The sequence below is a fragment of the Hyperolius riggenbachi genome, chromosome 2, assembly GCF_040937935.1.
Source record: "Hyperolius riggenbachi isolate aHypRig1 chromosome 2, aHypRig1.pri, whole genome shotgun sequence".
NCBI lineage: Eukaryota > Metazoa > Chordata > Amphibia > Anura > Hyperoliidae > Hyperolius > Hyperolius riggenbachi.
This window is the reverse complement of record NC_090647.1, coordinates 537,148,830-537,293,008: the sequence shown is the minus strand read 5'-3', so window position 1 is coordinate 537,293,008 and position 144,179 is coordinate 537,148,830. Positions and strand designations below refer to the sequence as shown.

At 44.1% G+C, this 144,179-nt stretch overlaps 1 protein-coding gene across 1 annotated transcript; it reads right to left on the bottom strand.

The window, feature by feature from the left end:
* Positions 1-30,428: 30,428 nt before the first annotated feature.
* On the bottom strand, positions 30,429-118,895 carry LOC137547286 (low-density lipoprotein receptor-related protein 11-like). Its single transcript, XM_068270711.1, has 8 exons — positions 117,410-118,895; positions 115,267-115,424; positions 81,867-82,008; positions 73,488-73,622; positions 66,507-66,704; positions 60,603-60,659; positions 57,161-57,259; positions 30,429-30,688 (listed from the first exon to the last, which is right to left on the bottom strand). Exons 1-8 carry the CDS (start codon positions 118,125-118,127, stop codon positions 30,534-30,536), a joined length of 1,662 nt encoding a protein of 553 aa, XP_068126812.1. The 5' UTR covers positions 118,128-118,895; the 3' UTR covers positions 30,429-30,533.
* Between the last annotated feature and the right edge of the window lie 25,284 nt (positions 118,896-144,179).

Below are 144,179 nucleotides of genomic sequence, written 5' to 3'. Positions count from 1 at the left end.
GTCTTGTTTGCAAACATGACAATTCCACAGTTTTCTTCTCTAGCTGTCGCTATATGTTTTGAAGATGCAGCGTGACTGCGAACATCCTGCACACCATCACATGCTACACTGAAAACTATCTTACACCACTGGGACTTAGCATATTGTTCTCTGCATCAAAGGTAAGCCAGTACATATATTTTTTATCTGTTAGCCATGAAGAAAGAAAAGAACAGCCTAATTTTTTTGTGCCAGATGTAGAATCATCTATGCCAAAACTAGATTGGTTTAAATTTAACTACATAATATTTGAACTACAAAAGTTATTTACTTTAAATTGAATGAGTGCCAACTATAAAAACGTTGAATTGTCAGAAAAGTTTGCATGAGCCTCTAACTTGGTCACTATCACAACCAGATAAACTACTGTGCAACTAAGCAGCAGATTTTCAAAGGAAACCCATTGCATATTAACCTCCCTGGCAGTAAGCCAGTGTTGAGCACAGGCTAAGCCGCCGCGGAGGATTGGTCAGGCCCTGGTAGGCCGATTTGCACACTTTTTTTTTTTTGTTGCACGCAGCTAGCACTTTGCTAGCTGCGTGCATAACTAGATTGCCGCCGATTCGCCGCTACCCGCTGCGTTAGATGGCCCCCCCCCCCCAGACCCCGTGCGCAGCCTGGCCAATCAATGCCAGGCAGCGCTGAGGGGTGGATCGGGACTCCCTCAGATGTCGGTGACGGCATCCCGATCGTCGCCATGAATTCTGAATGGGATTTCCTGTTTGCTCTGATCGTCCGAGGCGATCGGAAGGGGTGGGGGGATGCCGCTGCGAAGCGGCTATCATGTAGCTAGTGCTAGGCTAGCTACATGATTTTTTTTTTAAAAATTAAGTGCTGCGCTGCCCCTTGGCGGTTTTAATAGACCGCCAGGGAGGTTAAGAAAAAGAACAATTAGTAATCAAGACTTAACTTGTCTTATAGGCCAGCTCTGTGTGCTGCAGATGCCTCAGGCAGGCTAAGTTAAGTTAATGAAAACTGATCATAGATCACAAACACATGAAAATAGTGTAAAACGGTTAGGTAACATTGTGGAGGTGCTGCTGAGGTGTTAGTCTGAAGTCTTGGGGGGATGGAAAATGTACTTATGTTGAATGCAGTGATGCCAAAAGAAACCATGATGTAACTGTTACATTACAAAATGGTTGCAACGGGCAAAGACAACAGTGCAGTGATTGTGCAAGTTAAAGTGACTCACATTTAGAAGACCAACAAATTTAGTCTGGAGGTGGTGGCGGAGGATGTTGGAGCCCCTAGGTCTTGAAGCCATGTACGTAGTAGCGGCAGTTTACAGGAAATGCCTAAAACAAATAAATATATATAATATAAAAGACAGAATAGTAAACTTTCTGTAATTAGTCTGCAGCCGAAAACAATCACAACTTAAATTTGTATTATCTAAATGCATCACTTGATCTCAAAGAGAAGTGCACTCGCGCAAGCCAGCACCAGCCTACTTTAGGGGACTTAATCGGTTTTGGTAGTCCCCATAGACAAATGTCTGCGTCCTACTTGTGTCCACTAGTTTTGAAGAAATATGGGACCGGGGGTGGGGGATGCTTGCCCCCTAGCTTCAAGCACAGCTACTACATTTGCTTTTGCAAACGCCTTGTGAAACCAAACCTATTCTGTCAATGGCGTGCAGACTTTCCTGCTAAGCCCCTTAATTCTTACAAACTAATTGTTGGATCCACTCCAGATTGTTGTGAGTAGGAAGCAGCTGTGGGTCCCCTGAAATAGACTAGCACCAGCAATCCCAGAGTCCTATGTCTTAGGTATCACTAGTGTTCCTTGAAGTGTTCTAAAATGGCAATGTACAAATAATGTCTAAGTAGCTGTGTAAACATTTTCCTACTTTTCATGTTAAATATCAGAGGGAAAAGCTCTTTCATTGTGTGCAGGATTTCGCTCTATTGGGACAAATTATTCGCATAGGTGTGAAAAGCTGTTAAGAGTCACATACAGGTATAAATGTTTAAAACAAGTTACATTTCCTCTGCTCTCTGCAGACAGCTCAGAAACACAGGCAGCTTCTGAGAGCTTTCTCTCACACACAGAGCTAACAGGTACATTGTGAGGGAATTCCCCCTCCCCTCATTGTTCACTCTCCCATCAGAATACAGCAGACTGCCATCAGTTCAGAGGGAAAGGAATTTGTTACAGTAAACAAGAGATAAACAAATATAAATGTATACATCATTTACCAGCATTTCAGGAACTCTCTCAAACTCAGGTTAAAAAACATGTTAATCGATACTCTTCCTTTAATCTGGATTTCTGCTTATTGCAGCAGCACCAAAGCCTCTCTGGTTGTCTCTGTATACAGTATATTAAATTACAAGGGACCAGGGAAAGTAGTTTACTATATCAGAATTGGTCATGGTCATACATTGTATATTTATATTCAAGAAATACCAGGGGTTTAGGCTTGCGCTCCACAACACAGTATCACAGTAAGAAAAATTCTTAAAAAACGTTTTCACCAGTCAGGGGATACGTAGGCTCCACAAGAACACATATATTCTCCAGTCACAACTTCAATCCAGATAAAACGCCACGATCACAATCCACATATCATGCTTGTCCACAAATAGATATAGGATTTTCCTGTAAGATAAACTTTACATAGCGAAGCACTGCAAAAATTAGACCACCCGGTGAGTACTCCATGCTTCTGGGGGATACTAAACCCCAGTAGTGGGTCACACTCACCGTGTTCCCTCTTGATATTAAACGTATCAGCCCTCCAAACATCTGGGCAAAGCGATCCTTGAATCAAAAAGTTCCCTAAAAGAACAACTTAACAGAGTGCAATACTGCATACAAAAAGCACCCAGTGATCACTCAGAAGGTGGTGTAAAGGGGCCTCCACCAGGAAACACTTGATTGATACTTGGGGGGTGTTATGCCCCCTTAGTGGGTCACACTCACCGTGTCCCGTCTTGTATGCATTGCATATAAGACCTCCAAGACACCTGGGCAGCACAATCCTTAAAAGCAAACCTTAAAAGATAGAGCGGACTTCGCATAGTGTAAAAACTTTACAAATTTATTCTAAAAAGCGGCATATATGCTGCGTACCAAATGTAAAAATTAACAAGCGCTTATCTGATTGCGTGAGCACCGCCGCGGTCGGATCCCGCTGCACGCCTCAGTCCTTGCTGCTCCTCCGTCCTTGCTGCTCCTCAGACTTCCTGGTGCGTACCACGTGACTCCTGGCTCCGCCCTACTCGTTTCGTCAAATGACTCATCAGGGGCTGGAGTCACGTAGCTTAGGGACACTTTACATACTAAGCCTAAGCTCTCCCACCCTCCGTAACCCATAGTGTCAATCACACATCCCTCTCATACATATTCATGCCCCCTAAAATACATTACGGCCGGCAACGGGATCCCCGCGCCGATCCTACTTCACAAAGAAACTAATGTGTATCTAAATATACCCCTCCTTATTCCCCATGTCCCCCGCATCCCATACTTTACATAAAAATGCATTACAATACATACATACAATGTGTCCATAATAGATTATTCTTACTTGCCCAAATGCGCATAATTTGTCATCTGCATAAGTGTATTACCCCCACAACATTAGGTGGGTACTGGGATGGATGGAGTGGGATTTATGTTGTGGGGTAATACAGACTCATACATGCCACCAGGGTTGCGTTCATTGTAAATTACTCAGTGACGCAAAAAGTATAGAGAAAAGCCAAAGAGCTCCAGCTAGCAGGGCTAAATACCTTCCACAGAAGCTAGCAGTGCACTGAAAACAAGTAAACCGATTGGACAATGGTAAGGTTCCATGTTGTCCCACGCTTTCCCTCAAATAAGGTAAGTATTAAACCTAAAGTGAGGATTCTCTCGTCAGGATTATTTTAAAGGTACCCTTAAAGGGGAACTTCAGCCTAAACAAACATACTGTCATTAAGTTACATTCGTTATGTTAATTAGAATACATAGGTAATATAATCTCTTACTCGCCCTGTTTTAAAAGAACAGGCAAATGTTTGTGATTCATGGGGGCTGCCATCTTTATCATAGGGGCAGCCATGTTTTTGGTTGAAAGGAGGTGACAAGGAGCAGGAGACACAGTTCCAACTGTCCTGTGTCCTGATCACCCCTCCCAGCTGCGCACGCTTAGGCTTCAAATGTCAAATTCAAAATGTAAAAAAAAAAAAAAAATGCACCAAAACAGCAGAACGAGAACCACATCATCAGAAATCCCATCATGCTTTGCACAGCATCAGGGGAAAAAAGCCCAGGCAGTTTTCTTCTGTGCGGCTAAAAATGAGGCTTGTATGAAAGAAACAAAGTTTTGATGCTGTAAAACTGTGAAAGAAACACCAAGCCTTTTCAGTGCTGCTGAGTCGATTTTTAGTCCGGAGGTTCACTTTAAAGAGAATCTGTATTGTTAAAATCGCACAAAAGTAACCATACCAATGTGTTAGGGGATATCTCCTATTACCCTCAGTCACAATTTCGCCGCCCCTCACCGCATTAAAAGTGGTTAAAAACAGTTTTAAAAAGTTTGTTTATAAACAAACAAAATGGATGTACAGTATGTCCACACATAGAAAATACATCCATACACAAGCAGGCTGTATACACCTTTCCTTTTTAATCTCAAGAGATCATTTGTGTGTTTCTTTCCCCCTGCAGCTATCTTCCACTGAAGTGTCAGGCTGTTTCTTCCTGCAGAGTGCAGACAGCTCTGCCTGTATGTAATTCATTAGTATGTGAAAGCCCAGCCAGCTCAGAGGAGGATTTATCCAGCTTGTAAAAGATAAGAGAGAAGCTGCCCTAATCTAAATAATAGACAGGCAGTGTGCAGAGAGGGGCCTGTAGGGGGGGAGATGCATCACAGAACCACAACACTGAAGAACTTGGCAGCCTTCCAGACACAGGCTGACAAGTCTGACAAGAGAGAGATAAGTTGATTTATTACAGAGATGGTGATAGTAGAACGTGCTGCAGTAAGCCAGAACACATTAGAATAGCTTTTGGAACTTGTAAGATGATAAAAAACAGGATGCAATTTTTGTTACGGAGTCTCTTTAAAGAAGCCACGTTTTTAGCAATGGAGAAGAATGTGCAAATCTATCAAGGATGTCATCGTAGACTAAGCTTATGGTGATATCCCCCTCAATATTTATTAAGGGATTCAAGTATATCTTGTCCAATCAAAGACCTCAATCTGCGTTTCACAATTTTTAACTTTGAAAACACTCATTCACAAGACACTTGAGTGCATGCAAGCGTAAGAAGGGCTTTATAAGCTGCAGGAAGGTTTGTATATGCTGAAGATTGCAGGTTGTAATCATACAAGAGCCTATAGGATCAAGTGAGACAGTTCTCACATGCTTCACGTTGATCATCAGTGAGGTTCTCTTTTTCATGAACATAATCACTGATATTTTGAGAGGTGCACGGTTTCTTCAGAGCTGAATAGTTTTCTTTCAAACTAAGATGTTCAATTTTGAACTGTCTACTATCAACCTCAGCTAACAATGAAACAGGTTTCAAAGCTTCCTCTGTAATGTCACTTTGTCTAATCTGACAAAAGCGTTTGGGGTCAAGATATTGAATATTTTTGATACTTTTATTTTTTTTCCAGACTGATTGTTGCCTGATCAAATACTGCATAGAACACCTGGCTTTGAAACGACTGAAGGGGGTTAGTGGGTGGCTCTTCCTCTGCCAATTCTGTTGGTCTTCTTTTCCTCTTCGCATACCATTTTTTTTTGGGGGGGGGGGGGGGGGGTAATTGGCTATCAATCACAGCATTAAACAGAATTCTCTGTTAGAGTACTGCTTGCCTTTTTGTCAAAGGATTCCACCAAAACAGTATGTTGCGCACCATGCTTGCAAAATATTTAATCATATTTATATGTTTGAATATAGTTTGAAACAAGACTAGCAATTTCAAAGATCTGCAGAAAAAGAAATGAGATTAGCAAGGTTTCATACCGTGTCCAAGCATGGAGCAAGTTGTGGGCCTTATTTACAGCTGAACTGTCAAATCTCGGTGAATTCCAAGATGGGTTCAAAGCAGTATAGCAGACTTGTGTACAATTCTTTGGATTGATGAACAGTAGATTAAAAAGTAGTATGCGGTGTTCTCTGCTTGCTCCACCACCTGGTATCACTGGTTTTCTTAAGTTTACTAAGATTTTCATGCCCTACACTTTGAGAACTGACCTGATCAGCCTATAAAGCATTGCATTTGTAGGATTCTGAGAAAGACATGTGACAATCCAGCCCCGCAATCCTGTCGAGAGCTGCTCCCGTTAGCGTACGCAGGAAGTACGGGTGCAAACGGACAACGAGACCGGTTGCCGGATTGTCAGAGGGAAGAAGAAAGAAAAGGCGACAGAGCGTGCCAATCCCGTCTAATCTGCTCCGGTTAGCATACGCAGGAAGTACGGTGAACAAACTGATCATAAAGATTGGTCGCGCAGCTGCCGACCATATGTAATGGGACAAACATCCACCAATCCCGTATTACTAGGCCACTGTTGCCATGCAGGTCTCATGCACTAGAGACTGCTGGAGGTAAATTCACTGTGTGCATAGTAAACGGTTAAGATCGGTTGGAGGTGCCCATACATGTACAACTCTGATTGTATATACAATCGGTAAACTAAAAAAATATTGATTTCGCGCTGGAAATCGAGTAAATACACTGCCACCACTGCGTGATTGAGGAGCAGACAGTCTCCAACTAGGGCGAAGAGACCCCAACGCTATCATAATACGGTAGCCAGCCCAATCACGTTCAACACGCTCCAGTCACCGTTCGGGGAATAGTCACTTCCGACGGCTTAAAGACTGTGAGCAATGTGACGTTAAAGAAAGGTTACTGGGTCCCTATATGATGCAATCTCGAATTGTATTTACAATCGAGAAACGAAAGTTATCGATTTCGCACAGGAAATCTGGTACTAGCTAATCCTAGAAGGAAGAAACTGTTATTTACAACCTAGCTAGCAAATCAACAATTTATAAGCAAATCTTAAAACAATGCGGTAGTATGACTGACTCTTCAGAGGGCAGATTCGTTATAGCAGCAATCAGATGACCAGAAAAAGCACACGACTGAACGATAAAAATCGTTAGTTTATTTCTAAACTACGTACACACAGCTTATTTGAGAACAGATTGATTTGACAGAGAGAAGAGAAGAAAAGAAACAGAATGTCCAAATATACAGTTCAAATACAGTTATTGGTAGTCTATGCGGCAAGCAAAGTCCAGAATGGCCGATTGCCATGCGGCCTTGGGCCTTTGTGAAAAAGTTCCAAGATGGAGGTTTTGGCCCGTGTCCTTGTGGGCTGCCAGGATGTTACTAGGCGTCAGATTGAAGGTAAAGGACCTGGACTTTTGGGGGCATGTCAGTTTTGTTCCTCACTGTAGGTGGGAGGGGTTATGACACAAACAAGTCCAACCTTGTGCAATTTGAATAAGGCAGTGCCCCTTTAGGCAGGGAGAGGTTTGGGCCAATTAATATTTTGCCTGCTCTCGGCATGCCCGTGGGTAGTATCAAGAACCCGAATAAATATTCATAATCAGCACAAGTGTGTGCATCTGCTAATACCAAACTTGGGGGGTTTAGAGTGAACGGTGACCCCAAAATGCATATTTCTGCTTTTGCAGGGCTTACCGTTAATTCGGAAAAATCCAATTGTGTGGGTTGTTCCGAAGTTCATAATAAGCGGGTTCTAAAGGCCGTTGCCTATTTGGAAAGTCATCTGTATGACAAAAGATGGATTTCATATTTGTGAGGTCCCAGATAGGTTTCCTAACTGGTCACTGAGAAAGCCAGCTGTGGTCTCTAAGTGGCTTCTGCAGGATGTTAGCAGGACCTCCTGTGGCTGCTCTTTTCATGTACGGAGCTGAGGAGCCACCAAGTCGGGGTTAGGGCAGTGGAGGTGTGAGATTTCCCTCTTTCTGCCTGGTTGGGGGTCCCTGAATGCCCAGGACCCTTTGTCACACGGAGGTGCAAAAAAACTAGGTAATAAGAGCATTTGCTACATTTGACCAGGGAGATGAACTGTTAACCCCTGGCTTCCCTGGTCTTTTTATAAACCAAGCCTTTCCCTATCGGCTGTCATTTTGTTAATAGTGGCAACAGGGAATATTTCATAAGGCTCTAACTACCTATTTAGGACGAATAAACGTTGATTCGTCAGACAGCTGTTTTTTTTTCTAGGAGTCCAAAGGCGGATTTCACAGGAGTGACACACTATGTGACATTTGTAATAACCAGATAAAGAACACGAACATCTGTTAAGACTATTTGTTTATTTTTCACAGATCTGTCTTCCCTCTCACCATGTTTTCCTTGGTTTCTCCCCACTCCCTAGCCACTATAACCTGTTGTAAAGCTGCACTTCCTGATGGCTTAGTCTGAAGCCTTGAAGGACCCTTGCACTCTAATGGCCCATACTCACGGGCTACAATTGTCACCGCAACCCGTGGCGCACGTGTTGCGGCGACAGGTCGCCCGTGAGTATGAGGCGTTGCACGGGCGCGCACCCCGAATCGTCGCTGCCGTCACCAGGCGATTGGCGCGGTCAATCGCCCCGCGACAGTTGCCGCCGCAACTCCGCCAGTTCGCGTGAGTATGCGGACTAGCGACAGCAACCAGCAGGGAATACCCTGAGCTTCCGGCGGGGGGAGGAACTTCAGCGACAGCTTCCTGCGCGTCAGTTGCCAGGTCCCTCCGCCGTGTGTATGCGGAGGGACCTGGCGACTAGCTGTCGCTGGCCTGTCGCGCACACGCTCCCGTGTGCTATCGACAGGCCAGTAATGTTGCCCGTGAGTATGGGGCATAACAGGCTATGAATCAGACACCTTATCTTGACTTTGTATCTGCCCCCCCTCCTCTCTTGCATACTGTGCCGATTAGCAGACATGCGTAGTATCTGTTGTATAGATCAAAGGCGGCAGATTTTAATATATTACAGCACTAGTGCCTTGATCTAATAGAAACAGTTTAGACTGGCTATAAGTATAAGGAAGAGGTAATTCATTGTATGTAGAAGTCTTGAAAAACATTTATTGTAGTATATTATATATATAATTTTTTTTTTTTATAAAAGTATTAGAAGTGTGCGTACATATATGCACACTTCTAATACCTTTATTGTTATTAAAAAAAAACAAATTATTGCAGCTTCTTTCACATATTGGCTTAATTGTATCATGCACTAATTTAAACAATAATTTGCCATAGTGCCCCTTTAAGGAGAACCACTCCAACTGTTCTTGCATGCTACTAAAGAGATTCTCTTCAGTTGTACTGTCAACAGTAAATAAACTAAAGACCCTCTCCTATTTAGTTCTTTCTTTAAAGGAGTTGTCAGGGGAAATAAAGTAAAATGAATGGTACTTACCGGGGGCTTCCTCCAGCCCCACGCTCCCAGGACCTCCCTCGCCGCAGCTCTGCCCGCAGCTGTTTGCCGGAGCTCCGACCCGGTCCCCGGCGATGTCAAAGCGACCTGGAGGTCGCACTGTACTGCGCCTGCGCGATCGGCGCTGTGAATCACCGCTATGTGGGCCGGAGCGGACTGCTGTGCGCCTGTGCAGTCCGCTCCGGCCCACGTGGCGGTGATTCACAGCGCCAATCGCGCAGGCGCATGACGTCATCGACGGGGTCAGAGCTGCGGCGAGAGAGGTCCTGGGGGCTGGAGGAAGCCCCTGGTAAGTACCATTCATTTTACTTTATTTCCCCTGACAACTTTAACATGACGTACTTAAAAGTTAAGCTTTACTGCTCTTTAACTGAAATATCATGTGTATTGTCCATTTCCACACTGAATTTGACAGCTTCTTTAACCTCCTGGCTTATTTTTTTGCTTCACCATGTTTCCCATTATTGGGATCAATTGATTAACTGTTGTTTTGCTTATCAAGGTTACTACACTACCCCATCCTTTGCTGTTGAGTTACAACAACTTTCTCTTACTACTCATGGCCACAGCCTCGTTTATGTTGTTGCATGGTGATAGTCTGGCTGCAGGACTCTTGCAAAACAAATAGGAAGCGAAGGATACGTGATCGATGGGACCAGTTGATCTATAGACACTCCTGATAGTTAATGTATAGACATGCTCCTGATGAGTCATGTGATGTATGACAAAATTGTAGATATCGCCGCCAGGGACTCTGCTCTATAGAAGAGGACACTGGCTCTCTAGAATCACTGCAGTCAGTAACTGGTACACTATTATATAGGAGTGAACAGAGGCGCCAAAAGGATAAAAGGGGTTTTAAAGGAGCTTAAAAGCCCAAAATGTTGGTAATTAGAGGAGGCAGTGGTGGACTTACCTCCCCCAAGCAGACACAACACGACTGTACATTCAGTCTATTTATTAACGAACTCCAGATAAAACAAAGCAACGCGTTTCACAGGTCAGTGCCCGCTTCCTCAGGCAATAGAAAAAGGAGTTACAGCTGCAAATGACAGAGATCAGAGGGTATATTGTTTCTGCTATGATACATCTTACATTTAAAGCTTCGATCAATGAGTGACAAACATGTGCAACATAATATGGTATATTGGCAGTAAAGGTACAGTATTTTGTATTATAGAATTGTTATGTTGGTGGGGGGGAATGGGAGGGGAGGAGAGCCACACAGGGGTGGGGGATGGGGGAAACCTGGGGGACGGGGAGAGGTCAAGGGAAAGTTGTGTATCAGGAGGAGGGAGTGGGGGGGGGGGAGGAAGGGGTTTATCAATTATAGCCATGGGACGTGCAAGTTACAGAGCAGGTAGCAAAAGAGGTGACTGTAGATCAAAGGTAGTAATAGTGTGAATGGCAGCAAAACAAACGAAAATGGCAGCAGAACATACCCCAGTATGGGGTTAAAAATTACAGATGGCAGCAGTAAAGACAAAGTGTGAGTGGGTGAACCCACCAGGACTTACCATCTAGCAAAACAAACACTCTGTAATGGCAGAGAGTGTCTGAGCATGCTAAGTAGTGTTCAGGATGTGATATCAACTGGGGAGAGGAAGTGCATCATCAGTGGGCGGAGCCTACAAGGACTTACCCTTTTAAAGAGTCAGGCCGCCATCTTGGAAGAGGCATGCCTGGTTCTCAGTACTGATGGGCCACCATGTTGGAGGTGGCCCAGATACACAGCAGTAACTACAACATTTGCCAAAAAGCTATAATAAATAGCTGAGATTAACCAGGTCTTGATAAAAAGCATATACATAAATATACATACAACATATAGTTTATAATATTAAAAGTACAGAGTAAAAGGTCAGAATAAAAGGTCTATGTCACATTTGTATAAAAAAAAGACATTTGGTTAAAAAACACACTTGTACTTATGGTAGATCAACGGTAAGCTGAAGTATCATTAAAATTGCCAGATATGATTTTCGAGAGGGGGGGGGGTTAAAGGGGTTAGTGGGTGTATTTGCCCAAAAATGTTTTTCAGACAAAATGTAAGAATTAACATTAACATAAACATAAAACTGGTACAACATAAAATTCTTATCAATCTGTATAAAAGTGAGGATAAAAATCATAATACTATTAAATATAAAAAGAGAGGACTTATTAAAAATAAATGGAACAAAAGGGATGCATCATATGAAATGAAAAAACATTTTTTAGTATTTATTCCAGGACCTTGTTCAGACCCCCTGGGACCAGTGTCCTCAGGGTCTGGATCCAATACATTTCGAGCTTTTTTAGTTTTTCGAATGCCGCTGGTTCGTTATCGCAGGTACTGTCGATGAGGGTGACGGAGAGTGTTTCGGGATTATTTTGGTGAGCTTGGTGAAAGTGCCGTGACACGCTGTGCATAGGGAATTTATTCAGGATATTTCTTCTATGCTGGCCAATTTTGCTCCGGGCTTCCTGTGTGGTTCTACCCACATACTGAAGATGGCAGGGACATGAAATTACATAATGACAAATCGGGACTGGCAGGACAATTGTTTTTTGATATTGTATTTGATGTTGGTGATGGTGGACGTAAAGGTGGTAGCATTGGCTACAAAGGTGCAGACTAGGCATCTGGGACGTTGGCAGGGTCGTGAGCCAGGTGTCAAAGGGGCTAAACTGTGTGTAAGTTCAGTTTTGGGGCAGCGAAGTTTACTGGGGGCTAATAAATTGCGGAGACTGGGGGCTCTACGGTAGGTGATAAGTGGTTTGGTGGGGAGGAAGGGTCTCAAGAATGGGTCCTGGAGTAGAATTTCCCAACGCTTGTTCATTATTTTCCTGATAGTTTGGTGTTCTCTACAATATTGAGTGATGAATCTGGGGGGTGGGTTATTGCTATCTGCGGTCGATGGTTTGGGGTTATATGGTAGTTCTGCTTTATGACGTGCGTCCCGGATAAGTTTTTTGGGGTATTTCCTCGCGGAAAATTTTTTAGTGAGTATATCAGATTGAACGTGGTAATCTTGGTTGTCTGTGCAGTTTCTATAGATCCGTCTAAACTGGCAGTATGGTGTATTCTGTGTCCAAGGTCGGGGGTGGAAACTGTTAAAGTGTATAAAATTGTTGGAATCAACGGATTTGAAATATGTTTTTGTTTTGATGGAGCCCTGTTCGATGAAGATGGTAAGATCGAGGAAATCTATGGAGGTTGGGTGATATTGAGATGTAAAATAATTACTATTAAGAGTGAATTCAGTACACTGTAGGATGAATTGTTGCTGTATGGAGGGCATGGATGGAAGAGTGTTTAGGAAGTGTTTTATTGCAGATAAACCAAATTGATGGGGAATATTGGTATAAAGTGAGGATATGTCGCAGGTAAGCCAGTGATAGTCAGAGGACCAAGTGATAGGGGATAGAAGCTGTATAAGATGTTGGAAATCTTTGAAGTAGGAGGGTACGTTTATTACAAGGGGTTGTAGGCGTTTGTCAATGAACCGGGACAAATTGCTGGTCATGGAATCAATGCCTGCGATAATGGGTCGGCCGGGTGGTTTATGTAAATCTTTATGTATTTTTGGTAAGTAATAGAAAAAAGGTGTTTTGGGATGATGATTGACAATATAGTTACGTTCATTTTTGGTGATAATGTTTGAGAGTAAAGCTTGGTTGATGAAAGTCATGAGGATCTTATTGAGGGGTGTGGTTGGGTCTGAGGTAAGTTTGTTGTAATGGTCAGGGTTGTCTAGAAGTCGATTAGCTTCTTCCAGATAAGCAAGTCTGTTGAGGATGACAATACCCCCACCTTTATCGGCGGGTTTGATAACCAGATCGGGGTTTTTGAGGAGTGACTTAAGGGCAATTTTCTCATGATGGGTGAGATTATCTTTGATCATGGGGGTGTGGGGGAGTGAGGAGGTCATCTAGAACTAATGCATAGAATGTTTCAATGAAATGGCCTTTGGATGCTGTGGGATAAAATCTGGATTTGCCCTTAAGTTGGGTGGTAATGCATTTTTCTAATTGAATTTCATTGGGGTTGACCGTGGTAAGTGGGATATTGTCGTTCTGTGTAATGGTAAGGGGAGCCGAGGTAGACAGTGTGGGATTCTTTTTAATGGCGAAGTGTCTCTTTAATGTAAGTTTTCTGATATAAGCATTCAGGTCTGTAAAGAGATTGAACATATTAGCAGAGTTGATGGGGCAGAATGAAAGTCCTTTTTCCAATAGTGTATTTTCATGTGTGGTAAGGATATAGCTAGACAGGTTAAAGATACATTTTATGGGTGGGTCATTGGGTGTGATGGTGGTAGCTGGCTTTTTCTTTTTTTTACCTTTACCCCTAGAGCCCCTCTTTCTGGTTTTCGGCTGATTGGGGGTTGTAGGTGTTATTCGGGGAGGTGGGTTCTGTTCGGTGCTGTGTATGGGTGAAACTGGGGGCTGATTGTCCCTTGTTTGATAAGGGACAGAGGGAGTTCTAAAAAAGAATTGGAGGGGCTGGAGTCCTTTTGTAGGACAGGGGCTGGGTGGGACTGAATGGTGAGAGGTTGGAGAAAGGAAGTCATGGAGGTCTGGACGGTAGTGGGGTTATGGTGTGTTTGAGATAGGATGGCTGCATGGGAAGTGGATGGTTGGGGGCTGGGGACTGGGGAATAGGAGAGTGGGGAATAGTTGGGTGATGATGGTTCTGTGGCACAGAGGCTGATCTGTGACATCCTTAATTCAGTAGGGGATGCTGGTTCGGGCATTGAGACTTGAGTAACTGGTACACATTGTGAACCTGTGGCAGTAACATGGGAGGGCAGGCACATACAATAGGGTGTGGCAACATTCTAAATTTATAAAACATAACTATATGAATAAAGACACATACAACTATGTGTCATAAAATAGGCCGCAGGCACTTTTATTGGTGGATAAAAATTGCTTATTTTCTTTTGAGACAAAATAAACTTTTAATAACCATAACATTTTAATAATAATTAAACTGCTTTTGTGGCATTGTGGCACATTCATTAAATAATATGCACAAAGCCCAACCCACATCCGTGGGTGACTTTACCCAACCACCAGGCGTAGCCTGGCCCCACCTCCACCTGTGGCTAGCTTAATTGCAGATTGCAAACCTGTATTGAAAATGTCCACCCCAATATCTGAGAGGACGAACAAATCCATCCTGTACAGACCACTAATGCTATCCTCCAGCTCTGTGTGGCAGTAGGAGACGCCAGAAAAGGTGGGCAAAAATTTAGAGGTATCAAAATTGACCCTCTTGCGAATTCCCTCCATAAACCTCAAGTCCTCATTCAAAAAACAAACATGCCAAGGGATGATCTCAGAAAAACAATAACTGAATCGGGCATAATGCAATGCAGCTGACGATTGTACCTTGTATTGCATTTGCCTAGGTCATTGCCCCCCAAATGGATGATCAATATATCCAGAATAGGCCATACATCCAAACACTGAGCTACTTTCTTTATTAACCTCTTGCCAACCACGTCACGCCGATGGGCGTGGCCGCGGCGGCAGCCCCAGGACCGCCTAACGCCGATTGGCGTAAAGTCCTGGGGCTCTGTTTTGCAGGAGATCGCGTGCAGATCTCCTGCTTGGGGGGCGGAGCTCTCCCCGCCTTCAGTCTCTGAGCGACTATTGCCATTTGGGAGACTGTTAGACGGCGTGATCGCCGTCTATTTATATGGAACGAGATAAAAACAAGTAACACCAAGAGCCCCAATAGTGTAATATGTACTGGTAAATGGTTACTAGATAGAGTAAATATTAATACTCACAAACCAAGGTTACCATTAGGCAACCACTGTAAAGGCAGGTGGGAAGATTTTCCTGACCCCACTCAGGAATAAGAAGTCGCTCTCAGTAGATGAGAAAAAAGGGGGTTCAACCCTCCACCCAGGGTGGACTCAATATTATGCAGGAGAACAGAGGCGCCCAAAAAATAAAAGGAAGCTAAATGAGCTTAAAAACTAAATTCTTCGTAAATAGAGGAGGTTTTGGTGGACTTACCTCCGCCAAGTAGACACACGACTGTAGTAAAGACAGTCAATATATTTTATTTATGAACTCCAAATATGCAACGCGTTTCGCAGGTTTGATCCCGCTTCATCAGGCAATAACAACGTGCTATTGCTCCGTTGTTATTGCCTTATCGGCTCTCATAAGGTGAAGCCTATGAGAGCTGATCGCCATGATTGGCTGGCTGGGGGGTGGGAGGGAATGGGTTTAAAGGAACAGTTTTTTAAAAAAAAAACACGAACAATATTTATTTTAAAAAAAATAAACATGGGGAAGCCATCCGACTCCACCAACAGAGAGCTCTGTTGGTGGGGAGAAAAGGGGGGGGGGATCACTGTGTGCGGCCCTGCAGCTTGGCCTTAAAGCTGCAGTTGCCTTTTTTACTAAAAATGTCCTGGTCACTAGGGGGGTTTAGCCCTGCAGTCCTCAAGAGGTTAAACAATCCCAACGCATTCCCCCCTGCCCAAACCACAGCACATGACAAAGGTCCACATCCATACCCAAGTTCACTGTGTAAGGGCGAACAGCTGCCCTCTTTTTTCGTCCAATAAAGAAAGGAGTGTTCAACCAGCCACACAATCCTCTTCTGACCTAAAAAACAAATTAGAAATAAATTGATAGAAAGACCAGGACGAATATATAGTCCCGATTCCCATCTACCAATGTGTTGAATTACTTCCTGCGAGAGCCCCAAGCGGGCTGCTTCAGTCGCCGCTCCTATGTGAAACGGGTGCGCCGTGATTCTGTGACCTTGGAGACCCAATTTGCTTAAAGGGGCACTTTTGCTAAATTCTGCATTTTACAGGATTTAATATAAAATATGAGCAATGACAGTGATGTTTCACACATCCTATAGTGGCTGATTATAGCCTATTTTTACACTTACATTCCTAATCTCCACTGAGGAAGTCACGTCAGAATTTACATTTACCTGACGCCGATTTAGACCACACCATCAGCCTGCAGGAGGCAACTGTACCAGCTGTCTGTGGCTGGTAAGTTTGACCCCCTGTTCATCAGAAAAAAGATTGATCCATTTTCTAACTGCACTCTCGTGCAGCCCTTCTGCCTAACGGAGCTGTCGTACAGCACAAGACAGCGCTGTACAGCTCTGTAAATCACGCTGCCCACCGAAGTCTCCTTCAACTGCTAAAGCGCATGTGTCCTCACTCAGCACTGCAGTCAGGGATCTTGTGTACAGCAAAGAGCTGGTCTCTACGGCAAGGGACAACAATAGGTGTCCGTGACTGTGCCAGCAGCGGGGGCTAAGCGATATCTGATTGCCACAGCAATCTGCCATTAAATCCGCAAAAACTGGTGCCATACCAAAACGTCTTCCTTTATATCCCTCATGAGATGGATATGCAGAAAGGGGAATTTACATCCTGCAATGGCCATAGCAATCCGCCTGGAAAACAACCGTCCCATGGGCATAATCCGTCCCGCAAACACAAAAGTCCGAACAAAGATTGAATTTCTTTCACCGTTGCTCTTACTAAACAACTTAACAAATTTGAAATGAACGATTGATATCTTTTCATTTGGTAGCCGAAATTCCATTGCGACGGATCTTGATGCCCAAAAAAGTCAGTGATCCGCGGATAAAGGAACACTGACATGACCCATTAGTTGAACAAAAGATTCCAAGTTTTTCCCGCACTCGAGGGTATGCCTGCAGCCAACAAACAAAAAAGATGTCCAATTAATGCTATATTATTCCCACCTGACAGATGGATCTAGTGGAGGAGGCAAAAGTCTCAAAATAATAACATAATGCACAAACCCATAGGTAACGACTTATTTAAAATAATAAGATCCCCCAAATTGGAAACCTAATGAATTGAAACCAATCGGATTAACTGGCAAAAGGCAAAAAGCGGACTTGATATCCGATTTCGCCATCAAAGCTCCTTGGCCCGCCTGCCATATCTGTAAAGCTTGCTCGGATGTCAGATACTTACCTGAGCATAAATCCCTATCAATTGAGTCATTCAAAGATGCAACTTTCGGAAGAGAGGTAGTGAATAGGTTTATATTTATTAGGTTCCTTTTTGAGGACCACACCAAGGGAAGGTAATCTGAAATTCGTGAATGGAGGAAATGAAAATGGACCCTCTTACACGACCCGCATGAATCTCTTTCGAAATCTTTTGATCAACTATGTCAGGCCATGCTGATACCGATTTTAAGTTAGCCACCCAGGAACATCCTAATGCTCTAAAAGGTGGAATAAACCAGCTGTAAATCCTTCAAGTAGAAACTCCCCGATCTCCCGGTCTGGCAGCCTTTCTAACCACGGCCGCATATTTTCCAGCCTCACCGTCGTCTGTGCTTTTGAGAAGAAGTTCACGGAGTAGACGATTGCGCCTGATTGCTTGCTTTTTTAAAACACTGCGACGCTGGATGTCGACTCGAGCAATATGAGCACTCCTGCTTATATCTTCAGTTTGACAAAAACCTGCATGTGGAATCGTAGGCGAAACAGATTCTCTTCTTTAAAAGGCACAGATGCCGTTGCAGCAGCCGCTACTGGACTAGCAGGCTGAGCTTTTTGTGGCATCCGCAATGACAACCATGATCCAACATCTGTACATCCCCATTTTAATGTCGAATAAATTTACATATTTTGCTGGAAGGCCTCATCATAAAGATACCAAGCCGCCATATTGACTGTGCGCCTCGAGAATAATATCCAAATAACGGAACAAACCGGTGCATAATTCTGGGTGCTTTTCACCGAAAAATATGCAGAAGGCCTGGAGCCAATTATTGCTCTCATCTGAGCAGAGCAGGGACAAGGTCCTCCAGCGCCCAAGGCTGAGACACCAAAGTGCGCCCCTCTATCCCTCCCACCCCAGCCGTCACACACTGATTCCTATTAGACTAAGAGGGCCACAGGGCCCACAACCTCCCCAACACCTTAATATCTAGTTATCTGGCTTGCAGTCACTGCTATGTATCCCCTTTTCTTATTTCTTTCTGCTTCATACACAATTAGGAATGATAGCTGAATGAATTGTGCGCCCCCTCCTACACTGCGCCCTGAGGCTGGAGCCTCTCCAGCCTCTGCCTCGGCCCGGCCCTGCATCTGAGGCAGACACACAAAAAAAATTTCCACACCGCTGAGCCCTGGGGTGATGAACACTGTACTTTGAGATCGCGCTGTCGTGACTTCATGCGGCTCTCGACTTAACAGACCTGCCAGGTGGCCTGCCTCTGCCTTTTGTTTTGTCCATATTGGGGGGATGAAGTGAAAGGTATGCACTGTGTGGAAAGAATTTTATAATTAATCTGTTAATCTTTATGTATATCCTTTATATCTTCATGTGGCTATAAGGACCACATGCACAGAATTAGATTATTGTGTTAGAGTGACACTTTAAGTAAAAGGATTATTGTTAACCAAGGAGTTATCACAATAGCACTGAATATATGTTACATATGTTTTGAACCATTTACTGTGTACAGTTTTTCATATTCCTTCCAGAGTGGAATTCCAGAGCACCTCCCCACCCCCCTCAGTGTCATTTCGTGCCAGGCACTGAGGCTCAGGTTGAAAGGACCAGGTTAAACCAGTTCTCTGAAAGTATGGGTGATTCTGAAGGACATGAGACAAGGAACTGATGTCAGAATATTTCTCTTTCCTGTTGACTTCTATTCATTTATGAAGGACACAGAGGAAGAACAGACCCACCCAAAAGAAGAAACTGGACATTGCTCATTGGACTCATGGGATTACAGACTGTTTGGAGGGAGGAATATATTAACATGTTAACTGGGGTATAAAGATCAACAGAGGAAGGAAGTCTCCACCTTTTTGTAACTGGCCAGGCTGCAGCTAGCCTGTTTTTACTTTAATAAATGCTGGTATATAAAAAGGTCCTCAGCTGAGTGAATAAAGATTTCATTTTCATTGGCACGAATTGGAGAAGTCTCATTGAGTAAGATATTTTCTTTTAACAACTGACTTGACTAATACAATGTGCAGTTAACAGGCGTGCACAGAGTGGTATATCACACTGCGTGCGCTCACGGTAGGTAGGTGGGTGCACAGTGAACAACAGGTAGGTAATTACAGTGGTTTGCAAAAGTATTCGGCCCCCTTGAAGTTTTCCACATTTTGTCATATTACTGCCACAAACATGAATCAATTTTATTGGAATTCCACGTGAAAGACCAACACAAAGTGGTGTACACGTGAGAAGTAGAACGAAAATCATACATGATTCCAAAAGTGGGGTGTGCGTAATTATTCAGCCCCCTGAGTCAATACTTTGTAGAACCACCTTTTGCTGCAATTACAGCTGCCAGTCTTTTAGGGTATGTCTCTACCAGCTTTGCACATCTAGGGCTTGATTCACAAAAGAGTGCAAACTGTTAGCATGGCCGTTTTCACGCGAATTTTCGCATTGCGCGCGCTCGCGAATTTTCACGCTAACTATAATGTTTTCGCGCGCAAACGATATCGATTTTGTGCAAAAATTCGCATTTGCGCGCAAAAACATTATCGTTTCGCGTGAAAATTCGCGAGCGCGCACAATGCAAAAATTTGCGCGAAAACAGCTGTGCTAACAGCACTCTTTGGTGAATCAAGCCCCTAGAGACTGAAATCCTTGCCCATTCTTCTTTGCAAAACAGCTGCAGCTCAGTCAGATTAGATGGACAGCGTTTGTGAACAGCAGTTTTCAGAACTTGCCACAGATTCTCAATTGGATTTAGATTTGGACTTTGACTGGGTCCTTCTAACACATGGATATGTTTTGTTTTAAACCATTCCATTGTTGCCCTGGCTTTATGTTTAGGGTTGTTGTCCTGCTGGAATGTGAACCTCAGCCCCAGTCTCGAGTCTTTTGCAGACTCCAAGAGGTTTTCTTCCAAGATTGCCATGTATTTGGCTCCATCCATCTTCCTATCAACTCTGACCAGCTTCCCTGTCAGGGCTGAAGAGAAGCACCCCCATAGCATGATGCTGCCCCCACAATATTTGACAGTGGGGATGGTGTGTTCAGAGTGATGTGCAGTGTTAGTTTTCCGCCACACATAGCGTTTTGCATGTTGGCCAAAAAGTTCCATTTTGGTCTCATCTGACCAGAGCACCTTCTTCCAGATGTTTTCTGAGTCCCCAACATGTCTTGTGGCAAACAGAAAAGCATAAAAAGTCCTGTTTGCAGTTAGCAATGGCTTTCTTCTTGCCACTCTTCCACAAAGGCAAACTTTGTGCAGTGCACGACTAATAGTTGTCCTATGGACAGATTCCCCAACCTGAGCTGCAGCTCATCCAGAGTCAACATGGGCCTCTTGACTGCATTCCTGATCAGAGCTCTCCTTGTTCGGCCTGTGAATTTAGGTGGACGGCCTTGTCTTGGTAGGTTTACAGTTGTGCCATACTCCTTCCATTTCTGAATGATCGCTTGAACAGTGCTCCGTGGGATGTTCAAGGCTTTGGAAATCTTTTTGTAGCCTAAGCCTGCTTTAAATTTCTCAATAACTTTATCCCTGACCTGTCTGGTGTGTTCTTTGGACTTCATGGTGTTGTTGCTCCCAATATTCTCTTAGACAACCTCTTGGCCAATTGCCAAGGCTGTCTATGCAACACAAGTGTCAGTGGGAGACACGCGCACACAAAAAAAAAATAGATCACAAGAACAATATTACCTCTCAAAAGAGCTGTTGAGGGGTGTTTTTTAGCAATAAGAATCAGCAAGGAGCAAGCTAACACGCCTACAAGAGCCTAACTACGCTTTCCCTCCGAGAGTCTGCAGCAGCTTTTCCTTCTCTAATTAATACAGGCACACGAGTGAGTCCAAAGCCTGATGCTGCCTGCCTTTTATAAGGGGGGAAGTGGCTTCAGGAGGGAGTGTAGCCTTATTGGCTACAATGTGCCTGCTGACTGTGATGTAGAGGGTCAAAGTTGACCCTCATGATACACTATGGGGGCGAACCGAACTTCCGGTTCTCAGCGATCGCGAACCACGGAAGTTCGCCGGGAACCGTTCGGGCCATCTCTAATTTTGCTTTATGCTAATAATCTACAGTATGTTGACAGCTGACTGAGGATTGCTAAGAATGTATGAGGACATCTACTGGTGAAAAATGTACTACACCCCTCTCAAATATTTACCTGACATATATTTTTTTCTATTAAGCCATTACATACCAAATAAATATTTTTATAACAAAATCTGAAAAGTGAAACTCACCTTACATAATATTTTTTATTAACCTCCCTTTTTTTTTCAAGAATTTTGGGCCTCCCAATTCTAAAGTCTTAACTCACCAAAATACAGTACAGACCAAAAATTTGGACACACCTACTCATTCAAAGAGTTTTCTTTGTTTTCATGACTATATACATTGTAGATTCACACTGGAGGCATCCAAACTATGAATTAACACATGTGGAAGTATAGTACATAACCAAAAAGTGTGAAACAACTGAAAATATGTCATATTCTAGGTTCTTCAAAGTAGCCACCTTTTGCTTTGATTACTGCTTTGCGCACACTGGGCATTCTCTTGATGAGCATTAAGAGGTAGTCACCTGAAATGGTTTTCACTTCACAGGTGTGCCCTGTCAGGTTTAATAAGTGGGATTTCTTGCCTTATAAATGGGGTTGAGACCATCAGTTGCGTTGTGGAGAAGTTAGTTGGATACACAGCTGATAGTCCTACTGAATAGACTGTTAGCTTTTTTCTTGCCATAATACAAATTCTAAGGAAAGAAAAACGAGTGGCCATCATTACTTTAATAAATGAAGGTCGGTCAGTCAGTCCGAAAAATTGGGAAAACTTTGAAAGTGTCCCCAAGTGCAGTCTCAAAAACCATCAAACGCTACTGGAGAAAGAAACTGGCTCACATGCGGACCGCCCCAGGAAAGGAAGACCAAGAGTCACCTCTGCTGCGGAGGATAAGTTCATCCGAGTCACCAGCCTCAGAAATCGCATGTTAACAGCAGCTCAGATTAGAGACCAGGTCAATGCCACACAGAGTTCTAGCAGCAGACAAATCTCTAGAACAACTGTTGAGGAGACTGTGAATCAGGCCTTAATGGTAGAATATCTGCTAGGAAACCCCTGCTAAGGACAGGCAACAAGCAGAAGAGACCTGTTTGGGCTAAATAATACAAGGAATGGACATTAGACCAGTGTAAATCTGTGCTTTGGTCTGATGAGTCCAAATTTGAGATCTTTGGTTCCAACCACCGTGTCTTTGTGCGACGCAGAAAAGGTGAACGGATGGACTCTACATGCCTGGTTCCCACCGTGAAGCATGGAGGAGGAGGTGTGATAGTGTGGGGGTGCTTTGCTGGTGACACGGTTGGGCATTTATTCAAAGTTGAACGCATACTGAACCAGCATGGCTACCACAGCATCATGCAGCTGCATGCTATTCCATCCAGTTTGCGTTTAGTTGGACCATCATTTATTTTTCAACAGGACAATGACCCCAAACACACCTCCAGGCTGTGTAAGGGCTATTTGACGAGGAAGGAGAGTGATGGGGTGCTGCACCAGATGACCTGGCCTCCACAGTCACCAGACCTGAACCCAATCGAAACGGTTTGGGGTAAGCTGGACTGCAGAGTGAAGGCAAAAGGGCCAACAAGTGCTAAGCATCTCTGGGAACTCCTTCAAGACTGTTGGAAGACCATTTCAGGTGACTACCTCTTGAAGCTCATCAAGAAAATGGCAAGAGTGTGCAAAGCAGTAATCAAAGCTAAAGGTGGCTACTTTGAAGAACCTACAATATGACATTTTCAGTTGTACTTCCACATGTGTGAATTCATAGTTTGGATGCCTTCAGTGTGGATCTACAATGTCCATAGTCATGAAAAAAAATAAAGAAAACTCTTTGAATGAGAAGGTGTGTCCAAACTTTTGGTCTGTACTGTATGTCAGAATAAAGGCTTGGTACACATTATGCATATAAATACACACATTTGATGAAATAATTGAATTTATCAATAATCTGAAAAAAATAGGAAAACTGTAGAAGGCAGCAGATTTGTATACACTATGTACATGTATATCTAGTACACCTTGTGTATGATAAATTTTAAAGCAGGGAACTGCACAGAGTCCAACATTACAGTCAGGGCAGTAAATGCGCGACTCCTTTCTGACTTTTTTTTGTCCTTGTTGTCAGTCTTGGATCAGCAAACCACACATGTCCTGCACAGTGTGGATTTTTTGGGAGAGGGGGTATGTATTCTGGGAAGTGAGGACCAGTGAGTTGCTCAGCCCGGCGCCCCGTTCTGATATCTGCTGCTGTCTGATACTTCAAGCAGATGCACTTACACATCCTCCATATGAAGTGTGCGTGTGTAAGTGGCCTTTCACTGTGCTGCTTTAACAGAATATAGCTATTCCAGAGTTTCAGGAAGTGACAGAATTTTTTAAATATTTTATTTTGTTGCTTGTGGACTGTGGGGTACAAGGTCACCACCTGGTCCACTCTGTCCACTCCACCCATCATCAGATTATAATCGACCACAACCTGCGGTTTCTCACCCTTTTTTCCTCCTCTTGTTCAGGTGGGGACAGTGGAGGTGTCATGGACTGTGGAGAGGGGAGATGCATCTTTTTTATCTCTTCAGCGGAGAGCCAGCATCTTCCCCTTCTGCCAAGCAGCTATGTCCCCAGCTTTCAACTTCTGCTTCGCAAAAGCTGTTGGCATCTCCCGCCGGTTCGGCCTAACGGTGCCGTAGGCATCAGTCCGATGTTTTAGCAGCAACTCAAAAAGTTCCAGGAAGCTCTTGGTTCCCTTGCCGGTGTACAGCACAGTGTTCCAAATGTACCCAGTTATAGACTCACAGAGGGTGTATGACTTGATCCCAAAGTGGGCTGCTTGGAAGCGATGTACTGGAGCCAGCTTAGCCACCCCTTGTAGGCCATCAGGCTTTTGACCACCGATATGTCCCTCTCTGGAATATAAGTAGTGCGAAAGTTGTCCACAACCATCTCATAAACTTACCAGATCTTTTTGAGTTTTGGAGCAGGGTGAGTGGACTCCTCAAAGGTGTCATTGTCCACAAAATGGAGGAACTTCATGATGAGCGAAAACCGATAACTCGCTCATCACTGTACCAAAAAAAGGGGTGGCTATCATTTTGTTTGTGGTCCAATACTACTTCCGCAGAGGCTTTCCCACCACTCCCTGCAGAATGATAAGGCCCAAGAAAAGCCACAGGTCCTCTTTAGTGACCAGGTCCTGGTCCTTGAAAAGGGGCGTCGTGGACCAGCAAGCTGCTGGGAGGCATATCGGTTAGTCTCCCCCACTATCTTCTCGATAACTGCGTCATCGAAGAAGAGCTGCAGGTAGGCCAGGGGGTTATGCTCACACTCCTTCAAGCCAGGCTCCCCAGTAAAAGGGAAACGGGGAGGCGGTGGCAGAGCCTGAGACAAATCGATGGCGCACCAAACCCAGACATCACTGACCTCGGTGGTGATTGAGCCGCTGTCGCTTTCGCTACCTGGGTTGGATAAAAAAATCCCAGGTGCGTCACTGTCACTTGAGTCCGCCAGTGACTGCAGATCGCTGTCCTCCAACTCCATCAGCAATTCCGCAGTGAGATGCTTTCTGGAAGCGGACGCCTTCATAAATGACAGGCAGGCAGAGATCGGTGTAAATGGCAGGCAGAGAGTAGTCAGTCCAGGCAAAAATCGGCAACGGTAAATCAATCAATCCAGGGAGAAAGTCCAGGCACAAATCGTTTACGGGTATCCAAATCAGCAACTCACAGATCACAGAGATCAAACAGCCAGCAGCTACGGTTTCCAGAGAGCAAATGGCAACATTGAATTAAATACAAACTTACTTGTATTCAATTCAATGCAGCTTGCAGCCAATCAGATCATGTTTTTTTTCCCCCCTCCATCCCTCTCTCCCCATGTGGCCAATCAGATAATTTTATTTTTCTTCCTCCCTCCCCATGACCCCACGCCTCCCCCCGACGTCACGCCGCACCGCCGATCAATCGATCGATTGGCCGCCGGGTCCCCGGAAGATCAAAGAGGTAATGGGGACTCCGGCAGCCGGGAGGTAGCAGCCTGGGTCCCGCTGTGCAGTGTTGATTGCGCGCGGGACCCAGAAGCTGTCAGCATGAGCGGTTTTCAGCCAGCCCGACCTGAGCACGGGCTTATGGTTATGCACATGTAAATCACAGCCCGTGCTCAGGTCAGGCTTACCGCTATGGGGGTTAACCCATTATATACATAAAAAATTCCTTAATATTATTTTTTTTTCTAGAACAATCATAAAAATGTTTTACTCCTGCCTTTTAAAGTGAACCAGAGATAAAGCACCCTCATGTATTTTACCATATATATCAGAGAAAACGCCTACCCTGCTCTCTAATGTTCCCACTGTTTCATTCCTCACTGCTCAGTCTGCTTGTTATCAGCCCTGATAAAATTCCCAACTGAGCATTCAGCCTGGCTTTGCTCAGGAATCATTATAGCTGAGTCTGTCTTCTCTGATGTCCTTTCAAGCCCAAGCCTACCCCCTTCTGGCTAAACTATAATGAATCCGCTATAATTTTTATCAGGGCTGATAATGGGATTTTATCAGAGCTGTTAACAAGCAGGCTGAGCAGTGAAGAATGAAACAGAGAGCAGGGTAGGTGTTTTCTCTAATGTTCCCACTGATATATATATATATATATATATATATATATATGTGGTAAAATACACGAGGGTGCTTCGTCTCTGGTTAACTTTAAACTTATTTCCTCCTTTTTTTAGCCTCGTTCTCCTCTGTTTTTGATTTGCAATAACAGTCAATGATTCGAGCTAAATGTGAAGTTCGTATTGTATAGTTATAAATCCCCAATGGTAACTTTCATATGATCCACTTTCCCTGAAGTCAACGTACAGTATCTTAATTATATAGTTTTATCTTTCTAAAATATGCCTGTTCCAGGGTTGTGCTTGTTCCAGGGGTGTGATGTGCACAGTAATAAAGCTCCTAAATCAACAGGGATTACTCTTTTTACTGTTTGTTAAACATCTGAAATTTATATGGTTATTTACAGCATATTATATGCAACCAGCATTTTTTTTTTCTAGACCAGCATTGGAAGGATTACACACAGAGCTTTAAAGTTCCGTGGAGAGAAATGCTGCCACAGCCAAAGTTTAGATAGATACATTTAAGTAAACACAATGTAACAAGTGAGGAATGTGACACACACACTCCGACTGTGCAGGAGCTCCACATTCCTCACTTGTTACGTTGTGTTTACTTAAATGTATCTATCTAAACTTTGGCTGTGGCAGCATTTCTCTCCACGGAACTTTAAAGCTCTGTGTGTAATCCTTCCAATGCTGGTCTAGAAAAAAAAAATGCTGGTTGCATATAATATGCTGTAAATAATGTTTTAGAGCAAAGTTGAAATGCTTGGTTATATTCCGCTTTAAAGGGTCACTTAAGCCTAGCTAAAAAATTGAGTTTTACTCACCTGGGGCTTCCACCAGCCCCCTGCAGCTGTCCGGTGCCCACGCAGTCTCGCTCTGATCCTCCGGTTCCCACCGGCGGCTATTTCTGGTTTCAGCGACAGGCTGGGAACGTGAATGACTCTTCAAGTTCCTGGCCGCAATAGCAGTATAGAGGGCACTATTGCCGCCAGGAACGCGAAGAATCACTTGTGTTCCCAGCCTGTCAGCGCCTGTCACCGAAACCGGAAGTAGCCGCCGGCAGGGACAGGAGGATCGGAGCGAGACTGCGAGGGCACCGAGACAGCGGAAGGGGGCTGGTGGAAGCCCCAGGTGAGTAAAACTCAATTTTTTAGCTAGGCTTAAGTGTCCCTTTAAAGAGACTCCGTAACAAAAATTGCATCCTGTTTTTTATCATCCTACAAGTTCTAAAAGCTATTCTAATGTGTTCTGGCTTACTGCAACACTTTCTACTATCACAGTCTCTGTAATAAATCAATGTATCTTTCCCCTGTCCGACTTGTCGGCCTGTGTCTGGAAGGCTGCCAAGTTCTTCAGTGTTGTGGTTCTGTGATGAATCTCCCCCCTCCAGGCCCCTCTCTGCACACTGCCTGTGTGTTATTTAGATTATGGCAGATTCTCTCTTATCTTTTACAAGCTGGATAAATCGTCCTCTGAGCTGGCTGGGCTTTCACATACTGAGGATTACAGACAAGGGCAAAGCTGTTTGCAAGAAGAAAAGAGCAGCCTGAAACTTCAGTGCATGAGAGCAGAAGGGGGAACGAAACACACAATGATCTCTTGAGATACAAAAGGAAGGGTGTATACAGCCTGCTTGTGTATGGATGTATTTTCTATGTGTGGACATACTGTACATCAACCTACTTTCTGTTTTGGTGGCCATTTTGTTTGTTTATAAACAAACTTTTTAAAACTGTTTTTAACCACTTTATGCGGCGGGGAGCGGCAAAATTGTGACAGAGGGTAATTGATGTTCCCTAACGCACTGGTATGTTTACTTTTGTGCGATTTTAACAATAGAGATTCTCTTTAAGAACTCCTTAAGTTCTTATTTTTCCCATGTCCTCTTACCCTATCTGAAATAAACACAAGCAATCAAGTGTTTTTAAAGAGAACCCGAGGTGGCATTGTATTACGTTAGTGGGGCACAGAGGCTGGTTGGGCACACTAACACCAGCCTCTGTTGCCCCATCGTGTGCCTCAAAGACCCCCCTGCTCGCCGCTATACTCCCCGCAGTGCTGGCGACACGCAGCGCGTCGCCAGTACAATGTTTACCCTAGCGCTGTCTGTCACGCCGCTCCCCCGCCTCCTCCGCTACCCGCCCTCGTCCCTTCCCTCCAATTAGCGGGAGGGAAGGGACGAGGGCGGGTAGCGGCGATGCGGAGGAGGTGGGGGAGCGGCGCTGACAGACAGCGCTAGGGTAAACATTGTGCTGGCGACACGCTGCGTGTCGCCAGCACTGTGGGGGTATGGCGGTGAGCAGGGGGGTCTTTGAGACACACGATGGGGCAACAGAGGCTGGTGTTAGTGTGCCCAACCAGCCTCTGTGCCCCACTAACGTAATACAATGCCACCTCGGGTTCTCTTTAAAGCACCGAAAACACAAATTATTAAGTACAATCATGAACTTGAATATGTTACCAAATATTTGCATATGTAAATAACATTTTACAATATTCATGCATAAATACTTCATAAAATGAAAGAGGCAACCTAAAAAACCCAAAAAAATTTCGACATCAACATTACATATTCATGACAAGTGTATAAACCTTTTTTTTTTTTTTTTTTGCATTTTTTGGTACACTATTAACTGACTGAACTTGAAAATATAAAGCAACTGAGGGAAGGTAGGTGCCACGCAATATGAACTGAGGGAAGGCAGGTGCCACGCAATATGAACTGAGGGAAGGCAGGTGCCACCCACTGTGAACCAAGGGAAGTTAGGTACCACGCACTGTAAACTGAGTAAATTTAGTTGCCCTATACTTGGAACTGAGGGAAGGTAGGTGCCATGCACTGTGACCTGAGGCAAGTTATTTGCTACATACTTTGACACCTACATTACATCTAATTCTGCCACTGTGAGCAGAGGCAAGTTAGTTGCTCCAAACTTTGAACTGATAGAAGGTAGGTGCCACGCATTTTGAACTGAGGGAAGATAGGTGCCATGCATTTTGAACAGTGGCAATGTAGTTGTAATACACTGTGAACTGAGGGTTTGTAGGTGCCTGCCACTGTGAACTAGTCAAGTTATATGCTCCATACTGTGAACTGAGGGAAGATAGTTGGCATGCACTGTGAACAGAGGCAAAGTAGGTACCGCAAAATGTGAACTGAGGTAATGTAGGTTATACATTAAAGAGGATGGCACTCAAAAGCCATCTTCACAAAAGTTAACGGTAAGAAAAATAAAGAACAGAGGTATAGTCCAATATGTTGCATAAATCTAGACAGTCTTCTTAAAGAGGAACTGAACTCAAAAAAAGTCACTAAATTGAACCTCCTTATCCCTTGAAATTACTAATTAGATGCAAAACACTTGTGAAGGGCAATATAAATATACAGGATCTTCTCAAAATTAGCATATTGTGATAAAATTCATTATTTTCTGTAATGTACTGATAAACATTAGACTTTCATATATTTTAGATTCAAATACACACAACTGAAGTAGTTCAAGCCTTTTGGGTTTTCATGAGCTGTATACCCAAATCATCAATATTAAAACAATAAAATTCCTATCTCAAAAAATTAGCATATTTCATCCGACCAATAAAAGAAAAGTGTTTTTAAAACAAAAAAAAGTCAACCTTCAAATAATTATGTTCAGTTATGCACTCAATACTTGGTCGGGAATCCTTTTGCAGAAATGACTGCTTCAATGTGGCGTGGCATGGAGGCAATCAGCCTGTGGCACTGCTCAGGTGTTATGGAGGCCCAGGATGCTTCGATAGCGGCCTTAAGCTCATCCAGAGTGTTGGGTCTTGCGTCTCTCAACTTTCTCTTCACAATATCCCACAGATTCTCTATGGGGTTGAGGTCTGGAGAGTTGGCAGGCCAATTGAGCACAGTAATACCATGTTCAGTAAACCATTTACCAGTGGTTTTGGCACCAGTGGTTTTGTTTTAAAAACACGTTTCTTTTATTGGTCGGATGTAATATGCTAATTCTTTGAGATAGGAAATTTGAGTTTTCATGAGCTGTATGCCAAAATCATCAATATTAAAACAATAAAAGGCTTGAACTACTTCAGTTGTGTGTATTTGAATCTAAAATATATGAAAGTCTGTTTCTCAGTACATTACAGAAAATAATGAACTTTATCACAATATGCTAATTTTGTGAGAAGATCATGTATGTTCTGAAAGTGTGTGTGAGAAAATGGCACATGGCAGTGAAAAAAAAACCCTTGAAGATGTTGCATTTGGGCAGTGTTCTCTTCAAGATTCATCCATTTCTCTTATATAATAAAAGTACTAAATTAATCCAGACAAATTGTTAAACATTTTATTTTCACAAGTTATTTCCTGATTTTGAGATAACTGAACACATGATGTATAGCCGGGACAAGTTGCTGGGGGTGTTACTTCATATTCTGCTACAGGTACATGCCATTAATGAGATAATCTGACTCTTCTGATGTTAATGGGCGAGCCTTTTTCAGCTTCTGTCTCACGAGCTGGAGACGACAAACCACCATCAAGAGTAGCAATGACGTAATTGCCAAACCAAGGGCTAATGGCAAGACTGCTCCTGAAAACAACACAAAATAGCCGGTTATATAAAATCTTACATATGTAATCATGTTTTTCTTCAGCTCTTTCCTGCATCATCACATATAGGTAGCTCAGCTGTGATTATGGATTATAAACTATGCTATTCAAGATACCTAATGCCTTAAAGAGAATCTGTATAGTTACAATCGCATAAAAGTAAACATACCAGTGCGTTAGGGGACATTTCCTATTCCCCTCTGTCACAATTTTCGCCGCTCCCCGCCACATTAAAAGTAGTCAAAAACAGTTTTAAAAAGTTTATAAACAAACAAAATGGCCACCAAAACAGGAAGTAGGTTGATATACAGTATGTCCACACACAGAAAATACATCCATACACAAGCAGGCTGTATACAGCCTTTCTTTGGAATATCAAGAGATCATTTGTGTGTTTACCTTCTGTCCCCTGCAGCTCTCATGCACTGAATACTAGTGGCAGGCTGATTTTATATTCCTGCAGACAGTCTGCCCGTGTCTGTGTAATTCCTCAGGCTGTGAAAGGAGCTGGGCTGACACATACTAACAGAGGAGGATTTTTATCCAGCTCTCTTTCACTGATAAGCAGAGACGCTGCTGGCTTATGTAAATAACACACACACTGAAGTGTGCATAGAGGGGCCTGGAGAGAGGTATCAGCATTGAAGAGTTGGCAGCCTTCCAGACACAGGACGACAAGTCCGACAGGGGAAAGATACATTTATTTATTACAGAGACAGTGATGGTAAAAAGTGCTGCAGTAAGCCAGAGCACATTACAATAGGTTTAGGAACTTGTAGGAAGGTAGAACAAAGCATGACATTTTTGTTAGAGTCTCTTTAATGTGTAATGTGACAGGCAATGTAAATTCCCCTTCCCCCCCCCCCCCCACATAAATAACATTCTTGGTTTGTAGTCAATTCATTTCAGTATTAAGAGTAGTGAAACCAATAACATGGTGTGTCTCTCCCCTCATCAAAGTCTGGTTTAGGAAATCTGTGATAGCCTCAATAATGCCATGTGACGGTTCTCCTGGAATCCTTTCCCCAGTCTTCCTGTGAGATGTATGACATAAGCATACAGTATAACAGCTATTTAGCACCATTAGTGAAGATATTGCTCAATATTTTGTATAAAGCACTGACAAAATACAGCCCAGTGGCATTCCAATGCCAACTATAACAGCAATTATGAAATCACAATATTGATAATGACAGAATTCTCAATTTAAAATAGTGCAACCTATGATGGCAACTAGTTTCATCTTCTCTTTTGGGTGCTGCAACACAAAAATGGATGCCACCTTCTGAATAGGGCAAGATCACAAAATACTGTGAGATCTGAACACCTAGTATATCATAAGTGTACAGAATTTTGTGAAATATTAGCCTTTTTTCCCTTTATAGAAAATACGATTGACCATGCTCAAAATGTTCTCTTTCACTAACAGTGGTTGGGCAAAGGCATTTAGTGTCACACAATTGTGGTTTCTTGCCATCATAATGACTGGGGATGATCAATGATATGCACATTTTTCTGAGTGCATGCAAATATATGCAGCTTGAAAAGGGACCAATCAGTTCAAACCTGGGTTTAAATTGATTGGTCCATTTTCAAAGTGCATATTTTTGCATAAATTTGCATCAACTTGGAAAAAAAAATGCATATAATTGATCATCCCTAATAATAAGTAGAATCACCCAAATGGCCTTGTTTCAAAGGTTTAAATGCCCTTGAAGACTGGGCCAGATAATTACAAGTAAAAAAAAGTCACTGTGGACAATTACCATTGATATCAAATTAGTCTGTGTGTCAATTTGTGTGTATATTAACTACCCTAAGACCACCTCACACTAATGGGCGTGACCGGGGCGACAGCCCCAGGATCGCCTAACGCCAATTGGCGTCAGGTCCTGGAGCTGGCTTGTGCAGGAGATCTTGCGCAGGCTACGCGCGCATCTCCTGCTTGGAAGGCAGAGCTCTGCTCCGCCTTTAATCTCCCAGCGGCGATCGCCGCTCAGAGACTATTACACGGGCGACACCGCCATCTATAAACATAGTACAGCACTGCTATCTACAGCAGCGCTGTACTGGGGACAGCCTTGTGACACGGCTGTACGCCTGTGGGACACAGGAGCGATCGGCAGTGATAGGCTCAAGCACTTGTGTGCTGTGTTTTGCGGGCCTGCAGCGAGCCCTTAAAGCTGCAGTGGCCCTTTTAGTAAAAAATTGCCTGTTTAGCACTCTGGTCCTGAAGTGGCTAAAGTAGTCAGTATATAAAAACTCAGTGAGATTAATTTAAGCTGTAGGGAAAACAAGTGCTGTCAAAGGACCTGAGAGAGAAGGTTGTTAAACTGTATGAAATCGGAAAAGGAGATGAAAAAAATTTCCAAATAGTTGAGGATGCTAATCGGCAGAGTTCAAACTCCTAAAGATGTAGAATTTGAAGGGTTACCGTATTTTTTGCCGTTATAGACGGAGCATCTTAAATGGCGAAAAATACGCAGAATATAAGACGCACCTAGGTTTAGAGGGCAAAAACCAGGGAAGAAAAAAAATAGACTAAATCTGGTGCGTCCATATTTCAGGAACGTCTTGTACATGACCTCCACCAAATGGTGCCCTCCTGTGTCCCCATGTGTCCTGTCTCCCCCAAGTGTCCTCCTGTCACCCCCAGGTGTCCTTCTGTCATGTCCATGTGTCGTCCTGTTTCCCCCAAGTGTCCCCCTGTCAGCCCTATGTGTCCTCTCTTCCCAAAGTGCCTCCTCCACTCTGTGTCCGCTATGTGTTCCACTGTGAGTTCCCCCCGCTTGTCTCTACCCCCTCCTTGTGTCGCTGGGACCCCCGTGTGAGACGCGGCAGAAGCTTACCTCCTCCATCTTGCTGCTTCTCACACGGGGAAGGGGGGGGGTCACCCGGCGACTTGAGGAGGGGATAGAGACAAGCGGGGGAAGGGGGAACGCAGCCACAGCGGAACACAGGCAAGGCAGGGAATCCCCAATGTTGGCGGTTCGTATCGGCGGGGATTCCCTGCCTTTGCCGTTTAAGACGCAGAGACTTTCCCCAATTTTTGGGGGAAAAAAGTGCATCTTATACTGCAGAAAATACGGTATGTTAATACCAAGACCCAGTCAGGTGAATCAACAAAAATTTTCAGCCAGAACTGCCAGAAGGATAATTGTTCAAGATGCAACAAAAAGGCCATAAATAATAAAAACTGACATCGAGACTTCTCTACAGAAAAGTTTGGATGTTTCAAGATGCATTTGAAGAGAAGTGGGTTGCATGGTGGAGTTGCCAGAAGAAAGCCATAAATCCACCAATGTCACCAAATAGGGCGCTTGAAATATCCAAAGCAGCACCTAGACATGCATCACAACCTCTGGTGAAGTCATTTGGAGTGATGAGACCAAAATTGAACTTTATGATAGCAACCATAGATGCTATGTTTGGAAATAAATCAACAAGGCCTGTGATGAAAAGTACACCATCCATAATGTGAAGCATTTAGATGGATCTCTGACATTATTTTGGGGGAGCTACAATGGTACAGGGAATTTGGTCAAAGTTGATGGTCAATGAGAAATACTTGTGAGTGTGAGGAACAGATGAAAAATTCAGTAGTTCAACTGTATAAACATTGTACTAAGACAGTTATAACCAAAATAAGACTGGGATTCCAGAAAAGTCCTATTTAGGCTCAGGACCATTAATAATTATATTTATCTCATCAGTTTATTTCACTTCAGGTTTGCTTTAGGAGCCAGGTCATTAGTTCTGCAAAGAAAATGGCACCTTTCAGATCCCCAGATTTTTACTAAAATGATTACCACTGTTGTCATGGATCACTGCTTTTTGACTATTGCCATTGTACCAGTATTTAATGGTATGTTACTGGCAATCCCCATATTTATAAAGCGGTCATAGTCATAGGTTGCAGTGGTGAACAGGTGGTCAAACACTTAGCGAATTCACTGCAGACTGCCCCCTTTAAAAGGCATTGGCACAAAGGGCTTGATTCACAAAGCCGTGCTAACTGTTTAGCACGGGTGTGCAAAACAGCTAGCACGTGAAGTGCCGTTTGCGGACTTTTGCGCGCACAAAGTGCCGCGATTCGCACGATCGCGGCAATTTGTGCGCGCAAAAGTCAGCGAATGGCACTTTACGTGCTGTTTAGCGAATGGCACTTTACGTGCTGTTTAGCGAATGGCACTTTACGTGCTGTTTAGCGAATGGCACTTTACGTGCTGTTTAGCGAATGGCACTTTACGTGCTGTTTAGCGAATGGCACTTTACGTGCTGTTTAGCGAATGGCACTTTACGTGCTGTTTAGCGAATGGCACTTTACGTGCTGTTTAGCGAATGGCACTTTACGTGCTGTTTAGCGAATGGCACTTTACGTGCTGTTTAGCACGCCCGTGCTAAACAGCACAGCTTTGTGAATCAAGCCCAAAGAGTAGCATTACCTTTTTATAGAGAAATACTGTAATGATTGCAGTAGCTGGCAATCTGTTACCCCATTCAAGTGAACAGAGCCGTGGAGTGCCAATATAGGTGAATTATAGTACTGGAAATCAAACGCTAACCCCAGCGACCAAAATATAAATGCCCCTTTATATAAATGACATTATAAAATTGAAAATCATATTTAAAAAAAAAAACGTAAAAAAATTCCAATCTTTTTTTAATTCTACTCCTTTTTTTTTTCTTACAAATGGTTCCATTCATAATGTCTTTTGCTGTTGGCTGAAAATGACAGTCTTGTCAGTAAGCACAAGATCACTCTGCAGTAATTTTCTGAAGCAAAGGTTATTGATTTACAGATTATGACATCTGCAATTACTGTCTGTAGAAATGACCAAAATCATCCCTATGAAACCAGAGAGAATCTTAATCTTATGTTCTGTGGCTGTGTCAAGCCGTTACTTCAAAAGCAAAAGGCTTTTTCCCAGCAGAAATGACACACTACACAGAAATGACACACAAGGGCAGCATATAATATCAGCACCTATTAACCTCCTTGGCGGTCTGATTCTTTCCAGATTTTAGGGTCTAAAAGCAGTGCAATTTTTTTTCACTCTTTCAGACCCTAAAACCTGAAAAAAAATCATTCTGGCAGGGAGATCTGCAGCAAAATAAAAAAAAAATATTACCTTCCTGGGCTCCTGTGCTGCAGTTTTCTCTTTGCCCACAAGATGGCGCTAATATACATATAAACAAACTTCTCTATTTCTCTAATATAGAGAAGTTCGTTTTCAATATTAGCCCCGCCCCCGATGACGTCACGCTGCCACCACTGCTCTGCTGCCACCACGGCTCCGCTGCTCCAACTGGCTGCCGGGTCCCCGGAAGAATAGCGGGGACATGGGGGATCCCGGCGGCCAGGGAAAGACCCCACACTGCCGGGGAGAGAGGCTGGAGTCCCGCTGCGCAGCGAGATCGCGCGCGGGACTCCACAACTTCAAGTAAAGCTCTGCAATGCATACCCCGACCTGAGCTCGGGATCACCGCTAATAGCTTGTTTTTTCTACCCCGAGCTCAGGTCGGGAAAACCGGCAAGGAGGTTAAAGAAAGAAAGAGAAGAAAAGAAAAGTATCCCAGTACTAGTCACTGAATTAGCCTGTATGGGCATTTCAGTTTGTGCTTCATTTTGATAATGGCTGAGCTATTGCCTCCATGCAAGAGCCGGAGTCAAATTGAGGCCCTAAGCATGTTAGCAGCTTCAGTCCCTGCATCCATAAAATACTCCAATGTTATGCCACAGATGTAATGTATAGTCTTCAGATAAGATAAGTACTTATGGCCTATTACTCTGTTATCAGCAGCTATGGAGCATTAAGAAGTGGTCAGTGAATCTTTAGTATCTGTTATGCTCTGCATTTATATTGGAAGGGTTAACAGTAGTAGTAGATAAGGTGGGCAAAGATGGCTTTAGTTAGGATTTGGGGGAGGGTAAGGTTGGGTGGCTGGAACGTAGTTGAGGTTGGTGCTGGGCCTCAAGATGGTGATTCAGTGTTAAAGGTGCATACGTTGAAACACCAATGGAAACGCTACTGCAAACCTGAATAAGCAATACAGAAGCCTGGCTGGGAGGGGGGGGGGGGGGGAGGACTTTCCACACTCCTTTCCAGTGTGGTAGCCACCAGTGACAAGGGTGGAATTTTGTGATTGCCTGGCTAGACTCACGCTACATTCCTGGTTTCTCACCTGCCTAGCTTTCTGGCTCACCTTTCCTTGCATTCATCTCTTCCAGTACTCTTGTGACATTACAAGAGCCAGATGCAGATGTATGTGAACTTGAAAAGAGCAGGCTAGAAGGTGAGGTAGAGGGAACAATAGGGGACTGCAGCACACACCGAGACACTTAAAGAGAATCTGTACTCTAAAATTCTTAAAAAAAGCATACCATTCTCTTTAGTATGTTCTCCTGGGCCCCTCTGTGCTGTTTCTCCCACTCCCTGCTGCAATCCTGGCTTGTAATTAACAGTTTTAGGCAGTGTTCACAAACAAATGACATGACCAGAGTATGATATGCTGAGAACAGCTTACTGTGTGACTCATGCAGAGCTCGGAGGGGGTGTGTAAAGCTTCTGCCAATGACAAGCAGTGCTGCACATTCCACACATTCCAGCCTCAGCCCGACACAGCCGACAGATGAAAGGAGATACGATTTATTACAGAGAGAGTGCAACTACTAAAGGCTGCAGTAAGACAGACCACATTAGAACAGGCATAGGAACTTAAAGAGATTCTGTAACAAAATTTTGAGCCTTATTTCTTCTATCCTATAACTATAAAACAAGCTCTGTTTTGGGAGAGGGTGACGGTGGCCGCACTCATTATATGACCGAAAATTCACCATGGATATTTGGGGGGGTGGAGGGGACAACTGATTGACAACAAAGTTGTTTTGCTGGGTCCCCATGATCTGTATTGACACCCCTGTGGGCCACCTGGCCCTGGAATCTTTAAACTGCAAAAAAACAACAACTAAAGAGCACAGTGTACCTCCAAGCAGAATGATAAGGCTGACATTATAATGTGTGAAACACAACAGAGCAGATTTCATTGGGCAGATGAGGAGGTAAACAACCAGCTGGGGGTGGCTCCGGAGTCGGTGATTCTAAAGATCCACCTTGCCAGATCTTTAGGTGATGACAAGGGGGCTCCTGCACTATATTCTCAGACAAGATGATAGGCCTTAACGTCCTCCTCAGTCAAGTTTAATTCAGTGTATGTACCTAGCTGTAGATAAGAGAGGGCACAGCCAGGCTCCACTGTCCCAAGTTCACTGCCTTTTCACTGTTTCCATGAACCTATCTGAAATTGTCCATACTAAACTGCTGTCCTGCCAGACCTTCATCTCCCAGTGCCTATTCTCCTCCTGCCAGAAATGACTTCCTGATCTTGAATGCAAGCGTACCTCTCTGATGTTGGGTAGCTGCTGGGATCTCAAGATCTAAGGAAACATTTAGAGCAACTCGGGGAAGTTGCATGAAGGCTGCAACTATGATCCTAGCTCTGTCTTCTCTGCATCCCACCGACTCCAACAGCTGCCTATTTGCTGCTCCACAGTTAATAGGTTCCTAAAACCTCCATTCACCCTACTCAGTTATCCATCCCAAAACACGTGCAACCCATCCAGGCCACAGGTACGTGCCTATCTTGCTTTTCCATTAATCCAGATCTGGTAAGAGAACTTGTATATAAAACAAATCACAAGCTCTACGAGTTAAAACGCATTGCTAAGCCAAGGGTCTGTGTTTGGACTAATGTTACAATGTCCTGATAACCCTTTCAGGACTGCCCAAGGTAAAATCTTCAACCTGTTTGTGCTTGTCAGTATCTGACAGGACGTAGATTTCACCTGATCCCGTTGTGAGCTCCCTCTGTGATCGCCATTGAGCTCCATGTGCTGGTCAGGAGCCAATTTCACGTGGTCCCTAAAGGGCTAAGGAAGAATTCCACAAAACATTTTAATAAAATTATCCCCTGTGTTTATAATAGTTATTGCAATTGCTTCTATAACACATTTTCTCTCACTTTTATTCTACTGTGAAAGATCACTGAAACATGCTTTTTTTATTTTGCCAATGTAAAAACATCTTGCCTTGGCCTCTCTATAAATGACCTGCCTGAAGGTGTTCATATACTACTTGCTGTGCTAAGATAAGCTCCCATGGCTAAAGGTCCGTACACACGCCGCACTGCAGGCAACGACGGGTCCGTCGTCACCACCTGCTGGGCGTGTTTTCAGCAGACAGTCCGGCGTGTGTACAGTCTGTCGGCGGACTGATAAGGCTGTTTCTGAGCGATCCGCCCAGCGGGAGGTGACGACGGATCCGTCGTTGCCTGCAGTCCGGCGTGTGTACGGACCTTAAGTCTTTTGTGTCTCAAAAGTGATTATTTTATCTTTGGATAAGTCAAAATATCGTCTCTTCAGTCTAATTTGCAGACAGAAGTCTGAATTTTGACTGAAAACAGAGCCTTAACACTATTCACTTTTTACTGATGTTAATGTCATAACTTTTGCATGACAATAAAATAACAGGTATAAATGTTATCTTAGGCCTGGTGCACACCAGAGGAGTTTTTCTGAGCGTTTTGAGTTTTTAAATCTGCTGCTAATGTTATCCTATGTGTCTGTGCACACTGGAGCAATGAGGTTTTGTAAAAAAAAACCATAGCATTACATTGGGAAGAGCTTTTGAAACCTCTAAAAGCTCTTCCCAATGTAATGCTATGGGGTTTTTTACAAAACCTCATTGCCCCAGTGTGCACAGACACATAGGATAACATTAGCAGCAGATTTAAAAACTCAAAACGCTCAGAAAAACTCCTCTGGTGTGCACCAGGCCTTATTCATATTTATTTCACAGCCTGAAGAAACTTTGGGAAATTCTCATTTTACTATTATTTTGTATTCCCTAAACAGATGGGATTTCCAGGCATTTGGCACACATAAGCAAGCTGCTACATCCATAATGCAACATTTCAGGTTAATTGAAATGCCAATCGTCATTTCTTTATGGTCCCTGAAAAGTCAGTTTTACGTCTAGAACTGCTGGTTTTATAGCACACCTAAAGCCTATTTAACTTACAAAGGTTTATAATCCACCCTGAAGACAACTGTTTTAGGCAGTTTGGCTTGCTGGAATGCATGATATGGCTCTATAGTGGGACTCATAAGCTAGGGGTATTACAGAGTGCCCCAATAATTTTTAGTGATGGCTTGGAAATTCGGGTGCCACAATAGACCACAATACTAATTGGTGCTACATCGGCGCCCAGTGAACAATTTGGGCACCGGAGGCGCTGCCACATTATGTGTATTTTGTGGAAAATGCTACCACAGAGTTATGTGTTTTATTGGGGGGGGGGGGGGGGGGAATTCTGCCACATTACCATATGGGTATTTTTAGGGGTGAAAAGCTGCCAAATTATTTGTATTCTAAGAGAAATCACTGTCTAAGAGTATGTTTGGGGTGAAATGCTGCCAATTATGTGTATTTTGGGTTAACTGCTGTCTACTTATGTGTATTTTTGTAGTGTGATTTGTTTGTGCGTATACAGGATCTTCTCAAAAAATTAGCATATTGTGATAAAGTTCATTATTTTCTGTAATGTACTGATAAACATTAGACTTTCATATATTTTAGATTCAAATACACACAACTGAAGTAGTTCAAGCCTTTTATTGTTTTAATATTCATGATTTTGGCATACAGATCATGAAAACCCAAATTTCCTATCTCAAAAAATTAGCATATTTCATCCGACCAATAAAAGAAAAGTGTTTTTAAAACAAAAAAAGTCAACCTTCAAATAATTATGTTCAGTTATGCACTCAATACTTGGTCGGGAATTCTTTTGCAGAAATGACTGCTTCAATGCAGCGTGGCATGGAGGCATTCCGCCTGTGGCACTGCTCAGGTGTTATGGAGGCCCAGGATGCTTCAATAGCGGCCTTAAAGAGAATCTGTATTGTTAAAATCACACAAAAGTAAACATACCAGTGCGTTAGGGGACATCTCCTATTACCCTCTGTCACAATTTCGTCGCTCCTCGCCGCATTAAAAGTGGTTAAAAACAGTTTTAAAAAGTTTGTTTATAAACAAACAAAATGGCCACCAAAACAGGAAGTAGGTTGATGTATAGTATGTCCACACATAGAAAATACATCCATACACAAGCAGGCTGTATACAGCCTTCCTTTTGAATCTCAAGAGATCATTTGTGTGTTTCTTTCCCCCTTCTGCTCTCATGCACTGAAGTTTCAGGCTGCTCTTTTCTTCCTGCAAACAGCTTTGCCCTTGTCTGTAATTCCTCACTATGTGAAAGCCCAGCCAGCTCAGAGGACGATTTATCCAGCTTGTAAAAGTGAAGAGAGAAGCTGCTCTAATCTAAATAACACACAGGCAGTGTGCATAGAGGGGCCTGGAAGGGGGCGTTCATAGCAGAACCACAACACTGAAGAACTTGGCAGCCTTCCAGACACAGGCCTGACAAGTCTGACAAGAGAGAGATAAGTTGATTTATTACAGATACTGTGATAGTACAAAGTGCTGCAGTAAGCCAGAACACATTAGAATAGCTTTTGGAACTTGTAGGATGATAAAAAACAGGATGCAATTTTTGTTACGGAGTCTCTTTAAGCTCATCCAGAGTGTTGGATCTTGCGTCTCTCAACTTTCTCTTCACAATATCCCACAGATTCTCTATGGGGTTTAGGTCAGGAGAGTTGGCAGGCCAATTGAGCACAGTAATACCATGGTCAGTAAACCATTTACCAGTGGTTTTGGCACTGTGAGCAGGTGCCAGGTCGTGCTGAAAAATGAAATCTTCATCTCCATAAAGCTTTTCAGCAGATGGAAGCATGAAGTGCTCCAAAATTTCCTGATAGCTAGCTGCATTGACCCTGTCTTTGATAAAACACAGTGGACCAACACCAGCAGCTGACATGGCACCCCAGACCATCACTGACTGTGGGTACTTTACACTGGACTTCAGGCATTTTGGCATTTCCCTCTCCGCAGTCTTCCTCCAGACTCTGGCACCTTGAGTTCCGAATGACATGTAAAAGTTGCTTTCATCCAAAAAAAAGTACTTTGGACCACTGAGCAACAGTCCAGTGCTGCTTCTCTGTAGCCCAGGTCAGGGGCTTTTGCCGCTGTTTCTGGTTCAAAAGTGGGTTCATGCTTCCATCTGCTGAAAAGCTTTATGGAGGTGAAGATTTCATTTTTCAGCACGACCTGGCACCTGCTCACAGTGCCAAAACCACTGGTAAATGGTTTACTGACAATGGTATTACTGTGCTCAATTGGCCTGCCAACTCTCCTGAACTGAACCCCATAGAGAATCTGTGGGATATTGTGAAGAGAAAGTTGAGAGACGCAAGACCCAACACTCTGGATGAGCTTAAGGCCGCCATCGAAGCATCCTGGGCCTCCATAACACCTGAGCAGTGCCACAGGCTGATTGCCTCCATGCCACACCGCATTGAAGCAGTCATTTCTGCAAAAGGATTCCCGACCAAGTATTGAGTGCATAACTGAACATAATTATTTGAAGGTTGACTTTTTTCTGTTTTAAAAACACTTTTCTTTTATTGGTCGGATGAAATATGCTAATTTTTTTATAGGAATTTTGGGTTTTCATGAGCTGTATGCCAAAATCATCAATATTAAAACAATAAAAGGCTTGAACTACTTCAGTTGTATGTATTTGAATCTAAAATATATGAAAGTCTAATGTTTATCAGTACATTACAGAAAATAATGAACTTTATCACAATATGCTAATTTTTTGAGAAGATCCTGTATATCTCATCGCCTTCCATTTTAGAACATTTATAACATGAAATACGCTTTAGGCTTACGTAAAAACATAGGCTCGGAGATGACGCACAAAGGGGTACATGTCCTGAAGAGTTTGAGACCCACTGAAATACAGCGTTCCAGAAAAAAAAATCCCCAACCAACTGTGAAGCATGGCAGTGGAACTGTCATGGTCTGTCAAAGCTTTACTTCAGCAGGACCTGGCCAGCTCAACATCATAGAATTCACCATGAATATTACCATGTATCCAGAGCTGGGACAAGGTCCTCCAGCACCCAAGGCTGAGACACCAAAGTGCGCCCCTCCATCCCTGCCACCCCAGCCGTCCCACACTGAATGCTATTAGACTAAGAGGTGCCACAGGGCCCACAACCTCCCCAACACCTTAATCTCTAGATATTTGGCTTGCAATCACTGCCATGTATCCCCTTTTCTTATTTCTTTCTGCTTCAAACACAATTAGGAATGACAGCTGAATGAATTTTGCGCCCCCTCCTACACTGCGCCCTGAGGCTGGAGCCTCTCCAGCCTATGCCTCGGCCCGGCCCTGCATGTATCACAGTGTGCTTGAGAAACACGTGAGACTATCTGTAAGAAAATGAAAGCTGAAGTGGAATAGGGCCCTACAATGTGACACAGAAGCAAATCATATCAGTAACTTCACCAGCTGAAAACTAAGAAACGGAGCGACCTGGAGTGGCCACATTAAAGCCTAGATCTTAATCTTGAGTGTTTTGGGGTGACTTCTCAAACATCTCACAACTTAAAGAATACTGCATTGAGGAGTGGGGAAAACTTTTATCAAACTAATGTCAGATACTGGTATATGGCTACAAGATGCCTCTCACTGCACTTATTTCAGCTAAGAGGGGTAACACTACCTATTAGCAGTAGAGGGGTTCACACCAGTTTGTGCATTCAAACCAAGAAAAAAGGACACCCTGTTTATCTATGGAAAAGGGTGTAACTTGGGGGATTCAAAATAACTGCTGCTAAATTCCATTGCTCCAAACTGTCATCTCAAGCTCCAATTCCTCAACCACAGCCTTATTCCCAATGGTACTACCACAGGTCTTCCAGAAACCTCTCTAAAAGGTTCCACTGTTTCCCAGTGCTTTATTCCCACTAACTGCAACTAGCCTCCCACCCAAATCTCCCAGTGCTATGCTCCACTCTTGCCCCATACCTACCACCTTCCACGCATAGCCTGTACCAAGCACCTCTGATTCACAGGCAGGACCAACCATCCTTTACTCTTGGCCAATAGCAATCTGCAACCATTTCAGCTCCATAAACAAATTTCACTTCTGTCTAATATCAACTGCCCTTCACACATTTCTGAATCTTAACATCAGTACCAACATCCTGGCAGTGGGAGAAAACAAGTGCTGCAAACCTGTTCATTTCATCTGCCTCAGGACTTTTTAATGGGCTTGGCCCTCGTAAATCTTTAAGAGGGCCTGTACTGCAAACATGTTCATTGCATCTGCCTCAGACTTACGAGGGCCAAACCCATTAAAAGTCCTTTCTCCTAAACTGGTGATTTTGCAAGGACTCCACTTCACAATAAGCTTCAGCACATAGAGAGAGCTCAGTTCATGGCAACAATAGCAATCTGAACTAGCATGCTGTATGGCTGGAAAACTTACTCCATCACACTTGTGCCTAACCCTCCTGACCATAATGCATTGCAATTTGTTAATGTATTCGCTCTTCATTGGGCATTTTCTGGCACCTAATTAACAATTTATTTTATCTGTTGTTAAAGTCAAATGCGTGGTAAACATCAATAAAGCAGTATGTGAACACACTTCGCACCTATATGGATTAGCTTGTTGTAACACTATAGTCACGATCTTCCACTGGGTCGCCCCCTCTTCCAATTCAGTAAAAGCTATTATAGCAGAGGTTGGCGCTCACAGTAATCCACAATCCACCAGATTATGGGTTTAAACTACACCACATAGATTTGCATATCTCTTCAGAACACAAGTGATAAAGTCCATATATAATCCCTCAGAGCTCATACAAAGACTTCAGCAACTAGATATCTCTCTCCACACCAAACTCCGGTTGCTTCCTAATTCATCAATTATCACATCAGAAAATAGACATATGGATAGTGAAGCCGTCACCACACCCCAGTGAGATGCACTGTGATGTTTATGAAAGCATAGATTGTGATCCTGTGTTGATTGTTCGGGCAAAAATTGATGATTTATTAAATGAAGCATTGAGAAAAGGCATTATCGATAATGGTCTTTTTAAATTCCTCAGGGAAGAACATCCCAAGACCCCTACGCTTTATATCCTTCCTAAAATCCACAAGAGGCTGGACAGGCCTCCAGGTAGACCCATTGTTTCGGGCATTGGGTCAATATTTGTACCAATAGCTAAATTCCTGGATGGCCTGCTCCAGCCTCTTGTACATGAAGTACCATCGTATCTTCGTGATACAAGGATGTTTTTGGATAAATTACGAGGTCTTGGTCAAGTCGATGAGGGAGTGCTACTTGTTACACTAGATGTTGAGAGCCTCTACACCTCCATCCCGCATGATGGGGGTGTGGAGGCGATTGACTGGTTCATCATGACCCGCACTGACTATTCACACGAGCAGAGGAAATTTCTGGTGCGACTGTTGGAGGTGGTACTCAAGTGCAACTATTTTACGTTTGGGGGCAGGTATTTTGTGCAGAGGCGGGGCACGGCAATGGGCTCGAACGTGGCCCCCTCCTACGCAAATCTATACATGGCCCTCCATGAGGAGGCATTTGTCTATGATAATCGTCTTTTCCGCCAGCACGCTTTGTGCTGGTGGAGATTTATAGACGACATATTTTGCGTGTGGAGGGGCCCGCGTTCGAGCCTGGATGAGTTCGTATCGCAACTGCACAGTGCCTGCCCCTATATTCGGTTTACGACGCATAGTGACCCCAGTAGTGTCTCCTTTTTGGACACTCGAGTCATTTTGCAAGATGGTCACTTCGAGACGGATTTATTTGTCAAAGAGACTGATAGGAACTCCCTGTTGCACTATAGGAGTTTCCACCCCGACGGCACCAGAGATAGTATACCACTAGGGCAGCTTAAGAGAGTGGCGGACATTGTCACAGATACTGAGGTCAGGGAGAGGAGACAGGAAGAAATGAGGAGTAAGTTTAGGGCCCGGGGTTACCCTGAAAATACGTTCCAAACTGAGAAACGTGATAGAATAGGTAGAAGGAGAAGCCTTAGGTTACCTTTCGTATCCACATATAATACCTGCAGTAACATGATTGCACGTACAATTCGCAAACATTGGCACATTTTGAGTGAAGGATTCCCATCGATTCCAGAACTACGATATCCCCCGTTGATGTCCTTTAAAAGGGCACCAACAGTTCGGGACAAAATTACTAGGAGTGGGGGCCCTGTTGGGGACACGGGCAGAAGGGGCATGTACCCTTGTTTATCATGCCACATGTGTGGACATGTTATCAGGGGGGACACTTTCTGCCATCCCTCAACGGGTGTCCCCTTTAAAATACGTGGCCGATACGATTGTAACTCTCGGTACGTCGTATATATGATTAAATGCCCATGTGGTTTTGGCTATGTAGGCAAAACCACTCAGCGACTTAAGGAGCGTTTCTCGTCGCATAAATCGAATATACGCGACCCGAATTGCACTTTGGCGGTAGCGCAACATTTTCATTTGCATAAACACGCAGTGTCACAATTGCGCATAATGGCAATCGATGGGGTCCCGGATACTTGGAGGGGCTCGGATAGGGACAAGGCCTTACTTAAAAAGGAGGCCTTTTGGATCAGGAAACTGAACACTTTTGGAGTGGGTGGTTTAAACCGCGAATATGATCTTAGTTTTTGTATCTAGTGACATCAGAACCTCCTGAGTAAATCACGTTTTCATATGTTTATTTTATGCTCTTCTTCCAGATTTTGCTTTTAATGTCCACCCTCAGCGAACCAGGTAGGAGAACAACACTGCTTTTTGTATTCTTGATGCGACGTTTTTGTCGCACTTAAAATATACTTAAATTCATTGTCTATGCGAATTATTGACTGCATTAGAATTTTTGCACACACTGACATCTTGTGGCTTAATCTTGAACTTTTCATTTTTTACTGCAGGGTGCAACTTTAATGTCGCACCGACCTTTAGTGAGCCATCTTGTGGCCACTTTTGGTAATACTGCAACCTGATCACTCCAATGACCATAATGTGTTGACTACTTCCGGGTTGACCTGGAAGTTGTCAGAGCACTGCCTGCACAGCTGTGAGTGGCTGGCTGGAGGAGGGACAGGAGGAGAAAGTGTTTCCCTTTTTTGGAAGTGATCATCCATACATCCCAGCTTGGGGGTGTGGTGTACAAGCTAATTCAGGTATTACACTTTTTTTCAGTGTGCATGAAACATGAGCATATTTGCATATTACCATTGAAGTTCCCTCTCAGGTCCGCTCTGGGGCCCCTCCCATACAGGAAGGGGGTATTTAAAGGTGTTTGTCTTGTCACAATTTTTATGGCTTTGAGCAGTTTGATAAAGGTGTAAACCGAAACAGCAGTCTGTCACTGCTGCCACTTTGGTGCTATTAAAAGAGCTTTGATACAAGACAGCGGTGCCGGTCCTTTCTGTTTTATCTGGACTGCACTTCCCAGGAGGCACTGGGGAGAGACCTTGGGCACGCTGCATACTCTTTTTTGGAAACGGTGCTCCCTCTCTTTTGTTTATTTGCATACAGATGTGGCAAAGACAAAAAATGCATCAAGTCTTATGATCTTCGCCTGATTCATACTGTTCATCCTGACTTCAAAAGATTGAGACAGGTTTTACATCTATTTTTTGAGTTGCAGTGGGGATGCCATGCCCCTATGACCATATGACCCTGTGGCAGAGTTCGCCGACAGGGTCATATGCATAGCACCGCCCCCTGCTCAGTGACATACTCCCTTGCTGGGCAGGAAGTAGGACACTAGGATTCCCGACTGTCCCTGCATGTGCACCATGACGCACTGCGCTGCATCGTTTACACTACACACATCACTCATAGACTACCATTACCCTAAACACTGTGCAGTAATGCGCTGTTGCCTTTGCGTCGGATCAGACACTTCTGGCATGTGAAAGTCTCCATAGACATTTATTGCTTTTGCAGCCCCTTTGGGCAAAATAGGGTGACGCAACACAAGCTTAGCCTGCATGTGTAAAAGGCTCCTAAATAAAAAAACATTTGTATCCAATAAAGAAAAGAGATGAAGGTCGGCATTGCAGTCTTCCGTGTTTATTTAGGTAGGTTAGCAATATACATGCGCCTACGTAGAAGCCATTGTTGGCACAAAACAGCCATCAGGCTACCTTTGCCCTGCACCTACCCATCCACTGACTGCCCATCAGGACCGGTTCCTGCATTCCTGCTTGTTTGCCAATATTGCTCATGACTACCATTTACTGCATGTATATTGCTAACCTCAAACAATAAACACAGCTTTTAGGGCCTATTTCCACTAGTTCTGCATCAGTTTTTCTGCATCCAGATGTGGCTATTTAGCGCCTGTTTCCACTACACGCGGATTCTGGATGCAGAAAAACTGACTCCAATGAATGCCTATGGGCCTTTTCCACTAAACGCAATTTTTCGGATGCAGATTTCTGCATCATGCACCTGTTTTTGCGTTCATTGGAGTCAGTTTTTCTGCATTCAGAATCTGAGGGGCTGTTTCCACTGTACGCGGTGCAATGTGGCTACAGAGCCAAATCGCACCGCAGCCGAACTGCAACCAATTCACGGCAATGGAACAGTATCCATTGCGTGCCGGTTATGCGGAGCGATCCGAGAATCTGCAGCATGCTGCAGATTCTTGCATGGCCACATCGGCATCCCATCTCCTCCAGTCACTTCTGTATCAGGTGATGCGGAAGTGACGCGACTGCAAGCGGAAGTGATGGATGCGGCTAGGTAAACGCACTTGCTTCACTTTGCAAGTGGAAACAGGCCCTGATGCAGAAATCTGCAACATGCCATCCATCATTTTTCTGCATCAGAAAAATCGCATTTAGTGGAAACGGGCTAATAGACATTAATTGGAGTCAGTTTTCTGCATCCAGAATCCACATGTAGTGTAAACAGGCCCTTACTGATCAAAGCATGCGATATTTCCACCAGTGAGCCTGCTGGTCCTGAATCAATGCAGCAGCCACCCTCCCGTGTTCAGAATAGCTGCAGTGCCAACAGCTTTCTTTTCTCTATTGTTATAAAAAACATTTGAATGCAAGATTGTATATATTCATGATACCTGAGTTTTCTGGCTAAATGTGATATTGCATGAATTATGTTAATAAAAATAATAATTTAATATATTTACTATGCTGTGGCAATAATAATACAATTTAAAGTGAATTTACAGTCTGGCACGACATACTACAAAAACTTGTTTTCCTACTCTTTAAAGTGACTCTGTAACAAAAATTACAACGTTTTTTCTACCATCCTACAAGTTCCTAAACCTATTCTTATGTGTTCTGGCTTACTGTAGCTCTTTCTACTATAACCATCTCTGTAATAAATCAATGTATCTTTCCCCTGTCAGACTTGTTGGCCTGTGTCTGGAAGGCTGCCAAGTTCTTCAGTGTTGAACTGTTCCTCTATGCACACTCCAGTGTGTGTTTTATTTACATAAGCCAGCAGCTTCTCTGCTATCTTATCAGTGATAGAAGAGAGCTGGATAAAAATCCTCCTCTGGAGGCTGTGAAAGGAGCTGGTCTGTCACATACTGAGGAATTAACAACATAGGCAGAGCTGTCTGCAGGAAGCCTGTAATGTTCAGTGCATGAGAGAAGCTGGGGACAGAAGGTAAACACACACAAGTGATCTCTTGAGATTCAGAAGTAAGGCTGTATACAGCCTGCTTGTGTATGGATGTATTTTCTATGTGTGGACATGCTGTACATCAACCTACTTCCTGTTTTGGTGGCCATTTTGTTTGTTTATAAACAAACTTTTTAAAACTGTTTTTGACTACTTTTAATGCGGCGGGGAGCGGTGAAGTTGTGACAGAGGGTAATAGGAGATGTCCCCTAACGCACTGGTATGTTTACTTTTGTGCGATTTTAACAATACAGATTCTCTTTAAGTTGGCAACCAGGTTCAACCATCAAAGAGGGATTGAATCCTTTCACACACTGTACACAGATTTTTTAATCGATTTAACTTTTACTTAGTTTAAGCTCAGGTGAGATCTTTTTTTTTTTAGATAACAAAAGCACAGCTGTGCTATATGTTATCACTAAACACCTTGCCGGCTGGGGATATGTACTCACATCTACAGGCTAAATCTCCCAACATGCATTGCGGTGGCCAGGAGCGGGCATCAACGATGGAAGCTTCAAACTGCGGTCTGTCCTTGAGGAACATGGGGAGCTACATATGGACAGTGTGCTCCCCCAACCACCTACTGTACTATGAACCACCCTTATGGGGAGGTTCATTTTATAATTTTTCAGGTCCAGTTGCTCGGTTCCTTTTAAAGTAAACCTTTGAGGGGGAAAAAAGGCACAAGTTAGACACTAACCTAAGTAGCAGGAAGCCTCTGATTGACCCAAAGGCTTCTCTGATCCTTCTGCAGCCCACCGCTTCTAGCCAGGACCATCATCTTCTTTATGGCTGTGCTCCTGTTAGTGTACAAGTGCAGCCATACTGCACAGATGTGATGATGACCCGCACCTGCGCAGTATCAGGAAGCAGCTCATGCATGGAGGAAAAAGACTTGCAGGAGTGGCCCTTTGCTACTGCACAGATGCAGGCCATCCATGCACCTGCACAGTGTGGCTGCACTTGTCCACTGCCAGTAGCATGGCCACACTAACATATTCAACAAGCCCTTTTCATATAGGTTCAGAGGGTCTCAGCTCTGTAACAGTGAGCTCGAGGGGGACAGCGGAAGCCTCTGAATTATCCATAGACTTCCCTCTACTGAGGTAAATGTTTAACATTTGCACTTTTTAAACTCACTAAACCCCACAGTTACACTTTAAAGGCCCATACACACGTCGGACTTTTGCGAACGACGGGTCGTTTGAACGTCCTGTCGTTCAGTCGTCTGCACGTGAAATCAGGCGTGTGTACAGACTGTCGATCGGGTGATAAGACTGGTCTTGAGCGATCCGCCGATCGCTCTCTTGTCTCCAGTACAGCGCTGCTGCTGATCGCAGCGCTGTACTAATTGTAAAGACGGAGAAACTGGAAAGCGGCAATAGCCTCTCGAAGACTGAAGGTGGGATCTGCGTGCAGCGTGCGTGCGATCTCCTGCAAAATGCAGCCCCTGGACTTGACGCCAATCGGCGTTGGGCGGTCCTGGGGCTGGCGCCGCGGCCACGCCCATGGGCGTGGAGCGGTCTTCAGGTAGTTAAAGGAGACGATAAAATAAAAAAATTATACATATCTGGGGTTTCCTCCAGCCCCATGCACACGGATCGCTCCCACGCCGCCGTCCTCAGTCTTCTCCAGCTTCAATACCTGGTCTTGTAACTTCAACCAGTTGCGGCCAGTCTGTGCAAGAGAAGTGCACTCTCTACGTATCTCTCTGGCAGTCGCCGGAGAGCTATGTAGAGAGAGCACTTCCCTTGCGTCCTTCTGTTCTTCCCGTCACGGTTGGGAGATCCCGGTGGTCATTACCTGGTTTCCACTAGGCAGCACACAGCCTTTCACCTGCTGGAAGTGGTAGCCCATCACCCCATGGGGGGGGGGGGTGCTTGTGTGAAGACTTGTAATTTAAGACTCCACACCCTGGGAGTGCCCACACAAACCACCAGTGTCAAAACCAGCAGGGCCCTGACACAAACACTTACAAGTTTGCAACCATAATCTATTAAGTTAGCCAATAAAATAAATCCTTTTAAGGTGACCATCAATGATACACTTTGTTATAATTTAAGTAGGCCTCAGTTATTTGGACTGAGTTTTAGGTAAAAGGCTTGTTCGCAGAGTATACCTTTAGAGGTTTTCGTGATACAAGCAGATACTGAGAAGATGTTCCTAGTCCAAGGTCTTAGGCCTACACTGCCCCAGACAAATGGACTACGGGAACAATCAACATGGGCCATATTTATAAAACATAACATTCCTACAACTAGGGCACACATTCCTACAACTAGGGCATAATATCTTATTGAATATTAATCGAGTAGGTGTGTGTCCTGACATCACAAGGGATCTGAACCAATCATAGATGGTTCAGATGGGATCACATTTAACTCTTTCTGGTTCATATAAAACCCCCAGCCGGCTACCTGTCCCTGCTGGCTTAAACTTTTATATAATCCACTAGCTGATTGCCCGGCATTGCCCGTGTATGTATTTGGCTGGTGTTGGCTCGGCCTACTTTTTCTAACCCTAACACACAATTACTCTCTGACCAAATTTGTGAGCTTTGCGGTCTTTGGTATCAATAATCTGCATTGAAATGAAACAAATCTGATTGGTTGTGTGTGGCTCCACCCCCTTTTCTGAATTTGAACCCCAGTCACCCAATAACCAACTGTACCAGGTTTGAGGCCTGTGCCATTAACAGTTCAAGAATGGTAGCAATTAAATATTCCCCTTGAAAAGCAACAGGTGAAGTTTGATTCACTTTTGTAGGCTCCACCCACTTTTCTGAATATTAATCCCAGTCACCCAGTGACCAACTGTGCAAAGTTTAAAAACCCTGCCATTAACAGAATGGCTGCAGTTTACATTTTCCCAGTGAAATTTTTATTTGTCTCCACACACTGATGACCCGGCGTTGCCCGGGTATGTATTTGACTGGTGTTGGCTCCGCCCACTTTCTAACCCTAACACACAAACACTCAATGACCAAGTTTGTGAGCTTTGGGGTCCTTGGCATCAATAACTTGTATATTCCCATAGAAATTAAACAAATCTGATAGGCTGTTTGTAGCTCCACCCCTCTCCAGCATTTGAACCCCAGTCACCCTATGACCAACTGTAGCAGGTTTGAGGCATCTGCTATTAACAGTGTAAAAATGGCAGTAATTTAAATTTTCCACTTGAAAATCAACAGGTTAATTTTGATTGGCCATTATAGGCTCCACCCACTTCCCTGAATATTAATCTCAGTCACTCAGTGACCATCTGGGCAAAGATTGGGAACCCTGAAATAAACAGTGAAGAAGGGCTGCAGTTTACACTTTCCCAGTGAAATATGTTTTTTGCTCTGCCCACTTTTTGTAACCTGGACACAAAGTCACTAATCAATGCCCAAGTTTGTGAGTTTTGGGGTCCTTGGCATCAATAATTTGTATTTTCCCATGAAATGAAACAAATCTGATTCACTGTTTGTGGCTCTGTCCCCTTTTCTGAATTTGAACCCCAGTGACCCAATGACCGACTGTACCAGGTTTGAGGCTTGTGCCATTAACATTGCAAGAATGGCAGCAATGAGCTGCTTGGTTACTCCCTTGAAAAGTGACATGTGATTTTTGATTGGCATTTTTAGGCTCCACCCACTTTTCTGAATATTAATTTCAGTCACCCAGTAACCAGCTATGCTAAGTTTGAGAACCCTGCCATTAACAGTGAAGAAGGGCTGCAGTTTACAATTTCCCAGAAAAATCTGTTTTTAACTCCACCCACTTTTTGTAACCTTGACACACAGTCACTACTCAATGACCAAGTTTGTGAGCTTTTGGCTTCCTGGCATCAAAATTGTGCTAATGGAAGCAGTTTATACAGCAGCGAAATCTGGCTGTTTTTGGCTCCGCCCCTTTACTGAATTTGAACCCCAAACTGAATTTGAACTCCACCCACTTTTCTGAATTTTAGTCCCAGTCACCCAGTGGCCAACTGTGTCACTTTGATTTCAGCCATTCTGTTATTGGCAGGGTTCTCAATCTAACAAATCTGATTGGCTGTTTGTGGCTCCACCCCTTTAGTGAATTTGGACCCCAGTCACCCAATGACTGACTGTATCAGGTTTGAGGCCTCTGCCACTAACAGTGTAAGAATGGTAGCAATGTAAATATTCCCCTTGAAAATCAATAGGTACATTTTGATTGGCTGTTGTAGGCTCCACCCACATTTCTGAATATTCATCCGTGTCACCCAGTGGCCAATTGTGTAAAGTTTTGGAACCCTGCAATGTAAAAAATAAAGTTGTTAAGTTGTGGCACCGCCCACTTTTTCTAACCTTGATATACAGTCACTCAATTATCAATTTTATCAGCTTTGGGGTCCTTGGTATCATTACTTTGTATATTCCCATTGAAAAATAAACAAATCTGGCTGTTTGTGGCTACGCCCCCTTCCTGAATTTTGGACCCTAGTCACCCAGTGACCAACTGTACCAGGTTTGAGGCATCTGCTTTTACCAGTATAAGAGAATGGTAGCAGATGAAATATTCCCTTTGAAAATCAAAAGGTGAATATTGGCTGTTGTAGGCTCCACCCACCTTCCAAAATCTTAATCTGTCACCCAATGACCAACTGTGCAAAGTTTGAGTACCCTGCCATTAACGGTGTAAGAATGGCTGCAGTTTATATTTTCCCAGTAAAAGTTGTTTTGGCTCCGCCCACTTTTTGTAACCTTGACACACAGTCACTCAATGACCAAGTTTGTGAGCTTTCAGGTTCCTGGCATCAAAAATGTGTGAATGGAAGCAGTTTATCCACCAAGGAAATCTGATTGGCTGTATGTGGCCCTGCCCCTTTAGTGAATTTGGACCCTAATCACCCAATGACTGACTGTAGCAAGTTTGAAGCCTCTGCAATTAAAAGTGTAAGAATAGCAGCAGTTTAAATATTCCCCTTGAAAATCAACAGGTGAATTTTGATTGTCTGTTGTAGAATCCACCCATTTTCACCCAGTGACCAAGTGTGCCAAGTTTGAGAACACTGTCATTAACAGTCTAAGAATGGCTGCAGTTTACATTTTCCCATTTAAAATGAACGGCTGAAATTTGATTGGCTGTTTTATGCTCCGGCCACTTTTCCTGGATTTGTAACCTCGGTCACCAAGTAACCAACTGTGCCATGTGTGGGGACTCTGGCTTGTTTACTGTGAGAATGGCAGCCTTTTACTTTTTTTCCATTGACTTGAATGGGTGGAATCTGATTTGCTGTTTGTAGCTCCGCCCAGGTGTGCAGGGGGGCCGCGAGACCCCCAGAACCTATCATCCCAGGTAGTAAGGGATCTGTGTACCAAGTTTCGTTCAAATAGGTGAAGCCGTTTTCGCATGACACACACACACACACACACACACACACACACACACACACACACACACACACACACACACACACACACACACACACACACACACACACACACACACACACACACACACACACACACACACACACACACACACACACACACACACACACACACACACACACACACACACACACACACACACACACACACACACACACACACACTTTTATATATATATAGATTTCTGTTCTGATATGATGTATGCTGTACATAGGTAGTAAGATGTAACTTAGAATAGAAAGAATATGACCTGATTACCGTCACTAGGAAGGTAATCAAGAAGCGGCAACGCAAGAAATGACTAAAGAAGTATCTGCTTTGCTAAGATATGACGAACTGTATCTGTATATCTGTTTCCTGAATAAATTACGTGTACTTTGAAGACGCCTAAGAAAGTCTATCTCCTGCTTGCTGTGAGGAGTCGTGTTTGCAACGCTTGATGATGAGTTTGCTTGTGCCGGAGCAAAAGGTGATTTATAACACACTTGAATGACTTGATTGGTCAATCTTACCACATGTATTAAAAGGGTAAACTGAGTGAATATACTTTAAATGGATACTTTAGGTAGTGCCTCAGATAACATAAACATTGTAAGATTGTACAATCAAGATTGTACCATTAATTGACACTTTAACATAATTTAGCTTTTTAATGGTCTGATTAATGTCATACTATTTGTTTTCTATAGAATTCTGAAAATGTAGAGTTAATGTCTCTCTGCTGCAATAACTCCTTTGCAAATTATATTTTCACATATAAATGTGACTCGTAGCATGAAGCTCTTTTTTGTACACTGTTAAGGTTACAAACCAGGGACCATAAGCAATTCACTTCTCTCCTGGGAGATAATTTCTCATCTTCTATTTAGAATAACTTTTCAGTACTTTGCAATTAAAAAAATCACCAAAAATTAGGTGTAAAAGTTCTATCAAAATATTTGAAGTATTTTCTTGCTTTCTGGTAATTGCAAAGGCATTTTATTGAGGGCCTGAGCCCACTGACGCAGTTGTGTCCGCTTTTCAGTTAAACATCAATGTTAGAGATGCTGAAAATGGGACAGAAGCGGATACAACTGCATCAGTGGGCTCAGGCCCTGACAAGTTTGTCATTTAGGAGAAAACTCTAATTGCATATGGACCCCCGTGGGACGGAGGACGGCATGGGAAGCCTCATTAGGATCCTGAGGCTTCCCCCTTCCGAGGTGAGTACCCCCCCAGGGGAACTTTTTGATCTTACAGAGTCTCTTTAAGAATTTCAGTCAATTCTCAATCTCAGATTTTTAAATCTTAAAAAATAAGAATATGGATCTCCAGGAAGGTCATATTTAGTATTGTCTGGATAAAATTGTTTTTTGGTCAGTTCATTTTCTGATTAGGTTCACTGTAAGGGGTAACTTTAACCCAGCATTTAACTCCATGCCAATCTGTAGCCAATACCACCTTTCCCACTAGACATCTTTACTTTTTCTCAAATAAATCATCAGGAGGATCTGTGTGGCTGATATTAACCTTCCTGGTGCGTTCGGGGTAAGCCGCGCAGGAGGTTTTCTCAGGCCCTGCTGGGCCGATTTGCACAATTTTTTTTTTTTGCTGCACGCAGCTAGCACACCGATCGCTGCCGCCCTGCGCCGATTCGCCGTAGAGCCCCCCTCCCCCCAGAACCCTGCGCTGCCTGGCCTATCAGCGCCAGGCAGCGCTGAGGGGTGGATCGGGACTCCCTTAGACGTCACGACGTCGGTGACGTCATCCCGCCCTGTCGCCATGGCGACGGGGGAAGCCCTCCAGGAAATCATGTTCTTTGAACGGGATTTGCCGATCGCCGGAGGCAATCGAAGAGGGTAGGGGGATGCCGCTGCACAGCGACTATCATGTAGCGAGCCCTAGGCTCGCTACATGATTTAAAAAAAATAAATCAAACGGCTGCGCTGCCCCCTGGCGGTTTTTAATAGACCGCCAGGAGGGTTAAGGTGAAAACCCCTCACAGAGTGTGATGTCAGGGCTGTGGCCATGACAGATAACTGTCTGCAAACCTTGTTGCATTATGGGAAATAACGGCTGTTTTCAACTGACAAGCAAGCAATAAAAAACAATATTTTAGCCTATCACATTGTTAGTGGGTGTGTTTATAGATAATGGCAGTTGGTTCCTTTTTTTTCATGTCTGCCGGTAGTAAAGATAATTACCTACAATCTCACGGTAGATCAAACTGAAAAAATTCCACGGCAAGTATCAATAATTTCTTGTTCTCACTTTGCAATGTATTGAAACACCCCCCCCCCCCCCCCCCCCCACACACACACAAAGTCCTAATATAAAAGTAAATGATACCTAATACGTCCAGTTCTGATGTCCCTATATAAATACCTGTCTCTGGGGCGGGGTGCCCACTTCCTTGTGGCATGTCTTTTGATATGAAGAAGTTCTTTTCCTCTGTATCTTTGTCAGTGTTTGGTGAAACAGTGCCTATAAGAGACATAAAGTTCCATTATTTTAGAAGAAGAAAGAAACATAAATAAATATATTAAAAGTGTAATGGTTAAGGGCTCTGCCTCTGACACAGCAGACCTGAGTTCGAATCTCAGCTTTACCTGTTCAGTAAGCCAGCACCTATTCAGTAGGAGACCTTGGGCAAGACTCCCTAACACTGCTACTGCCTATAGAGCGCGTCCTAGTGGCTGCAGCTCTGGTGCTTTGAGTCCGCCAGGAGAAAAGCGCGATATAAGTGTTCTGTGTTTGGCTGTGTTTGATTAACAAAGATAAAGAATAAGGTCAATAACTTTATAAAGATCTGCAAAATCTGATGTTTGGCTAAAGTACTGCCACATTTTTATTTGTTCCGTTTATTTTAGCAAGCACAAATCTCTTTAAACCCTGATCCGTCCATCAGCCATATTGGGAAACCGGAGCCACAGATTTCACAGCAAGCTCGCAGTAAACCAGAACTCTTAGGACATTGCCAAACCAGTGAATGTATTGCACAAATGTTTAGATTCCATGACTCCAGTCCCAGATAATACCCAGGTATACTCCAAGGTGCACAAGGAGCCAATAACTGTGTGTGGTAATGTTGTAATTTTGTCTGCTCAGAAAAAGAGAGGGATGCTTCAGAGGACTTTGTACCTCATATATCGAGCTTAGTACATTCAAATGTAAAATCAATAAAGATTTCAGCATGGCTAGGCTCCCTCTGGAATTAGCTATGAGCTAGCAGCAAAGAAGTCTGTGGAAAAGAGACGACTTATGCATGAATGGGAGATGCATCTTGCAGTGTCTTTCTGTGTGCTACTGCAGTGCTGATGCATTTCAGCAGTATGGGAGATGCATCTTGCAGTGTCTTTCTGTGTGCTACTGCAGTGCTGATGCATTTCAGCAGTATGGGAGATGCATCTTGCAGTGTCTTTCTGTGTGCTACTGCAGTGCTGATGCATTTCAGCAGTATGGGAGATGCATCTTGCAGTGTCTTTCTGTGTGCTACTGCAGTGCTGATGCATTTCAGCAGTATGGGAGATGCATCTTGCAGTGTCTTTCTGTGTGCTACTGCAGTGCTGATGCATTTCAGCAGTATGGGAGATGCATCTTGCAGTGTCTTTCTGTGTGCTACTGCAGTGCTGATGCATTTCAGCAGTAGTCTACACCTAGTGTAAAAATCTGGGAAAAGGTCAGGTAACCACTGTTAGGCTGCCTACACACTGAAAATCCGATTTGCGATTCCGATCTGCAATTCCGAGTTGCGATTCCGATTTTCCCTGGATGCCATCAAAAGCAAAACTCAGAAAAAACACAGCATGCAGTACCAATTAAAAATCGGAATCGCATGTGAAAATCGATTCAAAATCGGAATTGCATGTAGTGTGCAAGAGGCCTTAACGTGCTAATTTTGGCACATAAACCCATTTAAAGAGGAACTCCAGTGAAAATAATGTAGTAAAAAAAGTGCTTCATTTTTTACCATAATTATGTATAAATGATTTAGTCAGTGTTTGCTCATTGTAAAATCTTTCCTCTCCCTGATTCACATTCTGACATTTATTACATGGTGACATTGTTACTGTGGGCAGGTTATGTAGCTGTTTCTAGCTGTTCTGGCTGTTACAGACAGCTGTAAACAGCTATTTCCTGTCTGTGAACATTGTAACATTGTGGCAGTTTGCCCAGAGTACCGCGGTACTCAGAGCTTCTTGTGGGAGGGGTTTCAGCACAAAATCAGTCATACAGCGCCCCCTGATGGTCTGTTTGTGAAAATCATTATATTTCTCATGTAAAAGGGGGTATCAGCTACTGATTGGGATAAAGTTCAATTCTAGGTTGGAGTTTCTCTTTAACAATCAGTTGCAAACTGTCTGTAAACTGTAAGGGCCCGTTTCCACTATAGCGTTACGAAATCGCCGGCGAATCACCGCAGGCAAATCGCATGCGGGTGCGATTCCGCATGCGTTTTTTGCCGCGATTTCGCATGCGATTTCGCATAGGTAAGGCTGTATGCGATTTTAACCATTTCACTGCCTGTGTGAATTAACATGGGTACCTATGCGAAATCGCATGCGAAATCGCGCCCAAAAACGCATGGGGAAAACGCATGCGATTTCCCTATTAAATACATGCAGGCGAATTCTGAGGCCCCTACCCTGCAGATTTTTTCTGCACAGAAAAACGTGCGGGGAAACGCACAAGTGGAAACAGTCCCATCCACTTGTACTGACTGTGCGAATCCGCATGCGTTGCCCGCATGCGGATTCGCGATAGTGGAAACGGGCCCTTAAAGAGAATCTGTATTGTTAAAATCGCACAAAAGTAAACATACCAGTGCGTTAGGGGACATCTCCTATTACCCTCTGTCACAATTTCGCCGCTCCTCGCCGCATTAAAAGTGGTTAAAAACAGTTTTAAAAAGTTTGTTTATAACCAAACAAAATGGCCACCAAAACAGGAAGTAGGTTGATGTACAGTATGTCCACACATAGAAAATACATTCATACACAAGCAGGCTGTATACACCCTTCCTTTTGAATCTCAAGGGATCATTTGTGTGTTTATTTTCCCCTGCAGCTATCTTCCACTGAAGTGTCAGGCTGTTTCTTCCTGCAGAGTGCAGACAGCTCTGCCTGTATGTAATTCCTCAGTATGTGAAAGCCCAGCCAGCTCAGAGGAGGATTTATCCAGCTTGTAAAAGATAATAGAGCAGAGAGAAGCTGCACTAATCTAAATAACACACCGCAGTGTGCAGAGAGGGGCCTGGAGGGGGGAGATGCATCACAGAACCACAACACTGAAGAACTTGGCAGCCTTCTAGACACAGGCTGACAAGTCTGACAAGAGAGAGATAAGTTGATTTATTACAGAGATGGTGATAGTACAAAGTGCTGCAGTAAGCCAGAACACATTAGAATAGCTTTTGGAACTTGTAGGATGATAAAAAACAGGATGCAATTTTTGTTACGGAGTCTCTTTAAAGTTAGAGAACAAGTAATGATGAGAAATTTCTGCAACAGAAACACAGACAGGTAAGCAAAAAGAACCTGACAGGTCCTCTATCCCCTCTAATTTTTACTATGTTTTACCTATTTCTGCCTATGTCCTCATTGGAGAAATATCCCCTCATTACTTGCTCAAGTTACCACCGAACACCGAAGCAAGAACTACCCCCATTACTTGAACATTTGGCAACCATTTGCCAGAGCGGACCTGCAATAACCTTTCCCTGACTGAAGCACTACATGTCATGCTACATGAACAGAGCAACAATAAAAAAAAATAAAAAAAAAAGGTGGACAGCAGCTATGCAAGTACAAAAAGCGAAGCATTTAACCTGGAGCTTCTTTAGGATGTCCTCTAGGGTCCAATGTTGAATGTTGTACCATGGTTCCTATGAAAGTAATATGGAACAATTATTTCAGCATTAGTATAGTATGCTTACTTTCATGGTGTTTTTGTGAGATTTGTGTGACAAAATGAAACATTATTTAAAGAGAATCTGTACTCTAACATTTTTACAGCAAAAAGCATACCATTCTATTCATTATGTTCTCCTGGGCCCCTCTGTGCTGTTTCTGCCACTCTCTGCTGCAAACCTGGCTTGTAATTAACAGTTTTAGGCAGTGTTTACAAACTAACCAGCTTCTGATAGGCTCACATAAGCAGAGTGTGTGAGTCATACAGAGCCTGGAGGGGGTGTGTATAGCTTCTACCAATCACAAGCAGCCCTGCACATTCCAGCTTTAGCCCGACTGTGCCGACAGAAGAAAACAGATTAGATCATATAACAGAGATAACACAGCCATTGTGCAATTAGGAAAAGCTGCAGTAAGCCAGAGCACATTAGAACAGGCAAAGGAACTTATAGGATAGAAGAACTAAGGCTGAAAAGTTTGTTACAGAGTCTCTTTAATAAAAACAGATTTGTTAGAGGTCATTCAAAGCATCTGATCTAAATCTGTAGTGGCTGTATTTTGTATGTTTCATGCCTGTATTAACCAGCTTAGCGGTAATGACGAGCTCAGCTCGTCCATGACCGCCCGCTGGAATGCTCTGGCACTGGTGGGCCGATTTTCATAATTTTTTAAAAAAGGGCACGCAGCTAGCACTTTGCTAGCTGCGTGTTGGGGACGATCACCGCCGCATAACACCCCCCCCCCCCCCCCCCGAGACCCCATGCGCAGCCTGGCCAATCAGTGCCAGGCAGCGCTGAGGGGTGGATCGGGACTCCCTCTGACATCACAACGTCGATGACGGGGGAAGCCAAACAGGAAATCCCATTCTGAATGGGATTTCCTGTTTGCTCTGATCGCCGGAGGCGATCGGAAGGGACGGGGGGATGCCGCTGCTATCATATAGCTAGCGCTAGGCTAGCTACATGATTTTAAAAAAAAAATTACAAAATAGTGCTGCGCAGCCACTCTGGCGCAATCAATAGAATGCCAGGGTGGTTAAATAAGACTACCTATACCACAATAGACAAGGTACATCAAGACCCTGGGGAGGTACAGAAATTACAAGAAAAATATCTTGCCATGTGTGGCCTGATGGATTTTAAAGGCATTTTATCTGATTTTTCATTTTAAATATCTCCATCCCTTAACTATCCTGTTTAACGCTACCTCCCCCAACAGCGTCCTGCCCCCATACTCACCTCAGAGGGTCAACAACTTCAGGCTGACAGAACACCACATCCAGGGGCGTAACTACAGGGGGCCAGCTACTGTGACCGCATTGGTGCACAGAGCTGTAAGGGGGCCCAAACTACTACTTCACTCCCTCAAATGTAGGGGTCCATCCTTCACATCCGGAGTTTTTGTGGCTACATTTGCTATGGGTGTAAAGATTATGATATCCAAACTTATTTATGACCCTTGCAAAATAGGCCCCAGACTGAGAGGGGTCACCACGGTCAAGAAAGAAAAAGGTGAAAAAGATGTGACGTTTCTCTTGTATCTATGGTGGACATTTTGTTGCTGAAATGAGAAGATTCAGCCCTGTTGAATGAAGTCTCTATGCTGATTAAACACTGAACAATTTATTTACTCTGAGTATTGGTACATGCAGTTAAAGAGTAACTGTCAGGCTACAAAAGCTAATTTAAACCTCTATTCTCCTGTGTTAAACAGTTTAGAAGGAAGCCAAAAAGGCATTACTGAAGATAAAAATCTCTCTTACATTTGATGTGTGCTTATCAGCAAAGCTGTTATTCCCAAGCTCTTAAGAAGACGCAAGCCGCATACCATACTGCAAAGCATTCTGGGGCTCTCCCCTCGGCTGCTAATGAGAAGTTACAGGGTCAAGTAACAATAGCATGTAACTCAGTCCAGCTCACAGCACTGATAAATCTCCAGGCAGAGTACACTGCAGGAGTCCGCTATTGTTCCTAGCCACATGGCTAATTAACCACCCTGGCGTTCTGATTAAATCGCCAGGGTGGCTGCGGGAGGGTTTTTTTTAAATAAAAAAAAAACTATTTCATGCAGCCAACTGAAAGTTGGCTGCATGAAAGCCCACTAGAGGGCGCTCCGGAGGCGATCTTCCGATCGCCTCCGGCGCCCAGAATAAACAAGGAAGGCCGCAATGAGCGGCCTTCCTTGTTTTGCTTATATCGTCGCCATAGCGACGAGCGGAGTGACGTCATCGACGTCAGCCGACGTCGTGACGTCAGCCGCCTCCGATCCAGCCCTTAGCGCTGGCCGGAACTTTTTGTTCCGGCTACGCTGGGCTCAGGCGGCTGGGGGGACCCTCTTTCGCCGCTGCTCGCGGTGAATCGCCGCAGAGCGGCGGCGATCAGGCAGCACACGCGGCTGGCAAAGTGCCGGCTGCGTGTGCTGCTTTTTATTTCATTAAAATCGGCCCAGCAGGGCCTGAGCGGCAGCCGCTGGCGGTGTTGGACGAGCTGAGCTCGTCCAGACCGCTCAGCTGGTTAATATTCACTGGTACACTAGTGTTATTCAGTACAAGCTTTTCTGTGATCAGGAAGCAGGGAGGACATGACGACACAATTGGCTTCATAGGAGACAGACAAACATGGAACCTGCCATGAGCTGTCAGGAGCATCATTCTCTGCATATACTATATAAAAATTCTGTGAAATCCAAACGTGGACAGTGAAATGCATATGTAATGTAAGTACAGCCTATATTTAGCTACTGATCTATGTGTTTATTTTCTCTGAGACCCTATACCTAACAGCTCCTCTTTAAGTATGCAGACCGGAGTGTTGAGGGAACTTCCTGCTGTTTATTTTCAGCCAGATAAACTGTCTAGTTTCAAGATGGATTACCGGACTAGAGACCATACTAGCCGTGGTATACAGTTAATGGTGCTTATTTTAAGACAGATGCATCCCCTTTTGTTTGTTTCAGTGGTCACACATAGTTCCTCAATAAATTACCTGGGGGGTGGAGATTTTCATTTACATATGGGAGGAGAATTCCAGGAATATGGACTTAACTGTTTCATGTCTGCACTGAATATTTAATGTCCTAACTAGAGGCGATGTGCCTGGATATATGTATGTTTATTCTTATCATTGACCCCTGTGGCTAGGGTCCAATTCGGTGCACTCCCCCTTCCCCTGTATGTTTGTCAGCATGCAGACAGCTTATGCTGGTGTATGCGCATTGTGCACATGGACACATAACATTAGCTCCCTTGTGCGATTGGTAAGATGCACTGTCTTTCCCAGGAGAGGAAGTTAGGATGTGTGCTCCTAATCCATTGATAGGTTTGATGCAATGAATGTGTTTGCATGTCTGCACTATGCATGTTACAGGGCCAGAGTTAGGACACCTATGTTTACCTGGGTACTTCTGCGCAGTATAGGTGATTAAGTATAAGAATGCATTCTTCTGTGAACTAAAACCCTGGCTTTTAATTTAGCTGTAGGGATAACAGTTGTGCCTGGATGAGTGAATCTGTGAATGCAATTGTGTGAACATTTGCATGTGAGTGTGCGAAGGGTTAATAGATTTTTGCTGTTTTCTAGCCACACCCCCTTCAGCACCTCCCTTTCCCTAATAATTTATTTAATGTCCTAACTAGAGGCGATGTGCCTGGATATATGTATGTTTATGAATATTGATCTATGACTGGTTTTTGTAATAATGACAAATATCCTGGCCAGCCCCAGGGAGTGTATATTTTTGCATACTTGTAACCCTATAAAATCTACTGTGTGCCACTCATCTGTAGCATTACTCTGGCAATACAGGCATCATCAGAGTAATGCTACAGATGAGTGGCAATACAGGCATCATCAGAGTAATGCTACAGATGAGTGGCAATACAGGCATCATCACTCATCTGTAGCATTACTCTGATGATGCCTGTATTGCCACTCATCTGTAGCATTACTCTGATGATGCCTGTATCAACGGCCCTTGATGCATGAATAAATGTGTTGTCTATTTGAAGAGGTGTGTCCGAGTCTTCACTGTCCTTAACAACTTGGACAAAGGGTATGAACTTTTGTGGGGCCTCATCAAAGTTTTTGCTGGGGGTCCCAAGATTTGTAGTTATGCCCTTGACTACATTATATCCGGACAGCCATGATCCTCAGTCAGCTTTGTTCTGTCTTCTGTCTCCTTCCATAATACTGTATGCTGCTTCAAAGGAGCCTGAATCACCCCAACACTACTGCCCCTCCACACCTTGGCTCTTCCTGTTCAGTAAGCCTGCATCTATTAACCCTCCTGGCGGTCTATTGAAAACCGCCTTGGGGCAGCGCAGCCGTTTTTTGATTTTTTTTTTTTTAAATCATGTAGCGAGCCTAGGGCTCGCTACATGATAGCCTCTGCTCAGCGGCATCCCCCCAGCCCCGCCGATCGCCTTCGGCGATAGGCGATCAGGAAATCCCGTTCAAAGAACGGGATTTCCTGGAGGGCTTCCCCCGTCGCCATGGCGATCGCCCGATCCACCCCTTAGCGCTGCCTGGCGCTGATAGGCCAGGCAGCGCAGGGGTCTAGGGGGGGGGGTGCTGTACGGCGACGCGGATGGCGACGAATTGGCGCGGGGCGGCGGCGATCGGTATGCTGACGCAGCTAGCAAAGTGCTAGCTGCGTTCAGCAAAAAAAAAAAAAAAAAAAGCAGATCGACCCAGCAGGGCCTGAGAAAACCTCCTGTGCGGCTTTACTGCCAGGAAGGTTAAGTGAGGAGACCTTGGGCAAGACTCCCTAACACTGCCACTACACTAGAGTGTGTCCGCCAGGAGAAAAGGGCAATATAAATATTATGTGTCTTGTCTTGACATGTGTCACTCAAAACCATAATACCCATTGCTCGGTAATTTTATTCAAATCTATGCAACTTGGAATTTGACCAATAGCAGTAGCTGATGATTCTGATTGGATTTATACCAAGCTGCATACATCTGTATAAAACCTGCATTAACTTCTAATTGTTAGTATCTCATTAATCAAGTCTATTCCCTATTGATACTTGAGGTGGAGGGGGGGTAGTGTTTTAAAATCCAGTACATGGGCTTTAAAGGGAACCAGAGATGAACGTTTCACACAAAATAAACATATCAGTTGATAGCTTGTAAAGAATAAATGCACTACCTGATAATTTCGCCACTCTGGTGTGCCTTTTTTAGTGTTTTTTCTCCATTATTGCTCCAGGAAAAATCAAATATGGCCACCGGCTCATATACCTACTGCTTCCGGGTTATGAGTTGTTCTGGATGTGCTGTCTAGGCTATATGAGAAAGGCTGCTGTGTGCTTTCATTTTGGTATGATGTACAGCTGCCTGTAGGAAGTGTCTCTCATAGGAATGAAACTGCAGTCATCATCGATGTCTGTGTGCACTCTGTCTGCATACTGTAGATAAGTTTTCAGAGCAATATGCAATATGATCTGTTTCAGAACTTCTCTCAGCAGGAGCAGCTCCTCCCATGTCATCACAGCTCTCAGTATGCAAAGCAGGAAATATAAGCCAGGAGGTGGCAGGCTTGGGCTTGAAAAGACTCCACAGAAGATTGACTCAGCTATAATGATTCCAGGTCAAACCTAGACTGAGCCAGTCGGGATTCTTATCACAGCTGCTATTAGACTAATTAAGCAGATAACAATGAAACTAAAAGCAGGGCAGGTGTTTACTGTCATGTTCCCATTGATAAATGTAATAAAATACATGAGGGTGCTTCGTCTCTGGTTCTCTTTAAAACAAAGAACTACCCTTATATTAAGTTCTAATATCTGTTCATGTGAATGCAAAAACAGAATGTTCTACCTGTATTCTGCACACTGTTGTGAGCTAGTTCCTGAGGAGGTGGCTGGTTCCTTTCTGCGTTTGTGGGCACAGAAATCTTCCCAATGACCCTCGATTTTTCTGATGCAGAATCCTCTTCGGTCCTTCCCACAGATCCTGTGTCTGGATGCCTCTCTGCTTTGTCAGTGATATGGATCACAGTCTTCCGGCCAGCATTAACTACAAAAAACAAAAACAACTTATGCTGATACACATCCAATTTTGATTGACTGATGATTTCCAATTCTACCACTTGCATGTAGTATGAGAGCTTACTTACGCAATCTGTTCATAGTATTCAAAATTGAAAATGGTTTCAAAATTGGTCAGTGATTGAGCGATCAAAATTGCATGTGTGTATGCACCCTATACCATAGCAGAGAGGATTTTATAAACAAGAGTTAGGGCCCGTTCAGATCAGAAATGCGGATGGCCATGCGTGCGGAACGCGTGCGGACCGCAACGCGTACGAACGCATGGCCATCCGCGTTTGTGTGCGTTGCGGGCTGATCCCATCACTGAAAAGTGAATGGGACAGCCGCGCGTTTTTGCAAAATCTGCGTGCAGCATGCGTTCCCGGACCGCACAGGTCCGGAACGCATGCAGTGTGAACATCAGACATTGCACTCTATGCAATGTCTGATGTCGTGCGTTTTGGCCACCTGCACGCGTTTCCAAAACGCGGCTGGAAACGCGTGCAGTGTGAACGGGCCCTAAATATTTTAACATTCCAAATGTTCTTTAAAAGGATTCTATACTGCTTCTCCTTAAATTTTATTTTGCTTAATTATTGAGGCACTATAGTGAAATATAGCACAATGCAGTAAATTAATCAGGTTACCCACTTTTATGGTAATTTTCCCAGTTTCGGCATCAAAAACTCAGAAACAACTCCAGTATCTACAGTGGGATGCGAAAGTTTGGGCAACCTTGTTAATCATCATGATTTTCCTGTATGGCAGTTAAGTAAGCTCAGTGATCCCTGACCTACATACACAGGTGAATCCAATTATGATAAAAAGTATTTAAGGGGTCAATTGTAATTTTCCCTTCTCTTTTAATTTTCTATGAAGAGTGGCAACATGGGGGTCTCAAAACAACTCTCAAATGACCCGAAGACAAAGATTGTTCACCATCATGGTTTACGGGAAGGATACAGAAAGCTGTCTCAGAAATTTCAGCTGTCTGTTTCCACAGTTAGGAACATATTGAGGAAGTGGAAGACCACATGCTAAGTTAAAGTTAAGGCTCGAAGTGGCAGACCAAGAAAAATCTTGGATAAACAGAAGCAACGAATGGTGAGCACAATCAGAGTCAACCCACAGACCAGCACCAAAGACCTACAACCTCATCTTGCTGCAGATGGAGTCACTGTGCACCATTCAACCATCCGGCGCACTTTACACAAGGATATGCTGTATGCGAGAGTGATGCAGAGGAAGCCTTTTCTCCACCCACAGCACAAACAGAGGTAAGCTAAAGCACATTTGGACAAGCCAGCTTCATTTTGGAATAAGGTGCTGTGGACTGATGAAACTACAATTGAGTTATTTGGGCATAACAAGGGGTGTTATGCATGGAAGAAAAAGAACACAGCATGCCAAGAAAAACACCTGCTACCTACAGTAAAATATGGTGGTGGTTCCATCATGCTGTGGGGCTGTGTGGCTAGTGCAGGGACTGGGAATCTTGTCAAAGTTGTGGGACGCATGGATTCCTCAGTATCAACAGATTCTGGAGACCAATGTCCAGGAATCTGTGATAAAGCTGAAGCTGCCCCCGAGCTGGATCTTTCAACAAGTCAAAGACCCTAAACTCTGCTCAAAATCCACTAAGGCATTCATGCAGAGGAACAAGTACAATGTTCTGGAATGGCCATCTCAGTCCCCAGACCTGAATATAATTGGAAAAATGTGGTGTGAGTTAAAGAGAGCTGTCCATGCTCAGAAGCCATCAAACCTGAATGTACTAGAGATGTTTTGTAAAGAGGAATGGTTTAAAATACTTTCAACCAGAATCTAGACTCTCATTGGAACCTACAGGAAGCATTTAGAGGCTGTCATTTCTGCAAAAGGAGGATCTACCGTATATTCTGGCATATAAAAGGACTGGGCGTATAAGACGACCCCCCAATTCTTCCAGTTAAAATATAGAGTTGCCGTATAAGACTACCCCCTCTCTGCATCCTCCATCCACCTGTCAAACCCCTGTATACCAACCCCTTTGCACCTCACATAACCTCACATAAAAATGATTGTATCATAGGACATCATAAATAAATATACACCATAAATACAGAATAAAAGATACCGGTAGTAGCAACTGGCATTACCGGGTGTTGCAGTCATCTGGGGGAGGAAACAGAGATGTGCTCGCTATGCGGGGACTCCTTCACTGATCCATGTGCTGGAGTCATCAGGGAATTGTTGCAGGCTTCGGGCTCTCCATTTTGAGTTGAAGTTTCCAGCAATCCAGATGGCATATTGCAAACAGCCGCTCGCGTGGGTAATAGAGCAGCTTCCTGGTTGCGGGTCACCTGACCGGTGACATGTGCGCTCCACAATAGTGTGTTCTGCAGACAATCTCTTCCGACGTGAGCACACATCACCAGTGGAGCACACACGTCACCAGTCAGGTGACCCCCGAACAAGGAAGCTGCTCTATTACCCACGCGAGTGTCTGTTCACAATATGCCCTGGATTGCTGGAAACTTTAAGGCTACTTGCACACCAAGACGTTGCGTTAGGTGCACGTTATGCGACCTTAATGTGGCACCTAACGCAAGGCCTGGTGCTCTTCGATGTGGACGTCAGAGTGAGCCGCGTTGTGCAGCTCACTCTGGTGTCCGTGATGCGTACTCTTGGACGCATGCGGCATCACGTGGTCCCGCCGGCCAATCACGCACAGAGCGGCCGCACCAGGAAGTAAACACTGCACGTCACAACGTGCAGTGAATATTAATTAGCCATGTGCCTGGCCGCTCTCCGCTCCTCCCCAACACGACTGAGCATGTGCAAACAGTCTAACGCGGCTTAAGCCGCTCTAACGCCGTAGCATGCTGCACTTTTACTACAACGTGCAGCATTACATGTAACGCAACGTGGGCAGTGTGAACAGCCCACTTGTGTTACATTGCTGTGTGTTGGGGGAGTGTTACAGGCTGCACTAACGTGCGCCTGTAACGTCCCTGTGTGTAAGCAGCCTAAGTCAAAATGGAGAGGCCGAAGCCTGCAACGTTTCCCTGATGACAGCAGCACCCGGTACCACAATTTATATTTTCAGCCTAGCACATGTGCTGACACCCGGCAGCCTGACACCCGGGGTATAAGACGACCCAAGACGTTTCAGAACATTTTCAGGGGTTAAAAAGACGTCTTATACGCCGGAATATACGGTACTAAATATTGATTTCATTTCTTTTTTGTGGTGCCCACATTTGTGCACCTGCCTAATTTTGTTTAAACAATTATTGCGCACTTTCTGTAAATCCAATCAACTTCATTTCACTTCTCAAATATCACTGTGTGTGTCTCCTATATGATATATTTAACTGACATTTTTTTTATCAAAACAACCAATGATTTATACAGGAAAATCATGATGATTAACAAGGTTGCCCAAACGTTCACATCCCACTGTATATATTTCTGCATATCGAATGTTGCCCTGTCCTCCCAATGTTATACTGATTAGCTATGTGGAATCCTCCCCCCAGCAGTATATTTTGTACTGGCTTCAGAACTCTCAGTAAAGAAACATTCCGCAGTGCTGCACCTAGCAGGACTAAAGATGACGCCCACCTGTGATAAATTTCAGAATGTAAGTCAGGCAAGCACTGACTAAATTATTTATATATGAATATTTGAAAAACATGAAGCAATTTTATTTGTTACGTTATTGTCACTACAGTTCCTCTAAAATGATTTTAATGCTGTGCATCCCCGGTAGAGAAGGCTAGAGTCCGTCCAGTACATTATCCTGAGAGAGATGGGTGAGGTATTGTTCTACTTTGTACAGTAAGATATGTAATATCACCGTTTATAAATGTGCAGTAACAGTTTCAAGCTGGACTCACATTTGCTGCCAGAAGGTAAAACTGCAGTAACTATGAAAATATTCATAACTTAAAATATTTACCTAATTTAAAACAAGTTCCCACAAAGTGCTATCTGTCTGGATCGTTGGTTTCCGGGTATGGAAGTCCAGTCATGCTTTCTGGCCTTACTAGCCTCATTTACCAGACTTGGCACTAGTGCATAGCACAGTCCCTGGTCACATAGGGTGGGTGTAGGCCAATTTTGATACGACCTCAGGGATCCCTGGGGATGTAGGAGAGCCCAATTGTAGTAATACAACGTTGTATGTGGGTGATAAGGCACATGATTGACCAGAGGTTTTTTAGTGCAAGAATCTGCTAAAAGATAACTTTAATCATCCATTTTTATTAGTGCATATGGTAAATCCCGATTAATCTTGATGTGACCTTCCCAGCATCCATCAGAATCACCATAGTCTGCATAGCTCAAAACCCCTAGTGTAGATAGAGGCATACATACAATGTCCTCTCTGCTCCTGTGTGCTCTCAAAACCCCTAGTGTAGATAGAGGCATACATACAATGTCCTCTCTGCTCCTGTGTGCTCTCAAAACCCCTAGTGTAGATAGGAGCAGAGAGGACATTGTATGTATGCCTCTATGTGCTAGGTACACATGATGAGATTTATTTTGACTATTTCTAGCATGTCCGATCGATTTTCCATGGAAGTGAACAGGAAATTGATCGAAAATCAGATCGGACCTGTTGGAAATAATCGATCTGGCAGTAAATCTGCAAGAAAATCTCATTGTGTGTACCTAGCATTAGGATCTGACAGCTCAGTACGGTGTATTCTTGGTAGAGAGTGGCTCCCTGCTGCTGAATACTTGGAAAGAGCTGACAATTACTGTTTCTTTTCCCCTGAACGTTCAATAAATATCTGCCTGACGCCTATCACTTTTTTCCCCTTATAAATTTACTATAACTCCCCACCCCACCCTTGACTGGAAAATACTTAAAGGGATACTGTAGGGGTGTCGGGGGAAAATGAGTTGAAGTTACCCGGGGCTTCTAATGGTCCCCCGCAGACGTCCTGCGCCCGTGCAGCCACTCACCGATGCTCCGGCCCCGCCTCCAGTTCACTTCTGGAATTTCTGACTTTAAAGTCAGAAAACCACTGCGCCTGCATTGCCGTGTCCTCAATCCCGCTGATGTCACCAGGAGTATATTGCACAAGTCCAGTATGGTCTTTGGTCTGCGCAGTATGCTCCTGGTGCCATCAGCGGGAGTGAGGACACGGCAACGCAGGCGCAGTGGTTTTCAGACTTTAAAGTCAGAAATTCCAGAAGTGAACTGGAGGCGGGGCCGGAGCATCAGTGAGTGGCTGCACGGGCACAGGATGTCTGCGGGGGACCATTAGAAGCCCCGGGTAACTTCAACTCATTTTCCCTCGACCCCCCCTACAGTATCCCTTTAAGCCCCCAAAATATTTACATTCAGTAGATGTCCAATAATGCAAAAGAAGAACACTATGAAAAAAGGTCCTTTGCTGACATGATAGCAGTTGAGACTCAGGTACAGTCCAGCCTTGTAATCTCCTTGTAATGTGCCTGCGTTTTTTGGGGTACTCATTTCTGCATTCCTTTTAATGAAGTGATGCTTCTACATAAGAGTAGTGTTGGGCAAACACCTGGATGTTCGGGTGCGGGTCCGTTCGCCGAACATGGGCCAGATGTTCGGCATGTTCGGCCCGAACCCCGAACTCCCCGAACATCCCGCTTTTGGGGGCCCTATGGGGTCGCAGGCATAAGGGGGGAGCATGCCCCGGTCGCGGGGGGGGGTCGGAAATTCCCCCCACCCCCTCCGCTAGCGCTCCCCCTTCTGCCCGCTTCCCCATAAAAAGGTTTGATGAAAGTACCGGTGGCTGGCCTGGCAGTAGAGTGAGTGAGGAGGAGGAGTCCGGAGAGTGACGCGTTGAGGCCGGGCAGCAGGCGGTTCAGCGTTGTACCCTTGTGGTACTTCCGCCCTTTCTCTGACCTCACGTCCTCTACGTGATGACGCATACGAGGGTACGCGTGACGCGTACCCTCGTATGCAGAGGACGTGAGGTCAGAGAAAGGGCGGAAGTACCACAAGGGTTCTACCGCTGAACCGCCCGCTGCCCGGCCTCAACGCGTCACTCTCCGGACTCCTCCTCCTCACTCACTCTACTGCCAGGCCAGCCACCGGTACTTTCATCAAACTTTTTTATGGGGAAGCGGGCAGAGGGGGGAGCGCTAGCGGAGGGGGTGGGGGGAATTTCCGACCCCCCCCCCCCCGCGACCGGGGCATGCTCCCCCCTTATGCCTGCGACCCCATAGGGGGGCAGTATTCGGCCGAACACGGCCTGTTCGGCTGGGCATTGAGCTGTTCGGGCGAACCCGAACTAAAAAGTCCGAACACCATGAGGTGTTCGGCCGAACTCGAACATCACCCGAACAGGGTGATGTTCTGCAGAACCCGAACAGTGGCGAACACTGTTCGCCCAACACTACATAAGAGTACCTGGAAGCATTTTTACTTTCTTTTCTAAAAATGAACCAGTAATCAGTCTGCTTATTGACATAAAAATGTTATGACCGACTTCTGTTATTCTTGACATCACTGCAGCCCGAGGACTGCTGCCACCAATACATAAATATCGTACAATATCCGGATACATCTTGAACTCAAGCACAGATATGAATAAATCATTGTATCTTTGGAATTTTTAGATAAGAAGTACCAAGCATATTGAACTGCTATGGTCTCCTGCACTTTGCACTGTTGGATGAATCAGAAGGTATGCATGTAGGAATTTATATATTCATTAGTGTTCCTCTTCCAGTTTGCATGCATTATAGTTGATCCCTTACACCCATAAAAATGCTCAGGCTTGTGTTGACTTACAGTTCTGGCAGAAAGCTTCATCGGAGCCATCTGGACATTGCACCACTCTGTCACACGCCAATGTGATATCTATACAGCAGCCATCATCACAGATAAACTGGTAACGGGAGCAAACGCCACTGCACATTGTAGAAGCTAAATCAGCAAAAGAAAGAAAAACGGCAAATACAGATTGCTGGCCTGCAAACACAAAACATTACTGGGCATTTGGCAGCTCAGAAGCAGTATGCAGACATTTCACAGCTATGCCAAAAAATAACTCTATAACTATAGCTAGGTACGGACTGAAAATAAACGATCATCAAAAATTAACTTTTGTTATCATTCCAGCTGACAAACAATTGCTGCGCAGACATGCTGCTCAGCCATATGCTGAGAAGCAAGTCTGCTCAGCTATATATGCTAAGCAGCCTGTTCTGTGCTACCGAGGGGTGATCGGGAGGAAAAGCAGAAGGTGCTTATAAAACAACAGGAGAGGAAATGAACCAACATGCACAGTTGGTGATGGACGACGATGGGGACAGGATATACCTGGACTCTCGCTATATTGTCACTCAAGATGATCATAAGTGATCGTTTTAGGCAACAGAATGCTAATTTGTGTATGTACTTCCTTGAGTGTCAGTATCAGGCAATGCAAATGACTCCAGGTTCTCTGCTTAAAGATAAACTCCAACCAAGAATTGAACTTTATCACAATCAGTAGCTGATACCCCCTTTTACATGAGAAATAGAATGCTTTTCACAAACAGACCATCAGGGGGCGCTGTGTGATTAATTTTGTGCTGAAACCCCTCCCACAAGAGGCTCTGAATACCGCGGTACTCTGGGCAAACTGCCACAATGTAACAATATTCACAGACAGGAAATAGCTGTTTCTAGCTGTTCTGGCTGTTACAGACAGCTTTAAACAGCTACATAACTTGCCCACAGTAACAATGTCACCATGTAATACATGTCAGAATGTGAATCTGGGAGAGGAAAGATTTTACAATGAGCAAACACTGACTAAATCATTTATACATAATTATTGTAAAAATGAAGCACTTTTTTTTATTACATTATTTTCACTGGAGTTCCTCTTTAAAGGGATATTTAAGTCAAAAATAAGAAATGATTTTTACTCACCTGGGGCATCCCTCAGCCCCCTGAAGCTGTATGGTGCCCTCGCAGCCTCGCTCCGATCCTCCTGTCCATGCCGGCGGCTACTTCCGGGTTCGGCGACAGCTGCCGACAGGCTGGGAACGCGAGTGATTCTCCGCGTTCCCAGCCGCTATATCACCTTCTATGCTGCTATAGCGTATAATATATACGCTATAGCAGCATAGAGGGTGATATAGCGGCTGGGAATGCGGACCATCACTCGCGTTCCCAGCCTGTCGGTGGCTGTCGCCGATCCCGGAAGTAGCCGCCGGCGGGGACAGGAGGATCGGAGCGAGGCTGCGAAGGCACCATACAGCTTCAGGGGGCTGAGGGATGCCCCAGGTGAGTAAAAATCATTTCTTATTTTTGACTTAAGTATCCCTTTAAAGTGAACCAGAGGAGAAAATAAACAGATAAACAATTGTATCTATCCACCTACTCCTAAAAATGGCTGTCCCAGAGCTAAACTACATGAATTATTGAGATAGTGTAGTGAATAACTTCTGTGAACAGGAGGAGTGAACAGGTTTTAACATGCCAAGTTTTTAATACGGCATATTAAAACCTTTTATCATTACACGGCAGCCGCCCATCTTTCTCGCATGCATGGTACACAGCATATCCACTCATACTCCTAATTGCCTGTGAGCTTTTACCATAGCTTTGCAGAGCAACCCAGGAGTTTCTTTATGACACTCCACTCAAACAGCGCTGCCTGTCAGCCTCATTGCCACAGTCTGTAGTACAGCTGCCTATAGCAGATTTGAGCACACAGAACAGGCAGATATTTACAGAGGAGTACCATCGGATCCCTGTTTTATCTACGGCAGAAGAGGATCAACTAAATTGCCAAGCCCAGTCCCCAGCTAGAGGGACAAAAGTCCTGCTGCTGGACAAACCTATATGGGCTTGCCAGCTACTACACAAGGTGAGATTATTCCAGCCTTACTTGATCTGTTATATACTGCTCCCTGGGTGCGCTTTATTTTCTGTCTTGCATTATACATTAACCACTTCGCATCCAGACCTTTTTTTCCACTTATTGACCAGAGCAGTTTTGACGGTTTAGCTATGTCCTTATAAGTAGGGATAAAGTTATTTCTGAATATATGACACAGAAATGAAATATATATTGTTTTTTTCAAGACAAACTAGGCTTTCGTTGTATGCCATTTTTTTCCCTCAAACAATTTTGTTTTCTATGAATTTTAATGGGAAAACAAAGAAAAAAATTGAAAAAACACGTATTTCTCAGTTTTACCAATTCCAGTTTAAAAATAAAAAGTGCTACTGTAGATAAAAAGCACCAATTTTGTTTGGCTATTCTTACTGCTTATCACAAAACTTAGATTATGTTCCGGTTACAATTTATGGTGAAGATATTTGATTCTGAAATAATGCCACAGAGTGTGTTTTTCACTATGAAATGACAAAATAAAAGTATTTTTAATAGTAAAAATCAATCTCATTAGCTCAGGAAGCTTATATTCCCATTCACCAATTAGTGCTGCATCAGATAGTGCCAGAAATGTGCACAGGAGCAAGCCCAATCCTGCACAGCACTGCTTCTGCTACAAGACGTATATCTACTGACCTGTGGCTTAGATGAAGTCCCAGAGGACGTATATCTACTGACCTGTGAACAAAGTGGTTAATGACCTTTTTATCAATCCCCTGCCCTTAGAAGTTGTTTTCTGTAGGAAAACGTTTTATAGCTGTAGTTACTTATCAGCAAAGGTTATGCTATAATCCAACAAATTCTGACAAGAAAGGAACTGTCACTTGCATGCCTGATGGTTAACAGGAAAGGAAAAAAAAACAGCCTGTGTTATAACCGTTAATATATTTGGTACTGTACATATACATGTTTATCTCATCATGTCACGTCACTTCAAGCACGCTCTAAAGCAACCTTGAATAGTGATGGTCACGTCTAGGAGAACTCATGGAAAAGCATGTGATCAGTTTTGTCAGGTGATAGATACCGTAGGTTAATCTCTGATTTGCTAGTCATGGTTATGTGCTAAAGCAGGATGTGATCACAGCAAACCAGAGCCCTGCAAATCTATCAGCTGATCAAACAAATCACATGCTTCTCCATGAGATCTCCTAGACACGACCATCGCTAAATCTGAAGTGAAAGTAAACTGAGATAATACATTGTATGTGTATTACTAATACTAACATCTAAGTGTCCTATTTTATTTTCAGTTTAACAGCTGCATTTTAAGACTTTATTTGAAGCACAGTGATCTCTTTGATTGGCAGCCCAAAAAGAAAAAAGTTAGATACTTACCTCAGTAGAGGGTAGCACCTAGATAATCCAGGGACTTCCCCCATCTTCCTCGCCTCCACCTAGCTAGTGCTGCAGAACAGGTTCGCACAGCTGCACTCCCATTCAAGTACGAGCCTGGCGGCACTGCACAGGTGCAATATGACTTGTGCCTGTGTGGTAGCACAAAGCGGCTCATGCACGGATTTTCTTTTGCGTACACGAATGGCAGCACCAGCATAAAGAAGAAGAGGGTCCCGGTGAGGATCGCTGGCTGCAGGAGGATCAGAGAAGTCTCTGGGTCATCCAGAGGCTTCCCTCTAGTGAGGTAAGCATCTAACTTTTGTCTTTATAACATTTACAGGTTTACTGTGCATGTCCTCACTTGAAGAGATGAGCCTGGATTGTGTTTTTTTTTCTGCAACCACTAAGGGCACGCTTAAAGCGGAATATAACCCTGCATTTCAACTTTGCTCTAAAACATTATTTACAGTATATTATATGCAACCAGCATTTTTTTTTTACTAGACCAGCATTGGAAGGGTTACAGTATGTACAGTAAAGTATGTGATAACTCCAAATCATAAGAGCAGAAAAAGTTTTGCAAGTTTTGAATGCAGGCTTAGCATCTTTATCACTTAATACACTCAGACCAGTTGCTGTTGAAATTTGATTTTTATGGTGACGATACCCCTTTAAAGAATGGCATGAGGAACATTCTAATGAAGTTGAGCATCTCATCTGGCCACCACAATCCCCAGACCTCACCATTATTAAGCATTTATGGTCATTATTAGAGATTCAAGTAAGAAGTCGATTTCCACCGCCATCGGCTCTAAAAGAACTGGAGGATGTTTTAAATGAAGAATGGGCTAAATTCCTTTGGAAACAATTCACAATTTGTATGAACCAATACCTCGAAGAATTGAGACTGTAATTGCCGCAAAAAGTGGACCTACAACACAAGATTTTTCCATTATTTTGTCCAACCCCTGTATATACACGTACATTTACCTGTTTGCCTCAAAGTGCATCAAATATCTAAACTGGACCAGTAACTGGTCCTATGGTGGCCAGATACAGAGGTCTGACCACTAAAGCTCTCACTTCTTTCTTACAACTGTAAACAACATGGCATCATCTTTTGTCTACCCAAAGATGTATGGACATGGACCAATAGGTGGGCTTCTGGTTGTGGAGCGCAGAGCTTTGGCCATTTATGACTGTGATGTCAAAAGCCCTGCTTCCTGCTCTATGTCCATCTTGGAGTAAACAGGAGATAACTATTGCTTACAACTGCAAGAGTGGATTTGAGTGTTCATATCTCTGTATCCCAACATCCTAGGTAAGAATTATATTTATAATCCACTCGGGGTGGGGGGTGACTGTACATATACAGTTATTCTTTACCATACCTTGTAAGTTTACAGAACTGTGTTCATTTGATACCATAATTGAAATGTAATTCCATAATTGAGGACACAGATTTCCACCTTATACCTAGTAATTTTGTGAGTGCTGAACGACCTCAAGCTTTATGTGAAACTCTGTGATGTAGGTCATCTTACATCGGTGCTGTGTATTTGGTAGAACGTGTTGTGAGATCTGGGCGCTCAGCTGTTGGTGTGCTGAGATTTTGCATGTGACTTATGTCACAAACCGCAAGGCCGGTCTGCGGGCGGGTCAATCGATCAGAGTCAGAAATCCTCTCACACGGTCACTTTGCTCATCACGAAGGGTAATACGACTTCGCAATTTGATGAACTGACTCGCGGAGGTAGCGTTCAGACGCCAAAGGATTGACCACACACATACAATTCAAAGATCTGCCACCAAGCGAGTTACACAGCCCGCTACTGTAATTATACTAGGACTTCGAGAACGCTCTGTTAACCCTTAGCAGTATGCAGGAATCTGGGTCAGATCTGAGATCTCTGAGCCGAGTTCTCGCATACGAGTTATAAAGGTACACTTCTGTTAAACACGGTAGCGATTTCAGGAGAATAGGTAAGTTTGTGTATATTCAGAATAGATTGTAACCATAACGATTTTTAAACGTTTTTATAACAAAGTTGCATTACATACATTTACACAGATTAACACCTAGACACAAAGCTTAAAATAAAAGGATTACGGCTGAGCAGTCCATTTGGCGAATGAAGAAACGTTAAGAGTCCTTGAACACAACATGCGTCGGTTCTCCTTGAACGCATGCCTGGACTTTCCTGGTCGATGGAATTTGGAGAACTGGGCGGGTTTGGTCCCGCCCCACTTTTATAGGACCTGAGTTTTGGGCTGTCACTACCTGGAAAGTAGGTGTGTTTAATGCAGGGTTACCTCCTAATCAGCAGGTTGCCGCCCCCAGACTCAGCAAAAAATGTACATTTATTAATTCTCTGTGTGACTCTGGCCCAGATTGGTGCATCGCAAATCCGAGGCTATATTCATAAGCGGCCTGCGACCCTGTGTTAATTGAGGCTACACGTGCCTATTCTATCGCATTCGCTCTACGCAGGCCGGATAAAGCGGTTTTCCTACTGATTCCTGACAGTTAGAAAATTGTAGTTCAGGTGAATGATAGAGCTGATTTATAGGTATCAGAAAATGTGTTTTTTGTCTTTCTGTGACAAGGCTATTTTGAATTACAAATACATAAAAGTTCTCTTTGTTTGATTGTATGATTTTTGGCGTGGATTCTTATCTCTGCCAGTTCGAGCTGGCTTTTTGGGAGAGGGCTCTGGCAGGAAATGGCTCTCCTTCGGGAGGTCGGGCTAGGTGTGAAATTCCTTGCTGACCTCACAGGATATGGGTGAGGGGCTTTTGCTTTCAGTGAGAAGAGAGCAAAAGGAAACCGTTTCCGCCGCCCGGACGTGAAGCTCTCGTGCGGGCGGCAGCTCTGCAGCGCTTGGGCGCGCTCCCGCGGGCGCATCCCCGTTGTGTCCCCCGGTAGCCCTGGGATCAGTAAAAGGGAACGTGGTTCCCGATCACCGATCCCTTTCCCCCGCAGAAAAACCGAAGCGCTCACCTGTGAGGCTTCAGTTCTTCTGCCCGTACAGATTTCCGCATCCCCCTTGTACTTCCGCTTAGCGAGAAGTACAAGGAGGGTAAACAAAAATGAAGGTGGCCATCTTGTGGCCAAATAGTAAAACTACAGCTACACATTTTGTACATTACAATTTACACAGATAACAACATAAAAAATAACCTGTTTATGTCCCACACCAAAATATTAACCAAATAAAAATTTTAATGGAAAAAAAAATTACAATTAAAAAAAAAAGAAAAAAAAGACATAAATAGTTACCTAAGGGTCTGAACTTTTTAAATATGCATTTGAAGGAGGTATACTACAAACAATTTTTACATTATAAGCTTGTAAATTGTGATGGACGCAAAACGGAAACAATGCACCTTTATTTCCAAATAAAATATTGGCGCCATACATTGTGATAGGGACAACATTTAAATGGTATAATAACCGAGACATACGGGAAAATAAAATACATAGGTTTTAATTATGGTAGCGTGGATTATTTTAAAGCTATTATAGCCGAAAACTGAGAAATAATGATTTTTTTTCATTTTTTTCTTATTAATCCTGTTAAAATGCATTTATGGTAAAGTGTCTCTTAGCAAAATGTACCACCCACAGAAAGCCTAATTAGTGGCGGAAAAGAACAAGATATAGATCAATAAATTGTGATAAGTAGTGATAAAGTTATTAGCGAATGAATGGGAGGTGAAAATTGCTCCGATGCATAAGGTGAAAAATCCCCGCGGGCTGAAATGGTTAAATCTACACAGGACTGACAGTAATGGGCTGGACCATTACGCAAGTCGTTGGCGATGGTGGACGACTTTACGTAATGTTCATCACAACTTACACCTGTCTAGATTATGTTACAAGCTTACTCTATGTTAAGATCTCAGGAGCTCGTGTCTCCAAGCGCTCCCAATATGAAGCTTTCCAAGGGCTCATGGAGGTGTATTTGACCAGTTGGTGAAATAGCTCTAACAGAGGTGACAGCACTGAAACAAGGGGACCAAGGGAGGAACGGGAAATCTCTTTATGATCCAAAGCCTTCACTCTCCATAGGTAAGTATCTCACTTTATTTTTACTTTAAAGGATAACAGAAGTGAGATTATATGGAGGCTGCCATATTTATTTCATTTTAAACAATGCACTTAGCCTGGCAGCCCTACTGACCCACTGCATCTAATACTTTTATTCATAGACCCTAAACAAGCATACAGATCAGGTGTTTCTGATCTGTGAAGATTAGCTGCATACTGGTTACAGGTGTGTGATTCAGACTCTGATTTAGACAATACTGCAGCCAAAGAGATCAGCTGGACTGGCAGGCAACTGGCAGATTTATACTTTTTCCACCGTTAGTCCAACTTATTGTTGTTTCTTATTCACATGCATTCCTCCCATTCCTTGTGCAACCCCCTCTTTCATGTGTACCACAATCCCTGTATTTCATGTACAGCTCCGTTGAGCAGCATCTCCCTTCTTCCACATGTTGCTCCCCAGTTACAGGTTTTCCTTTCCATTTGCAGGCATTTCTTACATATTCAGCAACTCCTTTCCCATGTCCAGCCACTCTTTGACCAGCAGGCGCCCAAGGCGCAGGCCTTTGCGGCCTTTCCAGAAATCTGGTCCTGCAAAACAACCCACTTGGTGTCACAGACGAATGCGCGAGTAAGGAAAGCCTGCACCCAGACTTGTCATTAGTGAAGTGGACAACCAAAGCCTAGTTCTGTGAAAAGTAGACCGCTGGACCACATTGATTGTGCATTTGCTGCTATTGGATTGGTCTACTGCAAATCCTTTTTCATGCTAACTTATCCACTCTTCTCTAGTTATTTTGAGCAGCTACATACAGTATTACATGTTTATGAAGAATACTTTCTAAAAGTACTTCAGTTTGCTAAGTAACAAAATCTGTTTGTGAGGTACCTGGTACATGATGCTCAGCCGGGAGAACACTGACAGAGACATTGTCTGAGCTTTTCTGGCCAGATGTGTCAGTCACAGTCAACTGCAGGGTGTAAACTCCTTCTTGCAAGTGAGAGAGCTTTAAAGTCCCAGGCTGAGGAACCTGTTGAGAAGATCAGAAGTAATTTATGGTACATCAACTAATAACACAAGTAGTGGATACCATTAAAGCCCCACTAGCCACAAATGCATTCCAATATCTGTATAGGCACTCATTTGAAGAGCTTGTTTTGTCTCTGCTGAGGTTCCTTCATTAGATGGTGTCTAATAAATCTCTGATCAGTATTTGGCCAGGAGTCAAGACACTGGCCACTTTTAGCATCACAAGCTGCCACTTCTATAGGCTGCTAGCCTTTCTTTGAGATTCAGACTGTGCCCTCCCCCTTTGATTGCATTATCCCACTGTTAAATACTGCAAAGTAGCTGCACATGCCCAGAAGCCTCTATCACACCGCTGCTTCTGATCTTCTAAGTACAATTCTTTTTTTAACAGTTTAATTTTTATTGATTTTTGAAAAGGAAAAATACAACAAAGTGTTTATAGAACAATAAAGTACCTAGCCATGCCTCCCCATACCCCACCCGAAGTGGATATGGATCCTGCCTTGGCAACACCACATGAACATGATATATAGGTTGCCCAGACCACAGCACTGCCAGATGAAGATAACAATCTGTAAGATGAATGAAGCTTGAGCCCAGAGTCAGAAGTCTAGTTTTATAGGCAACTGTCCTGTGATGTCAATGGTGCAGCGTGTTTGCCACTTTTATTATCTAGCTGAGCAGAACATATGCTTAAATCTTTTTGGGATGCTGAAGGAGACGAATGGGCTTTGGAGTGAATGTGGTAGTTGAGGGAAAAACAAATCCCCATATCATCCCCTCTATACCCAATACAAGGACTCTATACAATCCTCTCTATTAGGCCCTTCCTTCCCTCTATCTCTAAATAGAACTAACCTCATCTGAGGTAACTATCAAAACTGATATGCGGGATATCTGACCATCGTGACCCACTTGGACCCGTTGTCCATCAGTTCTTTATTTTCAATTGTTGCTATCTGCTGATTATCTAGCTGGTTGACCTTTAATAATAATTAAACTCTTCCCTCCCTTATCCCTATTACACTACCCCCTCCCCTCTCCCCCTCCCTAATCCCTCCCCCCCCCCTCCCTCCCCCCCCCCCCCCCCATATACAAGGCTGTCTACTTCTTTAAAGAAATAGGTGTATTATTAAAATCCATCTCAGAGAAGTAAACAAATATACGAGCCACATGAAGACTGGCTGAAGAACTTTTCACCCTAAGACTCTTACATCACTGACTCTTAAATTTTATATGATTTGTAAGTTAACTTCCAATCTTCTAACGGTCTTTGTGTATTATTTAATCTGCTTAATAAAAATCAGTGTTACCAGAACAATAAAGTACAGTTGTGGTTTCCATAATATGACAATCAGTCTGAGAGATTCTTGTACAGACATTCTTGATAAGCAATAATAATAAAGACGCATAAATACAGTTTGTAGTGTCAAATTAGTGTCACATATTGGGTTATCAATATTTAATAAACCACCCTGTAGATGAGAAAGAGAAGAGTGGAGAAAAGAAGAGGAAGAGAGAGGAAGAAAGAAAGAAAAGAAAAGAGATGACCACCCGAACCTCGATTCGCCCCCGACCCCTCCATCTCCGCCTTATCTATTTATTATAAGATGGGGAGAAAGAAAAAATATTATGACAATATTGGGATAAATTCAGAGTCCGTGGGGTCCATAATTCTGGATTCCCATATGCCCCAGACTTTATAATATTTTTTTGGGCATCTTCTATTCAGATATGTAGTTTTGTATAAAGGTAAGGAGCAGTTAATGGACTTGGCCCACATTCCCAATGTAGGAGCAGAGGTTTTTTCCACAATTTAAGTATTTCTTTGCGGGCTTGGAAACAGAGGGTCCTGACCAATAGCTGTTTGTGCTGAGTTAGAATATCCTCTTCCATTTTTCCCAGTAGCAAGAGACCTGGATCCAGTGGGAGAGTGATTTTCAAGAGTCTATTAATTATTGACAGTACATGTTTCCAGAAGGGAACAATCCTAGGACATGACCAAAACATATGCACGAATAAACCCTGCTCTGTGTGGCATCTCCAACAGGCATCTGAAATAGATTGGTCCATCCTGTGCATACGCTCCGGCGTGTAATAGGCATGATGCAAAAATTTAGTTTGGACTAGCTGATATGACTGAAGTTGGGTATAGTTCTAGGACTTCGTCCCAATCATCTCTGTCCAATCCCGTCACCACCAATTGCCATTTATTAAAGCATTTGTCTAATCTAGTGTTGTTGAGAGTTAGAAGTGCTAAGTATATTGCCGAGAGTACCTTTGGCAAGTCCCTGGTTAAAAGTAATTGTTCCAAGTCATCCATATTGAGTGTTGGGGGAAACCTTCCGAATTGTGAGGAGTAAGCGTGCTTAAGTTAGAGGTATCGAAAAAAATGTGAGTTAGGCAGATTAAATTGTGATTTTAAAGTATCAAATGGTAGAATAGTTTGCCCCTGTTGGATGTGAGCCAGTGTTTTGATTCCAAAGCTAGCCCAGATTACCGGGTCCGGTATAGTCAGAAAGTGTTGAAGTTGAGTATTCCCCCATAGCGGGGTATGTGGTGAGAGCACATGTTCCCTTGCCAGTGGGGCTCTAGCCGCCCTCCATGCCTTCCACACCGTTAGCATAGCTTGCGTAGTTTTTGGAGAACATTTAGGACCTCTATAGGGTAGGTTTGTTAGTTTCTCGTAGGAGCCAAGGATTGCAGCCTCCGTCGTGGTCGCAGGGTTATACTCATCTTGGGAGAACCACCAGCGAGTCGTTACTAGTATAGCAGCCCAAAAGTATTTCTGAAAGTTTGGCATGGCTAGCCCTCCCCTGTTTTTTGGTAAACATAAAATATCTAGAGCTATGCGGGGCTGTTTACCTGCCCATATGAACCTAAGAAGTATAGAATCCAATTTTTTGAAAAATTTTTGTGGGAGCCAAATTGGAGATTGTCGAAAGACATAAGTAAACTTAGGCAGGTATATCATTTTTATTAAATTTATTCGACCTATTAGGGTCAGTGGAAGCTTGTCCCAGACCTTGCATTTACTTTCTAGGGATTGCACTATTGGGTCAATATTCAGGCTTTGATATGCATTAATATTGTTAGTAATTTGCACTCCGAGATATTTAAATTGAGAGACTGACTGTAGTGGGATAGGAGGGGCAAGACCATCACTGGTAGGGGGATCAAGATGGAATAAAATGGACTTAGACCAATTAACTTTAATTCCAGAGGTTTCTCCAAATATGTTAAAGATCTCAAGAGCAGCTGTTAGAGAGGAGCTAGAGTTACTAAGGCATAAAAGAACATCATCTGCGTACAGGGAGATTTTCTCCTCCAGATTGCCTAGCTTAAGGCCCTGAACAGTATTAGACTGTCGGATGTAGGCAGCCACAGGCTCCATTGCCAAGGCAAAGAGCGCCGGGGACAATGGGCAGCCCTGTCTCGTACCTCTCTTTAGTTCGAAAGATTGCGAGATGTTCTTGCCTGTTTTAATTCTAGCAATGGGAGTTTCATATAAAAGTTGGACCCATTTCAAAAAATTCCCTCCAAGCCCAAATCTTCGTAGCACTGCCCACAAATATCGCCATTCCACCGAATCAAAAGCTTTCTCCGCGTCGAGACGAGAGAGGCTACAACCCTCCGCCCCTTATTAGAGTGTTCAGTCTGGATATTTGTAAGCAGTCTCCTTATGTTAATGTCTGTCCCCTTGCCAGGCATAAAGCCTGATTGATCTTGGTGGATCAGCTTCATTATTATTTTATTTAGGCGAGTAGCAAGGATTTTGGCCAGAATTTTGGCATCAACATTTATCAGAGAGATTGGTCGATAGGACGAGCATATAAGTGGGTCCTTATCTGGTTTGGGTATAACTATTATAAGTGCTTCTGACATGGAGGGAGGAAGGGAGCCCCCAGCAAAGGAATTCTGAAGAGTATTTTTAAGTTTAGGTGCTAGAATCTTAGTGTATTTTTTGTATAGTTCCACCGGTAGGCCATCTACTCCAGGGGATTTCTTAGATTGCATAGAGCCTATCGCATCAGAGATTTCATCTAACGTGAACGGATCTTCTAGTAGCTGTAGATCAGTATCTGACAGTGTAGGTAATGTGATTTGTGCTAGGTATTGGTCTATTTCAGTATCTGTGATTGTCAGTCTACTAGAATACAATTCCTTGTAAAAGTTAAACAAAGTTTTATTAATTAGAAGAGGGTCAGAAGTGACTGAATTGTCTTGTAGTCGTATTGATGGGATAACCGATGAATTTGTTGGGTCTCTAGATAGCCAGGCTAACATGCTGCCGTTCCTATCTCCTTGCTCGAATATTCTTTGTTTTTGGTCTAACAAGGATTTCTTTACTGTATTTATCCTATACAATTCAAGTTCCTGAAGCGCTAGTTGCCAATTTCTATAAACACTATCATTGGTGGTTTGAATAAATTCTGCTTCTAACTGCATCACTTTTTGCTCTTTCCACTGGACTAAAGCTCTGGCTTGCTCTCTGGCCACCCCAATGGCCTCCATGTATTGCCCCCTCAGAACTGCCTTACTGGCATCCCATTCAATTTGTGGAGAGGATGAGCCCTGGTTGTCTTCCCAATAAGCCTGTATTTTACGCTTGATTATGTCGTGTATAGTGGGATCGGCAATCCAGTGGTTAGACAGGCGCCACAGACGGTCCCCCTGAGATAAACCCGTGGTCAGAATCAGCTCTAGAGGAGCGTGATCGGATATACCACGAGCCAAAAAGCTGGATGATTTTATCAAAGGGAGGACATCTACCGAGACCAGACCAAGATCTATCCTAGAGAGGGTAGCGTGGGTAGTTGAGTGGCAGGAGAAGGCCTTTACCCCCGGGTGTTTCCACCTCCATACGTCCGTAAAATTACACGTATTAATCCATCTAGTGAAATCTAATGTATCTTTAGTAGAGGGTTTAAGCCTATCCAGAGCGGGATCAGGAACAAGGTTAAAATCTCCACAGATTATTATTTTAGAAGTGGGCATCTGCGCTATCAGAGTCATAATATTATCAAGAATATTCGGGTCCGCCGGAGGAGGTAAGTACACATTAATAAGTATCAGCTGCATATTGCTGACGGTTGCATGCAAGATAATGTATCTGCCACCTGGGTCAATTTTAAGGTCGTGCAACTTAAATGGAACACTTTTGTGAATTAATATCGAGACTCCCCTGGAGTAGGTTGAGTGATAAGTGTGGGCCACCCAGGGCTTTTTAAGTGTAAGGATCTTACTTCCCATCAAATGGGTCTCTTGCAATAAGCATATATGCGGTGAATGTTGTTTGAGGAAGTTTAAGACCAGTGAGCGTTTAATTTTAGATCCAAGACCACGGACATTCCACGAGAGTAAATTAAGTGGAGCCATGTGAGGTGAGACTAAAGATAGTACCGTTCTCCCACGGAGGAGTCAGTATGTACTCACCAGAACAAAGGGCCGGAGGGTCCTCAAGGCGCAGGCGGTCATGAAGATGAGAGAAAGAAAGGAGAAAAAATACAGATGGACAGACAGAGAAGAAACATACACAGATAAAGTGCATTAAACCAAATCCCAACCATCCCCACCCTACATCCTGCAACCGGAACATAACTTCAGGACGTTTCGGATCCCTAAACGACCTAACCCCAGCAAAACTATACCTAAAAAAACTAAATTATTTAGGCCAAAACAGGGCCTAGGCGATTACACCTTTTGTTTTAACAGTAAAAAAATAAAAAGGTTTTTGGGGCAGTGGTCAATGAGCAACGAGGGCCGCTGCCCAACATCTCCCAGTCTAAGACTGAGGGTTCAACTTGGTACTTATTAAGTAAATTAAGTAAGTTGCCAGTACATCAAGAGTTAGTGTCCAGTAGAAGTAAATGTTTCTGATCGAAATTTGCGCAGTACATTACAAAACACACACTGTGGTAACTGAAGGATTTCAACCTGTCAGAGGAAGGAGGAGAGGAGAGGAGGGGAATAGAAGGTATAAGGACCTACATCTGTCAGTCTCGCCTCAATTTTAATTGGAGAGAGGTGCAGTGACTGAGTATTATCATTGATGAGCCTGTTGTAGCAGGGAATACTGACTGGGGACTGTGCCAACTCATGGGTGGAGATTATTCACTAACAAGTAATAGTATTCACTACACACAGTGTATATTGAGATAAATGTATGCATAGCATATATAAAACACAGTAGCATTAGAGACCGAGGATATCCATTTTCATGTAATATACATAGTAAAAAGCTTAGCTAGGATAACAATTCTCACAAAGCATCTCTTGATGTTTATCTATATAGGATTTACTAAAGCATATGCCATTACTAGCTAAAAAGGACTAGGAGTAAGTGAGAGGCATGGGAGGTACAATTCTGTGGGGCAGACAATTATCAGATATCGTATTTGCAGCAGATAACAGAGTTGCCCCTGCGTAAATAGAGACCTTACCACTCAATTTTTAGCTATATATGTATAATTTCTCATAAGCAGGGGAGTTGAAAAGAGGAGCGATTATCCAGTATCAGAAAGACACATCCATCCCTCATTAAAAGGTTACACTTTGCTGCCCTCAAGTGGCGGTTTAGAGGCATCTTATGTTATATGTATTGTATCGGAGGATGTGTTTCAGAGACTCCAGAACCATCGCGAAAGGGATAATTTATCGACCCATAATTATCAATTGTCTCCCCTGCCTTCGCCACTCCTGCAAGAGAGTAGAAGTGCTGATTTGTAGGACTCAGCGTGAGGGAAACTGTATACAGTGGACACATTAAGTTTTGGAGGAGTTATGGCATAGGATAATATACCCAACATATACCCAGAACTTTTAACATATGCATAGCATATAAACATATGAACCAGAGAGCGGGACAGGCATTATAGGGACCAGTAGTAAATAAGGGACTAATCCCTAGCCCATACTTATAGTAAAGAGAAAACCTTTTTCCCAGGAGAAAGCCCTCTCCCCCAGAGCACAAAACTGACCCTCAGCATCTCCTATACGGCTCAGAAAGTGCATAGTCCTGCACAACATATATTATATAATGGTTATTAGGAACGATTCTGTAACACATGCAGGATCCAGAATTCATTATAGGTATCTATCGCCGGGTAGGTATGGGAAGGGAAATAAAAAAGGGGGGGAGAGGGGGTTGGGGGGGCAGGAGGGAGAGATAGGGCAGGAGGGAAGGAAGGGGGGTACCTTAGACAGGGCCTCCGTAAGCAAGGTGCATGAGTATAAACTGCGCTGACATGAACACTTTTATAAAAAAAGATTTCCCCTTTTTTTTTTTAACATCAGAACCCACAAGATATATGCGGTAAACATAGTAGGAAACAGATAATAGGGAACTACTGCTTAGCGTGGTGTCAGTGTCATTTGGTTGCTAAATAGCTAAATTAAACAGACCGGACAGCATAGGACATTGCATAGCTAAAATACATAAAGAAAAAAAACCACTCCCCTTGGTTTGGAAGGAGGCATATGCATTAGTAGTCATCAGCATTAAGCACGTTTGCGGAGTCTCCAAGCCATAGGCTTATAGAGTCGGTAGTACATGAAGAATTGCAGAGCAGCCGCCATTTGAATTCAAAATGAGTTAGTGTATTTTTCCAGCCATCAGAGCGCGAAAGGAGTAGGCGGGAGTTATGCGCGCCATTTTAGAGTTCAACTCCTATTCATTAGTATAAAGTGATAGAACTCAGAGTTATCAAAATCAGAAAGCACATTAAATAAAGTTCAGTTAAGCTACTAACACAAACTGTTCGCACTCTAAGGCTGCAGGTAGGACACGTAAATGTATCATGTAGTTCAAGCATCATATGGACATCAAAAAACAACTCTGCAACAAGAAAAACGGATTGCATATAAAGTTAACTTAGGGACTTATTCCCACTGACACCATCCAGCTTTAAATTTGCAGCATAAAAGAGTAAAGTTCACGGGCATCAAAAAAAAATATAAGAAGCTCAAACAGTGTACGGATAATCACAGTAAGGATACTTAAAGAGGAGCTGTTAGGTATAGGGTCTCAGAGAAAATAAACACATATATCAGTAGCTAAAGATTGGCTGTACTTACATTACATATGCATTTCACTGTCCACGTTTGGATTTCACAGAATTTGTATATAGTATATGCAGAGATAGATGCTCCTGACAGCTCATGGCAGGCTCCATGTTTGTGAAGCCAAATGTGTCGTCATGTCCTGCCTGCTTCTGATCACAGATACACTCGTTCTTGAACAACACGGTGTGCAGTGAATATTAATGAGCCATGTGGCTAGGAACAATAGCTGACTCCTGCAGTGAAACTCTGCCCCGAGATTTATCAGTGTTTCGCGATGGACTGATTAGAAGCTCCTGTACCGTCTCATTAGCAGCCGAGGGGAGGGCCCCAGGATGCTTTGCAGTTTAGCTGCGGCTTGCGTCTTTATGGGTCTATAACAGACTAAGATAAGCACACATCAAAGGTAACTGAAATGTTTATCTTCACTAATGGCTTTTGAGCTTCCTTCTAAACTGTTTAACACAGGAGAATAGAGGTTTAAATTAGCTTCTGCAGCCTGACAGTTACTCTTTAACAGACTTCAGGGGTTTGCAGGCAGGTTCTCCAACCATCGCAGGGCTGCAGCTGGGTTATCAAAGAAAATGGTAGATTCCCCATCTTGCACCCGGAGCTTAGCCGGGAAGAGCATAGCGTAATCTATTTTCTTCTCCCGGAGCTTCTTCTTAACCTCTTGAAAGGACTGCCTCAGCTTTTGAGTTTCTGCCGTGTAGTCCGGGAATAACATGAGGCGGGTGTTGTTTAGATGAAGGTCCCCTAACCGTCTAGCAGCTGTGAGGACGGCATCACGGTCCCTGAAATTCAGCAGGCGGAATATCAGCGGTTGCGGGTAAGTTCCCGGTGGACCCCGCTTAGTAGGGATACGATGTGCTCGTGTAACCCTGTGTGTGTGTGTGTGTCATTGCAACAGACACACACACACCAAGGGTTACAGATGCATTTACTTTTTGTGGAAAGTGCTGCTGTAAAGGGAGCCTGCAGGTGCCGCCAGGGGGAGCCAATGAGCAGGAAAGAGGAGAGAGAAGCTGGGCATGTGCAGGGAGGAAGTAACAGTTGAGTTTGACAGTTGAAGGCTAGTGAGGGGGAGGAGCCAAGTAGCCGTGGAGACTGAGCTGATGATGCAGCAGAAATAAATTGTGTCACGATACTACACTGTACTGCAGCAAGAAATACGCTTGATTTGCGAGGAAATTGAGGAGAGACACAAGAAGAGACCAGCCATTGGTAAGACAGTCTGAGCAAGGCAGAGCCACAGACAAGTGAGCACTACTGAAAACTAAACTAAGGAAGAGAAAGAGAGCTGCAGACATTACATGAGATGAGAGAGACCACTCACAGCTACAGGCCAGTAAAGAGCAGCGATACTGGAGAGATAAGCCAGAAGAGAAACAGTAAGCAATAAGAAAGAAAGACAAGGACATTAAAATGTACCTGTAACAGAGAGAGAGAACAGAAAACAGCAGAGACATTACAGTGACACAGAGACAACAGGAGTCAGGACAGCAAAGCATACAAGAGTGAGACAGAGAAACAAGTGACAGGATTAAAGAAAAGGAGTGAAGACTGCAATGCAGTGTCTGAAGAGATTTGTGATAACAGCTGGCAGACAAAATACAGAGGAGACAGCAGTGCGTCTTATATGTTAAGTGATCATTCACAATCATCAATTTCACATATTCTGTCCCATCCTGGATGTTGCTAGGTAACCGCCAGACATTTCTCTACGTTTCCTTCTGTCCTGTGCAAGAATTCACGTCCACTTTAAAAAGACAGCTGTGAAGAAGCTGCAGACAGCGGAGTGTTGTGTGAGGAAAATTCTGGCAAGTTAATGCTAATAAAGTGTATCACATATATGTTTCCTGAGCTAGCCCTGATCCTAGCAGGCGGATGTATACAAGAGGCTTACCTATACTCATCTGCTAAGAAGAAGTTTATAAATGTGTTTTGTCACTGAACTTTTTTATCCATATGATTTAATACAAATATTTCTTAAAAAGAACCTGATTGGTGTCTGGAGGATTTCTTTACAGTTAAAGCAACTCAGAGGTGTTACATTTGGCGTACAGTCGGCAGGATATTACCTAAGTGCCTTAAAACTGGAAGATGGAGTCTCAGCCTACACTACCCTCCAGAAATGATGCTTCAGCTACTCAGGCTGCAGGAGAATGGTCAGCAAGCTACACATCAGTGTTTACCATGACCGCTATAGGGATGTTAGCTGCATACCTACCAAGGTTCAATGGTTATAATATGGCCCTGAGAGAGTGGAGTGAAAGAATAGAGAGTGCTGTGCAGGCTTATAAAGTGCCCAGAGAGCTGCATATGGAAATAGCGGTTATAACTTTGGAGGGAGATGCTCAACGAACAGTAATTAATGCTAAACTGCCCACACCAGTATCGCTGAAACAAATTATCGAGGTATTGGAAGACATATATGGAGATCCTACAGAGCTGCATTTGTGGAGAAAGAGATTTGTTGACAGAATTCAGAAGGATAACGAAAATATTCCTCAGTTCGCCAATGCCTTACAAGAAATAATGAGTGGACTACAGATAAAAGAGGAAAAGGAAAGAGGACAAACTACCACAGATTCTGCTGTGTGGCTCAGAGATCAGTTTATATGGGGATTAAGGAGCAACTTTATTAAAAGATCCTTAAAACAGAAAGTAGAATATTATCCAAGTTTGAATTTCCGGAAACTTCAAAGCTTAGCTATCAAGCTCAGTCAGGAGGAAGAAGCCAATCATCTGGGAACACTGCAACAAAACACCACTATGATTACTCATACAAATTCAGCAGTTGAATTCATAACCAATAATGCTGAGGGGGAATTTAGAAAAATAAAAACAACACTCAAAGAACTAAGTGAAGAGTTAGCCAAAATGAAACAAAACATGGAGAAAACTGAACTCAGAACAGAAAATCCAAGGTGGAGATATAGAAACACAGAGGAATCAGGATGTTGGATCTGTCACCATAGCGATCACACTGCAAGAGACTGTGGAAGAGGCTTTCTGAGAAAATCAAGGAATTCTGCAGTGGTGGTCCGCATGGCAGGACAAGACAAGAAGGCCTCAGAGAAATGGAAGGAAGATAAGCTAAAGATAAAAAATAAGGTAATCGCAACCAAAGTTCTAGGCATTGTCAAATGGTTTCATGTGCGAAATGGATATGGATTTTTAAATCGGAATGACACCAAAGAAGATGTGTTTGTGCACTGGTCTGCCATAAAGAAGAACAACCCCAGGCATTATCTTCACAGTGTAAGAGATGGAGAATTGGTTGAATTTGACGTTGTGGAAGGAAGGAAAGGTACAGAAGCCACTAATTTAACTGGCCCTGGTGGAACTCCAGTTCAAGGTAGCAAGGATGCAAGATGTTGGAGACCATATAAGCCTCAGGGAAACTATGGTGATTATCAAGTGAAGAGCTTCTTGTACAGCCAGAAACAAGGAGGAGCAAAATACCCTGTACAACCTACTTTATATGAAGAATTTAGACAGAGGTGTGATCAGGACTCATCTGTTCCTCAACCAGGAAGAACAACAAGTGATACTGGAAGATTTCTGGAAGCTGGAACTAATGAAGGAAAGAAAAATAAGACTCCAGAGAAACCTATTATTCATGCTCAGAGTAGAGCACCAGAAGATTTAGGCCATGAGAAGGCTGAAGAAAGTAGTCGGATAAATAAAGAAATACCAGGACCTAGTCAGAAAGTAATGATTAATGACTTCTTAGTAGGAGATGAAGTATTACAACATAGAACAGATACTTCTCAAAGAAAGGAAGTGGAATCGTATTGGCAACAGATGCCACAACCTCAACGGCTCAAGCGTTCTAAACGGACACAGTGTTCATTGGAAACCATTCAGCTTACAAACGTCAAGGTAGCTCAAGACAAAGAGTTTGAGAAGTCAGAGAAGGGAGAGCAAAGGTGCTCTACACAAACAGAACTAGACCACGAGTCAAAATGGAAAAATACTCAACATTCCCCGCTTCCTGAACAGTTCGGATTATATGTAGACACTTTGACTTGGTTAAAAGAAAAATTGTAGGGACTACAATTTGAAAAAAAGGGGGTGAATGTAACCCTGTGTGTGTGTGTGTCATTGCAACAGACACACACACACCAAGGGTTACAGATGCATTTACTTTTTGTGGAAAGTGCTGCTGTAAAGGGAGCCTGCAGGTGCCGCCAGGGGGAGCCAATGAGCAGGAAAGAGGAGAGAGAAGCTGGGCATGTGCAGGGAGGAAGTAACAGTTGAGTTTGACAGTTGAAGGCTAGTGAGGGGGAGGAGCCAAGTAGCCGTGGAGACTGAGCTGATGATGCAGCAGAAATAAATTGTGTCACGATACTACACTGTACTGCAGCAAGAAATACGCTTGATTTGCGAGGAAATTGAGGAGAGACACAAGAAGAGACCAGCCATTGGTAAGACAGTCTGAGCAAGGCAGAGCCACAGACAAGTGAGCACTACTGAAAACTAAACTAAGGAAGAGAAAGAGAGCTGCAGACATTACATGAGAGGAGAGAGACCACTCACAGCTACAGGCCAGTAAAGAGCAGCGATACTGGAGAGATAAGCCAGAAGAGAAACAGTAAGCAATAAGAAAGAAAGACAAGGACATTAACCACTTGAAGACTGCAGTGCTAAACCCCCCTAAAGAGCAGGCCATTTTTTACAATTCAGACCACTGCAGTTATAACTGTTTATTGCTCGGTTATACAACTTACCACCCAAACAAATTTTACCTCCTTTTCTTGTCACTAATACAGCTTTCTTTTGGTGCTATTTAATTGCTGCTGCGATTTGTACTTTTTATTATATTCATCAAAAAAGACATGAATTTTGTCAAAAAAATGATTTTTTTAACTTTCTGTGCTGACATTTTTCAAATAAAGTAAAATTTCTGTATACATGCAGCACGAAAAATGTGGACAAACATGTTTTTTGATTAAAAAAAACCCATTCAGCCTATATTTATTGGTTTGGGTAAAAGTTATAGCGTTTACAAACTATGGTGCAAAAAGTGAATTTTCCCATTTTCCAGCATCTCTGATTTTACTGACCCCCTGTCATGTTTCATGAGGGGCTAGAATTCCAGGATAGTATAAATACCCCCCAAATGACCCCATTTTGGAAAGAAGACATCCCAAAGTATTCACTAAGAGGCATGGTGAGTTCATAGAAGATTTTATTTTTTGTCACAAGTTAGCGGAAAATGACACTTTGTGACAAAAAAAATAATAATAAAAAGTTTCCATTTCTGCTAACTTGTGACAAAAAAAAATGAAACCTGCCACAGACTCACCATGCCCCTCTCTGAATACTTTGGGATGTCTACTTTCCAAAATGGGGTCATTTGTGGGGTGTGTTTACTGTCCTGGCATTTTGGGGGTGCTAAATTGTAAGCACCCCTGTAAAGCCTAAAGGTGCTCATAGGACTTTGGGCCCCTTAGCGCACCTAGGCTGCAAAAAAGTGTCACACATGTGGTATCGCCGTACTCAGGAGAAATAGTATAATGTGTTTTGGGGTGTATTTTTACACATACCCATGCTGGGTGGGAGAAATATCTCTGTAAATGAGATTTTTTAGATTTTTTTTACACACAACTGTCCATTTACAAAGATATTTCTCCCACCCAGCATAGGTATGTGTAAAAATACACCCCAAAACACATTATACTACTTCTCCCAAGTACAGCGATACCACATGTGTGGCACTTTTTTGCACCCTAACTGCGCTAAGGGGCCCAAAGTCCAATGAGTACCTTTAGGATTTCACAGGTCATTTTGAGACATTTGGTTTCAAGACTACTCCTCACGGTTTAGGACCCCTAAAATGCCAGGGCAGTATAGGAACACCACAAATGACCCCATTATAGAAAGAAGACACCCCAAGGTATTCCGTTAGGAGTATGGTGAGTTCATAGAAGATTTCACTTTTTGTCACAAGTTAGCGGAAAATGACACTTTGTGAAAAAAACAATAAAAATCAATTTCCGCTAACTTGTGACAAAAAAATAAAAGCTTCTATGAACTCACCATACTCCTAACGGAATACCTTGGGGTGTCTTCTTTCTACAATGGGGTCATTTGTGGTGTTCCTATACTGCCCTGGCATTTTAGGCGCCCTAAACCGTGAGGAGTAGTCTTGAAACCAAATGTCTCAAAATGACCTGTGAAATCCTAAAGGTACTCATTGGACTTTGGGCCCCTTAGCGCAGTTAGGGTGCAAAAAAGTGCCACACATGTGGTATCGCTGTACTCGGGAGAAGTAGTATAATGTGTTTTGGGGTGTATTTTTACACATACCTATGCTGGGTGGGAGAAATATCTCTGTAAATGACAATATTTTGATTTTTTTACACACAATTGTCCATTTACAGAGATATTTCTCCCACCCAGCATGGGTATATGTAAAAATACACCGCAAAACACATTATACTACTTCTCCTGAGTATGGCGATACCACATGTGTGGCACTTTTTTGCACCCTAACTGCGCTAAGGGGCCCAAAGTCCAATGAGTACCTTTAGGATTTCACAGGTCATTTTGAGACATTTGGTTTCAAGACTACTCCTCACGGTTTAGGGCCCCTAAAATGCCAGGACAGTATAGGAATCCCACAAATGACCACATTTTAGAAAGAAGACACCCCAAGGTATTCAGTTAGGAGTATGGTGAGTTCATAGAAGATTTTATTTTTTTGTCACAAGTTAGCGGAAATTGATTTTTATTGTTTTTTTCACAAAGTGTCATTTTCCTCTAACTTGTGACAAAAAAATAAAATCTTCTATGAACTCACCATACTCCTAACTGAATACCTTGGGGTGTCTTCTGCCTAAAATGAGGTAATTTGTGGGGTTCCTATACTGTCCTGGCATTTTAGGGGCCCTAAACCGTGAGGAGTAGTCTTGAAACCAAATTTCTCAAAATGACCTGTGAAATCCTAAAGGTACTCATTGGACTTTGGGCCCCTTAGCGCAGTTAGGGTGCAAAAAAGTGCCACACATGTGGTATCGCTGTACTCGGGAGAAGTAGTATAATGTGTTTTGGGGTGTATTTTTACACATACCTATGCTGGGTGGGAGAAATATCTCTGTAAATGGACAATTGTGTGTAAAAAAATGGAAAAAGTTGTCATTTACAGAGATATTTCTCCCACCCAGCATGGGTATGTGTGAAAAGACACCCCAAAACACATTATACTACTTCTCCTGAGTACGGGGATACCACATGTGTGACACCTTCTTGCAGCCTAGCTGTGCAAAGGGGCCCACAGTCTAATGAGTACCTTTAGGATTTCACAGGTCAATTTTACTCATTTGTTTTCCAGACTACACCTCACGGTTTTGGGCCCCTAAAATGCCAGAGAAGTATAGGAACCCCACAAGTGATCCCATTTTGGAAAGAAGACACCCCAAGGTATTCCATGAGGGGTATGATGAGTTCATAGAATATTTTATTTTTTGACACAAGTTAGTGGAAATGGATTTTTTAGGTTTTTTTCTCACAAAGTGTCATTTTCCACTAACGTGTGACAAAAAATAAAATCTTCTATGAACTCACCATACCCCTCATGGAATACCTTGGGGTGTCTTCTTTCCAAAATGGGGTCACTTGTGGGGTTCCTATACTGCCTTGGCATTTTAGGGGCCCTAAACTGTGAGGAGTAGTCTGGAAACCAAATAATTAAAATTGACCTGTGAAATTCTAAAGGTACTCATTGGACTTTGGGCCCCTTTGCACAGCTAGGCTGCAAAAAAGTGTCACACGTGTGGTATCGCTGTACTCAGGAATAGTAGTATAATGTGTTTTGGGGTGTATTTCACACATAACCAATCCTGTGTGTGAGAAATATCTCTGTAAATGACAATTTTTTCCATTTTTTTACACTAAATTGTCATTTACAGAGATATTTCTCCCACCCAGCATGGGTATGTGTGGAAAGACACCCCAAAACACATTATACTACTACTCATGAGAATGGCAATACCACATATGTGACACTTTTTTTGCAGGCTAGCTGCGCAAACTTGCCCAAAGTCCAATGAGCACCTTTAGGCTTTACAAGGGTGCTCACAATTTAGGCCCCCACCAAACAATTCCAGGACAGTAAAACACCCCAGAAATGACCCCATTTTGGAAAGAAGAGACCCCAAGGTATTCCACGAGGGGCATACTGAGTTCATATAAAATTTTATTTTTTGTCATAAGTTAGCGGAAAATGACACTTTGTGGGAAAAAAAATAAAAAAATCCATTTCTGCTAACTTATGACAAAAAATAAAATCTTCTATGAACTCACCATGCCCCTCAGCAAATACCTTGGGGTGTCTTCTTTCTAAAATGGGGTCACTTGTGGGGGTCTGTCCTGGCATTTTAGCGTCTCCACAATCATTACATGTATGGCCAGTATTAGGAGTTTCTGCTATACTCCTTATATTGGGCATACGGGTGATGCATTTTTTTCTCCATAAAAGGAAAAATGAACGGCAAAGATTCTCACATTCGCATTGATCAATGTGGATGAAAAAATATCTGCCGAAATATGTGAAAAAAGAGGGGGGCATGGCGTTTGCCAGGACATAGGAGCACCGCCCACAAAATTTTCCAAACCCACTTTGCTCCTATGCCCTGGCAAACCAGATTAATCCATTCACATCGATCGATGTGGATGAAAAAAACCTTTGCCAGTTTTGATACAAAGTGCTTGCCAAAGCATAGGAGCTCCAACACCACCCCTCAGCTCATATGCCTTGACAAACGTATCTTACTGCGGAGGAGAAATCTCGTCCTGCAGCGCTGCATGCACCGACTTGTGTGTAATCTGACAGACGCGCAATGCTTCTGTCAGGATGCACCATCAGTGCTGCAGCTGGTTGGTCGATCAGTCGTTTGCTCGGTCCACCTGGAAGGGTAAAGGATGGAAAAAGAGAGAGAAAAAACATACAAAAAAACAACAAGCAAGCAGCAATGCAAGAAATTCATTAACATTAACATTCGTAAACTTTATTAAACCTTTTTAACCAAACAATAACATTTGGAACTTTTGCTTACCTGTTTTTTTTTTTGTTTGTTTTTAACTTACCTTCCGAGGACAAACTTCTCCTTCCCCATGGGACAGTGTGCAAAGCGCAAATCGCACAGAGATGTAGCAAAGTACACTATGCACTTTGTCCCAAGTGAAAGGAGAGGTTTCTGGCAGCCCTGTGTATTTGGGTCTCTCAAAAGCAGATGTCTGGTTTCACACACAGGAGTCGCGCAGTAGCGTAGGTATGCACTAGCTTTAAGTCAACCACTTCCGGCGTAAGGGGGGACCGCAAAGTGGGACTTTCGCTAGGCAATATGCTGCAACACATCGCTCCAGTGTGAAAGAGCCTTGAGAGACTACTACTGTGTCTCACGTTCCCTACTCCAATAGCGAATGTGTTCGTGGAACTTTTCAAAACACTCCCCTATGCATAGGGCAGGCTGGTCAGGACAGTAGGGACAATAAAAAGTGGTGTCACGCCTCATTCCATCCCTCTTACAGACACGACAATGTTTTCTTGGGGTGCGTTGACCTGGGGTACTCGGAAAGACATAAGCATAGTGTCTTTCATGTAGCCGGCTAACTACATTAGGGGGATTGGCCACGGCCCCTCCTGGATACAGGAGTTCCGAAATGATCTCTTCCTGAAATTTAAGGAAGGATCCTGTTCTCCCAGCCTTACTGTAGAGAACAAAGCTGTTGTACATTGCCAATTGAATCAAGTAAATAGCCACTTTCTTATACCAGCGGCTGGTCCTTCGGGAAACTAAATAGGGAGCCAACATCTGGTCATTGAAGTCCACCCCTCCCATGTTTAAATTATAGTCGTGGACGGCGAGGGGTTTCTCAACAACCTCAGTTGCTCGCTGAATTTGGACTGTCGTGTCTCCGTGAATGGTCGACAGAAGGTAAACGTCCCTCTTGTCCTTCCATTTCACTGCAAGAAGGTCGTCATTACACAAGGCAGCCCTCTCCCCCCGTGCAAGTCGGGTAGCAGTGAGATATTGGGGGAAGCCCCGGCGACTAGGCCGCACGGTGCCACAGCAGGGAATTCCGAGTATCTTCAAATGCTGATAGAGGGCCACACTTGTGTAGTAGTTGTCCACGTAGAGATGGTACCCCTTGTGGAATAAGGGTGACACCAAGTCCCACACAATCTTGCCACTGCACCCCAGGTAGTCAGGGCATCCGACCGGCTCCAATTTTGTGTCTTTGCCCTCATAGACCCTAAAGCGATATGTATAGCCTGTGGCCCTTTCACAGAGCTTATACAGCTTGACCCCATACCGGGCGCGCTTGGTTGGGATGTACTGCTTAATGCCAAGGCGCCCGGTAAAATGTACGAGGGACTCGTCTATACAGATGTTCTGTTCAGGGGTGTAAGCATCTGCAAATTTGGATGACAGGTGGTCTATGAGGGGCCGAAATTTGTGGAGCCGGTCATAGTCAGCGTGGCCTCTTTCATGACAGGTTGTATCATCATTAAAGTGCAGGAAGCGCAGGATGTCCTCAAAACGTGACCTGGACATGGCAGCAGAGTACATGGGCATGTGATGTATTGGGTGCGTAGACCAATAGGACCGCAATACATTTTTTTTAGTTAGACCCATGTTAAGGAGAAGGCCCAAAAATATTTTAAATTCGAAAACTGTGACCTGTTTCCACCGAAAAGGCTGGGCATGGGAGCTGTTCGGATTGGCGGTGATAAATTGTGTGGCCTTACGGTTGGTCTCTGCCACGACTAAGTCGTAGAGATCCTCGGTGAAGATCAGATGAAAAGCGTCTAGGGCCGATCCTAGATGATCTGTCTCCACCTGGACTCCAGACTGGGCGGTGAAAGGGGGCACTACGGGTGCGGCGGAATTAGGGAACTTCCAATGAGGGTTTGCCAGCACCTCTGGGAGCCTAGGGGTACTACGGGCCCGTGTTTCTGGTGGCTGCGACTGGGGTCTTACTGCACGTACCACCGAACCAGTTTCAACTGCCATGCTGGTGCTCGCCACTTCACCAGGGTCTACGGAAGTACTGGCTTCAAGTCCAGGATGTGCTGCGCTGTTGGTGCATGCCTCACCATCAAAATCTGGATCAGCGCTAGCACCACTCTGCTGGCCTTGAGGTTGATCCTGCGCAACCTGTGGTCCACTGACATGGGGTCGGGAACGCCTGGCGCTAGCAGGGACCACAACCTCGTCATCAGAACTATCGGTCAGAGAGTCACTGTCCTCTACAGGTTCATATTCTGAGCCGGATTCATCGGATGAGAAGTCCCAATCACTCTCACCCGACTCGGCCATAATACTGTAGGCCTCTTGCAGGGAATACATCTTTTTTGCCATTTTGGGCTGCTAAATTTAGGGGGTATTCCTCTGAGACCACCCAGGAAAAAATGCACCTGTCTAGCAAATGGGAGTATTTGTTAAGTAAAGAGCTGCGATCGCTCAGTTTTGATTTTAAAAAAAAAAATCAAAACTGATCTTTATAGCGTCGCAGCTATTGTGTTTTTTTGCAGTGATCAGAAAACAAAAATTTCTTTCACTTGGTGGGGAGGGCTGAACGCAAGTGCGGCAGAACGATCAGACCTGATCGGGCAAACACTGCGTTTTTAGTGGAGCCTACTCTAAGGTGACCCTAACGTACTTATATAGATCTGACTGTGATCAGTACTGATCACTTACAGATACTATATAGTACCAATGCAGATTAGCGACAGTGATGACGCTAATCAGCGACTTATAGTGATTGCGGTGTAGTGGGCTGGGCGCTAACTACCTAACAAAAGGGGCCTAGCTAACTCACTGGCCAAAAAAACAGTGCACAGGCAATAGATGTCACTCAGACCTCGATCAGAGCTGTGACAGGCGACCAGATATCAATCACAATGCCGCTGTCAGATTACAACAAATGTAAACAGCAATTGGAATCACAGGGAAATCACAGATGATCAAAAACCAATCACTAATCAATCAATCAGATGTCAAAAATCAGTACACAGACAATAGATGTCACTCAGATCTCACTCAGACCTCGATCAGAGCTGTGACAGGCGACCAGATATCAATCACAGTGCCACTGTCAGATGCCAACCAATGTAAACGGCAATTGAAATCTCAGGCAATCAGATGATCAAATACCAATCACTAATCAATCAATCAATCGTCAAAAATCAGTGCACAGACAATAGATGTCACTCAGACCTCGATCAGAGCTGTGACAGGCGACCAGATATCAATCACAGCGCCGCTGTCAGATGCCAACCAATGTAAACAACAATTGAAATCTCAGGCAATCACAGATGATCAAATACCAATCACTAATCAATCAATCAATCAATCAGATGTCAAATCAGTGCACAGACAATAGATCTCACTCAGACCTCGATCAGAGCTGTGACAGGCGACCAGATATCAATCACAGTGCCGCTGTCAGATGCCAACCAATGTATACAGCAATTGAAAACACAGGGCAATCACAGATGATCAATAATCACAACGCAATCAATCAGAAGTCAAAAAACTGTGCACAGGCAACGATGTCACTCACATGCCACTCACATGTCACACAGACCTCGATCAGAGCTGTGACAGGCGACCAGATGACACTCAGACCTCAGTCAGACGCCTTGGCAGGGCCAGTGAGGGGGGTAGTGGGGGTGATCAGCGGCGATCGGGTGGGGGATCGAGCAGGGAAACGTGCGGGTCTAATTGAGCAGGGCTGCCGTCCTCTCTCCTGGTGGTCCGGGCGCGCTGTGACCAGGAGAGGAGGAGGCAGCCAGTATAATACACGTTGTTTACATAACAACGTGTATTATACGCAAAGGATTGGGCTGTTTGAATGATCGCAGCCCGCCGGCGCTGCTAATTGGCCGGCGGGCTGAAGACACAGGGGGGCCGCAAGTCATGCCGGGCGATGTGCGCGCGCATGCGCGCGCGATCGCCCGCATTTCTGTTAAACAGGACCTTCCGCCAATCGGCGTTAGGCGGTCCTGGGGCTGCCGCCGTGGCCACGCCTACTGGCGTGACGCGGTCGGCAGCTGGTTAAAATGTACCTGTAACAGAGAGAGAGAACAGAAAACAGCAGAGACATTACAGTGACACAGAGACAACAGGAGTCAGGACAGCAAAGCATACAAGAGTGAGACAGAGAAACAAGTGACAGGATTAAAGAAAAGGAGTGAAGACTGCAATGCAGTGTCTGAAGAGATTTGTGATAACAGCTGGCAGACAAAATACAGAGGAGACAGCAGTGCGTCTTATATGTTAAGTGATCATTCACAATCATCAATTTCACATATTCTGTCCCATCCTGGATGTTGCTAGGTAACCGCCAGACATTTCTCTACGTTTCCTTCTGTCCTGTGCAAGAATTCAGGTCCACTTTAAAAAGACAGCTGTGAAGAAGCTGCAGACAGCGGAGTGTTGTGTGAGGAAAATTCTGGCAAGTTAATGCTAATAAAGTGTATCACATATATGTTTCCTGAGCTAGCCCTGATCCTAGCAGGCGGATGTATACAAGAGGCTTACCTATACTCATCTGCTAAGAAGAAGTTTATAAATGTGTTTTGTCACTGAACTTTTTTATCCATATGATTTAATACAAATATTTCTTAAAAAGAACCTGATTGGTGTCTGGAGGATTTCTTTACAGTTAAAGCAACTCAGAGGTGTTACACTCGTTCAATGACGAAAAAGGAGGAGAAGGTGTCCTGTGGCAACAGCTTTTTGAGCAGCTCCTCCACAAATTTTGGAACATCTTCGCCCTCAGAAACCTCTGGAAGCCCCAGCAGCCGTAAATTATTTCGTCGGTTGCGGTTCTCCGCATCAACAGCTCTGGCCTCCAGACGAGACAGCCTCTGATTGATGGTAGGAATAGCTACAGTATGGGCTGTTACTGAATCTTCAGCGGCGGAGACTCTCCTTTCAAGATCCTTGGTCTTATCTCTGAGGTCAGTAAAGTCTTGGTGGAGTAGACCAAAGCGAGCTTCAATGTAATCAATCTTTGTAGTTAATGTGGATTGGCAGGTTTTTATGGCATCTAAGAGCTCAGCCGAGCTAGGGAGCGATGACTCCTCCGCCACGTGGTCCGCCATCGTTTCTGTCTCATCTAGAGCGGGCAGCTTCTGTGTGTGTTTTGAGGCAGCGGGGGTAACCGGAGGTCGCTCCGCTGATGAGCCTGCATCACCTTTGTCTTTTTTTTCCTTTTTATTCCCCATCTCCTCGTACGAAGGAGAAGCGACGTGGGGATCTCTGTGGACGAGAAGGGCCTGCGAGGTCTGACTGTCTGTCGTCCCTGGGTGCCTCATCTTCCAAGCTCAGGGATGGTGGGCTGTACCAGGAATCCAGGGTTGGTTGTCTGTCCTGTGGGCTTCAATTGAGGCTTTTTAGAGGCTTCTTATAACACCGATGGCAACAGATTGTACTAGTTGGGCAGCGGAGCTCCGAGCACACACGTCTGCTCAGAAAGCCATCTTGGCCACGCCCCTTCTAAGTACAATTTGATTCTGAAACTTGACCCTGAACACTTTACAGTTGTAATATGTACAGTGGCTTGCAAAAGTATTCGGCCCCCTTTAAGTTTTCCACATTTTGTCACATTACTGCTACAAACATGAATCAATTTTATTGGAATTCCACATGAAAGACAAATACAAAGTGGTGTACACGTGAGAAGTGGAACAAAAATCATACATGATTCCAAACATTTTTTACAAATCAATAACTGCAAAGTGGGGTGTGCGTAATTATTCAGCCCCCTTTGGTCTGAGTGCAGTCAGTTGCCCATAGACATTGCCTGATGAGTGCTAATGACTAAATAAAGTGCACCTGTGTGTAATCTAATGTCAGTACAAATACAGCTGCTCTGTGACAGCCTCAGAGGTTGTCTAAGAGAATATTGGGAGCAACAACACCATGAGGTCCAAAGAACACACCAGACAGGTCAGGGATAAAGTTATTGAGAAATGTAAAGGAGGCTTAGGCTACAAAAATTTCCAAAGCCTTGAACATCCCACGGAGCACTGTTCAAGCGATTATTCAGAAATGGAAGGCGTATGGCACGACTGTAAACAAACCAAGACAGGGCCGTCCACCTAAACTCACAGGCCGAACAAGGAGAGCGCTGATCAGAAATGCAGTCAAGAGGCCCATGGTGACTCTGGACAAGCTGCAGAGATCTACCGCTCAGGTGGGGGAATCTGTCCATAGGACAACTATTAGTCATGCACTGCACAAAGAGTGGCAAGAAGAGAGCCCTTGTTAACAGAAAAGCATAAGAAGTCCCGTTTGTAGTTTGCCACAAGCCATGTGGGGGACACAGCAACCATGTAGAAGAAGGTGCTCTGGTCAGATGAGACCAAAATTGAACTTTTTGCCCAAAATGCAAAACACTATGTATGGCGGAAAACTAACACTGCACATCACTCTGAACACACCATCCCCACTGTCAAATATGGAGGTGGCAGCATCATGCTCTGGGGGGGCTTCTCTTCAGCAGGGACAGGGAAGCTGGTCAAAGTTGATGGGAAGATGGATAGAGCCAAATACAGGGCAATCTTGGAAGAAAACCTCTTGGAGTCTGCAAAAGACTTGAGACTGGGGAGGAGGTTCACGTTCCAGCAGGACAGCGACCCTAAACATAAAGCCTGGGCAACAATGGAATAGTTTAAAACAAAACATATCCATGTGTTAGAATGACCCAGACAAAGTCCAGATCTAAATCCATTCGATTAACTGTGGCAAGATCTGAAAACTGCTGTTCACAAACACTGTTCATCTAATCTAAATGAACTGGAGCTGTTTTGCAAAGAAGAGTGTGCAAGGATTTCAGTCTCTAGATTTGCAAAGCTGGTAGAGACATACCCTAAAAGACTGGCAGCTGTAATTGCAGCAAAAGGTTGTTCTGCAAAGTATTGACTCAGGGGGCTGAATAATTACGCACACCCCACTTTGCAGTTATTTATTTGTAAAAAAATGTTTGGAATCATGTATGATTTTCATTCCACTTCTCACATGTACACCACTTTGTATTGATCTTTCACGTGGAATTCCAATAAAAGTGATTCATGTTTGTGGCAGTATTGTGACAAAATGTGGAAAGCTTAAAGGGGGCCGAATACTTTTGCAAGCCACTGTATATCTATAAACACACACAGAAAAGTATGCAAGAAAACTTATTGGACCTCAGCCTTCCTTATCGTTTGCAGAGCAAGACCTGGATGTGGTATAATGGACAGGTAAACAAGCTAACTTTCACTGATTATCACCTTTTAAAAGAATAATACACTAAACAGGATAGCTGCTTGTTAGCAGCAATCTAGTCAGGGATATATTAGCAGATCATATAGTCAGCATGATCTTGGTCAGCATTTTAAGGGTATAAATTTAAAGGGTATTAATTTAAAGGGTACTTTAGACAAACAGAATTATACCAGAATTGAGCCAGAAGGCAACAGAAGTGAACTAGCACAAAACTCTGGGCTGTTGTTCATCTGCTGATTTTCTACACCCTGCATAGAAGTACCTTCAATACCATATTGAACATACGCCAGCTAAACATACAGCCAGCTAAATTTAAGCACTGAACACCCGCTTACCAAACTACTGATGGTTTCACCGTGCCTCACCAACCACACCACTGCTGATCTTCGCTGGCTGCTCCACTGCTGAACTCCCCACTAACTGATCCATCGCCGACCTCCAGACAAGCTACGTCATTACCCACCAGACACCCCATCTACCAATCACACACAGCCGGATTTTTTTTTTGCCATCATTGATGTTCTGCCAACTTCACTGCTGATCTCCTGTGGGTTGCTCCTTACCAGATTGATTATTGATGCAACTTTGCTGAACCCCTTCAGCCACATCATTGGTGACATTTATCTCATCTTGGTCTAACTGCTGTCCCCCTGTCCATGCTTCCACTCTCCACACCCTATCCTACCTTATCCCTTCAGTACAAAATGTACCCCTTCCCTCCTATTCACTCCCTGACCCCTCCACCATTTCCCAGCTATCTCCCTCCCCATCTCGCTCTCCCCCATCACCACATGCTCTACCTCCACCTCCTTCTACACCTTGCCCCCCTTCTGTTTCCCTGCACCCTCTCCCCTTCTGTCCTTAAACTCCCTTTTGGCCCTCAACCCCCATGCACCCACACTCTACCCACACCCCCCCCCCCCCTCGGCATAACCTTATTCCTATCCATCCTACCCCTAGGCCAGTGATGGCTAACCTTGGCACTCCAGCTGTGTCAAAACTACAAATCCCATCATGCCTCTGCCTCCCCAAGTTATGCTTAGAGCTGTCAGAGTATTGCAATGCCTCATGGGACTTGTAGTTCCACAACAGCTGGAGTGCCAAGGTTAGCCATCACTGCCCTAGGCATTCGCTTCCTGTTTCCTGTGGCCTTTGGAATGCCAGGTCCACCCACAATAAGCTCACAGCCATTCATGAGCTGTTCATATCCAAATCCCTTACCTTCCTTGCCCTCACGGAGACATGGCTCACCCCTTCTGATTGTACTGCTGCTGCAGCCCTCTCCTATGGTGGCCTACACCTCAGTCACACCCCCAGACCTGACAACAGGACGGGAGGAGGGGTGGGCTTGCTCCTCTCCCCATCATGCACCTTCCGGGTCCTTTCACCTCCCCCCTCTCTGCACTTCTCATCCTTTGTGGCCCATGCAATCTGCCTCTACCATCCCTTTCCAGCCATCATTGCAGTCCTATACCGCCCCCCATCTAGCTCCACATCTCTCTTCCTTGACAACCTAGCCTCCTGGCAACCCCACATTCTGTCATCGGATCTCCCTACAATCATCCTCGGAGACTTCAATATTCCTATTGATGTGCCCAACACACCTGCCACCACTCAGCTACTTTCCCTCGCCAACTCCCTTGGCCTCTCCCAGCACGTAAACTCCCCCACCCACTCTGCTGGTCATATCCTCAACCTCATCTTCTCCAAATCCGCCTCCCTAACCAACCTGGACATTGCACCATTCCCTCTCTCTGAGCATCACCTCCTCACCTTCACCACCTCCCAATCCTCCTCCTCTGCCCCCCCCCCCCCCTACCATGGCTAGTCGATGGCAAAGGGATCTGCGCAATCTGAATCCAACCATCTTAGCTGACCCCTTCCTCTCCCTCTCCTCCACCCTCCCCACCCTGTCATGCACCAATCAAGCAGCAGCACTATATAACAAGGCCCTCTCATCAGCCTTAGATGAAGCTGTCCCCCTAACCTTCTGCCCCAACAACCCCCCAATCCCCAACCCTGGCACACTACCCACACACGCAACCTCAAGAAAGGGACACGAGCCGCTGAGCGGAAATGGAGGAAATCGCGTCTCAATCCCGATTTCCTGGATTATAAAGCTAAGCTGCTACTTTTCCACACTGCACTATCAGAAGCTAAACAAAAGTATTTTGCTGCCCTGATTGGAATTCAAGCCTCCAACCCACGACGTCTCTTCGCCACCTTTAACTCCCTACTTAACCCCACTCCTCCCCCCCCCCCCCCCTTGCGCCACCATCTCACTTCACCAATAAAATCTCAGCTATCCGAAATGAAATCTCCCTCCTACATTCTTCAATTCCCTCCAACTCCCCCCAGGCCACTGCCATGCCTCACCTTCCAGGCCTCTCTCATGCCCCACCCCTCCTCCATCCAGACTGTTCCAATACACCCACCCTCCCTAACCTCCTTCACTCCTGCTACCATTGAAGAGGTGAATCTATTGCTTGCCACTTCCCCTGCCACCTCCTTCCCCCTCGACCCTGGCCCCTCTTACACCCTCCGCCCCCATTTCCCTGACCTGGCCCGTGTCCTCACCTCCTTGTTCAACCTTTCCCTCTCCACCAGCACCTTCCCCTCAGCTTTTAAAGAGGCCACTGTAGTCCCCCCTGCTGAAAAAAACCTCACTCGACCCCTCCCTACCCTCCAACTACCGCCCAATCTCTCTCCTCCCTTTCGCCTCAAAGCTCCTCGAATGCCTGGTACTCAAATGCATCACGCACTACCTCAGCACCAACTCTCTACTTGACCCCCTACAATCTGGTTTCCGTCCTGCCCACTCAACAGAAACCGCTCTCGTCAAGGTAGTAAATGACCTTACCCTTGCTAAAGCTGAAGGAAACTACTCCATCCTGCTACTGCTTAATCTTTCCTCGGCATTTGATACAGTTGACCGTCCCCTCCTCTTTCAATCCCTACAGTCCTTAGGGATTTGTGACAACACCCTTGCCTGGATCTCCTCATACCTCTCTAATCGCCACTTCACCACCTCTTTTAATGGTTCCTCCTCAACTCCCACACCCCTCTCGGTTGGAGTCCCCCAGGGCTCTGTTCTGGGCCCCCTACTGTTCTCAATTTACATCTCCTCTATTGGCGGCAAAGTCATCTCCTCCCTGGGCTTCAAATACCACCTATATGCCGATGATACCCAAATCTATCTCCACACCCCCGATCTCTCCCCCTCCACTATGAACAAGGTCTCCTCCTGCCTATCAACCAACTCCTCCTGGATGTCAGCTAGGTTCCTGAAGCTTAACCTGGATAAAACTGAACTCATAATTTTCCCGCACCACCCCTCCCAGATATTCACATCACTATCCGCCCTACCTCCCAGGCCCGCTGCCTGGGCGTCACCCTAGACTCTGCCCTCTCCTTCAGCCAACACATCCAAAATGTTACCAGAACCTGCAACTTCCACCTTCGAAACATCTCCAAAATCCGCCCCTTTCTTACCCCAGACACTACCAAGCTTCTCATCTATGCCCTCATCATCTCCCGCCTTGACTACTGCAATGCCGTACTATCTGTCCTCCCCTTAAAGGACTTACGAGGCCAGTTTTGGAAAAAAAAAAAGTTAGATACCTGCATCAGTTTGTAAGGCACGGGTCAGGCTCTCCAGCCTGCAGAAAGATGGCCACCGGAGCTGGCCGCGGCTGCGCAGTCCACATAGCCGTGAGTGCGGCTCGCAGTTGTAAGGCCAACCCCCCGATCCAGGCTACAGGAAACAGTCTGCTACGTCCTCCGTGCCTTACAAACTGATGCAGGTATCTAAACTTTTTTTTTTTCTAAAACTGGCCTCGTTAGGCCTCGTTCACATCTGCTGCGCTGAAAAACGTGTGAAAGCGCATGGTAAAAAACGCATGCGCTTGTGCGCGCTTTAGTGCGCGTTTCTGTGCGTTGCGCTGCGCTTCTTTAAAGCACGTTTTGCTTGTTGTACCAGCAGCAGTTGTCAATAAAACTTTGTTTTTGTATGTAAATGTATTTTTTTCTCCAATTAGGGGTAAAAAACGCATGCGCTTCTATGCGCTTGTACGCGCTTCTATGCGCTAAAAAAGCGGACCCATTCACTTGCATTGATGTGCGCTTTCCAGCTCAACGCACAGAAATGCATGCAACACTACGTTTCTGTAACGCTGCTCAGCGCAGCGCATAGATGTGAACCAGCTACATTTAGTTACAGGGGAAAGTAAATACCTTGCTGATCGCACAGGGCAGTGCGCTGTAAAAAGCGCACAGAAACGGCCCTGATGTGAACGAGGCCTATTAGTCCTTTAAAACGCATTGAACCCCTTCAATCAGTCATGAATGCAGCAGCTAGACTCATCAGACTTTCCCACTCTGTCTGTCACCCCTTGTTGCAATGTATGTATCCCTATTTATTGTCCAGCGCTGTGTAATATGTTGGCGCTTTATAAATACAATAAATAATAATAATAATAATAATAGCTATGCTAGACTCATAACTTGTATTGTAGCCATTCAGAAAATGGCAAATGGGTTCCTGTAGTTTCTCTTTGACTATGGAGCACATCTAGCTTTCAAGGCAGTGTTTGACTAGCATCCTCCTGGATGATGGGCTCTGTTACAACAATCCCACATAAGTCAGAGGAGTCCCTCCACTATAAGCTCACCTTCAAACAACCCGTCCTCTGGTTGCCTACAAAACAGAAAGCCTGATATTGCACATTAAAGCTACCTCCCAGCATTCTGAAAACAACACTTGGAGTACTCCTTTAATATAAAATCTACTTATTGCCTCCTGGGTTTCTCTTGACATGGGGCCTTCACCTGAAACTTAATTATAAAGTAAAGGAGACTGAACTGCCTCCACAAGTCTTTATTTATTAGCATGGCATTATTTTATTCGGACAGCATTAAAGAGACTCCGTAACAAAAATTGCATCCTGTTTTTTATCATCCTACAAGTTCCAAAAGCTATTCTAATGTGTTCTGGCTTACTGCAGCACTTTATACTATCACTGTCTCTGTAATAAATCAATGTATCTTTCCCCTGTCAGACTTGTCGGCCTGTGTCTGGAAGGCTGCCAAGTTCTTCAGTGTTGTGGTTCTGCTATGAACTCCCCCTTCCAGGCCCCTCTATGCACACTGCCTGTGTGTTATTTAGATTAGAGCAGCTTCTCTCTTATCTTTTACAAGCTGGATAAATCGTCCTCTGAGCTGGCTGGGCTTTCACATACTGAAGAATTACAGACAAGGGCAAAGCTGTTTGCAGGAAGAAAAGAGCATCTTGAAACTTCAGTGCATGAGAACTGCAGGGGGAAAGAAACACACAAATGATCTCTTGAGATTCAAAAGGAAGGCTGTATACAGTCTGCTTGTGTATGGATGTATTTTCTATGTGTGGACATACTGTACATCAACCTACTTCCTGTTTTGGTGGCCATTTTGTTTGTTTATAAACAAACTTTTTAAAACTGTTTTTAACCACTTTAAATGCGGAGAGGAGCGGCGAAATTGTGACAGAGGGTAATAGGAGATGTCCCCTAACACACTGGTATGTTTACTTTTGTGCGATTTTAACAATACAGATTCTCTTTAAGTATTTATTTGTTCTTTTTCTTCTCTAACGCAAGTCATATGATCACTGGGACAGCCATTTGAAACATTATGGGAAAAGGATATAACAACCTTTACCTCAGAAAGCAAAAGATTAATGCCTCACTGATGTCTTTGGGAACAAAACAAAGAAGCATTGTTACCTGTTACAGAGCAGTTCCACAAAGTCATGAATTCTCTGCCTTTTCATGGTCCAAAGACCTCAGAATGTGATCATCCTTATTTCGTTTGTTAATGTGGGAAATCAGGTATAGGCTGCACATCGACTTGATGGCCATTCAGACAGACCCACACCCTGAGTTCTCCCAATGATTATAACAACATGGCTTTTGTGTCGGCAGTAACCAGACATATACAGTATTGTGGTGTATGATTACTGAAAAACACTTCCTAGATCTATCAATCACACATTATAAAAATATCTGTCCTGAAAGGATATTCTGACTGACGTGCACTGGAAAGTCATTTGGAAAAGTTCTCGTATATTTTAGTTAAAGCCAATGGGTACCGCTATAAAAATAAAAAAGGCAGATACTCACCTAAGGAGAGGGACGGCTCGGTCTTAATGAGCCTTCCCTCTCCTCTCCCGGTGCCCTCGGTGCTGCACTGGCTCCCCCGTTCGCGTCCGCCGCCGCAGGGACTTCGGAGGTCTTCGGGAGCACTCGGGCTTCCGAAGACAGGCCGCTCCATACTACGCACGCGCGATTGCGTCATAGAGGGCGCTCGCGCATGCGTAGTATGGAGCGGCCCGTCTTCGGGAGCCCGAGTGCTCCCGAAACATCCCTTCGGCGGCGGAAGTGGCAGTATTTGACCGAACTGGTCGAATACTGCTACGGGGGATCCTGCGCGGGACCGGGCACCGGGAGAGGAGAGGGAAGGCTCATTAGGACCGAGCCTTCCCTCTCCTTAGGTGAGTATCTGACTTTTATATTTTTAAAGCAGTACACATTCACTTTAAATGCTTAGTTTAGAAGGGTAATCAAAGGGGCCGATTCATGAAGCTACACTGCTATTGAAGTGTGAGCTCCATGACCCCAGCGTGAGCTAAATCCAGGGCTGCACACCATGTGCGATCGTGCTGCATAGCGTGGCTTCCTTAGTTACGCGCCATTTACATAGTACCGCGCACTCGCTGGAGTCATGTAGCTGAATATTCCCCCAAGGAGGCAGTAGTTAGCATTAGGAAATCACGGCTCCTAGCAGATGAACTTGTTATCCAGCAGCCGTGCAAATTGTTCCATGATTTGATAGTTGCAAATTCCCCTCCAGCCCAAATATTAGAAGAAATTTTTGCTCAACACTACAAGATAATGCGGACCTGAACTCTTGCACTGGACAAAAGGAAAACATAGAGGAATGCGCCCTGTGTGTATTCAGAGAGTTTAGCCTGTCTAATCCCCCCTCATTGGTGTCTAATCACTAGTTGTAATTTGATCCCTCCCCTGTGTCACATGACTGCCTAGGACAGATAAGCAGATAAGCCCATTTGAAAGCACAGGCTGTAAACAATACATCTGCTTCCATGAATCAGGAAATAGAAACTGTGCAGATTTATTTTAGGATTTGTACCAGCTGTAACAAAGAAATGTTTTTTGTTTAAAGGTTGTTATACTGTTGTGTATCTTATAGAGCAGAGAGGACATTCTGATTTAAATCCGCTTTAAAGAAAACCTGTAACAACAAAAAGTTCCCCTGGGGGCTACTCGCCTCGGTAGGGGGAAGCCTCTGGATCCTATCAAGGCTTCCCCCGTCCTCCTGTGTCCCACGTTGGTCTCGCTCTGGCCCTCCGAACGGCGGGGATGTAAATATTGACCTTCCCGGCTCCAGCGCAGGCACAGTATCAGCTCACCGCTCAGAGATAGGTGGAAATAGCCAATCGCTGTTGGGCCGTTCTACTGCGCAGGCGCAAGTCTCCTGCACCTGCGCAGTAGAGCGGACCCGTCAGAGATCGGCTGTTTCCACCTATCTCCGTGCTGAGAGCCGCAACAGCGCCCCCGCTGGAGCTGGGAAGGTAAATAAATGTAGCTTGTCGAGCCAGGATTGCCGGAGACTTCGGAGGAGCCAGCGATGGACTGCCTGCAGCTATAGCGGAGGGGGAAGCCTCATTGGGACCCTGAGGATTCCCCCTACCGAGGTGAGTACCCCCCAGGGGAACTTTTTTTTTGTTACAGGTTCTCTTTAAAGAGGAGCTGTTAGATATAAGGTCTCAGAGAAAAGAAACACATATATCAGTAGCTAAACATTGGCTGTACTTACATTACATATGCATTTCACTGTCCACGTTTGGATTTCACAGAATCTTTATATAGTATTTGCAGAGAATGATGCTCCTGACAGCTCATGGCAGGTTCCATGTTTGTCTGTCTCCTATGAAGCCAAATGTGTCGTCATGTCCTGCCTGCTTCCTGATGATTAGACTCACACAAAAGATCGGTAATGTAAAACACTGCTGTGCAGTGAATTTTAATTAGCCATGTGGCTAGGAACAATAGCGGACTCCTGCAGTGTACTCTGCCGGGAGTTTTTTCAGTGCTGTTGTTGTAACACGAGCCCTGTAACTTATCACTAGCAGCCGAGGGGAGGGCCCCAGAATGCTTTGCTGTATGGTATGCGGCTCTCGGCTTCTTAAGAGCTTGGGTCTAACATCCTTGCTGATAAGCACACATCAAAACTAAGAGAGATTTTTAACTTCAGTATTGCCTTTTTGGCTTCCTTCTAAACTGTTTAACACAGGAGAATAGAGGTTTAAATTAGCTTTTGCAGCCTGACAGTTACTCTTTAATAAGAATTTCACAGTCAACATTTCCTTTAAAGTGAACCCGAGGTGAAAATTGATGAGATAAACCATTCTATTAATCCTCCTACTCTAAAATGACTTTTTTTTAGATACCATGGTTTTATTTCATGTTTAAAAATTTACAAAGTAGATCGAATGTTTTGTTGTCTCTGCTCAGTGGCAGCCTATTAAGTGTCCCTGAGTGAAAATACATGAACTATTGACCTTTTCGTATCTCCCTCTGCTCACAGAAGTTGTCTTCAGCCAGGAAAACTTTTATGGCTGTATCTTGCTTATCAGTGATGTTTACTATATTCCCGACATTCTACCGACAAGACAGAAGCTGTCACTTCCATGCTTAAAAATTACCTCCTTCAGGCAGCGAAATAATGCAGGTAAAACAGCCTGGTTATTTATATTTTTTGCACTGTGCATACACATTTTTCTCATAATGTCACATGCCCCCTCAGGTACACTTTAAATATCATGGATAAAATCAACTTATACAAAGTACCTTCATGTCAACTAGTGGGTCTCCCCGAAGCAGTGTCCAGTCATAGCGAATAATGGCATGGTCATCAGTGCTTTCCCGTCCATCCAATATAACCCAGTCAACAGGCAGCTGGAGCACCACGTCTTGTCCAGCACTGCTCACCGGTGGCTTGTCAGTCTCTGTGGAACAAATCATTTAGGATTGTATTTATGATCAATGTGGCGTTAAATATCTGCTCCAGGTAGTACCATGAATCTCAGCTTCCCAGATTCTCCCAAAGTCAGTAGCTAAACCCCCATTCTATGATTTAAGGGCCCATTTCCTCTTGTGCGGTGCGAATCGGCGCAGTAAAAATTTGCATGCGGATGCATGCGAATTTGCGAATTCGCATGGATGACGCTGTATGCGAATTTAACCATAGCAGTGCCGGTGTGCTTTTCCATTGATTTCCATGCGAATTCGAATGAAAATTCGCATACCAAAGCCACAGACGATTTCCCTATTAAATACATTAGCGGCGATTCGCATGCATTCCACACGCAGGCGAATTCTGAGGGCTCTGCCGTGCAGAAAAATCCTGCACAGAAAAACGCTCAGGAAAACTGACAAGTGGAAACAGGCCCATCCACTTGTATTGGCTGTGCGAATCTGCATGCAGGAAACGCATGCAGATTCGCGATAGTGGAAACGGGCCCTAATGGTTTAATTTAGTTCCTATGCATTGTGCTGCACTGCATTACCAAATGTGAACACACTGCCCATAAAATTGTACAGGGATATTTACATCTATGCATTGTAACGGAACACACAGTGCTAACAGGCAATTTGTGGATAATGTGCATGTTACACAGCAATTGCTCATGCTATGAAAATTACATGCATTTTAACGTGTAAAATACTCCTCCATTACCCAATACTATGGCCCGTATGCAATTAACTTTTTCTCTTAAGTTTTCTCCCAGGAGATAATTTCTCATCTTCTGTTCAAAATAATTTCTCAGCGCTTAGTCCAAAAGTACCAAAAAGTAGGGGAAAAGGTATTTTCTTGCTTACTGGTGGTCTAAAAAGAATTTTATTGATAAGATGTGAAAATATCACTTAGGAGAAAACTTAAAGAGAAAAGGAGAATTGACTTAGGCTGCTTACACACAGGGACGTTACAGGCGCACGTTAGTGCAGCCTGTAACGCTCCCCCAACGCACAGCAATGTAACACAAGTGGGCTGTTCACACTGCCCACGTTGCGTTACATGTAACGCTGCACGTTCTTCTGAAAGTGCAGCATGCTACGGCGTTAGAGCGCCTTAAGCCGCGTTAGACTGTTTGCACATGCGCAGTCATGTTGGGGAGGAGCGGAGAGCGGCCAGGCACATGGATAATTAATATTCACTGCACCTTGTGACGTGCAGTGTTTACTTCCTGGTGCGGCCGCTCTGTGCGGCGATTGGCCGGCGGGACCACTTGATGCCGCATGCGTCCAAGAGTATGCATCACGGCATCACGGACGCCAGAGTGAGCTGCACAACGCGGCTCACTCTGACGTCCACATTAGAGAGCACCAGGCGTTGCGTTAGGGGCACGTTATGTGCCCTATAACGTCCCCTAAACGCAACGTCCTGGTGTGTCACTAGCCTAAGGGCCATAGTGTGAACTTAGCATTAAAGGAAATATCAGGGAAAATGATAAAAAACAGATTTACTTACCTGGGGCTTCCTCCAGCCCCTGGAAGCTTATGTGTCTGTCGCCGCAGCGGAATCTACTACAGAGGGGACCCCAGGCGACCCGCTGAGAGCGGAGCTGCCGCGAGGAACACATACGTTTTCAGGGGCTGGAGGAAGCCCCAGGTAAGTATATCTGTTTTTTTAACCATTTCCCTGATATTTCCTATAAGCCCCTTAGCGTTGTACAACACACAGGAGGTATGTCACCCGACGGGTATCAGCACCTGATCCCGGCGACATTGCAAGGCCAAGGCGGTTGGCCGAATTAATTCACCTCACTGACCGAGACGTCAGGGAAATTGGAGGCCAAAGTACACACACTAGTTTTACTGAGCGTGTGCAACAGGCATTAGGAGTTGGGGGGAAATGGGTTTACTTTCCTAAATACTGTAATTTTTCTTTAAGCAGAAAAGATAGATAGTTAGATAGATAGACTGTAGTTACCCTGATTATTGGATGAAGTGTGCAGGGGTGTCCATCCATTCCAGCCGGAGGTGGTATTGCGGCCGGTGAGGGTGAAGCTGGTGTAGTCTCTATGCGGGGAGAATTGGCAGACATTATGCCCCCGGTGGGTGCAATCAAAGAGAAAGCAGCTGAGGCCTCGGGCCGACGTCTCCAGAACCGCCGCAGAGCAGCCGGGCTCCGAGCAGCACACCTCCAGGCACTGCTTCCAGCTGTACACCTCGCTGGGTGCCTTCAGGAAAGTGGCTCCGGCTTCCAGCGAGTCCTTGGTGCGGATAATGTAGTCCTCCAGCTGGCTGAAGTTACAGAGATCCGCTCCCGCATCCCCGGTGGGTCGCACAGCCACCTCCTGCAGCTGCTGCTGCATGGCCTTCTCCTCCTCCGTGGTGTGCGCTGCGTCTCTCCCACCGCTGCTGCCGTGCTGCCTGTGTGTGTCCGGCTGCCACCCCTCCTGCTGCTCGGATCCCTGCTGCTGCTGCTGCCTCTGCTGCTGGAGCTGCTTTCTGAATTCTTCCAGCAGCTCTTCCACCCCGGAGATCTGAGATTTCAGGTCTGTGAGCTGTGGAGCGGGGGAACCCGGCGACCCCCTCCTGCATCTCCCCAGCTCACTGCACAGGAGCAGGCACAGCAAGCAGAAACAGGAGACCACAGGCTTGATGCCCACAACTGGGTTGTGAAAGCCGGGAAAGGGGTAAATCATGCTGCCCTGTGCCAAAGAATCAGTGTTCAGTGGTGATTCCAAACCTGACAGCCAGGACTATTACAACAAACCCTGTATGCTTCATCATCATGGCCGGGAGAGGATGTGGACGGCTAGGATCCCATAAACAAGATGACTGCATCTGCTAAAGGTGGCAGGGAAGCAGCAAACAGCCCAGGGCCAGAGCATGACGCTGATGGATCAACCTTCCCCGCCTCTCTTGAGCCGTGTGTAGCCTTCCATCCCCCGGATAGCAGACAACTGGTAATCAGGGAAGTGGTGGGGGTGAGGGAGGGCTGCCTATGCCAGGTGTACGTCTCACATCCCAACTAATCAGCACCCTATAGAAGTGACAGCTCCCTAGCTCCACCGCCCCTTACTAACCCTCCATCCCAATGACATCACATGCAGCTTCTCAGCTGCTGGGAGATGGGTTTGCACAGCAATTCTCTTTCCTGCATTTGACTAAAATAGATTAGGGCAGCTGACCTACAAACATGGATCCTATATGATGAATTAGTCTCAGTTTATCCAAGAAAATGCAGTATTCTTCCTGGTCTTGAATAGAAGGTTTGTGTGACGGTGAGCCAAATATTTTCTTAAATACAGAGGTTTCTTTGGATGCGGACGCGTAACTTGGGGTGGGCGGGGTAGGTCACGTGCCCCCGGGCGCTGGGTCCCTAAGGGCGCATATTCCTCCTTCAAATGCAGAGCTGGCAGCAGACTGAGCGGAGGGACTGTGTCATTTGTCTCTGCACAATCATACTATTCCAGCCTCTCTGCGTCTCCTGTGAGCGCCCCCTCCCCTCTCTAGGGGCGGGGCTGAGCAGTGGAGACCGGGAAATTAGAGACAGGCAGAAGCTGTGTGGATGGAGTCAGGTAGCTATGCGGGAGAGGGGACTGTGTACAGATGAATCGGTGTAGCAGCATATAGGTAGCTGCACACAGTGTGTATAGAGGCTCTCTGTCTGGCTTGTGTGCATCTCGCTCTCCCTCAGCTCAGCTGCCAGGCTAGATTTCTTCAGTATCATGCTGCTGTTACACTCTCCCCTGTCTGTGGAGTCCTGGGTCAGTCCTGCAGGGCTCTAGCTAAGCAAACAGCATTCCTGTCAGCCTCCGGTGTTACTGTCCCCCCAGGCCCCCTCCTTATCAGCCCAACAGTGGGGCGCTAGTCTACTTTAGGGGACCCACCACAAATCCCCATAGACACTTTCAGCTGGGCTGCGAAACGGAACAAATGGCTTCCGTTTGCTTGTTGAAACCCCCACAAGCCTTATACCCATGGATAGGTAAGCATGCCCTGTAACGAATTGGGAGGTTTTCGGTAACAGAAAGTTTAAATTGGCCGTGTAGGAGCCACCGAACGGCCTAAATCTCGGTTCCGTCGGCCATCTTAATTCTGCTGTGCAGGTCTCTTTCTTCCTCCTCATTGGAGGGTTTGTTAGCTGACACGCCCCCCACCTAACAATCCCTCCAATGAGGAGGAAGAAACGACCTGCAGAGCAGAACCAAGATGGCCGACGGACCCGAAATTGCGGTCATTCCGCGACTCCTAACACAGTCAGTTCAAACTTTTTTTTTACCGAAACGCGCAAAATTCGTTAGAAGACATGCGTAGCTACCCGGGGATATAAGGCTTGTGGGGGTTTCATCAAGCAAACGGAAGCCATTTGTTCCGTTTTGCAGCCCAGCTGAAAGTGTCTATGGGGATTTGCGGTGGGTCCCCTAAAGTAGACTAGCGCCAACAGCAGTAACTGGCCACTTTCCCTGCACAGCCCTCCCCCTTCTCTTGCAGCCACAGTGACCAGATACAGGATCACTAAACACAATATATAGACTGATAATACGTGTTCTGAACAGCTCTTGTTATATTGGCATATACAGTAATGCTATGTACCTCTCATCCTATACATACATCACACAGCAAGCTAAATGCATGTGTATTGGTGCGCAGTGCCACAATCTGTTCACCACATACATCAGACGATGTTTGGGCAGATCGACCAAGAGACAGATCTTTCTCTGATCGGAGAGAGCTCTGTTACCTGCCCATACCCCACAGGCCAATTGCCGGTATATACGTACTTGTATGAGGTCACACATACGCCCATATTACCATTACTCTGCCGATCACATGGGGCGGATGGAGCCAGCGATGGGCATCTAAAGTATACCGCACCAGGGGGACATATTACACTAAGGGGGACAGAGCCAGGGGTTCCGTCGTGTTCTTTGCTCATCCCAATATTACACGCCTTTCCCACCGCACACCCAATCAAGCAAGTCAGCCCGACATCTTGCAGCATGTTCCATCAATACACGTGACCAATTCCGGCTCAAAAGTGTTCGCATCGATCAGGCATGCTCTTGGCGGCATCAGTTTTCATAGTATCTGATTATAATACTCGAATTGGATGGTCGATCAGCCACCAAGTAGCCTGATGTATGGCCACCCTTATACTATTATCATCATCATCATCGTGTATTGTTTATGTAGCACTGACATCTTCTGCAGCACTGTACAGAGTACATAGTCATCTCGCTGACTGTCCTCAGAGGAGCTCACAATCTAATCCTACCATAGTCATAGTCTAATGTCCTACCATATTATTATTATGTATTTATATAGCACTGACACCTTCTGCAGCACTTTACAGAGTACATAGTCATGTCACTGACTGTCCTCAGAGGAGCTCACACTCTAATTCTACCATAGTCATAGTGCTATATAAATACATAATAATAATATGGTAGGACATTAGACTATGACTATGGTAGGATTAGACTGTAAGCTCCTCTGAGGACAGTCAGTGACATGACTATGTACTCTGTAATGTGCTGCAGGAGATGTCAGTGCTATATAAATACATAATAATAATATGGTAGGACATTAGACTGACATCTCCTGCAGCACATTACAGAGTACATAGTCATGTCACTGACTGTCCTCAGAGGAGCTCACAATCTAATCCTGTCATAGTCTAATGCCCTACCATATTGTTATTATGTATTTATATAGCACTGACATCTCCTGCAGCACATTACAGAGTATATAGTCAGGTCACTGACTGTCCTCAGAGGAGCTCACAATCTAATCCTGTCATAGTCTAATGTCCTACCATATTATTATTATGTATTTATATAGCACATTGGCATCCTCTGCAGCACTTTACAGAGTATATAGTCATCTCGCTGACTTTCCTCAGAGGAGCTCACACTCTAATAATACCATAGTCAAAGTCTAATGTCCTACCATATTATTATTATGCATTTATATAGCACTGACATCTTCTGCAGCACATTACAGAGCACATAGTCATGTCACTGACTGTCCTCAGAGGAGCTCACACTCTACTCTCTACCATAGTCATAGTGTACTGTCCTATCATATTATTATTATGTATTTATATAGCACTGACATCTTCTGCAGCACATTACAGAGTACCTAGTCATGTCACTGACTGTCCTCAGAGGAGCTCAGAGTCTTATCCTACCATAGTCATAGTATAACGTCCTATCATATTATTATTATTATTATTATTATTATGCATTTATATTGCAGTGACATCTTCTGCAGCACTTTACAGAGTACATAGTCATGTCACTGACTGTCCTCAGAGGAGCTCACACTCTACTCTCTACCATAGTCATAGTGTACTGTCCTATGATATTATTATTATGTATTTATATAGCACTGACATCTTCTGCAGCACATTACAGAGTACCTAGTCATGTCACTGACTGTCCTCAGAGGAGCTCACAATCTAATCCTACCATAGTCATGGTCTAATGTCCTACCTTATTATTATTATGTATTTATATAGCTCTGACATCTTCTGCAGCACTGTACATCAACCCATCTGCCTGTAAGCCATCCCATATTACACTGCTCCATCTTCCCTCTGCCCAAAGCGATGCATTGATATGAGCTTGTAGTTAGTACTGTATCCCTAGTCCCAATCCCTATAGCCGTTAGTCAACTTAACAGTGTACACACGCTCCATAACTATCTATGATACAATTTAGATTGTACAATCTTAGCCTTCTATATAGTAGAAGAGTAACTGAATGAATATACCTTGAATGGATACTTTAGGTAGTCCCTCCACATACAAAGAAAGGGTAAGATTGTACAATAAAGATTGTATCATTGATAGGCACCTTTAGACTCTGGAGGGTGGCTGGTAAAGCTGGGACTAGGAAAATGAAAAGGACAAATCTGCCCTGAGTACATGTGGCATGTGAATCAGAGAGGTGGGTGTAGCAGCTCCATCTGCGTGCGATTCCCCCCGCCTGCTATCTTACTCTTGGTCTACCAAAATGGGGAGGGCCTTATTGGCTACCTAAAGGGTGGAAGTCTTTAGCTACCTAAAGGAGGGGCTATCTAGCTACCTAAAAGGGAGGTTGTATTTTACCTAAAGGGGGACTTTCTGGCTACTTACAGGGTGGGCTCCCTAGCTACATGCATGGCGGCCTCCTTGACCACGCCCACATTTTGATATATGACCACGCCCATTTTCTCCCGGGGGGGGGGGGTGTTTGGGGGTAGCAGAAACTGTCCTTGTCCCCGGGCGTTCAAAACCCTAGCTACGCCTCTGTTTGGATGGCAGTCTGACGAACAGGTTACAGAGTGCTATAATTTGTACACATTAAAGAAAACTGAGAAAATGTGACGCTGGAATTTCTCATTTACATAATACATACAGCAGATTTAGCTTAAACTTGTTCCACTTAGCTGGGACAGTTCACAGCCAGGCTGCTACTGGTACTGCTAGAACTTGTAATTTGATGTAAATAACAGAGATCCTTACTAATATATAAAGGATGCCCATATAGAATGTTTCTTTCAAAATATCTCCCTTTCACATGAATTGGTACAAGACAAATACTTCCGTTCCTAAGGCCTCATTCCCATTGCGTTCCGATAGCGTGTCCGTTTCGCGTTGGCAGTTTTTTTAGGCATTTTTTTTCCCTTTCCCAGCGCTTGGGTGGGCGATGCGTTTTTGTTATAAGCACGTTTCGAGGTGCTTTTCCAGAGGGTTTTTTTTTTTTTAATTTACTCCCTGACGCAAGTGAGAAATTGAACTCATTGACCCGAAAAATAATAAATACAATATATTTATTCTTAAAAACGCAAACACAATCACTGCACAAAGCGATTTTGTGAGCATTTTGGGTTTTTCCTATACCTTCCATTCAGGCCAAGTCGCCCTGAAAAAGGTCCATGCAGCGCTTATGTCAACTGACACCCCAATCTGAACTACACCATAGGAAAGCATGGTGTAGCCGCTTTTGAAAAATTGTCAGCGCTTAAAAAAGTCCAAAAGTTCCTCCTCGAGCCCTTAAACCGGTGTTCCTCAAACTAAGGCCAGCGGGCCGAATGCAGCCCCCTGAGGTTTTTTCACCGGCCCCCCACTCTCAAAATCTATTATTTATAGGTGCGGTCAACTGCATCTTTAAATGTCTGCAACCCACATATAGAATAGCAGTGCTGGCACCACCCATCCACATGGGTCCAATTGGACTGCAGGTTGTCACCTGGGTATGCTTCACTGTCTGTAGCAAAGATTTTCTTCGGGCACCACATAAATGGTTGCTTCTCCTCCGTAGGAGTTCTTCTCTGTGTTGCAGGACATACTATCTGCACATGCTGAGTTGGGGGGCATACTATTGGATTTAGTTAAATGGGAGACCTAAGGGCTGCAAATGTTAACAGGTAATAGTTTACACTACCTGGGGTCAATATAATGTTTTCTACATTTCATGTACACTCCGGCCACCCAGCAGTCTAAAGTATATTGACCGAAAAATTTTGGAGATCCCAGCCTCAAACAGTAGACTCAGTTATCCAGAACTCTCAGGTAGGGATGAGTGGGCAAATTTTTCTAGTGCAAATTAGCTTATTTTCTCTAACTTTTCCGTGATAATGGCTCTTTTTGGCATTCATTTTTACCTTTACACTTTTCTCCAAATTCACCAGAAGTTCTCAGGGTGGAATTTCTTTAGCGATTAATAGCAAACACATGCTGTAATACATGCTAAAATCACCAAATGTCTACCGATCCACACCTTTTCTTTATTCAGTCCCATCAATAAAATTGAGCTGTGCCAAAAATGTGTGAGAACCTCGGCCCTTGAGGACTAAAGTTAGTGGCTACCTTTAGGAAGGGATGCCTAACGGTCCAATTTCTAGTGAAAAATCGTTCGAGCAATCAGATAATTCTGATCGGATTGGTTGTAAGTAACCTCCATTGATGGGCACCGTCTATTATGAACGATTATAAGAACAGTCGTCGAAGCAAAGACCAATAGGACGCTTGCAAGCTTGTTGAAATTCAGGGCGGATGGCGGCATTATGGGTAATTAATCCTGACGCAAACAGCCGCTAGCTGCTGCAATTATGGCTCATTTGAATCATGAGTACCCACTGTGGTCACTCGTGATTAGCTTGGGATGAGCATCTCTGGTTACAACTCATTGGGCTTCCAATTTAACGGATTTTTGTATTTTGATATGTGTCTCCGCATGGGCTTTGCACTCTTGTGTTGTTAATTCAAAGTTTTTGCTACTTTTCTTGATTGGGTTGTGCAACAGGAATGTCAAGTAGGTGCCGCTTTGCACTACCTAGACGATTTTCTTTTTGTCGGACCCCCCTTCTTTTTTTCTTATTTCTTTTTTCTTATTCCTTACATTTCATTGTATTGCGGACAAATTCTGTATTCCACTGGCTGAAGAGAAGTCAGTTTTACCCACGACGGGATTGTTTTTCCTGGGAATTACCATTGACACCGTGTTAATGGAGTTCTGTTTGCATCTGGAAAAAAATTCCAAGCTAAAGGTTTTGCTTAACAGTTTGTTGGGCAAATCCAAAGTAACAGTCAAGGAGCTGCAGGAGATCTTGGTCGTTTGGCTTTTGCGAGCCATGTCATGCCCATGGGAAGGGTCTTTTTGTCTCGGATAGCCAGTCTTATCTGGCTTGAAGAATCCATTTGGCATGTGCAATTGACCAGGGAAGTAAAAGAGGACCAGTCTGGTATAGCTTCCTGATTAAAGGGGAACTTCAGCCTAAACAAACATACTGTCATCAAGTTACATTAGTTATGTTAATTAGAATAGATAAGTAATGTAATCTCTTACCAACAGTGTTTTAAAAGAAGAGGCAAATGTTTGTGATTCATGGGGGCTGCCATCTTTGTCATGGGGGCAGCCATCTTTTTGGTTGAAAGGAGGTGACAAGGAGCAGGAGACACAGTTCCAACTGTCCTGTGTCCTGATTACCCCTCCCAGCTGCACACACTAGGCTTCAAATGTCAATTTCAAAATGTAAAAAAAAATAAATAAAATTGCACCAAAACAGCAGAACGAGAACAACATCAGAAATCCCATCATGCTTTGCACAGCATCAGGGGAAAAAAGCCCGGGCATTTTTTTTTCTGTGCAGCTAAAAATGAGGCTTGGGTAAGAAAAACAAAGTTCTGATGCTGTGAAACCGGTAAAGAAACAGCAAGCCTTTTCAGTGCTGCTGAGTCGATTTTTAGTCCGGAGGTTCACTTTAATTATAATGGGAAGTCTATGTGGCAGGGACAATTTGTGAAGGATGAGCAGATTGACTTGCTCACAGATACAGCTGGGTCAACTGGCTATGGGGCATACTGGAAACGTCATTGGAGTGCAGAAAGGTGGCCACACTCTTGGTTTGAACAAGGTTTTGTTAGAAATATTGTCCTACTTGAACTTTTCCCTGTGCTGGTAGCCTTTTCTGCCTGGGGGAGAACATTTGCGAATAGGCACATCTTGCTTTAATCGGGAAATAAGGCAGTGCTGTATGCAGTGAACTGCCTCTAAGTCTCTACCAGTCTTGCAAATTCTTAGGCAGTTAGTGCTGCTCTGTATCAAATGTAATGTGTGGCTGAAAGCAGTACACTTGCCTGGTAAAACAAATCGGATTGCCGACGCTTTTTCTCGGCAGCCTCTGTCAGTATTCAAGGTATTGGCCCCAGCAGCGGACAAAGAAGGAATGCCGTGTCCGGCCAATTTATGGACATTGATTGGGACCTAGTGGCAACCGCTGTACGTAATTCTCTTTCTGCAAAAACATGGGCTGATTACTGATTGGTGCACTCACGCCGAGTTGTTCAATAGGTAGCCTTTAGTGGATGACATTGAATCGAATCTGCAAAGGAAATTACGTGGGATTTCCTTTTTTTTAGAAAATTACATAATTTGCTCCCTAGTAATGATTAGTTATGCAAATGATGAAAGGCTTTCGTTCGGGACTTTCGGTTTCCGATGGAAGACAGCCAATCACTTTTAAGTTATTGGGAGATTTATTGCATATTCATTTAATTTGTGTTTCAGTTATCGAAGTCCGTCTTTTCCGGGCAGCGTCTTCTTTTTTTGGTGCCTTGCGTATCTCAGAATTCGTTTCTAAATCTGAGCATTCCGGTCTTCGCTTCCAAGACTTGTTGTGTTCCGTTAAGGGCTCTTTCACATTAGAGCTGGTTTTGGATGTTTTACTGCAACAGCGATAGTTTCGAATTAAAGTCCATTGACTTTCACTTTAACGTTCACACTTTAACGTTCACATCTAACGCTGTGTTTTGATGTGTTGCGGTTCAACGCACCTGTTACGCGTTACAATGAAAGTGGCCAGTGAACTAGTGGCTAGCTGCATTCACTGTTTCAAAATCACTTCAAAAAGCTTTAGATTAGAATTAGTACACAATTTGCATCTGCTTTGCATTCAGGTCGTGTATTTAGTTCCAGCGGGGCTGTGCATTGCCTCTGTAGGCTTGCAATCAGATGCATCCATGAGCGCTGTCACCAGTTTGTATGTTTGTTTTATGAAATGTGTATACCATTTGTTTGACTAGCTGCACTGGAAATATTGTGTGTTTATCGCTAGATAAGCGTTAGGTCTTCCCCAAGGGGGTACGTCGCCACCGTGGGGTTAGTCTAGTAGGTTATAATTTGTGCACATATTATCACTGAGGCTGCTTTCACAGTGAGACGTTACAGGCGCACGTTAGTGCAGCCTGTAATGCACCCAACCGCACAGTAATGAAAAATCAATGGGCCGTTCACAGTGCCCACGTTGCGTTACATTGTAACGCTGCACCACAAGATAACGTACTGCATGCAGTACATGCTCAGTAATGTTGGGGAGGAGGGGAGAGCGGCCAGGCACATGGCTAATTAATATTCACTGCACGGTGTGAAGTGCAGTGTGTACTTCCTGGAGCGGCCGCTCTGTGCGGCGATTGGCTGGCGGCACCACGTGATGCCGCATGCGTCCAAGAGTACGCATCACGGCATCACAGACGCCAGAGTGAGCTGCACAACGCGGCTCACTCTGACGTCCACATCCAGCACCACCAGGCGTTACGTTAGGGGCACGTTATGTGACCATAACGTCCCCTAAAACGCAAAGTCCTGGTGGGAAAGTAGCCTGAAGCTAACACCCCCCTTTGCCTGTAGTGAAAGCTAGGTGTGTATTTTAGTCCAGTAGTTATTGGAGCTCTGCACATCATGTCAGATACATCATTCAGGTATGGGTTCACCCCACACTGAAGCTATGCCCCCCCTTTGTGCCTGCAATAAGTGTTGGTGTGTACTTTAGTCCAGTAGTTATTGGAGCTCTGCGCATCTATGCAATAAAATCATTCAGGTATGAGTTTTGAAAGCGTTGCCATTCCTCCTGCTGTATGAATTGAATGTAAGTATACTAGTGGCCAGCTCCATTCACTGTTTCAAAATCACTTCAAAAAGCTTTAGATTAGAATTAGTACACAATTTGCATCTGCTTTGCATTCAGGGCGTGTATTTAGTTCCAGAGGGGCTCTGCATTGCCTCTGTAGGCTTGCAATCAGATGCATCCATGAGCGCTGTCACCAGTTTGTATGTTTGCGTTACAATGAATGTCTGTGGGAAAAAACGCAAACTACAACGTTTTCAAAACGTTACAATGCAAGGGAAAAAATCCCAGAATGCAATTAGACAGCTTCCTGTTGTGTCACTTCCTTTCCAGAGCGAAGGAAAAACGTGGGAGTGCTGGGAGCCTCTGGCGCAGCAAATATAGAAAAATGGGTCCCAAAACCACTTTGAAATAGGGGACCTTATTGTGAAGGTGCAGGTGTATCCTGCAATATATGATAAAGTCCATGAAGATTTTAAAACGACAAGTCTGAAGAACGAGTATTGGAGAAAAATTGCAAAGGAGCGGTTTGTGGTAGATTGGCCCCTGTGGTCGGAGGAACAGAAGCTGGACAAAGGTTTGTGTTTTTTACTCCTAATATTAGCATGTATGTGTTATGTTTGTTTTTTGTACTATCAGCATAAGGCTCCCTGCACACTGCAAATCCGTTTTCCGATTCCGATTCCGTTTCCGATTCCGATTCCGTTTCCGATTTTCCTTGAATACATTCAACAGAAAAACGGATCAAAAAACGCAGCATGCAGTTAAGATTAAAAATCTGAATCGGAATCGGATGTAAAAACAGATTAAAAATCTGAATCTGAATCTGATTTGCTTGCAGTGTGCAAGAGGCCTAAATGCGGAGGATGGTGACAGTCACATGGCTGAGGGCACTGCTGGTCTTCCACACAATAGCAGAGATTACAGACCACCCGCATCAGCAGCTGTATACTAACAGCTTTCTCCATTTCATCTGGTGCAGTGTACAGACTGACCCAGCTCTGCGCATCCCCCACCTTTATGCAGGCTTCTCAGTGCACTTTTATGACTGTTCTTCATACAGGTCCTCCAGCACATCAACATCTTGCTGCCTTCTACAGATGGACATTGTAATGTAAAAGCAGGGACACCTCAGCAGCAGTAGGCAGTGGCAGAATGAACACTCACTGTGCAGCAGATCTCTCCTGGTTCCTGTGAATGGCAAGCGGTCAGATGGTTGTATGTAGGGGCATAGCAATAGGGGTTGCAGAGGTTGCGACCGCATCGGGGCCCTTGGGCCAGAGGTGCCCCGAAGGACCCTCCCTCAACTACAGTATTAGCTCTCTATTGGTCCTGTGCTCTTAATAATCACTTCTATAGATACTTTGAATAGCGGTAATCATGAACAAACTGTTCCCCATCCCCTTCTTGCACCTCTGACACTGTAGGTGTCATTGGCAGGTTTTGGTGCACCGTATCAATTGTTATGTATAGTGTCAGGTTGAAAAGACCAAACGACAGGTTAAAGCACAGGAGGAGGAGGAGAAAAGAAAAAACTTAGGAAGTGATAACCACAATATGTCAGCATACCGGGCTGAACAGCGCCCGCAGCCATTTGGTGATCACAATGTCAGAGCGGGAGACCATTATTCATGACAGATACCTGACAGAATCCAGAACTATGGAAGAGGTGCATTTTCCTCACCCAATAGGAGAGAATTTAGAGTTCCCAATGAAGAGAGATGGGAAACTGTTAGACCTAACAGGGGCAGGGGAGGCTTTAGGGGAGGGAGAGGGAATAACCCCAAACAACATACATATGACCCTAAACCAATGCCCAATAGAGGTCATAGTCCCCCTAGAAGAGAGCCGGCTAGAGGTAGCTGGGAAGAAAGGGAAAGATGGGGCAATTATCCACCTACGTACAATCGGTACGAACCCCTTAATAGGGAGCCAGAGGAGACTATACATCATCATTTTTTAGGGGGGAGGGGTGGAGGGAGAAAACATTAGGATGTGGAATATCACATAAGGAACACACAAAAAAGGGGAATAGAAGAGGAGGCAGATCAAAAAAGGAAAAGAGAATGATAGGAAAGGGAATTTTCATCATAAGTGGGGTCCAGCTGACGAATGCAGAAATAAAGATTCTCGATAAGGGCCTGAAATATGCTCCTACACAGGGATTGAACAAATGTGATGCTTATATTTATGTACATAAATCTGCAAGGAAATTAAACATTAAAAGATATTTTTTGTCCAAGGAAGGACCCACCTCCAGGATGAATAGGGGTGGGATTCCCAATGAATTCACACATACCTGTTTGAGGAATAGATCTACATTCTACCCCCCTGATCAATCCAGGGATGGTACTGTTCAAAATTTTAAAAATATGGTTCTCAAGGATCTTGAAAGCATTCAAATTAAGAAAAGGAATATGGAATTAGAGCAGGTGAGTCAATTGAGTAAAAAGAAGGAGGTGTTAGTGAGACCAGCTGATAAGGGGGGAGGGGTAGTGGTCCTACATGAAGAACAATATAAACAGGAAATGAGGAGGATCATTGATGACAGTACAACATATAAGAAATTAAGGGGAGACCCGACAGGAGAATATAAGGAAGTATTGAGGAAAATTCTGAGAAGGGGCCTTGAACAGGTCATATTGAAAGACGCGGAGTTCAAGTATTTGATGATTGATGCCCCAAGGATCCCAGGAATGTACATCAATCCAAAAATTCATAAAAATCTCCAAATCCCCCCCCCCCCCCCCGGTAGGCCCATTATCAGTGGCATAGGATCTCTGAATCAGAGGGTTGGAGAGTATATAGATACATTCTTACAGCCGGTGGTGCAGACATTACCCCATCTGTTGAAAGATACGAAGCATTTCCTCCAAGCCACCAATGGCCTTCCAATTAATGAGAACTGTCTTGGTTACGGCAGACGTGACTTTGTTGTATACAATTATTCCTCATAGTGAAGCCCTCAAATCTGTCAAACAAGCCCTTCTGGATCAGGGGACGATCAGGAGGGGACAGATTGAGTTCATTTTACTACTATTAGAATTTTCCCTTACCCATAACTATTTTTGGTATGGTGGAGATTTTTTTCTACAGATATTGGGCTGCGCTATGGGGGCAAAATATGCACCCAGCGTGGCAAATATTTTTATGGACCAATGGGAGAGGAGGGTTCTATCTTGTCCTGAAAGTAGTAGGGTGACCAAATGGCACCGTTTTATAGATGACATTCTGGATATGGGAGGGCACGGAGGATGAATTACAGGAATATGTTGGGTGGCTTATTGATAATGAATTGGGCATTCAACTTATAGTTAAAAGTGGAAAAGATGAGCTAGATTTTCTTGATATTGTTATTATGAGGAGGGATGGAGTAGTGGCTACAAAAACCTTCTTCAAAAAGACAGATAAAAACTCCTATATACCGGATGGCAGTTGCCACCATCCAAAATGGCTACAGAACATCCCCAAGGGGCAGTTCTGCAGAATCCGTAGGAATTGCTCTGGGGATGCTGATTATATTATGCAAACAGGAATGTTGATTGATAAATTTGTGGAGAAGGGATACAAGAGGGGTGAACTGGAGAAGACAGCAGATGAAATTTTGCAATACGGGAGAGAACAGTTTCTGACAGACAGTAGAAGAGAAAGTTCGTAGTGTAATGTGTATGAGCATGCAGTTCTTTTATATTATAATTCCCAGTATACGGAAGTTGAAAATGTGTTTAGGAGACATTGGGGGCTATTGAGGAATGATCTGGTCCTGGGGGCTGCACTACCGGTTAAACCAAAATTTATTTACAGACGGGCAAATAATTTGCAAAGACGATTGGTTAGGACCTACAGTGAGGGTCCAAAAGTTACTAATAGGACTGATGCATGGGGCCAGGTGGGCTTTTTTCCCTGCAGACATTGTACCACATGTGAAAGGGCACAGGGGATAAGGACCAAAATTGTAGTCAGTACAAAGACCGGTAAGAGCCACAAAATTCGAGAATTCACCCACTGCTGTAGCTCACATGTGGTGTACCTTTTAGGATGCCCATGTGGGCTGCAGTATGTTGGTAGAACGAAAAGAACATTGAAAGCACGGGTGGGTGAACACGTCAATAACATCATGAGAGGCTTTCATGGACAGTGTGTCAAAACACTTTGGTGAGGTACATGCCAGGGATCCGGGTCTTTTAACCTTTCAGGGGGTACATAAGCTAACCACCAAATGGAGGGGTTGTCACAAAATTAGAGAGATTTCCAGAGTGGAAACATGTTGGATTTATGAATTAAAAACAATGAAACCAGGTGGGTTGAATGTAGACTTGGACATTAATTGCTTTATCTCTGATGATTAGGTTGGCTTCATATATATTGATATATTCATGTATTATACTGTTATGTTTTTTGATTATTATACTTACCTGTATATCAGACTGTGTTAAGGTGGGTGCACCAGTTGAACAATGGCACTTGATGTGATTTACAGAGTAGGAGGTGTTAGAGGTATTATCACGGTAGTTTAGTCTGGGTGAACAACTGAAGGGGAGTTGGACTGTATCACACTATGGAGCCTATGTTGGCTCACCGCATGTGCGAGTGAATGGGGTTTGAAGGTTGTGACGGCTATGATGAAACAGCTTGTCCTGTGTAGAAGGATATATGGCCTGTCATTATAGGCAATGTGCAGGAACAGGCGATTTGAGCCGATCTAGAGATGTAATAGCCGATCTAAAAGTGGAATCAAGGAGGGATGTAAACAGTTCCTGTTGCAGTTAGGTGTTATGGTAACCGGGTATGGGGCGTTTCCTATTGGAGTTGAATGTGACGAGTTGCAGTCATTCGCCCCATCTGTGTGCGGCACGTAATGGATGGGCGGAGCTTCGCACATGTCGGGATGGTTACTGGTAGGCTAAAGATTCTATGGCTGCAGCGCCAGCGGCAGGGATTAGGGTATATGCGCATGTGCAGACTTATTACGTCTAGCCGGCATATTTGAAAGGGTAATGGTGAGTAGTGAAAGGGATGGGAGGAGCAGAAGGCTGCTATGTTCAGTGGGGAGGCCTCTTTCATAGAGAGGATCGGCAGCGGTGAGCAGTCAACGCCCCATTGGCGAGGGATACAGCTGTGGGCGGCACCTTAACACGCTGAATCAATGGAGATGGGTTGTATATATATATAGCGTCTCCTCCGTTGGAAGGCCATGCCCCTGATGAGTCATTTGTGACAAAACTAGTTGGGCGGAGCCTAACCACGGAAGGAGACGCCAGGTCATATGGATTTTACTGATATGCGCATTTTTACCTGAAACATTGTGAGTGCAATTTTAGATTATTTTTATTTGGAATAAACAGCATTACGCTATGCGAGCATTTGTCTGAGTTTAAGGTGCTGCTGGACTGCGTGTGCCGTGGAGGAAAAGTGCTGTTGAACAAACGCTTATGCTGGTCGTAGTGGGTCAGCCATACTTTTTGGTAAGAGGCTAGGATATCACCGTGTAAGTGTCTTTATGAGGAGGACATCAGGGTGCTGGGTCACGATAGTCAAAACTGTGTGTGATGCACCCCGGGTGATAAGTTATAAACGTACTATGCCATAGATCTTGTATTCTTCCTTTACATGCACGATTGGAATACGGCTGGAGAAACAGGAGGATCAGATGAGATTGACAGGCTGGGCCACACGTGCTGACTGCCAACTGTTGTGATTAGCATTACAATTTGGTGAGCATATTTAGGCTAATTTCACACCAGGACGTTGCGTTAGAGGGGGCGTTAAGGTCGCATAACGTCCCCCTAACTCAACGCCTGGTGGTGCTGGATCTGGACGTCAGAGTAAGCCGCGTTGTGCAGCTCACTCTGGCGTCAGTGATGCCGTGATGCGTACTCTTGTGCGCATGCGGCATCACGTGGTCCCGCCGGCCAATCGCCGCACAGAGCGGCTGCTCCAGGAAGTAAACACTGCACGTCATAACGTGCAGTGTATATTAATTAGCCATGTGCCTTGCCGCTCTCCGCTCCTCCCCAACATTACTGAGCATGTGCAAGCAGTCTAACGCGGCTCAGCCGCGTCCAAAGTACTGCATGCAGTACGTTGTCTTGTGACGCAGCGTTACAATGTAACGCAACGTCCGCACTGTGAACAGCCCCATTGATTTTTCATTACTGTGCGGTGGGCTGCGTTACAGGCTGCTCTAACGTGCGCCTGTAACGTCCCACTGTGAAACCAGCCTAACTGTCTCTATGAGGATAACACATGCTGGTGCAAGATTAATACAGGAATCTGCAATTTTAGGATTTTTACATTTAGGACTCAAGAGCCTGAACTTTCACCTTCACAATTGTTTGTGGTCTACTTTTGCTGAAGCGTAGTCCCTATCATCCTATTTAGGAATTGGGCTCCAGTTGAAAATTGGACTATCAGCCTACATTCCTGTTTGGGGCGTGGGACTTGAATACTGGGACTTGAATACTAGGACTTTTGCACATTGTGGATTGGGAATACATTAGTTTGAGGTTTATGTGCTGTAGCGTGGGATCTATGTAGTAGAAGTTTATGCAATTGCTAGATGTTTTTTAGGACGGATGATCTAGGTCTTTTGAGCATTTTTTTACAATTTTATGTTGATGTTTAATGTTTCATATTATTAGGGAGCTAGTTAAGTCCTGTAGAGCGCCGATATCATTATAATACAAATATTATGTATATAGTGCTTGGGGGGGCCCATTGTAAAACTTGCATCGGGCCCACAGCTCCTTAGCTACGCCACTGGTTGCACATCTCCTGGCTAAAGCTACGTACACACATACGACCACGATCGTTCATAGGGAACGGCGAACGATCGTTTAATTGGACGGCGCACGACCCGACCTAACGACAGCTCAGAATATGTGTAACGATCTGATCGTTCGTTAACGAACGATCCGGATATAAGGGAAATAGTATGCAGGAAGGTGCGTGGGTCATGCGACGGATATGACGATAACGAATGTTACCCGAACGTTCGGTAGATTTCAGGAAATGACGCAAAGGCACCATTATAAAAGGATTTTCCTAACTTTAGAGGTTGCTGCATTTGGGTTAGGCGTTGTTTGACGTTGTGTTTACGTTACCAGTGCAGCAATGGCATCTCATCTTTCAAGAAAGCAAAGAGCAAGTGTGGCATTGTTAATTTTGCTGAAAGTGAGGCGCAATCTACGTTTACTTTCCAGCCCTAGGAGAAGGAGAATATGGGCCAAAGATTGGCTGCTGGATCGTGATTCGATTTCACACGACAACCTGCTAAGGGAGCTGAGCTTGTCTTCACCTGATGATTACAGGAATTATGTTCGGATGCCGGAGTCTGCATTCAACTACATATTGGAGGCAGTCACTCCATTTATCAATATGCAGGATACCTGGATGAGGAAGAGCATCACTCCCCAACAGCGGCTAACAGCTACCCTACGCTTTCTTGCCACTGGCCGTAGTTTGCAGGACCTTAAATTTTCCGCCGGTATTTCTCCTCAAGCGTTGGGATTAATTATTCCTCAAACATGCCAAGCTATTATTGATGCATTGAAGGGGGAATATATGAAGGTATGTATTTGGTGGTATGTGTGTTTGTTGTTGTTGGGGGGGGGGGGGGTCTTTGGATTATGGTATGTAGTAATGTCCACCTCTGTGTAACTAGGCCTTATGTGTTTTTCTCTGTTTAGGGTGGTGGGTTTGTTAAGGTGCATACACACATCAGACTACAGTCTTTGGAAAATGAAAGATCACAGACCAATCTTACCACCCTTCATGTAGTATGAGAGCCATACTCTACACAGTGTTTGCTATGGAGCTGAAGTCCCCATCATACAAAAATATTTGCAACATGCTGTACCGAATGAAAAGATTAGTATCTACAAACGAGCTGCTTGGGACACATCCAATCATGCCAATTGCAATGATTGCAGATGAATGTCAGTTAAGTCATGTGTGTATGATGATCTGCAGATCTCATAGACTATCATTGCAATTGGCATGATTGGATGTGTCCCAAACAGCTCGTTTGTAGATACTAATCTTTTCATTCGGTACAGCATGTTGCAAATATTTTTGTCTGATGGGGAGTGCAGCTCCATAGAATAGACTGTGTAGGTATGGCCCTCATACTACATGAAGGGTGGTAAGATTGGTCTGTGATTTTCCAAAGACTATGGTCTGATGTGCCTTTATGCTACATACAAATGATCCGTTGGATGTGAAAATGTTTTACCAGGTATGATCACCATAAAGCAGAATTCACTATGTTAATGTTCGCATGCAGGTTTGGCTTAGCTTAAGCTACTTTACATGGGGTCTGAACACACACCATTCAATCGTGGTAAGCAAATTTGGGGTTTTTTTTTAATTTAAGGAGCTTCTTCCAGTACCAAATTAGTTAAAGGATAAATGTAAACCCTTATACACCCTGCATTTTTCAAAGGTCTCCAACCATGATTGTATGATGTGTGTTGAGTCTGACAGGATCTATTCATACCGACTACTATGTCATGTATAGCTGTGGTATGTTTCAAATGTTGTGAAGTTTATAGTTTTTTTTAGTTGTCCTATTTTTTTTTGTCAGTTTCCTCAAACACCACAGGAGTGGCTCCAGATAGCGGCGGATTTTCAGGCGACATGGAACTTTCCTAATTGCGGCGGTGCACTTGATGGCAAGCACATCCGCATCACCCCTGCCCCCAATACTGGGTCATTTTTCTTTAATTATAAAGGGTTTTTTAGTATAATTTTAATGACGTTAGTGAACGCAAATTATGAATTCGTGTTTGTGGACATAGGTCGAAATGGGCGGATGTCTGATGGTGGAGTGATCGACCGCAGCACATTTTTTCAAAAACTAAAGGACAATCTATTACATCTTCCGGACAATTCCCTCACTTTCAACCATATGAATTTTGTTTTTGTTGCTGATGAAGCTTTCCCATTACACCCTCATTTGTTAAAGCCCTTCCCCATGAAAAACATTCAGCCCCCACAAGCCATTTTCAACTACCGCTTATCCAGGGCACGCATGGTTGTTGAAAACGCTTTTGGCATTTTAGCCAACCGGTTCCGAGTGCTTCATACCGCCATCAATATGCGCATGGACAAGATTGATAAGATATTGTTTGCTTGCTGTGTGCTTCACAATTTTTTACGCCGGGAGCATGCATCCACATACATGCCTGCCCAGTCTGTAGACCGGGTGGATAGTGCTAGTGGGAATGTGGTGCAAGGGGAATGGAGGGCATCTTCATCTACGCTGACCAACCTGCAGGCCTGTGCACCCCGGAATGCAATCAGTGATGCCAAAATGAATAGAGAGGCCTATGTTCATTATTTTAACACTGTAGGTGCGTTGGTTGGCCAAGACAGGATGATTGTGTAATTTTCTGTTATCTTTTAGAGTGTGGTTACACTGTTTAATTTTTGTTATTTGTAAATAAATTCGGCTAACTTGTTTACTTCACTCAAGTTGTTTGATTTATACTATGTGGTTGGTGTTTTCACTATTTGCATTTACTATGTATGTTTGTACTAAGTCATGTCAAAGCTTTTCATTTTGGTTAGCAGTAGAGTGTGAAGCACACACCTGAACTAAACCTGAAAGTGCATTACAGCACACTATGGGCTCAAATCACTTACCTTCTCAAACACTGATTATAAATTGAATATTAAAGTAAGTCTACCGTGTTTTAGTTGATGTCGCTAAGGTCTTATAGAAGTAACGACGGTTTAAGTGTACAAGTAAAGATTGATATCAAACCTTATTGAAATCAATCATACCTTTTAGGCTGCTTACACACCAAGACGTTACAGGCGCACGTGTGCCTGTAACGCTCCCCCAACGCACAGCAATGTAACACAAGTGGGCTGTTCACACAGCCCACGTTGCGTTACATGTAACGCTGCACGTTCTCCGCAAAGTGCAGCATGCTACAGCGTTGGAGCGGCTATAGCCGCGTTAGACTGTTTGCACATGCGCAGTGGGGGGGCGAAGAGGAGGCGGGGAGAGCCAGCTACAGTAGCTGCGCACATGGCTACTTAATATTCACTGCACTGGCGGGCGCTGATTGGCCGGCGGGACCACGTGATGCGGAGTGTCTCGCTCCGCATCACGTGGACCCGCTGGCCAATCAGCGCCACTCTGGGAGACATTATAGGAATCGAGCCGCCTAACGCGGCTCACTCTACCGTCGGCTCTTGCAGCACCATACGTTGTGTTAGGTGCACGTTATGCGACCTTAACGTGCCACCTAATGCAACGTCTTGGTGTGCAAGAAGCCTTAGCCATGAGGTCACCTATCAAACGTCTTCTAAGATATTTACAAGTTACACCTTTAAGACTAGTTCTGAGCTTTAGCCTCACTGAAGCTAATCCTTCACTTACAGGGATATGTATGTCTCCTTATTACCAACATAATTTGTCAGAAACACCAGCTTAGCTGTTTGGCTGCAGTAGTGTTTGAAGCACACACCTCAAACAATCATGCAGCTAAAGCACATCTCACTTCTATCACACCACCTGATCTGCATGCATATATGTTACTTTTTGATGCATAGGATCAGTGGGTGTTGAATGTAAAATGTTTTTCATTAGCCTTCCAAAATACACTTCACTTATTGACATAGCTCACAACAGATGCAACATTACATACCCACCTTATTAGCAACATAATAAATAAGAACACAAAGAACATATCATTTTATAACTAATGATTTATTTTTCAAAAGTTCTCATTTAAATGAAGTATTGCAATATTGTTTCACACAAAGTGGTGTGATTATTAAACATATTGTTAAATTTCAACACAGCATTACATAACAATGCATAATTGCCATGTTACATAACAATTGATACATAAAACAAAAGTATGTACATAAAGCTCTAAAGCGGGGGATCCACAACCTGTGGTCCGGGCCGCAGGACTGTCCTCTTCCCCCCCCCCCCCCCGTCCCTGCGGCCACCACTGTTATTACCTTAGCAGCCACTGCTCTCCCCTCTCTGTTGCGTGGACATATTCCAGCAGCGTATCTCCCGGCTGCTGTGTGTGATGCGGCAGGAAGCAGGGCTCGGTTCCCATAATAATGGCGATACACATACCCGGTACATGAAGCCGCTGCCCTGCTTCCTGCCGTATCACACACAGCAGCAGGGAGATACGCTGCTGGAAAATGTCCACGCACCAGAGAGGGGAGAGTGGCTGCTGTTAAGGTAATAACAGTTGCGGGGACAGGCGGGGGGCCCCACCTACCCATACTGGGTCACTATACTGGCTATACTGGTGCACTATACTGGCTATACTGGTGCACTATACTGGCTATACTGGTGCACTATACTAGCTATACTGGGGCAACTAAACTCCCTATACTGGGGCAACTATGCTAGCTGTGCCACTGCACCCTCGCAACACCCCCCCCCACCCGTAACCCACTCCACTGTCCACTAGGACGCCCACCCAACGTCCAACCCCTGCCCCCCAGTGGTCCCCTGAAAAAAAATGTGCTCAGAAAGTGTTCCCTGGGCCGAAAAAGGTTGGGGAACACTGCTCTAAAGTAATACACGTGTCAACATATGTTTGACACGTGTTCAGGTGTCTACACACCTGATAAATTTAAATACAATTTTCATTAAAAACATTCTTACCCCTTCCATGTACTATGAGACATCATGATAGTCTATTAGACAGAGTAATGCTTGCTACATAATGTACACAAATATGCTATCCACATGCAACAGTTCTCGATGTGCAATTGATGTGTGCATTCAAAAGATGTGTCCCTGCCAAATGCATTTATATTGTCACAAAGGTTACAATATCCAAAACCCCTTGTTTATAAGACATCAATTTGCTGATTAGATAATATCTGACTATTGAAAGTGAAACAGATATGAAATACACTCATGTCTTTGACCATATATATCAGTGTGAACATTAGAGAAAACACCTACCCTGCTTTGGGCTCTATTCATAAAAGGTAGTGCGGTATTTCCCGATGTAGCGAGATATTACCGCTTGCGGAAAATTGTGTGTTTTGAGGTCATTCATAAAAAAAAAAGTCGCATGCGGCTCGCTTGCGGTGTGAGGCGAGATGTATGCGGTAATTGTGCGGTGATCGGCAAAAGTGTGCGGGAATATGGCGGTATGTTGGCGGAAATAGGCGTATTTAGCGTAGTTTTCCCGCCGGAACCCTTGCCTTTTTTGAAGAAGTGGGCGGGCGTAAAGGTCACGTGACGTGTTTAGGCGCCATTCGTACTTGGGAGTGGCGGTGGAGCAGGTGCTTGGGGAAAAAGAGAAGGAGAACGAAGCGCGCATTGGAAAGAGAGAGAGAGAGATCGGATCGGAGGTCAATAGATGAGTGGTGATGTCGGGATCGCGAGGTGTGGTGCAGCAAAAGCAAGCATGTGTAAGTTTAAATTTTTCCACATACATGCTGCAGCAGCGAGGGGCAGATTAGTAAGGCCTGGACAACACATACCGCCATGCTGGTGCCAGTGATACATGGGCATGTGACGTGAAATCTGATGTGTGTGACGAACTGTATTTCTCCAAAGGTCAGCGTTCTATTGGCCACTGCATTTGTGATGGAAGATGTATTATCAGACGTCGTAATGTGTAGCATGCTGAAATGCAGTAGTTCTCTCTGTGAAATAAATGTATATGTGGACTGTACTCTGAACTGTACCTAGTGTAGTCAGTTCAAATGTTGGTATGGAGCAGGGGTAGGGAATGTTATGCATACTAGAGTTGTGTAGTGTATATTATGAAATGGAAGCACATGGATTAGTGTGTTAGGAATTTTCTGCTGATGTGACATTTTCTTTCATGCAAGCTGTTCCCTACACATATGCTGCTAGTATTTGGATGGGAGGGCGAGCGACTGTAGGACATGAGGCCTAGTGTGTTGTTGCAGAAGGGATGGAGTAGTAATGGCTCTTGTACTGATGAGGGAGTGTGGGTGAAGGCGATATGTGAAGTGTAATGTGTGATATTTTTTGCCATATTAGTAGTGTAATGTGGCCAAAGTGTGTGGCTTTTATTAATGGTGTATTGATGGAGGTAGTGCCTTACATGTATACTTTACTTCGGACACACATTGCCAACATGTGTTGACTGGCGTTACTACATATCCTGCCACAAAACCATCATGAGTTTGAAACACACGTCACACCAGCCACAATTGTGTAACAATAACACAGACTTTAAATGTTCAGTAAGTGCTCATGATGTACAGTATTGCCATAGTAGAGTAGCTTATCATGCATGTAGCCTTGTGTGTGTACTATGTGCATGGTAAAGCTATTTTTGTATAGTGATTGAAAGTCATCAGCAAGTAATGGCCAAACTAAGGAGCAAAGGAGAAATTGAATACTGTGTAAAGCATTCGGTGCATGCTGCCATCTCTCATAAGTAGGAATACTTTCTGCTGTCATGTGGTGTAGTAGCATTGTTATGTTGTTGAATGTTAAAGAGGGGAACAAACATTTTTGGAGAAGTCACCCATTTTCACACACTTGAAACAGTCACAAACATGGTAGTGCGATTAGATTGTGCTGGAGGTTTCACACTAATTGCAGTGGTACAGATCCCCCTGGTGGTCAGTTTGTTAAATAAGAAATCATTAACATGTACAATGCTTAATGCACGTATGTTTCTGCTCCCTTTGGAATATTGTTGATGTTGTGTTGTTAACACAATGCTGTTGAGTTTGCAAAACCACTACTCATTATTTTCAAACATACTTCACATGCTTCTGCTATAGTGCATGGATGTTGTATATATTCGGACAAAAAAACACTTAAACATTGTACAGTGTGTGTGCACATGTAAGTCTGTCCTTGTTAGGTAGGTCATAAATCATTATGGCCCCAAAAGAATGGTGGCGGTCTTACAACATCAAAATTGTAGCATTGTGACCCATGGAAGATGTATTTTGCCTGTTTATCAGTCTTCCAGTGTATTACATGCAGGACCCCAGATGGCTGGTTCTAAACATACATCACGTATGTGTTGAACCATCCATCTGTGCTCCTGCATTTAATACACTGCCAGACTGATAAACAACCAACCTCCTCACTCCCACATAACGCTAGTCACGAACTCGATTATTTGCCTACCGATACAATAGAGTGTCCCATTCAAGATTTCCATAATGACATTGCAATTCCAGAATAATATGTTTCAACGATAAAGCAAATAAATGCTGCAGCTGCCTAACAATCCCTGCAATTTCATATCCACACCTTTTAATCATCTAGTCATACTCAGAGTCCACGTTGTACATTTTTGGGCCAGAGCCTTGTGTCATGCTGCCGCTACGTTGTGGAACTCATTACCTGAACAGATCCGGACAGCTCCATCCCTGCCTGGTTTGCAAGCCACACAGATAACACACTGGTTGTGTTTGACATGTGCATTAATAAAAATCTTCTTGCAGAAGAATTGTATCCCACTATCAATTAGTGAAGGAGAGAGAGGCTAAGCACTTTTACTCCTATGGGATCAAAGGAATACATGAAGGTCATGGTATTGTTGATAGTATGTTTACCTTTTTTCATGTGTATTGCAATGACCTCTGAGTAATTGACATATGTGAATATTTTCTTTAGGTTCACAGTCCCATCAAATCTTTGCAGATATATGACTCGGAGGAAGAAGATGTATGTATACTTTGTTATGGGATATTCACATCAATGCACATATTCATATGTAGGTAATGTGTATTGCTTATAAATGTGTTGTGTTGTATGTTAAAGGTTGATGTCACGCAAATGGAACACACACGGGAGGATATGGGTGTGTCAAGCCATCATCTCATGTTGAAGTCAAAGGTAATCCAAAATGGTCATGTATGTTTCACATTGTTGAAAGGCTACCTTATGGGTTAATTAAGATGAATTTTTGTTTGCACATATTTCAGAAAAATGTGACAATGCAAAAGGTCTCCTTCTGTGCAAAGAGTAAGGATAATTCCACAGCAGGATTCGGTGCAACTACACAACAGAACCCAAAGCAAAAGCATAGTGTGAGTCACGTTAACATTTCATACATGTGTGTATTTTCTTACAATCATATGTAATACTTATATGTGATGGTGGACCTTGTGTTCCTTTTCATAGGACAAACGTCATCCTCAGCAGCATAGAAAAGTATCTCTACATTCACCCCAAAAAGACAAAGAAATGCTGAAGGTATGTGTACTTGATGTGCATTATATGTCCATAGTTCATGATTGTTGGTAATATTAGGAAACATTGAGATTGTGAGCTGGTCCACACATGTCAAGTATTTCCGTATGTTACTCATGGCTGTGAAGCTACAATGGTGACACTGTAAGCAGCCACGTACTACGTCACATCATGTCATTTATTTAGGATTGTGGAACAATCTGTTAATGACGAGCACTGTTTAAATTATCTATACACCTAATAATTATTATCACACCACTCATAGAGATAACATAGTATATCTCAAGGACGGTCCTTAGTGGGCCCAAGGGCCACGATGTTTTTGAAGCCTGTGTGTGTTGTATATTTTGGTTGACAAGAGGTGGTGCTTGGATATGGCAACTCCGAACCAGTGTTTGACAAACTTGACAGTGTGGCATTCCTTAACGGTACAGGAGTTGACTATGGCCCAGCACTCAGTGTGTGTGCCCACACAGGATGTGTGTCTGAGAGCATTACAGGGCCTGGGGTTGTCTGCGTTTTTTCTAAATAAAAACCATACACTAGTGGTTTACAGATAATACATAAGTGCTGTGCACCGACATAATAATAAAGAATGTGATGGCCATGATTTTTATTAACCCACACCAAAATACCATTATACTCTGTAAGGTATATGATTATGCATGCGTCAACACATCTGTGTATATGCAGCTGTAGTGTCGACATTGGTGTTGATATTATCAAAACATGAAACGTCATGTGTCGCACATGACATAATTCACACAAGGACATCAAGTCATGGATGTAATTACTCTGTGATATGTCAGTTTCATTTTGAAGTTACGATATTTAATGTCTAAAAGAAAGGAACAATGTAATAAATTGCATGATGATGATTGGAGTACAGATTTGTCCATTTCACTTCCATTTATGATGTATGGCTAATACAGTATTGTCTTTTGGCCCACTTTTAGGCACATGAAACACAGTACACTCTCAGTAAAGTGGATGGAGGAAGAATGCTACCAAACAAATATTCTGGTGATCGCAACAAAAAGGTTAGTTTTGTTCTGCTTTTTATGTAGTAACATCATCGCCTTTCCATTGCTATTTTGTTCGTTGTCTCTCTCTCTCTGTCTCTCTCTCTCTCTGTCTCTCTCTCTCTCTGTCTCTCTCTCTCTGTCTC

What these genes read in the sequence shown, in the direction of transcription:
- LOC137547286 (XM_068270711.1), bottom strand. Translation starts at nt 118,127, where the DNA reads ATGATTTACCCCTTTCCCGGCTTTCACAACCCAGTTGTGGGCATCAAG. An exon ending in CACTTCATCCAATAATCAGG is followed by an intron (nt 115,425 to 117,409) that starts GTAACTACAGTC and finishes TTTGTTCCACAG; the next exon opens with AGACTGACAAGCCACCGGTG. An exon ending in GCACCCCGCCCCAGAGACAG is followed by an intron (nt 30,689 to 57,160) that starts GTATTTATATAG and finishes TGTTGTTTTCAG; the next exon opens with GAGCAGTCTTGCCATTAGCC.